The 137,957-nt window shown below is 39.3% G+C and overlaps 2 protein-coding genes across 10 annotated transcripts; one reads left to right on the top strand and one right to left on the bottom strand.

The window, feature by feature from the left end:
* The first annotated feature begins 19,789 nt into the window (after positions 1–19,789).
* Positions 19,790–21,866, top strand: LOC114112248 (telomeric repeat-binding factor 1-like). The gene has a single exon (XM_042244023.2). It carries the CDS (start codon positions 19,805–19,807, stop codon positions 21,212–21,214), a length of 1,410 nt encoding a protein of 469 aa, XP_042099957.2. The 5' UTR covers positions 19,790–19,804; the 3' UTR covers positions 21,215–21,866.
* A 16,265-nt stretch (positions 21,867–38,131) lies between these two features.
* CCDC150 (coiled-coil domain containing 150) lies at positions 38,132–137,166 on the bottom strand. 9 transcript variants are annotated; one of them, XM_042244017.1, is made up of 27 exons: positions 137,122–137,166; positions 127,848–128,011; positions 125,062–125,282; positions 124,767–124,945; positions 122,007–122,075; positions 117,129–117,245; positions 115,796–115,925; positions 111,834–111,877; positions 109,426–109,518; positions 107,147–107,254; positions 100,482–100,606; positions 100,055–100,232; positions 99,422–99,490; positions 88,582–88,695; positions 80,978–81,061; positions 70,810–70,917; positions 54,253–54,381; positions 53,042–53,211; positions 51,884–51,977; positions 50,522–50,691; positions 49,491–49,617; positions 44,248–44,442; positions 43,740–43,808; positions 43,489–43,650; positions 42,356–42,442; positions 40,794–40,848; positions 38,788–38,902 (listed from the first exon to the last, which is right to left on the bottom strand). In XM_042244017.1, the coding sequence occupies exons 2-27, from the start codon at positions 128,003–128,005 to the stop codon at positions 38,892–38,894; spliced, it is 3,066 nt and encodes a 1,021-aa protein (XP_042099951.1). In that variant the 5' UTR covers positions 128,006–128,011; positions 137,122–137,166; the 3' UTR covers positions 38,788–38,891. The 9 variants fall into 9 exon arrangements, with proteins under 9 accessions (XP_042099949.1, XP_042099954.1, XP_042099953.1 ...); XM_042244015.2 differs by lacking the exons at positions 40,794–40,848; positions 70,810–70,917 and adding an exon at positions 38,132–38,493 and having other exon boundaries at positions 38,783–38,902; XM_042244020.2 differs by lacking the exons at positions 40,794–40,848; positions 137,122–137,166 and adding an exon at positions 38,132–38,493 and having other exon boundaries at positions 38,783–38,902; positions 127,825–128,012.
* Between the last annotated feature and the right edge of the window lie 791 nt (positions 137,167–137,957).

Raw genomic sequence — 137,957 nt, 5'->3', positions numbered from 1 at the left:
ATTCATTCTTCTTCAGATTCTTTTCCCAATAGGTTATTATAGAATATGGAGTAGAGTTTGCTGTATCATACAGTAGGTCCTTGTTGACTGTCTGTCTTATATATTGTTCAGTTGCCAAGTCGTGTCCAACTCTTTGTAACCCCATGATTGCAGCATGCCAGGCTGCACTGTTCCTCACTATCTCCCAAAGTTTGCCCAAGTTTGTGTCCATTGAGTTCGTGATGCTATCCAACCTCTCATCCTCTGCTGCCCTTTCTACTCCTTTTGCCTTCAGTCTTTCCCAGCATCAAGGTCTTTTCCAGTGAGTCAGCTTTTTCCATCAGGTGGCCAGAGTATTGGAGCTTCAGCTTGGGCATTAGTCCTTCCAGTGAGTATTCAGGGTTGATTTCCTTTAGGATTGACTGGTTTGATCTCCTTGCTGTCTAAGGGACTCTCAAGAGTCTTCTCCAGCACCACAGTTCAAAGCATTAACTCTTTGGCACTCAGCCTTCTTTATGGTTCAGCTCTCACATCCATACATGACTACTGGAAAAACCATTTCTTTGACTAGATGGACCTCTTGGAAAAGTAATGTCTCTGGTTTATAATATGCTGGCTAGGTTGGTCATAGCTTTCCTTTCAAAAGAGCAAGTGTCTTCTAATTTCATGACTGCAGTCACCATCCACTATTGAGTTTCAAGCCACCTTTTTCACTCTCCCCTTTCACCCTTGTCAAAAAGCTCTTTAATTCCTCTTCACTTTCTGCCATTAAGAGTGTAACCATCTGCATATCTGAGGTTGTTGATATTTCTCCTGGCAATCTTGATTCCAGCTTGTAATTCATCCAACCTGGCATTTCACATGATGTACTCTGCATATAAATTAAATAAACAGGGTAACAATATATAGCCTTGTACTCCAATCCCAATTTTGAACCAGTCAGTTGTTCCATGTCTGGTACTGTTGTTTCTTGACCCACATACAGGTTTCTCAGGAGACAGATAAGATGGTCTGGTATTCCCATCTATTTAAGAATTTTCCAGTTTGTTGTGATCCACACAGTCAAAGGCTTTTACACAGTGAAGCAGAAGTAGATGTTTTTCTGGAATTCCCTTGATTTCTCTATGATTAAGCCAGTTTTGGCAATTTGATCTCTGCTTTTTCTAAACCCAGCTTGTACATCTGGAATTTCTCAATTCAACTATTGGTGAAGTCTAGCTTGAAGGATTTTGAGCATGGGAACTGAGTGCAATTGTCCAGTAGTTTGTATATCCTTTGGCATTGCCCCTCTTTGGGACTGGAATGAAAACTGACCTTTTCCAGTCCTGTGGCCACTGCTGAGTTTTCCAAAGTTGCTGGCATATTGATTGCAGCACTTGCACAGCATCATCTTTTAGGATTTGAAATAGCTCAATTGGAATTCCATCACTTCCACTAGCTTTGTTCGTAGTGATGCTTCCTAAGGCCCACTTGACTTCACACTCCAGGATATCTAGCTCTAGGTGAGTGATCACAACATCGTGGTTATCTGGGTCATTAAGATCTTCTTTGTGGTGTTCTGTGTATTCTTGCCACCTCTTAAAACTCTGCTTCTGTTAGGGCCATCCTGTTTCTGTCCTTTATTGTGCCCATCTTTGCATGAAATGTTCCCTTGTTCTTGAAGAAATCTGTAGTCTTTCCCATTCTGTTGTTTTCTTCTATTTCTTTGTATTGATCACTTAGGAAGGCTTTCTTATCTCTCCTTACTATTCTTTGGAATGCTGTATTCAGGTGGATATATTTTTCCTTTTCTCCTTTTCCTTTTGTTTCTCTTTTCTCAGCTATTTGTTAAGGTCTCCTCAGACAACCGTTTTGCCTTTTTGCATTTCTTTTTCTTGAGGATAGTTTTGATTAGCGTCTCCTGTACAATGTTACGAACCTCTGTCCATAATTCTTCAGGCATTAGAATTAGCCTGAGGTGGGGCTAAAAACTGGTGAAGCAGTTGTAAATCTGTTAAGAAGCTGCTAGATTTTCCTAGTTGCCATGTTCACCTAGGGTAGGTTCCCACTTCACCCGTCCCCTGCAGAACACCAGTGGTTAATTTTCTGGAGCTGTTGAATGAGGATCATAGGATTCGGGAATACCAGGCATAGCCTTTAAAGGCAGAGTATTACACTGAAAGCAGGGGATTAAATGAAAGTCTACACACTTAACAGTGATCTCAGCCTCCTCCTATTAAACTCCCAGAAAACTGGCAACAAAGTTAACATCCTCCAAGCAGGGGATTAGAGAAAATCCTCTCAAAAAATCCTGGAAAAAAGACCTGTATATTCTCTCAGCTGCGGCCTCCGCCAGTGCACACACCCCTCCCACTTTAACTAAGCCCCAGTCAGCTCCAAGGTACTTTGCTATTCATCTGAACAGGCAGCTAATGATCATTAGACATTTGAGGAAAGCCTCTGAAATGAGAGGCATTCACATAAACAAATGGGTGGGGGACTGAGGGAACTCAGGGAATAGAACCAGTGGAGGAAGTAGAGAAATACAGAAAATGTAATTAATATTCTCAGATGAAAGAATATTGTATATGTGAAAGTGCTGCACTCAGTATGCCAGCACATTTGGAAAATAGCAGTGGCCACAAGGCCTGGAAAAGGTTAGTTTTCATTCCAATCCCAAAGAAAGGCAATGCCAAAGAATGCTCAAACTACCACACGATTGCACTCATCTCACACGCTAGTAAAGTAATGCTCAAAATTCTCCAAGCCAGGCTTCAGCAATACGTGAACCGTGAACTTCCTGATGTTCAAGCTGGTTTTAGAAAAGGCAGAGGAACCAGAGATCAAATTGTCAACATCTGCTGGATCATGGAAAAAGCAAGAGAGTTCCAGAAAAACATCTATTTCTGCTTTATTGCCTATGCCAAAACCTTTGACTGCGTGGATCACAATCAACTGTGGAAAATTCTGAAAGAGATGGGAAAACCAGACCACCTGACCTGCCTCTTGAGAAACCTGTATGCAGGTCAGGAAGGAACAGTTAGAACTGGACATGGAACAACAGACTGGTTCCAAATAGGAAAAGGAGTACGTCAAGGCTGTATATTGTCACCCTGCTTATTTAACTTCTATGCAGAGTACATCATGAGAAACGCTGGGCTGGAAGAAGCACAAGTTGGAATCAAGATTGCCGGGAGAAATATCAATAACCTCAGATATGCAGATGACACCACCCTTATGGCAGAAAGTGAAGAGGAACTAAAAGCCTCTTGATGAAAGTGAAAGAGGAGAGTGAAAAAGTTGGCTTAAAGCTCAACATTCAGAAAACGAAGATCATGGCATCTGGTCCCATCACTTATATGGGAAATAGATGGGGAAACAGTGGAAACAGTGTCAGACTTTATTTTTTTGGGCTCCAAAATCACTGCAGATGGTGATTGCAGCCATGAAATTAAATGACGCTTACTCCTTGGAAGGAAACTTATGACCAACCTAGACAGCATATTGAAAAGCAGAGACATTACTTTGCCAACAAAGGTCCGTCTAGTCAAGGTTATGGTTTTTCCAGTGGTCATGTATGGATGTGAGAGGTAGACTGTGAAGAAGGCTGAGCACCGAAGAATTGATACTTTTGAACTGTGGTGGTGGAGAGGACTCTTGAGAGTCCCTTGGACTTCAAGGAGATCCAAGCAGTCCATTCTAAAGGGGATCAGCCCTGGGTGTTCTTTGGAAGGAATGATGCTAAAGCTGAAACTCTGGTACTTTGGCCACCTAATGTGAAGAGTTGACTCATTGGAAAAGACTCTGATGCTGGGAGGGATTTGGGGGCAGAAGGAAAAAGGGGACGACAGAAGATGAGATGTCTGGATGGCATCACCGACTTGATGGACGTGAGTTTGAGTGAACTCTGGGAGCTGGTGATGGACAGGGAGGCCTGGCGTGCTGCGATTCATGGGGTCGCCAAGAGTTGGACACAACTGAGCAACTGAACTGAACTGAAGAGAAAAATGCTATAAAAAGCATATTCAAAAAATAAAATATCAAATTAAAAATGTAACTTCCAGAATTAGCCATGAAAGGGTTGGGGAAAAATAGAATTTTAAAAAGATAAAAGGGAAAATTGAAGAGAGAATTTCAGATGTGAAAATTAAAAGCTATAGAACATCTAAATTATAAGTCCTTTGTGGCAATTACCAGATCTTACAAATTTATTTATATTTCAAAGTGTGTGATTGCTTGATTTATAATAATTTCAGTAGGAGGAACAGTGATTTTTTTATATGCAGTAGATGGCAGTACATTCTATAACTTGGAAATTTTATTTCATCATTTCATTGTCTTAATACAATTATGCCAGCTTTTAACATTTTTCCTCCAAAATAAACTTAACTATTTTTATTAGAGAAGAAAAAATTTCAATATTCCTCTCCACATTTGGGCTTATATCATATCCCAAAAGCTTTGTCCCTTTGCACTGCTCTCCGTCAGCATGGAGAGGACAGCTGGAGCCCTGTGTTTCTTGCTGCCCTGAGCAAAAGAATGTCTAGGAATTATCAAAGTTACACACATCATACAAGATACATTTTTTTCTGATTTTTGGACTCAAGCAAACTAGGATCAGAGTGAGAATTAGCAGCAACACTTGGCATTTTAGTAAAGACACGCAAATGTGTTTCTATTTAGAAAATGGCCTTCAAGCAAACGAAGAAAGAGAAAGCTGATTAAAGATACCTCCACTCAGGGGCCCACAGCTTTGCCGAGTCAGTCCTGGAATAGCCAGTTCTAAGGATGTGAGTTGTTGCCTCTTTCTAGAGCTATGTAGTGGTGTAGATTAATTTCAGTTTCTAGTTTCAGAGAAGTTTGAATGCAGCCAAACAAGTTTCTTATTTAGGCCCACCTGCATACCTATAGGCAGTTGAAAGAGGTATTTTTCTAACAAACGCTTTGCATAATTAGTTCTGCCTTGTTCGGACTGAGATGCTTTGATAAGTTTGTGTGTGGGTGAGGTGCCTTTTCCCCCATTTCAGGTGTTCCTCTTCAGGGATTAAAGGAGGAGGAAAAGTAGTGATTCTGACCACTAGAGCTGCTGCTGCTGCTGCTGCTGCTGCTGCTGCTAAGTTGTTTCAGTCGTGGCCGACTCTGTGCAACCCCACTAGAGGGAGCACGGTATTCACAGACCTTCCCAAAATCTCGTGAACTCTCTGGGCTGGAGCCTGGTGAATTAGCTGGGCAGACTTTGGGTAGGCCAGAGAATCCAGAGCCGCTGTGTGCCCTACAGACAGTGCCATTTATAGTGCGCTGTGACGCAGAAAAGGTGTGAAAACACTGCTTTCGTGTCATTCTCAAGGCGCAGATTAAAACCAGCTTTGGGCGAGTGAAGAATGGTTCACACTGACTTTTCATTGCCAGATTATCAAAATGTAAAAATATCATGATAATTTAAGCCGTGTTAAATGACAGGACACAGCAAACTGTAGAACATTTTTAAAGAGATGGGAATACCAGACCACCTGATCTGCCTCCTGAGAAATCTGTATGCAGGTTAAGAAGCAACAGCTAGCACTGGACATGAAACAACAGACTGGTTCCAAATTGGGAAAGGAGTGTGTTAAGGCTGTATGTTGTCACCCCGCTTATTTAACTTATATGCAGAGTACATCATGTGAAATGCTGGACTGGGTTCCACAAGCTGGAATCAAGATTGCTGGGAAAAATACCAATAACCTCAGATATGCAGATGACACCACCCTTATGACAGAAAGCCAAGAGGAACTAAAGAGCCTCTTGATGAAAGTGAAAGAGGAGAGTGAAAAAGTTGTCTTAAAACTCAACATTCAGAAAACGAAGATCATGGCACCCAGGCCCATGACTTCATGGCAAATAGATGGGAAAACAATGGAAACAGTGACAGACTTGATTTTCTTGGGCTCCAAAATAACTGCAGATGGTGACTGCAGCCATGAAATTAAAGATGCTTGCTCCTTGGAAGAAAAGCTATGACCAAGCTAGACAGCATATTAAAAAGCAGAGACGTTACTTTGCCAACAATGGTCTGTCTAGTCAAAGCTATGGTTTTTCCAGTAGTCATATATGGATGTGAGAGTTGGACTATAAAGAAAGCTGAGTGCTGAAGAATTTATTCTTTTAAACTGTGGTGTTGGAAAAGACTCTTAAGAGTTTCCTGGACTGCAAGAAGATCCAACCAATCCATCCTAAAGGAAATCAGTCCAGAATATTCATTGGAAGGATTGATGCTGAAGCTGAAGCTCCAGTACTTTGGCCACCTGATGCAAAGAACTGACTCATTGGAAAAGACCCTGATGCTGGGGAAGATTGAAGACAGGAGGAGAAGGGATGACAGAGGATGAGATGGTTGGATGGCATCACCGACTTGATGGACATGACTTTGAGTAAGTTCCGGGAGTTGGTGATGGATAGTGAAGCCTGGCATACTGCAGTCCATGGGGTCACAAAGAGTCGGACACGACTGAGTGACTGAACTGAACTGAACTCAACTGAATTCTAACCAGTGTAAGGTGATACCTCATTGTAGTTTTGATATGCATTTCTCTAATAATTAGTGATGTTGAGCAATTTTTCATGTCCTTTATGGACATCTGTATGTCTTATATTTTGTTCCGTTGAACTCTTTGTCTATTTCTGAGCCTGTACCAAATTATTTTAATGTTTATAACTTTACAACACGTTTTTTCCTTTTTAAAAATGGCTATTTATTGGAAGTATATTTAGGGAAAAGGGCTCAGATCATCAGTGTAGGGACCAGTGAATTCTTTCAAAGTGAATACAACTGTGAAATCACCACCCAAATCAAGAAACAGAACATGACCAGCTCCCCTGTGGGCCACTGGTACTCATTGCTGGTCAGAATGCCTGTGTGGTTTCAACTGTCAGTTTGATTAAGCTGGAGCTACATTTTCAAGAATCTCTTTCTCTGAGTAGTTCCATGTTAGAGGTGGCCTGGGGAGTTTGCATGAGAAGGTAAAAGCAAAGTAGCAGTCATTGCTCTGATGATCACTGTGGTTAGATATGGTGGCAAACACAGAGGTGGGTTTCATTTTATCCTTGCTCTTTTCTGCTCTGCATCCAGCTCCTCTTTCTAACTGCCAGCTCTGTTGTCCAAAAGTAGAGCAAACCTCCAACACATGCCACAGCTTTCAGCAGATTTCACCAGCTTCCCTCCTGTGTTTTCACCCTGGCAACTGAAAAAGCAAGACTTTCGATGTTCCCATGCAAACCACTTCAGGGGTTCAGCAAGGCTGGGGAATGATTGCTCTGATTCTCCTGCTCCTTCTGGACTGTCACTTCCCTCCATTGTCCTGCACTGTGTGAGGTCTCCTTCCTTATTTAACACAACTCAGTGACTCTAACTTTCTTAATTAAACCTATAAAGAAGGACATTGATTTTTGTAGGTTTCTTTTATATCCTGCTAATTTATTAATTCTTTCACTGTTTGAGTTAGCATTATCATTTATCCCCTGGAGTTTTCCAGGTGTGCTGTCATATCATCTGCAAGAAGAGATAACTTTACTTTTTCTTTACCCATTCTTAGAGCTCTGATTTTTCTAATTCCACTGTTTAATACTTCGGTTAGAACAGTGTTGAGTAGTGTGCACATCCCTGCCTTGGCTCCTGGAATAAGATTATGTGTGTATATAATTTATGTGTGCAGCTGATTGTTCCTCTAACTCTCATCCCGCTGCATTAGAAAATCCATGTGTTTGATGTGTGGCAGAAACCAGCAAATATTGTAAAGCAACTATCCTTCAATTAAAAATAATTTAAAAAATAAATACAAAATTGAAAATCTATGTTCTACTATCTCTGCCTCAAAAACAAAGGACTTAATAGATGACCACTCAAGGGCAGGAAGGTAAAACCGTTTGGATAGAATCAGGACCCAAACCCTAGATTTTTAAATTCCATTTACCGCAGTCTCTAATTGAACACAACTTTCCCCCACATTTAAAGATTTATAAAATGAAAATACAGGTGCTCTGTTGAAAAAAGTTGCATATATATGGACCTGTACAGTACAAACTTATGTTGTTCAAGGATCAACATATATATAATTTTATATTATGCATTTGATAATATACATATTGTGTGAATACATATTATGTATTTTATATATATATAAGTAAAATGAAATCTATATTTTTATATATATTTGTTCTTGTTAAAAACTCTCAATTTCTATTTTCTTGAGTATTTTTATCTTCAGTGGATGTTGATTTTTATCATAGGCTTCTTCAGCATCTATGGAAATCTTTATGACTTTTTCCATAGATTTTTTTAGTATTTTTTCCCCTTAGATTTTTAATGTTATATGATATAAACAGACATCCTAATGTTGAACATTACTTGCATTCCTGGAATACACCCCACTTGGTGGTGGTGGTGGTGGTGGTGGTGATTGTTCGGTCGCTCAGTCATGTCCGACTCTTTGCGACCCCGTGCCAGGCTTCCCTGTCCTTCACCAACTCCCAGACCTTGCTCAGACTCATGTCCATTGAGTCAGTGATGCCATCCAACCATCTCATCCTCTGTCGTCCCCTTCTCCTTCTGCCTTCAGTCTTTCCCAGCATCAGGGTTGGAGTCTGTTTGCTGGTATTTTAGTGTTTTGCCTGACTATTCATGAGTAATATTGTCCTGTAGGGTTTTTTTGGGGGGTACCATCTTTGTCAGGTTTAGATATCAGTGTTATACTTGCCTTAAAAAAGAAAGTATTAAGAAGTTTCCCTTTCTTTTAATGCCCTGGAATAATGAAGCATTTGGGTACCAGTCTTTGAAGGCTTGGTAGAATTTTGTGTTCCTGTTAGTTTCTTAATAGCTTTCTCTATTTCTTCTACAGAAATCAATCTGTTTAAGCTTTCTGTAACCTAGGCAGATCAATTTTGGTCATCTATATTTATTCCTTGGGAAATTACCCCTTTTATCTAAGTTTTCACATTTGCAGAAATATGTGCAAAGTAGTCTCTTATGACTTTCAAAATTTCTTCTGTTTCAGTGGTTATTTCCACCTAGTCATTTTTTGCCATTTATGCCTCCTCCCTTTTTAATGATCAAATTAACTAGTGGTTTGTCTATTTTGTTATTTTTTCTTAATTTATTTTAATTAAAGACTAATATTGTGTTGGTTTCTGCCATACATCAACATGGATCAGCCATAGGTATACAGATGTTGCCTCTCTCCCACCTCCCACCCCATCCCACACCTGTAGGTTGTCACAAAGCCCTGATTTGAGGTTCTTAAGTAAGTAAGTAAGTGAAGTCGCTCAGTCGTGTCTGACTCTTTGTAACCCCATGGACAGTAGCCTGCACCAGGCTCCTCCGTCCATGGGATTTTCTAGGCAAGAGTACTGAAGTGGGTTGCCATTTCCTTCTCCAGGGAATCTTCCTGACCCAGGGATCACACCCAGGTCTCCCGCATTGTAGACAGATGCTTTACCGTCTGAGCCACCAGGGAAGTCCTTGAGTCATAGCAAATTCCCACTGGCTATCTGTTTTACATATGTTAGCGTATGTATTTCTGTACTACTCTCTCCATTCATCCTCTCCTCTCCTTACTACCCCACCTACCACCCTCCATGTCCATAAGTCTGTTCTCTATCTGTATCTCCATTGCTGCTCTACAAATAGGTTCATCAATACCATCTTTCTAGATTCCATATATACGTGTTAATATGTGATATTTGTGTTCCTTTTTATGGCTAGTATTCCACCGTATACGTACCACACTTCTTTATCCATTCATCTGTTGATGGACATCTAGATTGCTTCCTTGTCCTAGCTATTGTAAATAGTGCTGTAATGAACATTAGTGTACATATGTCTTTTTAAATTATGATTTTTCTTAGGGTATATGTCCAGTAGTGGGATTGTTGGGTCTGATGGTGGTTTTATTCCTAGTTTTTTAGGTAACCTCCATACTGTTCTTCATAGTGGTTATACTGATTTACATTCCCACCAACAGTATAAGAGGGTTCCCTTTTCTCCATACCCTCTCCAGCATTTATTGTTGTAGACTTTTTGACGTTGGCTGTTCTGACTGGTGTGAGGTGATATCTCATTGTGGTTTTGATTTGCATTTCTCGAATAATGAGTGACGTTGAGCATCTTTTCATGTGGTTGTTAGCCATCTGTGTCTTCTTTGGAGAAATGTCTGTTTAGGTTTTTTTTTCCCACTTTTTGGTTGTGGTGTTTGTTTGTCTGGTATTGAGTTGTATGAGCTGCCTGTATATTTTGGAAATTAATCCTTTTCCAGTTGTTTCATTTGCTATTATTTTCTCCCATTTTGAGGGTTGTCTTTTCACCTTGCTTAGTGTCCTTTGCTGTGTAAAAGCTTTTAAGTTTAATCAGGTCCCACTTGTTTACTTTTGTTTTTATTTCCATTATTCTGGGAGGTGGGTCATCAAGGATCTTGCTTTGATTTATGTCATCAAGTGTTTTGCCTATGTTTTCCTCTAAGAGTTTCATAGTTTCTGGTCTTACATTTAGATCTTTGATCCATTTTGAGTTTATCTTTGTGTATGGTACTAGGAAGTGTTTTAATTTCATTTTTTTACACATCATTGTCCAGTTTTCTGGTACTCTTATTGAAGAGGTTATCTTTGCCCCACTGTATATTCTTGACTCCTTTATCAAAGATAAGGTGCCCATAGGTACCTGGATTTTTCTCTGGGCTTTTTATCTTGTTCCATCTGTCTATATTTCTGTTTTTGTGCCAGTACCATACTGTCTTGATGACTGTAACTTTATAGTCTGAAGTCAGGAAGGTTGATCCCTCCAGCTCCATTCTTCCTGTTAATTTTTTAAAACAATATTTTAATTTATTTAAGTCTGTTTTTAAAATTTTCTGTCACATTTTCTGCTTTAATCTTTATTATTCCCTTTGTATTTTCTTTTGATTTACTTTATTCTTTCAGCAGTTATTTTTGGGAACTTGATTTATTGGTTTTCAGATTTTCATTTTTATTGATAAAAATGTTTAGTACTATGAATTTTCTTCTGATCACTGCTTTGTTACTATTTTGTAAAGAATTTTTGTATCTTTATCATCAGAGATTTTGGCTTGTAATTTTCTTATGGTGTCCTTGTTTTGGTATCAGGGTAATGCTGCCCTCATAAAATGAGTTTTGGAAGTATGCCTTCCTCTTATTTTTTGGGAGAGTTGACAAGGATTAGTACTAATTCTTTTATTTATTTTTTAAGTTTTGTTTATTTTTGGCTGTGCTGGGTCTTTGCTGCTGTGCGAACTTTTTGCTAGGTGTGGCGAGCGAGGCTACTTTCTAGTGGTGGTGTGCAGGCTTCTCATTGCAGTGTCTTCTCTCGTTGCAGAGCAAGGGCTCTGGAGCATTCAGGCTTCAGTAGTTGTGATATATGGGCTCAGCAGTTGCAGTTCCCAGGCTCTAGAGCACAGGCCCAATAGTTGTGGAGCATGGGTTTAGTTGTTCCGAGGCATGTGGGATCTTCCCGGATCAAGGATCAATACCATGTCTCCTGCATTGGCAGGTGCATTCCTTACCACTGAGCCACCAGGGAAGCTCAGTTCTTCTTTAAATGTTTGATAGAATTCATCAGTGACGCCATCTGGTCCTGGACTTTATTTTGTTGTGAGGTTTTCAGTTACTGATTACTTGTTCAATCAATCCCCTCATTACTATTCAGTATGTTCAGATTTTCTGTTTCTTCATGATTCAGTCTCGAAGACTGTATATTTCTAAGAATTTATGCATTTCTTATAAGTTGTCAAATTTGTTGGTGTATAATTCTTCATAGTAGTCTCTTACGATCTTTTGTATTTCTGTGGTATCAGTAGTAACATTTCTTCTGTCATTTCTGATTTTATTGGCTTGGCCAAAAAGTTTGTTTCAGCTCTTCAAAAACCGGCACGAGCTTTTTGGCCAACTCAATATTTATCTGCATCTTCTTTTTTCTTGGTGGGTCTAACTTAAGTTTTGTCAGTTTATCTTTTTGAGAACAACCTCTTAGTTTCATTAATCTTTTATCTTGTCTTTTTAGTCTATTTAATTCATTTCTGTTCTGTTCTTTATTTCTTTACTTCTACTAACATTTCTTTTCCTAATTCCTCAAGGTACAGTTTTAGGTTGTTCGTGATTTTTCTCATGTCTTGAGGTAGGCATTTATTGCTAAAAATTCCTTCTTAAAACTACTATGGCTATATCCCATAGATTTTGGTGGGCTTCCTTGGTGGCTCTGTTGTTAAAGAATCTGACTACTGGACTCCTGGAATTGCAGGAATTCCAGGTTTGATTCCTGGGTTGAGAAGATGCCCTGGAGAAGGGAATGGCTACCCACTCCAGTTTTCTTGCCTGGAGAATTCCATGGACAGAGGAGCCTGGTTGGTTACAGTCTATGGGGTTGCAAAGAATCAGACATGACTGAGTAACTAATACTTTCACTTTTTCATAGACTTTGGTATGTTTTATTTCCATTTTCATTTGTCTCAGGTATTATTTCTCTTATGACTTCTTCTTTGACCCATTGCTTGTTCAGTGGTGTGTTGCTAATCTCCACACATATGTGAGTTTTCCAGTTTTCTTCTCATAATTAATTTCTAGTTTTATACCACTGTTGGGAAAGATGCTTGATAGGATTTCAGTCTTCTTAAATTTATTAAGACTTGTTTTGTGGCCTAACATATCTATCCTAGAGAGTTTCAAGTGCACTTGAGAAGAATGTGTATTCTGCTGCTTTGGGATGGAATGTTCTATATGTATCTGTTAAGTTTATTTGATCTAGTATGTCGTTTAAGGCCTATGTTTTCTTACTGATTTTCTGTCTGTATGATCTATCCACTGATTTAAGTGGAATATGGTAGTACCCTGATATTATTACATGGCTGTCTAGTTCTCCTTTTCTGGTCTTAATATTTGCTATTATTTGCTATATATATATTATATATACACATACATACACATACATATATACATACACACATATATATTATATATTATTATATTATTATATATTTATATTTAATTTATATTTAATTATATTTAATTTTATATATATATATATATATATATATATATATATATATATATATATATAAGGTTGGCTGCTATATAAATCTTGTGAACTGCAACACACCAGGCTCCTCTGTCTATGGAATTCTCCAGGCAAGGATACTGGAGTGGGTAGCCATTCCCTTCTCCAGGGGATCTTCCCGACCCAGGGATTGAATCTGGGTCTTCCACATTGCAGACAGATTAGAAGACTGCAATGTTGGGAACATTAATATCTACATAACTAGTATATCCTCCTTTATTATTAAGTCATGCCCTTCTTTTCTTTTATTACAGTCTTTGTTTTAAAGACTATAGTATCTTGTCTGATATATATAAGCGTAGCAGTACTCTTGCCAGGAAGGTCCCATGGATGGAGGAGGCTGGTAGCCTGGTAGAGTCCACAGGATCACTAGGAGTCAGACACGACTGAGCGACTTCACTTTCACTTTTCACTTTCATGCAATGGAGAAGGAAATGGCAACCCACTCCAGTATTCTTGCCTGGAGAATCCCAGGGACGGGAGAGCCAGGTGGGCTGCCGTCTATGGGGTTGCACAGAGTCGAACACGACTGAAGCGACTTAGCAGCAGCAGCAGCAAGCCCAGTTTCTTTTGGTTTCTATTGCATGGTATATCTCTTTTTTCAGGCTTTCATGTTCAGTCTGTGTTTTTAACAGGTGGAGTATCTTGTAGGCAGTCTAAATGGGTCTTTTTTTTTTTAATCAATTTAACCACTCTTTGTCTCTTGGATTTAGTTCATCTACATATAAAGTAATTATTGATAGAGATGTAGTTATTGTCATTTTGTTTATTATTTGCTAGCTGTTTTGTACTTTTTTCTGTTCTTTCTTCTTTTCTTTATCTCTGTGGTTTGATGACTTCCTTTAGTGGTATGCTTAAATTCTTTTCTTACTGTCTTTTGTATATCTCCTATAGGATTCTAACCTGTGGCTACCATGAGGCTTAATATAACAACTTATCACAGTCAATAAGTTGATAATACTTTTGAACATATTTTGAAGTTCTACATTTTGGACCCCCAAAGTTGGATATTTTTGATGTCACATATTAAATCTTATATGTTACTAATTATTATAATTATTAATAGTTAATAATCAGTCATTAATTGTGATAAGTAATGCTATTGATATAATTATTATAGCTATTTATTATTATAGTTAAAACTACTATTATAGTTATTTCACTGTTGATTATTAAGTATTATATTATTAATTATAATTATTAATTAAATTTATTATTAATATTGCAGTTAATATCCTATTAATTTGTAATTATAGTTATGATAATTATAATTATTAATTATATATTAATATTATTAATTATTGTAGTTATTTGTTATTTATGATAATAGTTATATTATTATTCACTGTAATGGATTCCTTTTGCTTTTAGTTGTTTGGAAAACTCCATCTCTCCTTCAATTCTGAATAATAACTTTTTCCATGTCGAATATTCTTGGTTAGAACTTTTTTTTTAGTACTTTGAATATATTGTGTCACTATCTTTTAGTCTGTGAGGTTTCTGTGGAAAAATATGCTCATAATCTTATGAGAGGGTTCCCTTATATGTAATTATTTTTCCCTTGCTTTTAAGGTTTTCTCATTGTCTTTAACTTTTGAAATTTTAATTATAATGTGACTCTGTATTGCTCTCTTTGGGCTCATCTCTTTTGGAACTCAGACTTCCTGAATCTGGATGTCTATTCCTTTCCCCAGCTTAGAGAAAATTTCAGGCACTATTATTAAAATAAGTTTCGTGTCTTTTTTTCTCTCTCTTCTCTTTCTGGGACTCCTTTAATGTGAATAATTAATATGCTTCATGTCCATTAAGTCCCTTACATATTTTTTTTCATTCTTTTTCTATTTGCTGCTCTAATTGTGTGAGTTCCACCGTCTAACCTTTGAGTTGTCTGATCCTTTCTTCTGCTTCATCTGTTCTGCTGTTGAACCCGTCTAGTTTATTATTCAGTTCAGTAACTGTGTTCTTTACAGTTACTGATTTTTATTCAGTGATTTCTTATATTTTTCATTTCTTTGTTTTTTTAAAAATAATTTTATTGGAATATAGTTGCTATACAATGTGCTAATTTCTATTGTACAGCAAAATTAATCAGCTGTACACGTATCCCCTGTTTTTTGGGTTTCCTTCCCATTTAGGTCACCACAGAATGTTGAATAGAGCTTACTGAGCTATACAGTAGGTTCTCATTAGTTATCTATTTTATACATAGTATCAATAGGGCATGTATGTCAATCCCAATCTCCTAATTCATCCTACCCCCTCCTTACCATCCTTTGGTATCCATATGTTTGTTCTCTACATCTGTGTCTCTCTTTCTGCCTTACAAAGAAGGTCATCCATGAAATTAAAAGACACTTACTCCTTGGAAGGAAAGTTATGACCAACCTAGACAGCATATTGAAAAGCAGAGACATTACTTTGTCAACAAAGGTCTGTCTAGTCAAGGCTATGGTTTTTCCAGTGGTCATGTATGGATGTGAGAGTTGGACTATAAAGAAAGCTGAGCACTGAAGAGACGATGCTTTTGAACTGCGGTGTTGGAGAAGACTCTTGAGAGTCCCTTGGACTGCAAAGAGATCCAACCAGTCCATCCTAAAGGAGATCAGTCCTGGGTGTTCATTGGAAGGACTGATGTTGAAGCTGAAACTCCAATACTTTGGCCACCTGATGTGAAGAGCTGACTCTTTTGAAAACACCCTGATGCTAGGAAAGATTGAGGATGGGAGGAGAAGGGGACGACAGAGGATGAGATGGTTGGATGGCATCACCGACTCAATGGACATGGGTTTGGGTGGACTGTGGGAGCTGGTGATGGACAGGGAGGCCTGATGTGCTGTGGTTCATGGGGTTGCAAAGAGTTGGACATGACTGAGCAGCTGAACTGAACTGACTCAGTCTTCAAGGAGTGGCCTTGTGTAGAGATGAACCTTATTGTTCAGCCCATCCCCAACTTTTCATTGTCTCTCCATCCTTTGTGACTGTCCACACAGCCTATTTTATTTTTAATCATTCCCAGTAGTTGAGTGTGCGTCAAGACCTGTCCTTGTTCTGAAGGGGCATATGTCAGTCAGTACCTAGATTCAGGCAGATTTGGAGGCCAGACCTTTAAGCAGCAACTTTTGAAGCATGCAGATATATACAGTTCTCTGGAACTGTGATCTGGAGGTGTCCCCTGGGCAACAGTTGAAAATATCAAGGCTCCAGAGGAGTGTATTAGCTCCTTTTCTGGGAGTGAGACAGAAGAGAGCATAGATGGCGTCTTCTTGCCTGTATTCCTTGAGAGCACCTCCACATGGTTCTAAACACATGCTATACCTGAATCCTGGCCAAAGTGCCAGGACAAGTGAATACCTGCTTCGCAGAAAGACCAGGGATGTGTTTCAGTCTTCTGTTTGTGGAGTACCCTGCAGTAGCAGTCTGCCAAGAATCATCCTTTCAATTGTTACAGTTCTGTGGAACCCAGGAATGTGAGTCCCTGTGGCTACCAGAGCCGGGTAATTAAGGGGTGTTCTCCATGGCAGCCGCAAAAAAACAAGGCACCAGAGATAAAACCCGGGGGCACTGAACATGTGTAAGGCTCCTCTCCAAGATATACCTGCATTTTGGAGTGTGCAGAGGGTGAGCACGAAGGTAGTGCCTGCCCTCTGCAGTCTCTGGAAAGGTTCACAATCAGCTGTTGGTGTGGTTTTAATGAGAAGCTTTGCCACCAACTCCCCCACCCAGACTCCCCCAAAGCTTGCTGTCAGTGATGGTAAGCTTTTAGGCCTCTTTCACAGGAAGACTGAGCTCCTGGGTCTGTTACCTCTTGCTGTGCTCTAAGTATAGCTGTTTTTCTCCTGGTTGTAGTTCTGTAGGACCCATGAGTGTAAGCCACCTTGGCCGCCTGAGCCAGGCAATGCAGAGGTGTTCCCTGGTGGCAGCTGAAAAACTTAGGGCACAGACAAGTATATAAGCTGCTTTCTGGAAGATAATCAGCAAACTGGAGTGAGGCACAGGGAGACACAAAACTGTGCCCACCAGCTCCCTTCCTCAAGAGTACATCCTAGAAGTGTACCAGACCAGAAGCCTGCTGCTCAGACCAGAGCTCCTGCACAAGCAATATAGGCCTCTTTTTCAGAAAGACCATGAATATGTTTAAGTTGCAGTGCCCTCTGATTATAAAAGCTGTCTCTGACTGTTATAGCCCTCTGGGACCCAGGAATGCAAGCTCCTAGGCTTCCAAAGCCAAGTGATGTTCCAAAGGGCATCCAATGGGCATCAGTGCCTAAAACCAGCTATCAGATGCATATAAAATCTCCCCTCTGGGAGATACTGACACTCTGGAGCACAGCAGAGAGAGAGAGAAGGCACAAAGATGGCACCTAATAAGAAGAGGAAAGATCCAGGGTAGAGAAAAAAAGATGACACCACTAGGTTTAGCAAGGTTGGAGGGTAGCGATGGTACTTGCTGAGGGGTGAGGAAAAAGGCACTCACTGGGTTTAGCAAGGCAGAAGAGGAATGTGAAAAGGGCTCCCACCACCCTCCATCCCTGGAGAGTATTTCAGCATGTCTCATCTCTCTGGTGAATGCTCTAAGATTAGCAATGGGATTCCTTTCCCATGAAGTCTGGGTGCTTTTCAAATGGCTATTTCTGGGCTGGGCTCCATGACAAATGAGTTCTGGGCCATTTCTCAGATTGCTGCAGCTCTTCGGGTCTCATGGACATGAGCCCTGTTGGATCTCAAAGTCAGGAGTCTTGGAGGATCATCTTTCATGTGCAAGTCTTAAAAGTTGGGATTCCTTTTTGGGCTACAAACCCTTTGCTCCTCAGGAAGCAGTTCAGTTCAGTTCAGTTGCTCAGTCATGTCCGACTCTTTGTGACCCCATGGACTGCCCCATGCCAGGCTTTCCTGTCCATCACCAACTCCTGGAGCTTACTCAAACTCATGTCATTGAGTTGGTGATGCCATTCAACCAATTCTTCCTCTGTCATCCTCTTCTCCTCTGGTCTTCAATTTTTCCCAGAATCAGGGTCTTTTCAAATGAGTCAGTTCTTCACATCAGGTGGCCAAAGTATCAGGAAGCATCAGGAAGCAGGGATGGGGTTTATGGTGAAATTGGGTCTCAGACTCTCTTACTGCTTTGCTGTGGCCTTTTCCTCATTTTCTGCATATGAAGGAGATTCTCAGCTAGTTTTCAAGATCTTTTTCAGAGGAAATTATCCCATATTTGCATTTCTTTTCCATGGGGATTGTCTTGATCCCTGTCTCATGTACAATGTCATGAACTTCAGTCAAAAGTTTATCAGGCACTCTATCTATCAGATCTAGTCCCTTAAATCTATTTCTCACTTCCACTGTATAATCATAAGGGATTTGATTTAGGTCATACCTGAATGGTCTAGTGGTTTTCCCTGCTTTCTTCAATTTAAGTCTGAATTTGGCAATAAGGAGCTCATGATCCGAGCCACAGTCAGCTCCCGCTCTTTGCTGACTGTATAGAGCTTCTCCATCTTTGGCTGCAAAGAATAGAATCAATCTGATTTCGGTGTTGACCATCTGGTGATGTCCATGTGTAGAGTTTTCTCTTGTGTTGTTGGAAGAGGGTGTTTGCTATGACGAGTGCGTTCTCTTGGCAAAATTCTACTAGCCTTTGCCCTGCTTCATTCCATATTCCAAGGCCAAATTTGCCTGTTACTCCAGGTGTTTCTTGACTTTCTACTTTTGCATTCCAGTCCCCTATAATGAAAAGGACATCTTTTTGGGGTGTTAGTTCTGAAAGGTCTTGTAAGTCTTCATAGAACCATTCAACTTCAGTTTCTTCAGTGTTACTGGTTGGGGCACAGACTTGGATTACTGTGATGGTTTGCCTTGGAAACGAACAGAGATCATTATGTCATTTTGAGATTGCATCCAAGTACTGCATTTCAGATTCTTTTGTTGACCATGATGGCTACTCCCTTTCTTCTGAGGGATTCCTGCCCGCAGTAGTAGATATAATGGTCATCTGAGTTAAATTCACCCATTCCAGTCCATTTTGGTTCACTGATTCCTAGAATGTCGATGTTCACTCTTGCCATCTCCTGTTTGACCACTTCCAATTTGCCTTGATTCATGGACCTGACATTCCAGGTTCCTATGCAGTATTGCTCTTTACAGCATCAGACCTTGCTTCTATCACCAGTCATATCCACAACTGGGTATTGTTTTTACTTTGGGTCCATCCCTTCATTCTTTGTGGAGTTATTTCTCCACTGACCTCCAGTAGTGTATTGGGCACCTACTGACCTGGGGAGTTCCTCTTTCAGTATCCTATCATTTTGCCTTTTCATACTGTTCATGGGCTTGTCAAGGCAAGAATACTGAAGTGGTTTGCCATTCCCTTTTCCAGTGGACCACATTCTGTCAGCTGTCAAAATGGTTGTCTGGGGAGGCCTTACAAATAGCTGTGCAAAGAAGAGAAGTGAAAAGCAAAGGTGAAAAGGAAAGATATAAGCAGCTGAATGCAGAGTTCCAAAGAATAGCAAGAAGAGATAAGAAAGCCTTCCTCAGCGATCAATGCAAAGAAATAGAGGAAAACAACAGAATGGGAAAGACTAGAGATCTCTTCAAGAAAAGTAGAGATACCAATGAAATATTTCATCAAAGATGGGCTCGATAAAGGACAGAAATGGTCTGGACCTAACAGAAGCAGAAGATATTAAGAAGAGGTGATCAGAATACACAGAAGAACTGTACAAAAAAGGTCTTCATGACCAAGATAATCACGATGGTATGAACACTCACCTAGAGCCAGACATCCTGGAGTGTGAAGTCAAGTGGGCTTTAGAAAGCATCACTACGAACAAAACTAGTGGAGGTGATGGAATTCCAATTGAGCTATTTCAAATCTTGAAAGATGATGCTATGGAGAAGCTGCGCGAGGTGTTTAACATGGCGGAAGATACCGCCTCTGCGGCTCAGAGCCCGCGAGGGCGTGCGGACGGGGAGGATGCAGGTTCCTCGGAGAAGCGGGTGGCGGACACGGTGACAGATGATGAGGAGCAGTTTGAATGCCAAGAACTGCTCGAGTGCCAGGTACAGCTGGGGGCCCCTGAGGAGGAGGAGGACGCGGGCCTGGTGGCTGAGGCAGAGGCGGTAGCTGCAGGCTGGATGCTCGATTTCCTCTGCCTTTCGCTTTGCCGGGCTTTCCGTGACGGCCGCTCCGACGACTTCCATCGCACCCGCGACAGCGCCGAGGCTATTATTCATGGACTGTCCAGTCTAACAGCTTACCAACTGAGAACTATATACGTATGTCAATTTTTGACAAGAATTGAAGCTGGAAAAACCCTTGATGCACAGTTTGAAAGTGATGAACGAATTACACCCTTGGAATCAGCCCTAATGATTTGGGCTTCAATTGAAAAGGAACATGACAAGCTTCATGAAGAAATAGAGAATTTAATTAAAATTCAGGCTATAGCTGTTTGCATGGAAAATGGCAATTTTAAGGAAGCAGAAGAAGTCTTTGAAAGAGTATTTGGTGACCCAAATTCTTACATGCCTTTTAAAAGGAAATTGCTTATGATAATCTCTCAGAAAGATACATTCCATTCCTTTTTTCAACACTTCAGCTACAACCACATGATGGAGAAAATTAAGAGTTATGTGAACTGTGTGCTAAATGAAAAATCATCAACGTTTCTAATGAAGGCAGCAACAAAAGTAGTGGAAACTAAAAGAGCAAGAACAACATATTCTGAAGATAAACCTAATGGCAAAGATGTTGAATTGGCAACTGAAACTAATTTGGATACAGGACAAAGGTCTCACAAAAATCTCTTCTTATCTAAGTTGAAACGTGGAAACCAACAACAAGATTTTAATAAGAAAGAGGAAAGAGTGGAAACTTCTCAAAGTGGAAGAAAGAAAAAGAACAGTAGACGAGCCACTGAAAGTAAGAGAATACGTATTTTAAAAAGTCAGCCTGTAACTCCTGAAAAGCATCGGTCTAGGAAAAAACAGGCATGGCTTTGGGAAGAAGACAAGAATCTGAGATCTGGTGTGAGGAAATACGGAGAGGGAAATTGGTCAAAAATACTATCACATTATGAATTCAACAACCGAACAAGCGTCATGTTGAAAGACAGATGGAGGACTATGAAGAAGCTAAAACTGATCTGTTCGGACAGTGAAGACTGAGAGTGTTTGCAGAGCTTGATGAGATGACAGTTTAACACTCTAATCACTGCATGTTGTTTGAAAGTTGGTCAAAACTCTGTTTAAAGCATTACAGTATTTTTTCTGTAGCACAGTCATTCAATATGAGGATTTGTGCTATAAGAGCATTACCATCATTGTATTCTTTAAGAATCTTTTTCCTTTAATAAAAAACATAAATTTTTTGGAACCCTAGTGCTTTCAATCCTCCTACCTCCAAACCCTATTCCGAAGCCTGATTAGAGGAAAAATATATTGCTGTTAACCTGCTGTATATGTGTGGGCTGACTTCAACTCTGACACTCCTAAAAGTGAAGTTTCTAAATCAGTGAATAAGAGGCCTTTGACATAAGGCGTAATGATTTATGACCTTAATATGTTAATTACTTACACATTTGCTTATAGAATGATAAATGTACAAAGTAATCTATGAGATATACTCAAAATTTCCTTTTAAGTAGTTTCATATAAAGGAAAAAACTTGAAAATGTAATACCCATAGGACAGAGTTTATACTGCTACCAAGAATAGCTTATGTTTCATTTAGGTACATTTGACTTTGGTTCTGGTGTTAAAACTTTGACAGAGATAGTTTAAATAAAGCTTCTTTATAACCTGGTGCTATAAATATCAATTTCTCTGATATTTTCATTTAGTTAGATAAATATCCGGCCTAAATAGCATTCTATAAATGTTTAAATTGGCTTTAAACATAATCATTTTAATGTCTATGATAAATAGTAAATAAACAAGATCCTGCACACCTTATTAGACAACTTTTGAGTTTTTACCAATATGTTCTTTAGAGAATTTTGTCAAAAACTAGAATTATTTAGCATTTTGAGTTATGTATGTTTTATTAATAAGTATGTGAAAATGCTTAAGTATTTGGACAAAAAATTAAATGATTATTTTGTCATTTGTTTTTCTTATTAAAGTTTTATACATTAAAAAAAAAAAAAAAAGAAAGATGATGCTATGAAAGTGCTGCACTCAATATGGCACCACGTTTGGAAAACTCAGCAGTGGCCACAGGACTGGAAAAGGTCAGTTTTCATTCCAATCCCAAACAAAGGCAATGCCAAAGAATGCTCAAACTACCACACGATTGCACTCATCTCACACGCTAGTAAAGTAATGCTCAAAATTCTCCAAGCCAGGCTTCAGCAATAGGTGAACCGTGAAATTCCAGATGTTCAAGCTGGTTTTAGAAAAGGCAGAGGAATCAGAGATCAAATTGCCAACATGCGCTGGATCATGGAAAACGCAAGAGAGTTCCAGAAAACATCTATTTCTGCTTTATTGACTATGCCAAAGCCTTTGACTGTGTGGATCACAATAAAGTGTGGGAAATTCTGAAAGAGATCGGAATACCAGACCATCTGACCTGCCTCTTGAGAAACCTATATGCAGGTCAGGAAGCAACAGTTAGAACTGGACATGGAACAACAGACTAGTTCCAAATAGGAAAAGGAGTGTGTCAAGGCTGTATATTGTCACCCTGCTTATTTAACTTCTATGCAGAGTACATCATGTGAAACCCTGGGCTGGAAGAAGCACAAGCTGGAATCAAGATTCCCGGGAGAAATATCAATAACCTCAGATATGCAGATGACACCCTTATGACAGAAAGTAAAGATGAACTAAAAAGCCTCTTGATGAAAGTGAAAGAGGAGAGTGAAAAAGTTGGCTTAAAGCTCAACATTCAGAAAACGAAGATCATGGCATCTGGTCCTATCACTTCATGGCAAATAGATGGGGAAACAGTGGAAACAGTGGCAGACTTTATTTTTTGGGGCTCCAAAATCACTGCAGATGGTGACTGCAGCCATGAAATTAAAAGATGCTTACTCCTTGGAAGAAAAGTTATGACCAACCTAGATAGCATATTGAAAACAGAGACATTACTTTGCCAACAAAGGTCCATCTAGTCAAAGCTATGGTTTTTCCAGTGGTCATGTATGGATGCGAGAGTTGGACTGTGAAGAAGGCTGAGCACTGAAGAATTGATACTTTTGAACTGTGTTGTTGGAGAAGACTCTTGAAAGTCCCTTGGACTGCAAAGAGATCCAACCAGTCCATTCTAAAGGGGATCAGCCCTGGGTGTTCTTTGGAAGGAATGATGCTAAAGCTGAAACTCTAGTACTTTGGCCACCTAATGTGAAGAGTTGACTCATTGGAAAACACTCTGATGCTGGGAGGGATTGGGGGCAGGAGGAAAAGGGGACGACAGAGGATGAGATGGCTGGATGGCATCACCAACTTGATGGACGTGAGTTTGAGTGAACTCTGGGAGATGGTGATAGACAGGGAGTCCTGGCGTACTGCGATTCATTTGGGTTGCAAAGAGTCAGACATGACTGAGCAACTGAACTGACTGACTGATCCATATTTAGCTATATGTTCTGTGGGTCTGTGGGAAGAAGTGAGTTCAGAATCTTCCTACATCATTGTCTTAAACTGCTTCCCTTATTTATACTTTTTAAAAAACTCTTACTCTGGTTTCTTTATTTAACCTTTGGCTATCTGGTTTATCATGCTTTTGTTTTTCCTTTAATGCCCTCCTAAGGCCTGGCATTCTGCGATTCATGGGGTCGCAAAGAGTCGGACACGACTGAGTGACTGGACTGAACTGAACTGAATGTCTGGCTAGGTTTTGCAAGGGGGGTGAATTCATATGCTAATGAGTGAGAGGATCATCCCAGCCACTGGGGAACCATCCACTCCTCCATCTTTTGACAGTGCCTTGGAGTACTCCACCCGGGTGCCCTTTCCCAATAAAGTCTCTTGCTTTGTCAGCACATGTGTCTCCTTCGACAATTCATTTCTGAGCATTAGACAAGAACCCGGTTTCGGCGCCTGGAAAGGGGTCAGCCTTCCTGCAACAAATGGCAACTCTGGTGGGATTCTTCTTTGCTGAGACTGACATCCTGACCACTCGGGGTACTCAGGGGCCAGCTTGCCTGCCAATGGACCAGACCCAGTGGCCGCAACTGGGACCCTTTTGTCCGTGGTCTCCTCCTGATGTGGACAACTGGCCAGAGTGCCCCGATTGGTAAGGAACAAGAGACTTTATTGACCTCTCTCCCTTTCTCTCTCTCTTTCCTCTCCTTAACCTTTCCTATCCTTCCCTGTTTTTCTAGTCCCCCGGTCCTGGACACAGGAATCTGGTCGAAGGGCCCTCAGCCTGAGCTAAGGATTGGAGACCGATCACCTCCTCTTGGCAGAGAACTCGAATTCTGATTCTGGTCTGGTCTGATTTCTGGTAGGGCTGAGTTCCAGTCCTCCCTTCTCTGGAGGCCCAGGGAAAAGTTCCATAATGCCTGGGTGCTGGGGTCTAGCCTCAGCAGGATCCAGGGGATACCCTCAGGATGAACAGCATTGGCGAACAAAAGAATGACACGGGGAGACCAAGCTTTGGTGAGCCAGGCCCGTAACTTTATTTTCAAAGGGGGCTTTTATACCCTGAGTTGTACATAGAGCAAAGTGAAAGATGCAGAGTCATGCAGAGTCAGCTCAACATTCCATCAGTTTTGCCCTTATCGAAACCAGGATTTTTTCTGCATACCTTTCCCATAAACAAGGGTCTTATGTTGTGTACATTATCTTCTGGCCTTGGAGGCCTGTTGACATTTTATGACCCTTTTTTGATAAAGGTTGATCAACCAGAAAACTTATTTTCCCTTGAAGTGTTTTTTCTTTATACCTCTAATCTGTGTCAGCCTCAGAAAGTACTAAAGACAGTTACATTCTCATGAAGCAAAAGTACAGTGGGTTACAAAAAAGAACTTATTAGCTCAAAGGTCTGATGTGGTTAATACCAAGGCTACTACTTGTTTTTCTTACATTCCAACTATATTAACTAATGCACTCCCTGGCACACAATGGATAAGGGATATGGGAACTTGGCAGCAAGCATTGCAATGAAACACTTCACCAGTATTATTTTAATAAAACTTTTTCACCCCTCAAAGGGCTCTATATTTTTACAATGCTTAGGCTTCCCGTGTCATGGTTTGTGAACAATCATATGCGTAGTTGCAAGAGTCTGGATACACCTGCCAAGCAAGCTAGAATGCTAACAGTGGGGGTTGAATTCAAATGCTCCTTTCATGCCCAGGAGACTTATCAACTAGAGTCCTAAGTTGATTTTCTCCAGAGAAAGGTGGTCGGAATGGTGGCCTGTTAATGTCAGAAGAGTTGGTGAAAGACATAATATAGTATACAGTAGACAGATTTTGGTTTGGGGTAGATGCTCAAGCAGGTCCAGGGAGTCCCTCGAGTCCTGATCCGCCTTGCCTGTCAGGTCTCTTCCGCACGATCTTGTCATGGGTGGGATCTCCCATGCTGGCTCCCAGCACCTAAGTATCCGTAGGTGGCAGGAGATGTCTGTAAGGCCACCCCTTTCGGCCCCCCTCTCCTGCCTCCTCCCCCTTCTTCTTTCAACCTGGCTTCTTTTCCTCCCTTGGAATCTTTGATGTTAGTACTTGGATCTGAAGTTCTGTGTCTCTATAGGAGGTTTTCTGAAAGAAATCCTGAGATATTCTTGTATTTAAGGGCTTCCTTGGTGGTGCAGAGGTTAAAGCATCTGCCTGCAATGTGGGAGACCTGGGTTCAATCCCTGGGTCAGGAAGATCCCCTGGAGAAGGAAATGGCAACCTACTCCAGTATTCTTGCCTGGAGGATCCCATGGACAGAGGAGCTTGGTGGGCTACAGTCCATGGGTGGCAAAGAGTGGGACACGACTGAGCGGCTTCACTTTCACTTTCACTTCACTATGGCCTACATAGCAATAGTACTAATCTTTTTTTATATTTTCTTCTTCCTTTTACCATTTTTGTAGTTGCATTTCTGCTTTGTCATAATATGTAACATTTGTACATCAGTTTTTCATTCTTATTCTGTCTTTTGCTTCATATGTTGCTATATATACTTATGTTTTTAAATACTCACCCCAATCAGGCTTTTGCCTGAAAATTTCCCAGTTATCACTTGGTTGGATGAGGCTAATTGTTTAATACAGAGATTGTTCAGATAAAGCCCGTAGGCCAAATCTGACCCACAACCCATTTTTGTATGGCTTATGAACTAAGAATTTTACTCTATATTTTTAAAAACATGTACACACACACAGAAAAAGAATAAGATGTGACAGAAACCATAGATGACTCTTAAAAATCATATTTACTATCAGGCCTTTTATAGAAAAGTTTGCTGACCTCTGCTCTTACAAATTCCTTAAGAAGGGCTGCTGGGTACAGGTTCTCTATATTTTTATATTTTTATAATTAATTTTCTTAGTCTTGATATTTAAAGGACAATGTAGCTGGGTATAAAATCCTTGGTTCACATATATTCTTTAAGTTTTATTTTTTCTTATACACATTCTCAGAGTTTTTTTTTTTTTTAAATGCTACTTGTACTTTTATTGCTGCTATGATAAACCATTAAAATAATAAAGACACTTATTATCTCATAGTTTCTCTGAGGCTAGAGTCTCATTCTGGGTTTCACAGGCTGAAATCAAGGTGTCAGCAGGGCTGTGTTCCTCTATGGAGGTCTGGGGAAGAATTTTCCTTGAAGCTCAACCTGGTTGTTGGCAGAATCCAGAGTTTGGGCATGTTTGTTTGTTTTACTGTTTTGCACTTTTAGGACTGAGGTCAATGTTTCCTCTCTGGCTTTCAGCCGGGGACTGCTCTCAGCTCTTAGAAGCCACAAGTATATTTTGCCATGTGCCTACTCCATCTTCAAGCCAACAAGGGCATATGAAATCTTGTGCTTCAAATCTCTGACTTTCCCTTCTGTAACTGATCTCATCTCGGGCGGCCTCAGCCTACAGTAGCTTGAAGCTGGACTTTGATTTCTAGCCAGAGATTGTGGTCAGGTTGTGGCAGTGAGAGCACTAAATCATAGCCACTAGACCTTTCAGTGGTCAGTGACCAGGCCCTGGCCCTTCAGCTTTGCAGAAAAAGAATTCACACAAAGATGGAAAGTAGTGAAGCAAATATTTATTAGGAGGAGAGAGAGAGTCACTGAGTCACACCTTCATGGTAGTTTGAATTTCTTCTGGGTTTCCTTTGGCTAGTCAGTTTTATTTACCTGGTTCAGAGTCCATATTTGGTATATCCCAGAATCCTTCCATGTGTATGCACACATCTCCTTAGCCAAGATGGATTCCACCAAAAAGGCCTATGGGTAGCTTGGCATCAGTTAGCCTCACTCCCCTGTAGACCTCCAAGGAGCTTTCTGTGCATGTATAGTGGGGGAAGTTGCCTGACTCTGAGAATGAGAAATATGTGGTCTCTTACTTTCTATCTGGTCAGGGCCCAGACTCTTCTCTCAACTGTCCTGCTATTCTCGTCTTGGGATATTGGTCCACAGGAGACAAATCTCCAATCACTTTATCTTGGGGGTGGCGGGATGGGACATGGACCTCCTGCCTCATAACCATGTGGGGAAACCAGTTTTTAAAAGATTCATGTGATTAGACCAGGATAATCTTCTTTTCTTAGTCAGTTGTAATATATCATCTAATCATGAGTAAAGTCACCATTTTCACAGTCCCAGCAATGATGTGGGTGTGTGTATCACAGGGCAGGAAATCTCATGGCCTTAGAATATCGCTTATCCTGCTGCTCAACTGTTACCTTGCTTGGTGTGTTAGTTTTTAAATGTCTGTTGCCAGTTTCTATTGCTGTTTATTTGATCTTTTTGCCTATAGACTTCAATAACATTTTGTTTTTGATATCTGATAATTTATTAGTATATCAAAATTGATCAGTTTTCCCCAGGTACCTTCAGAGGCCTTACAACATAGATTCAGATATACATTTTTTTTTCTATTTTTGGTAAGTGTGCTTGGGTTGTAGTTTAAAATATTCTATTTTACTGTTTTTTCTTCCTCAGGGCCTCCAATAACATGAATATTATTCCTTCTTTGCATATCTTCCATTCTGTTTAACTTTTCTCTGACTTTTTTTACTTTATGCCACTTTCATATTCTTGGTTGTTTTCCTGCCTTTCATCAATGACTTATTTTCATCTGAATCTGTTCTCTCTTGGGTATCCTGTAACTTGTTCCTCATTTCTGAGATATTTTTGCCTTTTTCTTTCATTTATTTCCTGAGTTTAAACAACTCTCCTTTCACTTCTGATTTTTGTCCATTTCTGACTTTAGATTTTGAATTAGTTTCACAGTGGTTTGTATCCTCAAAAGTTTTTCTATTTGCTTGGAAAATTCACTTTTCATGTCTTCATGAATGTTTATTGAGGGAAATTTTCCTCATCTGCGATGCAGGGAGTTTCACTTCCTGACCTTCTACAGTAGCTCTGTATGGACTTAATTTTCCTCTTGTTCACATGTATGGTTGTTTATACTTCTAATTTTTCTTACTGGCACCAAATTTTCCTTTTTTTTTTTCTTCTCTTTTCTCCTTAATGATTCCTTTTGCCTTTTTTTTTTTAAACTCCCCTAGAATCTATTCATTTTGATGAGTGCCCCCTTGAATCATGCCTGTCCCTTTAAAATCATGTATACTTTGAAGTTCCTTTCCTATAGCTCATGCTCTCATTTGCCTGGACACTTTTTAGTATTTCCAGATTTAGGATGCATTTAGTCTTTGTGGTGGCAGTTCCACATCAGCCTTAGACTCCTTCTCTAGTTTCCTTTTTCTGTCTTCACTGCAGTTATTTTGGTCTTCCTTTGTCTGCCACGGAGTGTTTTAATGAGGGAGGTGTGGAGAAGTGTGAGAGAGCATGCATGGGAATTTGGTGATTGTTTTTCCTCATCTTTACTTATTTTGAAGATTTGACATTATCTGCCTTTGAGTTATATAGTATAGTTTTGTGTAGAAGTGACTTTTCTTGTTTCATATTGCTTGTGAAGGAAATACTAGGAGGCAGATAGCTAAGCAGCTACATGTCTTTAGTTACCCTTAAAAGCCCTTATTATGCATAGGTAACTGATGAATCAGGTTTAAAACCATCAGGAAGCTCTTGACAGCTTGCTTGTGGCTGTCTTATATCAATGCTCTGGAGGAAAAGGAGTGTTAGTATGAGGACCCTATTCCCTGCTCTAATACTTTGGCCACCTCATGCAAAGAGTTGACTCACTGGAAAAGACCCTGATGCTGGGAGAGATTGGGGGTAGGAGGAGAAGGAGATGACAGAGGATGAGATGGCTGGGTGGCATCACTGACTCAATGGACATGAGTTTGGATAAACTCCAGGAGTTGGTGATGGACAGGGAGGCCTGGCGTGCTGCAATCCATGGGGTCACAAAGAATCAGACATGACTGAGCGACTGAACTGACTGATTCCCTGCTCAGACTCTGGCTGCAGTATGCATGAAGTTCACCAGCAACCTTGGTGTATTACAAACTTTTGATTTGGTCCACTTCCATTTCCCCTTTCTTCTGAGAATATCACTTAGATTTCCTTTGGGGAACCACCTTCAGTTTCAGAGATGGACACATCTCACACAGAGACCTAACCGGTCATTATATAAATTCATCTTTCAAGTCACAGTGATGGGTGGAGGGTGGGCATGGGATTAGTCCTTCCAAAGAGATTCAATCCTGGATCTCCTATTTGAACTATATAAGAAAAGAGAAGCACTCTTTCTAATCAACAGCTCTTTCTAGGGTTGGTATTCCCCAGAAAATATTCCACAGGAAGTATTCCACAGTCTGTTTAAAATGGATTACATTAGCAAATGGTTTCTAGAATCTCTACTGCCTATAGCAATCCATGTTGGAGAAGATACTGTAATATAGTGCAGTGCTAAAATAAGAGCCATCTTAGTAAATGAGGTGAGAGATCACTAGAGATAAGAGCCTGGAGTAAATGCTCTTGAGATGCCAAATATTACCAAATAGTCAAGTTTCTTAAATCTGTTCCTTTTTCTTTTTTTCATAGTCAAATATTGTCAACTTTTTAAAAAAGATTATTTAATTGGAAGCTAATTACTTTACAATATTGTAGTGGTTTTTGCCATACACTGACATGAGTCAGCCATGGGTTTACATGCGTTCCCCATCCTGCACCCCCCTCCCACCTCCCTCCCCACCCCATCCCTCTGGGTTGGGACAGTGCACCAGCCCTGAGCACCCTATCTCATGCATCACATCTCGACGGGCAATCTGTTTCACATATGATATTATACATGTTTTAATGCTATTCTCTCAAATCATCCCACCCTCTCCCTCTCCCACAGAGTCCAAAAGACTATTCTATACATCTGTGTCTCTTTTGCTGTTTCACATATAGGGTTATTGTTACCATCTTTCTAAATTCCATATATATGCTTTATTATACTGTATTGGTGTTTTTCTTTCTGGCTTACTTCACTCTGTATAATAGGCTCCAGTTTCATCCACCTCATTAGAACTGATTCAGATGTATTCTTTTTAATGGCTGAGTAATATTCCATTGTGTATATGTACCACAGCTTTCTTATCCATTCGTCTGCTGATGGACATCTAGGTTGCTTCCATGTCCTGGCTATTATAAACAGTGCTGCAGTGAACATTGGGGTACACGTGTCTCTTTCAACTCTGGTTTCCTCAGTGTGTATGCCCAGCACTGGGACTGCTGGGTCATAAGGCAGTTCTATTTCCAGTTTTTTAAGGACTCTCCACACTGTTCTCCATAGTGGCTGTACTAGTTTGCATTCCCACCAACTGTGTAAGAGGATTCCCTTTTCTCCACACCCTCTCCAGCATTTATTGTTTGTAGACTTTTGGATAGCAGCCATTCTGACCAGCGTGAGATGGTACCTCACTGTGGTTTTGATTTGCATTTCTCTGATAATGAGTGATGTTGAGCATCTTTTCATGTGTTTGTTAACCATCTATATGTCTTCTTTGGAGAAATGTCTGTTCAGTTCTTTGGCCCATTTTTTGATTGGGTCGTTCATTTTTCTGGAGTTGAGCTGCAGGAGTTGCTTGTATATTATTGAGATTAATTCTTTGTCAGTTGCTTCATTTGCTATTATTTTCTCCCATTCTGAAGGCTGTCTTTTCACCTTGCTTATAGTTTCCTTCGTTGTGCAAAAGCTTTTAATTTAATTAGGTCCCATTTGCTTATTTTTGCTTTTGTTTCCATTATTCTGGGAGGTGGGTCATAGAAGATCCTGCTGTGATTTATAGCAGCAAGTGTTTTGCCTATGTTTTCCTCTAGGAGTTTTATAGTTTCTTGTCTTATGTTTAGATCTTTAATCCATTTTGAGTTTATTTTTGTGTGTAGTATTAAAAAGTATTCTAGTTTCATTCTTTTACAAGTGGTTGACCAGTTTTCCTACCACCACTTGTTAAAGAGATTGTCTTTCTCCATTGTATATTCTTGCCTCCTTTGTCAAAGATAAGGTGTCCATAGGTGTGTGGATTTATCTCTGGGCTTTCTATTTTGTTCTATTGATCTATATTTCTGTCTTTGTGCCAGTACCATACTGTCTTAATGACTGTAGTTTTGTAGTATAGCCTGAAGACAGGCAGGTTGATTCCTCCAGTTCCATTCTTCTTTCTCAAGATTGCTTTGGCTATTCAAGGTGTTTTGTACTTCCATACAAATTGTGAAATTATTTGTTCTAGCTCTGTGAAAAATAGCTTGATAGAGATTGCATTGAATTTATAGATTGCTTTGGGAAGTATACTAATTTTCACTATATTGATTCTTCTGATCCATGAACATGGTATATTTCTCCATCTATTTGTATCCTCTTTGATTTCTTTCATCAGTGTTTTATAGTTTTCTATATATAGGTCTTTAGTTTCTTTAGGTAGATATATTCCTAAGTATTGTATTCTTTTCGTTGCAATGGTGAATGGAATTGTTTCCTTAATTTCTCTGTTTTCTCATTGTTAGTGCATAGGAATGCAAAGGGTTTCTGTGTGTTGATTTTATATCCTGCAACTTTACTTTATTCATTGATTAGCTCTAGTAATTTTCTGGTGGAGTCTTTAGGGTTTTCTATGTAGAGGATCATGTCATGTGCAAACAGTGAGAGTTTTACTTCTTTTTTTCCAGTCTGGATTCCTTTTATTTCTTTTTCTTCTCTGATTGCTGTGGCTAAAACTTCCAAAACTATGTTGAATAGCAGTGGTGAAAGTGGGCACCCTTGTCTTGTTCCTGACTTTAGGGGAAATGCTTTCAATTTTTCACCATTGAGGATAATGTTTGCTGTGGGCTTGTCATATATAGCTTTTATTATGTTGAGGTATGTTCCTTCTCTTCATGCTTTCTGGAGGGTTTTTTTTTATCACAAATGGATGTTGAATTTTGTCAAAGGCTTTCTCTGTATCTATTGAGATAATCATATGGTTTTTATCTTTCAATTTCTTAATGTGGTGTATCACACTGATTGATTTGCAGATATTAAAGAGTCGTTGCATCCCTGGGATAAAGCTCACTTGGCCATGATGTATGATCTTTTTAATATGTTGTTGGATTCTGTTTGCTAGAAATTTGTTAATGATTTTTGCATCTATGTTCATCAGTGATATTGGCCTGTTTTCTATTTTTGTGGCAACTTGGTTGGTTTTGGTATTAGGGTGATGGTGGCCTCATAGAATGAGTTTGGAAGTTTACCTTCCTCTGCAATTTTCTGGAAGAGTTTGAGCAGGAGCTAACACCTGTTAGCTCTTCTCTAAATTTTTGGTATAATTCAGCTGTGAAGCCGTTTGGTCCTGGGCTTTTGTTTGCTGGAAGATTTCTGATTACAGTTTCAATTTCCATGCTTGTGATGGGTTTGTTAAGATTTTCTATTTCTTCCTGGTTCAGTTTTGGAAAGTTACACTTTTCTAAGAATTTATCCATTTCTTTCAAGTTGTCCATTTTATTGACATATAGTTGCTGATAGTAGTCTCTTATGATCCTTTGTATTTCTGTATTGTCTGTTGTAATTTCTCCATTTTCACTTCTAGTTTTGTTGATTTGATTCTTCTCCCTTTGTTTCTTGATGAGTCTGGCTAATGGTTTGTCAATTTTATCTTCTCAAAGAACTAGCTTTTAGCTTTGTTGATTTTTGCTATGGTCTCTTTTGTTTCTTTTGCATTTATTTCTGCCCTAATTTTTAAGATTTCTTTCCTTCTATTAACCCTGGGGTTCTTCGTTTCTTCTTTTTCTAGTTGCTTTAGGTGTAGAGTTAGGTTATTTATTTGACTTTTTGCTTGTTTCTTGAGGTAAGCCTGTATTGCTATGAACATTCGCCTTAGCCCTACTTTTACAGTGTCCCATAGGTTTTGGGTTGTTGTGTTTTCATTTTCATTCATTCTTATGCATATTTTGATTTTTTGATTTGTTGGTCATTCAGAAGTGTGTTATTTAGCTTCCATGTGTTGGAATTTTTAATAGTTTTTTTTTTCTTCTGTAATTGACATCTAATCTTACTGCATTGTGGTCAGGAAAGATGGTTGGAATGATTTCAATTTTTTTGAATTTACCAAGGCCAGATTTATGGCCCAGGATGTGATCTATCCTGGAGAAGGTTCTGTGTGCAGTTGAGAATTTTCAGTATTTTGGGGTAGGCCCCATGGCAGAAGTAAAGGCGGTTTTGTCTTCCCTTTTTTAATAGGCTGAAATATAGGGTCAAATATAAACTAGGTAATTTGTTATAGTAAGAAAAAATTAATGTGAAACTATTTTTAGAAAATATGTGATCAGATGTTTTTAGAGAGCATTAGAAAGTAAGCAAGGTAAACAAGGTAAAGTAAACAAGGTCTCTAGATAAAATTGACCCCTGAGTAAAAACTAAAAAAAAATTTTTGTTAAGAATTGGAAGCCTATACATAAAGAAACCAGGAGACAGATGGTGCAAGCAAAAGGGGCACTGAAATAACAATTGTCCAATACTAGCTAAGAACCTGAAAGACAACCCAAAATCTGTCTAATCATGGCTGCTCTGAGGAAGACATGAATCTCCACAACAGTTCCTCATCCTTCCTCTAAATTCCCAAGTGGAATAATATAACATTCGTAGGTATTAGTGTTATCTACTCTTAATGGTGACTCAGATGGTAAAGAATCTGCCTGCAGTGCAGGAGACCCAGCTTCAATCCTAGGGTCAGGAAGATCTCCTGGAGAAGAGAATGGCCACCCACCACTCCAGTTTTCCTGTCTGGAGAATTCCATGGACAGAGGAGCCTTGGGGGCTATAGTCCATCGGGTAAAAAAGAGTCGGACACAACTAAGTAACTAACACTTTCACTTCACAATCCCATCACTTTGGAACATCAGATCTTCAGACCTAAGTGTTGAAGTTGTGTAAAAAGCAAAAAGAACAGCAAATTAACTTGCAGTGAGAGTGAGAGAGGAATTTTGTCTTAATGTGTAAAAATGACTGAGATAAAAAGATGATGAATTTGAAAATGTTATTACAGAAGCTTGAGAATAAATAAACTTAATTTGGTCTACTGGAGCCACTCTTGAAAATGGGAATTTATAACAATTCTAAGTCTCCACTCACATCTGATATTTTGGGATCACTCTTGGAGAAATATTATTTTATTCTTTGTGACACCTACAGATTTAACAGGCAGGATCTATTTTCAGAGAAAATATACTGCAGTATGATCATAGTTGACGTAACATTAGAATATCTGCACTAAAGAAATGACTCAAGAAATTACCAAAGATACTTACATGTGGAATCCAAAAGGTCAAACTCACAGAAACAGGCTTTAGAAAAAGTGATTTCCAGGTTTTGGGAGGTAGGGGAAAATAGGGTGCAGTTGGGAAAAGGGTACAAACTTTCAGTTATAAATGAATAATGTATACCATGATGATTGTGGTTGATAATAGGATATTATATAACTAAAATTTATTAATGGAGTAGAAATTAAATGCTGTCACCAGATATTTTTTAAAGGTGTGAGGTGATGGATGTGTCAATTAGATGAGAACAATCAGTGTTTATCAAGTTATTACAATGCATACTTTAAATTTCTTACAACTTGTCAGTTTTACCTCAATGAAAGTCGCTTAGTAGTGTCCGACTCTGTAACCCTATGGACTGTAGCTTGCCAAGCTCCTCAGTCCGTGGAATTCCTCAGGCAAGAATATTGGTGTGGATAGCCATTCCCTGCTCCAGGGGATCTTCCCAACCCAGGGACTGAACTCAGGTCAATAAAGCTAACCAAAAAATTGCCAAGTTTCTTTTGGCTATGGTCACAGAATACCCAAGGGTAAAAGACTTCATAGGCTAAAGTTCATTACAGAGTTCAGATGAACTTTTACTGGATTTTCATAGTTCTCTTTTCATAGTAACATGGAAAGGTTAGGCTGGGCTCTTGGGGTGTTAACAACATGGCATTGCCTGTCTCTAAATCAGCAGTAGCCATAGCTTAGTCTCTTTGCTTCAGAACAATTACAGTCCATCTCAGTCCACTGATTCCTAGCTTCAGAACAATTACAGTTCATCTCAGTCTACTGATTCCTAAAATAGTGATGTTCCCTCTTGCCCATCTCCTGTTTGACCACTTCCAATTGACCATCCATGGACCTAACATTCCAGGTTCCTATGCAATATTGTTCTTTACTGCATCAGACTTTCACCACCAGACACATCTTCAACACTGGGCATTTCCACTTTGGCTCAGCCTCTTCATTCCTTCTGGAGCAATTTATCCACTCTTCTCCAGTAGCATATTGGATCTCTTCTGACCTTTTCATACTGCTCATGGGGTTCTCAAGGCAAGAATGCTGAAGTGGTTTGTATTAGTTTGGGATCAATTAGATTTTTACATTATGGGTCCTATTTTCCTGCTTCTTTGCATGTCTGATAATTTTGGATGCCAGAAATCATGATTTTAGCTTGATGTGTATATTTTTGTATTCTAAATATTCTTAAGCTCTGTTTTGAAATGCAGCTACTTGGATGTGGGTCATTTGGGGTCATGGTGTTAAGTTAGGAGCACAGCACTGTTGACTCTAGGGTTCACTAGTCTCTACTGCTGAGGCGAGACCCTGTTGTAGATGCTACCCAAAGCTTGTAAACCATAAGGTGTCTGATTCTGGCTGGTGGGAACCAGTACTGTGTGTGTGTGTGCTGGGCATTGTCACTTATAGCCCTTTTGGGTGGCCCTGTCTCCAGCCTTAGACAGTCTCTCTCAGGCATCTGCTGACCAGTAGTCAGTTGAATACTCAGTGGGGGCCTTTAGGACATCTCTGAGATTCCCCTCTGTGCAGCTCTCTCCTATCTCATACTCTGTCCTGGAACCCTAGCAGCCAGTGTCTTCCCTGGACTCTGTTCTCATTCTTTAACTCAGGGACCTGCCCTGATTTCACCTTCTAGGCTGTAAGCTGAAGCAACAGAAGAGCTCACTTCACTTGTTTCTTTTCTCTCAAAGTATCACAGGGCTTTGTTGCATGACGTTCAGTGTCTTAAAAATCAGTGTCATATTTTTGTCTGGTTTTTGGTTATTTCACATGAAAGTAGAGGGTCATAATAGAAGGTAGTATGTATGATAGACACTCTTCAAGTACTATAGAAACACTTTAATAAAAATAGCACAGAAATACTTTAACAAAATCATCACACTAAATAGGCAGTTTTAACTATAAACCTGACTAGAAATGATCACCAATCTAATTCTTCTCTCTTGTTCTGGATGAGGATGTTAGTATTCTTGGCAAGTAATCATAACACTCAGGGACAATGTATTTACAACCCATTAAGGGTGATCATTCTTGTGCAGTAATTGGGACCTTATTCCTATGCAGAATTCAGGACCATGGTTTTCAGTGCCATCCCAGGACCAAGGTTAATTGTTCTGTGGGGCTCCTAGGCTGTTTTAAGATTCTGACTCCCCAGTACTGTCAAATTGACTAGTGTTCAGCTCTTTGTGATCCCATGGACTTGTAGCCTGCCAGATTCCTTTTTCCATGGAATTCTTCAGGCAAGAATACTGGAGTGGGTAGCCATTCCCTTCTCCAGGGGATCTCCCAGGGATTGAACCCTGGTCTCCTGCATTGCAGGCAGATTCTTTACTGTCTGAGCCACCAGGGAAGCCCCATACTTATAGAACCCAAAGAGATAAACACCGGAGGAGTTAGACAACTTTAGGGTCAGATACAGAAATGGACACACTCCAATAAACTTGCCTCTGAATGTCAGTTAATCAACAATGGTCTTACCCAAGTAACTACACTTCTACAGACAATGTGAACCCATTTAAGCTTCTGAAAGTCTTCCAGTGCTTTAACTCCATGCTCCCTTAAAATCCTATATAAGATCAGAGGTTGGCTCTGATCAGGGAGGACTCTGACCAACAAAGCTCTTCCCTACTATAGTAAAACAAATCCAGCGGTAAACTCAGCTGCGTTTTTTTTTTTTTTTATCAGCTATGGAGTGGTAGGCTCATCAACCTCTGAGTTTTGTATTTGATATTCTCTCCAGTTTCATAATTGGTCACTTGATTTATTATGATTTATTTATTACCAGCAACTATCATTACTTAACATCAATTAAGTGAGGCATTATGCCAGCTAGTTACATATTTTAGGTCTGGATTAACTAATCCACTACTCTATCTGAAATGAAAAGGTAAAGCTGAATTTATTGCTTACTGTATGGTAAGAGAGAGCTTGGCATAATCTCATGGAGCAGAATTCAGTAACTCTGTAAATGTTAAAGGAAGCTGCAAATACCATCTCTGAAATATCTTATATAAAAAGAGACACGGTTTTATTAAAGGTGTGCTAGTAATTACCTCACATAGAAAAATATATGCTTACTAGACAGTGGGAAAGTTTTTACCTTTTTACAGGTTACTGTATTTTCAGGGATTATCTACTAGATGTTAGACTAGAACATTTCACTGAAAGTCTATCATCCATACCTCATTAAATGTTTTTTGATGAAATTTACTTAGGAAAAACAGCCAAATATCATGCAACAACATCTCCTATCATAAAACACATGAATATAAATTTATTGGGTGGAAAATAGGGAAAGGGACAAAAAAGATGGGATGGTTCTGAATTGATATTGAATAATTCAAAAAAGGATAAACTTAGGTCCAAAATCCTCAGCCCACATCAAAGACTTCATGTTGTGATGACTGTGGAAACAGGCAAGCCCTAGTTGCTGGACTCAGGCAATCAGGGTGATGAAGCTGTTCTAAGTTGAAGAAGCTGCTCTGTCAAGGACATCACTTTCTCTCTTGTTCAGAGTGGCACTTCTTGGGCACAAGTCTATTTCGTTTATTCTCCCATCGATGCAGAGCAGACTGGTTTGACATGCTGTTGTGCCTTTTATCTTGGTCCTATTGGAAAGAACACACACCCCAAACTGTTCAAAACAACTGCAGAGCTGAGGACCTATATTGTCTTTATGAAGATTTTTTTTTTTTTTTCATAAATATAGGTGGTTCTAATCTAGACAGCATGGGAGAAGTAGAACTTTTAAGAAAGAAATTCAGTTCACTGGTTTTCTAAGCAGTACTCTAAAGAAATCTACAAATTAGTGGAGCAAGTAACTGGATGAAGAGATAACTTGTGTAATTAGAAATCTGAGATGGAAAAATCCAGAATTGCTTAAGACAAATATCCTACCTCTTCCTGCCACTTGTCTTCCCGGGGAAGCCTCTGCAACCGGTTTTTGGTCAGCTCAAGTTGTAGACCGTCAAATCTGCACTTAAACCAGCGGTGAGCTTCTTCTAGGTTAGCTGTTATCTGAATGCACAAATGTTATTAAAAATTACAATAAAGAAACAATTGTAAGTTTTTTTGTGTGCTCCTTTGACTCTTTTTACACTGTATAATGTAAAAACTTTATTTCCCCCCAAGTGGGTTTCGCATTAGTGTGAAAATTTTCTTACTATAGCCAGTTTGAGAGACTTTTTACCTAGCTATTAAAGACTCACATTCTGACTGCATGGTCTTTGCCACCTATTTGCATGTACACATCCTCCTATAGATGAGAGAATTATTTTAGAATGTGAAGTTAAAGAATACATGCAGCCCTGCATTAGTAAAATATTGTTAATATTTCCTGGATGTGAAGTGAGGTGAGAGAGGACTCAAATTAAGGCAGGCGTGAAAGTGTCAGATGGCACTGAAAATTAACGTGGTGTTGTGAACCACATTCAGAATTTGAGTTCTGTTCTCTAAGACTAAATACTTCTCCAGAGTCCCTAAACTATAAAGATTAGATTTTTTCTGCTGTGTTTTATGAAAGTAATAGAATAGATTAGCAAGAACACTGGAGTAGCTTAGTGTAAATTGTACTCTTTATTTCCTTTATCAAAATATCTTATACTTTAGCCCCTAAGCACAAACTTCCAAATTATCTTTGTTAGGCTTGAAAACAGTCCCTCTACTAGTCTGCCTTTGAAGATGATCTGGAATCAGTTTCACTTACTTGACAAATATCTGATTGCCTATATGTGCCTGGCACTCCACTAAGTATTTGGGATATTCTAATATTTTGAACATGGAGCCAACAGGCTTTTATATAAAGGCTGCTTCAAAATGGCTCTACAACATATCCTCTAGAATAAAAAGTAAAATGACTAACTTCTCTCTCTTGATTATTTATGTTTCATAGACAGCATTTTCATGTTTTGACTCAGTTCTCAGAGAGCAGTATATTTCTCTCTTGCTTGAGAAGGCAAATTTGAGAGCAGAGGCTTCATCTGGCTTGTTCACCCTCTAATCTCCAGCACCTAGCACAGCCATGTAACAGGTCCTCAAATCTGTGCTGTAATGTACCTGTCTCATATTAACTAGGGCACGATGTGGGTACAAGTGTGAGATAAGAAAACAGAGCTCCCCTTGTCTTTAATTCTTAGAAAGCCACAAAGCTAAGTGTTCTCCAGTCTGTGCATCCTGATGGTAGACACCTCTCCCACCCAAACGAAACCCCGCTTTTCTCCGGCACTCTATCAGAAGCGGAGGGAATGATACTTGTAATGGCATCATACATTATATTTCCTCTTATATGGTGAATGAGAAGGGCGCTAACGTACATTCAAACTTACTCCGAGCCATCTATCAGAGTAACAATGGTAGGTAACCACTTCCTACTACAGATGTGGTAACTGATGAGTTAAACAATGTAAATGTAACTTAGGCATAGTAAGTGTCACAGTTGGCAAACTCACAACAGGAGTCCATAATCCGTTTAATAAACCATTCTGAAAGTCATACTGTCATGTAATTTAATGGCTATAAAAGGGACAAGCTGGCAGCAATGTCACTGTGCTACCTTTAGCCAAAGAATCTCTTCCCTTATCTGGATAATGAGGGGTAGTCGTGGTAGACTAATAATTTCGGAGATCTTTTCCAGTTCTAAAAAAATGTAGGATTTTACAAATAGCTCCTATAAATCAACAACAAAAAACCCAACTGAAAAGTGGGTTTTTGTTTTGTAGACATTTCTACAAAGAAGACATACCGATGGCCAGTTGGCACATGAAAAGATGCACCATATTGCTAATTATTAGAGAAATGCAAATCAAAACTACAAGAAGATAGTACGTCACATTGGTCAGAATGGTCATCATTAAAAAGTCGATAAGTAACAAATCCTGGTGAGGGTGTGGAGAAAAGGGAACCCACTTACACTGTTCGTGGGAACGCACACTGGTGCAGCCACTACGGGAACAGTATGCAGGATCCTGAAAAAATCAGAGTTACCACATGATCCAGCAATCCTTCTCCTGGGCATACACCTGGACAAAACTATAATCCCAAATGACACACGCACCCCTATGGTCATAGCAGGACTATGCACAGGAGCCAAGACGTGGAAACAACCTAAATGTCCATCGATAGCCGAACAGATAAAGAAGATACGGTCCACATACACAATGGAGCCTTACTCATCCATAAACAAGAATGAAATAATGCCATTGGCAGCAACACAGATGGACCTAGAGATTATCATACCAAGCGAAGTAAGTCAGAAAGAAAAAAACACCATATGATAGCACTTACATATGAAATCCAAAATATGACAGAAATGAACATATCTATGAAACAGACTCACAGACATAGAGAGCAAATTTGTGGTTACCAAGGGGGAAGGAAGTCAGGGAGGGAAGGATTCAGAGTTTGGAATTAGCAGATACAAACTAGTATACATAGGATGGATAAACAACAGGGTCCTACAGTATAGCACAGAGAACTAAAGTCAATATTCTGTGATAAATCACAATGAAAAAGAATATATGTACAGAAGCACTCTGCTACATAGCAGAAATGAACACAATGTTATAAATCAGCTATATTTTAATAAAATTATGATTTTAAGTTCCTTCAAAAAGGCCTATTTAAGAGAAATCAAATTCACAAATTAATAAGGTCTACTTTATATTTCTAGTTATTGGTGGTAAAGTGTTTCTACTTTTATTCAGTTCAGTTCAGTTCAGTCGCTCAGTCGTGTCCGACTCTTTGCGACCCCATGAATCGCAGCACACCAGGCCTCCCTGTCCATCACCAACTCCTGGAGTTCACCCAAACTCATGTGCATCGAGTTGGTGATGCCATCCAGCCATCTCATCCTCTGTCGTTCCCTTCTCCTCCTGCCCCCAATCCCTCCCAGGATCAGAGTCTTTTCCAATGAGTCAACTCTTCGCATGAGGTGGCCAAACTACTGGAGTTTCAGCCTCAGCATCAGTCCTTCCAATGAACACCCAGGACTTGTCTCCTTTAGGATGGACTGGTTGGCTCTCCTTGCAGTCCAAGGGACTCTCAAGAGTCTTCTCCAACACCACAGTTCAAAAGCATCAATTCTTTGTCGCTCAGCTTTCTTCACAGTCCAACTCTCACATCCATACATGACCACTGGAAAAACCATAGCCTTGACTAGATGGACCTTTGTTGGCAAAGTAATATCTCTGCTTTCGTGTCAAACAATAATCACTAAAATCCAAACACATGCTGGTCTTCCCTTATATCTAGTGGTAGGGACTTGGACTATCAAGTTAATATCAGTATTTCAATATTCTATGATCACTCATCAAGACACAGAATCTTAATCTAAAACTATTTGCTCTTTATAACATGTCAGAGGCAACAGTGAGTAAGGTATTGGTTCTTGCCTTTTGCACTTCTGACAACTGTGTTAATGGAGGATTTTACAGAGACTTTTGTGTTTCAGGGTCATTCGTGTGTCTGGCTCACCTGCTCTGATTCCACACTGGCTTCTTTCAGCTTATTCTCCGTCGCCTCTTTACATTTCTTTAGGTGTCTGATTGTTTCTTCCAATTCCTGAAAATGTGATACAAAGATTTTTACAAACTCCCAATGTGCCATATATGGGAGAAAAACCTTCAATATTGTAATAAAAGACAAGCCAAATTATGAAAGTATGATGGGATACTTTCTAATACCAGGTGCTACCAGACTACAAGCTAGAAACTTGTTTTCAGTTTAACTGACTGTATACACATTTGTACATGATGAAAGATATTGATTTACTGATTCTCCTGAGGAAAGGTGATTAACACTTCTTTCTAGAACTGAGGGAATAATATTCGTAGCAGACAATCTCTGTTGGAAGGCAAGAGCTTGATGCTCTCCTGAAGTCCCTTTTCAGGAATAAAATATGCTTTTCATTAGGTTGGGGATAGGCAAAAGTACTGCAATGGCAACAGATAGATCTGAGCTATGGGAAGAACCAAGGAGTCTAAAGTTCCTGAGAGACTATGAAATTCAGAAGTCCTACTCAGTAACTAGTACTTTGCATATGTGAGCCTTCACTTCAGTTCAGTTCAGTCGCTCAGCTGTGTCCCGACTCTTTGCGACCCCATGAATCGCAGCACGCCAGGCCTCCCTGTCCATCACCAACTCCCAGAGTTCACTCAGATTCACGTCCATCAAGTCAGTGATGCCATCCAGCCATCTCATCCTCTGTTGTCCCCTTCTCCTCCTGCCCCCAATCCCTCCCTCAATGAAACTAACCCATGCCTGCAGGGCAACCCAAGATGGGCGAGTCATGGTGGAGAGGTCTGACAGAATGTGTTCCACTGGAGAAGGGAATGGCAAACCACTTCAGTATTCTTGCCTGAGAACCCCATGAACTTAGCTTTTCTTTAAAAATGAGGTTTTTTTTTTTACATTGAAAATGACAATGAGGTGCCATATTCAAAGCTACAGGCTCTTCCTAGATATGATTCTGGGGTCTTAGCTAAGATGAACAACTTGGAAATTTGTTTTCTTCTCTAGAGCCTAGAAAAGCAATATGCCCTAATACTGGGTTCAGCACATGGCACTTGCTGGTCATCTCTGAGAGGAATCCTAGGAAGCCTTTTCACCTGGCACCGATTCTCCAGCTCCTGCCTCAGCTTCCGCTCGGCCTCAAGGCGCAGCTCTTGCTGTTTATTCCGTGCTGAGGTATCATACTGGCTCCTGGCCAACAGCTGCATCTCCTTCTGCAGGTTAGTCATTTCAGATACAAATTTCTGGATACTCAGTGACTGTAGGGCATGAAGAGGGAGACGGTTGGCGAACCTGCCCAAGTTTGGGATTTTACATGAATGGTAAACAGTGTGTGGACATCATCTACCTGTTCGTAGTTTTTTTTCTGATACTGATCCTTAATTAGCTCCATTTGCCTCAATTCTGTTTCTATTTGCTGAAAGTAAATGTGGAAATAACATAGAAAGATAATCAGTGGAAAAAAAGGGCTTGTTTTTTTTTGCCTACAGGATGACAGAAAGAATCCCACATGAGACCCAGTTTTATCAGTTCTTGCTGGGATCTTCTTCCATCCAGCCCACCGACCCCAAGAGAGCCAAGTCCTATACAATCACTGCGGGAGAGACAGCTAGGAGCCAGGATGGGACACTGGCAGCTAATGAGCAGCCAAACATTCACACAGCAGTATCTTTGCCGGAAAAAAAGAGAGTACCCATCCCCTTCAAGGTGGTCTGCCCACGTCCCAGGTGTAGCTATAATTCCCAGAGATCACAGGGCGGTGTCAGAGCTCTGAGACCATCTTCCTCCAACACCACTGCCTGCCTGGGTCCTCATCGATACTAGGAGGTGAGGGGAAACAGGGTTTCTCAGACAACCTTCATCCTCTCTACGTTCTGAGCATTATTCGCCTTGGCGGACAAGTGGAGCTTAATTTGGGCCCTTTGATTCTTTATTTTCTCCTTGCTGCTGTTCAGTAGCTTTTCCAGCTCTGTAACTTTCTGCCGCAGCTCTCGGTTAGTCCGGGACACTTCCACTGATCTGAAGTTGGCTTCATCAAGGGCTTTCTTCATCTGTGGGACACAAAGGGAGAATGAGAACATTTTAACCTTCCATTCAGTATAGCTGTGTCCCTATATTTTGTTCTCCTTGGACTATCCTTTTAAAAAGGAGGTTTAAGTAAGGCAGTACCTCAGATATGCAGATGACACCACCCTTATGGCAGAAAGTGAAGAGGAGCTAAAAAGCCTCTTGATGAAAGTGAAAGTCAAGAGTGAAAAAGTTGGCTTAAAACTCAACATTCAGAAAACGAAGATCATGGCATCCGGTCCCATCACTTCATGGGAAATAGATGGGGAAACAGTGGAAACAGTGTCAGACTTTATTTTTTGGGGCTCCAAAATCACTGCAGATGGTGACTGCAGCCATGAAATTAAAAGACGCTTACTCCTTGGAAGGAAAGTTATGACCAACCTAGATAGCATATTCAAAAGCAGAGACATTACTTTGCCGACTAAGGTCTGTCTAGTCAAGGCTATGGTTTTTCCTGTGGCCATGTATGGATGTGAGAGTTGGACTATGAAGAAGGCTGAGCGCCAAAGAATTGATGCATTTGAACTGTGGTGTTGGAGAAGACTCTTGAGAGTCCCTTGGACTGCAAGGAGATCCAACCAGTCCATTCTGAAGGAGATCAGCCCTGGGCTTTCTTTGGAAGGAATGATGCTAAAGCTGAAACTCCAGTACTTTGGCCACCTCATGCGAAGAGTTGACTCATTGGAAAAGACTCTGATGCTGGGAGGGATTGGGGGCAGGAGGAGAAGGGGACGATAGAGGATGAGATGGCTAGATGGCATCACTGACTTGATGGATGTGAGTCTGAGTGAACTCCGGGAGTTGGTGGATGGACAGGGAGGCCTGGCGTGCTGCGATTCACGGGGTTGCAGAGTCGGACACGACTGCGCGACTGAACCGAACTGAAGAGATTTGTGGAGAAACACTCTTAGTGATTTAACACTAAAAAACACAATCTTTCTTAGAACACATAAACAATATAAATATATGTTCATCATATATTAAGAGCTTGGCTTTTGTATCAGACACTTTGAATCTCAACTTCACCAGTCACTAGTCAAGTAATTTCAGATAATATCCGTAAACCTTGGGTTCATCGCTGGAGAACTGTGTGACTAGGCTACCTCATAGGAGTCATGTAACAGTAAAACAAGGTAGAAAAAGAATATAGAGCCTGACACACACTAATTGCTCAGTGATCATTACCATGCTTTAAAGCTTTTTTTTTTTTTTTTTTTTTTTAAGATTAAGCTCATCTCTGTCACTTGTGATGTCATGTTTGGAGAAGTGAAATAAATTATATCATAGCTTCTGTAATGGACTTCCTTGGTAGCTCAGCTGGTAAAGAATCTGCCTGCAATGTGGGAGACCTGGATTTGATCCCTGGGTTGGGAAGATCCCCTGGAGGAGGGCATGGCAACCCACCCCAGCATTCTTGCCTGGAGAATCCCCATGGACAGAGGAGCCTGGTGGGCTGCAGTCCCTGGGGCAGCAAAGAGCAGGACATGACCTAGTGACTAAGCACACATGTAAATACCTATCAGCTACTGACTATTACATGCATTCATTTTTAATTGGAATATAAATATTTTTATTATTGCCTTTCTATTGAGGTTTAGTCGATTTATAATATTTTTAGGTATATGAGTGATTAAAATATAGATTATACTCCAGTTATAATTTTTTTAGATTATACTCCAGCCATATTCCATGTGCTGTATAATATACCCTTATAGCTTATTTATTTTACATAATAATTTGTACTTACTGCTTTTAGAAATTTTAGGAAACTTGTCTTATGGTAAAATAACAGTGGTTATTAACAAAAAAACAATACAACAGGCCCCAAACAAAATGACCTATGCTAAGCCCTATTGTCACCAAACTTAATTAGTTTTGGCTCTCCCAGAAATGCACTCTCAAATCAGTCAATCAGAAATCATCTGATCAGCATTAGTTGGGTAATCCTGCCATCCACTAAAGGAAATAAGTTTGCTGTAACCCATCTACTTTTTTGCCTAGTTTAACTCTCTTGTTCCTGCTCCCTTCTGCCTATAAGAGTCTTCCATTTTGTACAACTCCTCGGAGTGCCTTCTACTGCAATCAATGGCATAATGTCCAATTCAAACAGATTTTTGTTCAAATAAACTCAATTTTATTATGCCTCAATTTATCTTTTAACATTACTTAAATCATTTTACAGAGTTCCTCTCCTCCTCTTGGATCCTTGAATTTTTAGGAAGAAGCACCTAAAAAGTACCACTTGATTTTTAGGAAGAGGAGGCAGCTGAGAAGGGAGAAGATAGGAAGGTGGTATTCTCTACGGCTGGTAAGTGTTTAACATGTCAAAGAAAGAACCAAAATAATGTTACCTTTTCTCTTTATACCAGCTCATTCCTTCAGCTCCTGAATTCACACTACAGTGTTAGTCTTTTATCACTCACCCAAATTTCTGTTAGACATTCCACCATTACCTCAATCACAGCTTTGTCAAAACTGGGTAAGCCTTAAAAACTATCACTTACTTTGTACTTATGTTCAGTTCAGTTGCTCAGTCGTGTCCAACTCTTTGTGACCCCATGAATCACAGCACACCAGGCCTCCCTGTCCATCACCAACTCCCAGAGTTCACCCAAACTCATGTCCATTGAATCGGTGATGCCATCCAGCCATCTCATCCTCTGTCGTCCCCTTCTCCTCCTGCCCTCGACCCCTCCCAGCATCAGAGTCTTTTCCAATGAGTCAACTCTTCGCATGAGGTGGCCAAAGTATTGGAGTTTCAGCTTTAGCATCACTCCTTCCAAAGAACACCCAGGACTGATCTCCTTCAGAATGGACTGGTTGGATCTCCTTGCAGTCCAAGGGACTCTCAAGAGTCTTCTCCAACACCACAGTTCAAAAGCATCAATTCTTCAGCGTTCAGCTTTCTTCACCGTCCAACTCTCGCATCCATACGTGACCACTGGAAAAACCATAGCCTTGACTAGATGGACCTTTGTTGGCAAAGTAATGTCTCTGCTTTTGAATATGCTGTCTAGGTTGGTCATAACTTTCCTTCCAAGGAGTAAGCGTCTTTTAATTTCATGGTTGTAATCACCATCTGCAGTGATTTTGGAGCCCCCAAAAATAGTCTGACACTGTTTCCACTGTTTCCTCATCTATTTTCCATGAAGTGATTGGAGCAGATGCCATGATCTTAGTAATTACTTTTCATATATTTTCCAATTTAATCCTCTAAACCACCTAGGAAAGTAGTTGTGATGATTTCCATTTTATGATCAAGGAAACATTCAGAAGTTCCATTTTATGATGAAGGAAACAGACTCAAAAGTTCAGTCATCTGCACAGATAGTAAATTACCACATTGCTTTCAAGAGGCAGAGCTGAGGCACTTAAATAGTGCACCCTGATGCCACTTCTCTGGCTAACTGCTCAAGACAGCACACTCATACTACTGTTCTTTGGTCTCCTGCACAAGTTCATGCTCTTCACTGATTCCTGTTAAAAGGGTTTAAACTAAGTATTCTGAACAACTATCTCTGATTAAAGGCATCTTTAATTTCAGTGTCCATTTTTGTTTCCCACAGAAATTGTTTTTATTATAATATTTATACAGTGCTTTTGCAATTTACGTAGTACCATATAAAAAGTTGAATCTGATTTTTGTGACTGCTCCTTGTAAACTGCAAAGCAATGCACTCAATCTGGCAAAATACAGACCACTCCAGCTAAGTCTTGGAATTATTTTAATTACTCCCTCCCCTTTGCTTATGATACATTTTGTGTATGTTTGATTTTTCTATTACAAATGGCTTTTTTATTTAATTATTCTCTACTTTCAACAGAACTGCTTTTCTTGGCCCTAATCATCGAAGCCTGAAAGTAACTGCTCTAGTTCCCGTGAGCCTCCATGTTTCCGGTTTATCTTCATTATTACTTACTTTTCACTGCCAACAGACTAACCTACTTAAAACTGTGCTTACATCCTTCTCAGAAACCTACAGTGCTTTACTTTTACCTAACAATTTCCAGCCAATATTCTGGTAGTTAAGACCGTCTATCAGCTGGTTTCCTCTAGGCTAGCCCTTCTTTCCGGAGAAGGCAATGGCACCCCACTCCAGTACTCTTGCCTGGAAAATCCCATGGACAGAGGAGCCTGGTAGGCTGCAGTCCACGGGGTCGCTAAGAGTCGGACACGACTGAGCAACTTCACTTTCACTTTTCACTTTATGCATTGGAGAAGGAGATGGCAACCCACTCCAGTGTTCTTGCCTGGAGAATCCCAGAGATGGGGGAGCCTGGTGGGCTGCCTTCTATGGGGTCGCACAGAGTCTGACACGACTGAAGTGACTTAGCAGCAGCAGCAGCAACAGCCCTTCTTTCTCAGAAATTTCCTAGTCTCTGCTTTAATCAAGACAGGTAAATGCTTTTCCTTTGCTCACATATGCTGTTCATTTTTCATTTGGTTATCCTCTTACATAGCGTGTCCTATCCCTGCAAGCTCTGCCAGTCTCAGTCCCGTACTTTGGTCAAGCTTCCCTCCTCCTCCTATCACCCAGCCAGCCTAAAACAAACTTTCCCTTACTCTGCATTCATTTAAAATTGTACATAGCTTCTAAATATCAGAGAGCCTTCTGACGTCTTCCCTACTTGTCTCATGTAACAGTGGAGGTGACAAATAAGGGGTCATTTAGTATAGACCACATCTTCTACTGTTTTTAGATAGGCCTCTCAGGAGAAGGTAGGTGCATGATGGATGCTAGTGAAGTGGACTGAGGAGATAGGTGACTTGCTATCTGTATAGCAGATGGCAGTCTCCTCCCCTCTCTTTACCACTCAAGTTACTATTCTCCAAGGGGAAGACTATCATCAAGGCATTCCTTCACTGGGCAGATAACTGTATATCAAACAGCTTACAGCTGCATCCCACTTGCTGGTGAAAGGAGAATTAGAAGCGCTGAAGACCAACTGCAGCCATTCTCAGGAATCCTCCGGCTGGCAACCACCTAGAGGAAGGATGTTATGTGTCTTTTGTCGTGTGCCTCCATACCTCAGTCACCTCCCGCTGTGCTGCCTTCTTGGCAGTTTCTCTCTCAATTTGAAACTGCTTTCTTAGAGCATCTATGCGTTCAGCATGCAATTCTGCTTCTATTTTGGATTCTTCACTCATCCGTTCTCTGTTTTGAAACAGAGAGATGTTAAAGCACCTTTAGAAAGCATCTTAGGCAGTATGATTTATAACTGAGCAGATCAGTCACCATGTAAAATCACTGATCTGGAACTCATTAACAGAAAGAAAAATAAGCATTTACCTACAGCCTTAAAAAACAAAGTCATTAATATAAAGAGATCCACCCTTAAGAATGAAAACACATATTCTTTTAACCAATACTGAATAGTCTGGAGCCAGCAGCATTTCACCAGAATATACAATTTATACAGATTACAAACATGAAAAATACCCTCTTAGCTTTACCTTTTATAAACATGCTCTGCTATATCAATATGTTCACTACCTGAAAGCAATAAAGATCTATGGGCATAATATATTTCCCTTGGGTATAAATTTTCATGGGATGTTGTTAATATCTAAATCATATCTGCCTAGATACAGTTTAAGAAAAAAACTCTAGTGGCTTGACTTGAATTAGAAGGATTTGAGCTAACTAATCTCAGGGCAAAATGGAAAACAATTAATGGTCGAGCATCTGCTTAAATGGAATTATCCCACTCCTGGAGGGGTTATTTCCATCCAGGCTTCTGTTGTTCCTTTTCCAAATCATGCCTTTGAAGGATACATAAGCTTCTGATAGAAAAGGTTTGGCAAAAATGTGTATGTGTCCCTCCCGAATTGGTTTAACCTTCATATACAGTAGATTAACACCAGATGAGGGAAGAGCTGAAGAGGAGCGTATCCCAGCCAGCATCCTCCGCTGTTTAGCTACGCCTGTCTCCTTCACGTGGTTCTGCAGGAGGACCAGCTCAAAGTAGGGAAAAAGCTTTAACTGGTTTATGTGAATGAGCCAGACTTACTCTCCCAGAGGCTCTTCCCTAATTTCACCGTGACTATACTGCTCTTACTTAAAGGTTTCCAAATTCTGTCGCTCAAGTTCTTTGCTTTCCAATTTCTCTTGAACATGGTCAAGCTTTGTTTGTAGGTGATTATTTGTCTGGAGAGCTTGCTCCAGGCTCATAGCCAGTTTCCTGTTGTCTTCTCTAGCTACATCTAGAGCTTTTTGCAGAGGTTCCATCTGAAAGAGAAGATTGTTTTTAATCTTGTTGTTCTACTGTAAAAGATACTAGAAGTACATAACACTGTATATTCCCTCTTTAAACTTTGAAACAATAATTATTTGGAACCAGAAACAAAGACTCCAGATGCCTGGGATACGTATGTGAGAACCTATTACAGACAGTGCTTAGCAGACTCTTAGGAGGTGATGGGAAGGGTAGGCTCCGCTGGTCACTAGAGAGTTTTTGAAAACAGAACCAACTTATTTATCCTAATTTCTAAAATTTTAAATTAGTTAAATTCCCCTTTTTGATTCTTTAACCTCACTGCCTACAGAGATAAGAACTGGCAACTGCTCCTTGTATATTTCTCTAGAAAAAGCTTATTCATATGAAATATCCCTATGTATTTAACATGTGTGCATATGTGTAGATACATATTTATATATGTATAAACCTATGAACTTATATATATATATATATATGTATATACCTATGGCTTCCTTGGTGGCTCAGAGGTTAAAGCGTCTGCCTCCAATGTGGGAGACCCAGGTTCGATCCCTGGGTCAAGAAGATCCCCTGGAGAAGGAAATGGCAACCCACTCCAGTATTCTTGCCTGGAGAATCCCATGGATGGAGGAGCCTGGTTGGCTACAGTCCACAGGGTCCGCAAAGAGTCAAACATGACTGAGCAAGTTCACATTCACATACCTATAACGCATGTGTTTCCTTATTTAGTAGGACTACCCTACTTCTAACTGAAGTTACTTTCTAAGCCCTTTAACATTTGCAATCCCTTATGCAAATCAAGACCATCCCCATGGAGTGAACTCCAGGAGATGGTGATGGACAGGGAGGCCTGGCGTGCTGCGATTCATGGGGTCGCAAAGAGTCGGACACGACTGAGCAACTGAACTGAACTGAACTGAATGTTAACATTTGCAATCCCTTATGCATTAACATATGAAAAGAAAGTAGACCATATAAGACAAAAAGAATTAGGCATAATTATGGTGCTGGTTTGCTAAACGACTCACTGCAAGATTATAAACCAGTTTCCCATTTGGGAATATGTATTGTTCAAAACTCAGACTTGAATGGGAAGAAAATTTACCTGATTATTTTCCTCCATTTTTCCAAAACAGTGATATCCCAATAAAAAAAAGAAAAAAAAACTACTAACATTACCATCTATAAACACCTGGCTTCTACCTCACTGTTGTGCTGGGCATCCACGACAAGCATTCTGGCCTGCCACTGGTCCACTTCTGCTTCCAGCTTCTGTACCCGCTGTTGATTTAGAGCCCTAAAGATGGAGAGCACAGAGAAAGTGACCACTTTCTAGAAATGGAAAGAACCATCTAGAAATGATACCACTGGGATGTACAGGGCACTCTTCCAGGAAGCCAAAATGGCATTAGATCATGGGCTACAGATGCTCAGAATATCTGAGAACTGGCAGGTGATAAATCTGCAGCCTCAGTGTCAGAGTAAGAGACTAATTCTCCTGGGAATTAAAAATTTGTCCCATCTCTATGATTCAATTTTGCTTGGTATATTAAACTATCAGTACATGTTAATGACTAAGTTAAAAGCTGGCATTTTCTACTCTATATATATATCACTGGCACAAAAATGTATCACCTCTAGATGGACTGGCTTACTCTTGAGATTTCTGCTTTTTACCTAGAATTTTACTGTGAACAGTAAACTGTTTTTTAATACCATCCCCTTGATTTAAGTTCAGAGGTAACACTGATTCATAACGTAAAAAAAAAAGAAAAAAATCAGCATGATGAAGAATATAAAAGTCACTAATTCTCCCTTAACACAGAGGCAATATGTACCAGTAATACATTATACTTAGAGGCCTTTTTAAACTCAAACCATTTGTTCATTAACCTAAATGGGAAATGTGCATGTAATTTTTGAAACATTCAAAGGAGTTTTCTTATAACTGAAAGCAGTTCTCAGAATGATTCCTCTAAAATAATTTATTAAATAGTATACTAATAAATGGATAATTTATTCAAAATAAAGTAGATGCCTGGCTTTAATAATCTTGACAATTACTATTCTGTAGACCCAAGGGCAGGTTTAAATGGTGTAGAAAACAGCAAGGACAAGACAGCATTTATCACATGAATTGCTGGAATACATATTCATTTACACCACTACAAAATATGTGAATTTTTGGATATCATTTTTATAATTCCAGATTCTCCCAAATTTGCTAATTCTTTAAATACCATTTTACTACTTTTTTCACAAAGGAAGTAACATAAAGTGACTGTTTCTTGATCACACACTGTTCCTTACTACAACACAGCAGAAAAATACAAGTACAAAGACAAAAATAATCTCTGGTACCTTTCTTTCTTGAGGCCTGCAATCTCTGAATCCCTCCGGCCAAGCTCTATCTGCACTTTTTCCAGAGCGCCTTGCATCTTACTGTGAGAAGCCAACACATTCTCCAACATGATTGTCACTTTGCAGTTGTCTTCTTTGGCTTCCGCCAGTTGTCGCTGAAAGTTTCCCACCTAACAGAAGACGAAATAAGACAATGTTTTGATCTGGTCTAGTTATTCTGCTGCTGCTGAGTCCTGTGACTGCTAGAAGAGTATCGAAACCAGGTCTGGTACAATGCTAAGAGGATTCAGTGTGTGTGTATATATAAATATATATTTTTTCTTTTTTAACCAAAGCAGTTTTAAATAAACAAGAGAATATAAAATTCTTCTTAAATTCATTTACAATTCCACAGAGATTTTCCATAGATAGGTGTGAGGTATGCTTCTACTATGTTTTATTTTTAATTAGAGGATAATTGCTTTAAAGTATATTTTATTTTTATTTTGTCTATTAAGTTATTCTGACTTTGAGAAAAAGAAAACTAGACCCAGATCCTATGGCTCCAATGAAAAACTCTGCAGTGCTTCCTGACTATTGTCATATCCCAGCACACACATCAGTATTAACCAGAGACATAAAGACCAACAACTTCTTGGATCTCGAGGTAGTCCCAGGGAGGCCCATACAGGCCCTGCTCAGCTAATCTTATCATGGGCTCAGAAGAAGATAACACCTCCGAAGCCCATCAGAATTATCTGAGGGAAAAAAGAACATAAGGGAGAGTGGGAGCCGCTGAAGTATGGTGTAAGTCACAGCCCTCTTCAGAGGGGAAGGAGTCTGGGATGTGACCTCTCCTCCCACCGAGAACACACACTGTTAAGCAGAAAGCATTTGGTGATTTAACACAGAATCATAACAATGTTTTATCACATTAATAAGACATAAGTAGGTGGTTATTATTACCAAGGTCAGATGTGTTTCAACAAAAAAAAAGTAGACTTTTGATTAAGAAAGAAAAAAAACACATTGTGAGTTAAATCTATTTTTAAGGGAAGTATTTTAAAGTTTTTCTAAAGTTATCTTTCCTTTAGAAAAGAAAATTCTCATCTGATCAATCTTCTTTGTTTTTTTTTAAACTAAAGGTAACAAGAAATGATAGAATGTGGCTCATGAAAATTTCAGAAGCGCTTCATGTCAGTTAAAGAGTTCACAAAGGGGTGATGTCTTGCCTTCTTGTTCTCCCTGTCCTCCAGAGTTTCAAGGTCCCCTTTCAACTTCTGACTCTCTTTCAGGGCTGCATCACGACCCTTCACTGCTTGTGAAAGCTCCGCTTCATTCTTTTCAAGAAGGGATTTCACCTTAGCAGAAAGAAAGAAACGATAATAAATGACTTTCTTAAAGCACAATCAATCAGCAGTTACAATGTCCTGTGCTTAGTTGCTCAATCTTGTCTGACTCTTTACGACCCCATCGACTGTTAGCCTGCCAGGCTTCTCTGTCCATGGGGATTCTCCAGGCTAGAATACTAGAGTGGGTAGCTACTTCCTTCTCTGCGGGATCTTCCCAACCCAGGGATTAAACTCAGACCTACTGTATTGCAGGTGGATTCTTTACCATCTGAGCCATAAGGGAAGCTCTGGTTAGAATAAGACATAGCAATTTAGAAGCCAAATTTAAAATGTTTAATTAAATATGCTTATTTATAACTGCAAAAAAAAAAAAAAAAAAACCAAACTAGCTCTAGTAGCTGTTTTTCCCCTTAAAACTACAAAGGAAAAAAAATCTGTTAATATATATGTGCAAATCTCTAATATATATGTCAATATGAAAGGCCTGGAATGAAGGATATGGGAGATAAGACTATGATTATGATGGCTATTATATGGCACAAGGAACTCTTCTCAATACTCTGTAATGACCTATATGGGAAAAGAGTGGATATATGTATAACTGATTCACTTTGCTGTACACCAGAAACTAATATAACACTGTAAATAAACTATATATCAATAAAAACTTAAAAATACTAAAAAAATACCAAAAAAACCCAAAAAAAACCTCTGATGGTAAGATGGAAACTGTGGGAGAAATTGGTTATCACAGAATTTGAAAATATGATGTAAATTAACAAAATACATAATAAAAGCAGGTAAGTATCAAATAGTATCAAGAAAATAGTTATAAACGTGTTCTAAATAGTGTTCTAATCCTAATTAAAATTATTACAATTTTACACCCCTGAAACACTTTCAGTGTATCTACACAATCATTTCAGATCATCATACTATCTTAAATACTACTCTTAAAAAAAAGATTTTATCTTAAAATAATTAGACTCACAGGATGTCACGAAATTAGTGACAGTCCCACGCACTCTTCACCCTGCTTCTAATAATGACATCTTTACATCTTCACAATCTTACATGATTGTTAATCAGATTAACTGGACTACAAAAGTTACAGTTCTCACCATTTTTTTAACCTGCATTCATCTGTGTATGCACACATACATATAACTATGTAATCTGATCCCATGCACATATTCTGGTGACCACCACCACAGTCAAGATACAGAACTGCTCCACTGCCACAAAGAACTCACTTGTATTATTTCTTTGTGTTCATGTCCTCCCTAAATCCATTCCATGTTCCTTGGCAACCACTAACTTGTTATCTATCTTTATTGTTTTTGTCATTTCAAGAATGTCATTTTAAATACTTTAAAATAATTACTTATACAAAAATTAACATTTTTATTTTTTAATTATTTTTTATATTATTTATTTATTTCTGTTTTTTTTTAAATTTTTATTTTTACTTTATTTTACTTTAAAATACTGTATTGGTTTTGCCCTACATTGACATGAATCCACCACGGGGGTACATGCATTCCCAAACATGAACCCCCCTCCCACCTCCCTCCCCATGACATCCCTCTGGGTCATCCCCGTGCACCAGCCCCAAGCATGCTGTATCCTGCATCAGACATAGACTGGCGATTCGATTCTTACATGATAGTATACATGTTAAAAACAGCCATACTGGGATATAGCTGACATACAGTAAACTGTGTACATTTAACATGTACAATTTTGAAATATGTATCAGTTCAGTTCAGTTCAGTCGCTCAGTCATGTCCAACTCTTTGCAACCCCATGAATCGCAGCACACCAGGACTCCCTGTTCATCACCAACTCCTGGAGTTCACTCAGACTCACGTCCATTGAGTCGGTGATGCCATCCAGCCATCTCATCCTTGGTTGTCCCCTTCTCCTCCTGCCCCCAATCCCTCCCAGCATCAGAGTCTTTTCCAATGAGTCAACTCTTCTCATGAGGTGGCCCAAGTACTGGAGTTTCAACTTTAGCATCATTCCTTCCAAAGAAATCCCAGGGTTGATCTCCTTTAGAATGGACTGGTTGGATCTCCTTGCAGTCCAAGGGACCCTCAAGAGTCTTCTCCAACACCACAGTTCAAAAGCATCAATTCTTCGGTGCTCAGCCTTCTTCACAGTCCAACTCTCAAATCCATATATGACCACTGGAAAAACCATAGCCTTGACTAGACTGACCTTAGTCAGCAAAGTAATGTCTCTGAAATATATATAAACTCTTAAAATCATGACAATAATGAACAATTTCTATTACCCGGAACTTCCCCTATGCCTTTTTAGTAATCAAATCGTTTTCTCTCCCTGTTCCTACATGTCCACGCAAGGCTTCCACTGACCTATTTTCTGTCACAATAAATTCATTTTTATTTCCTAGAATTTTATATAAATGAGGTATTTTATGTACAGTAAGTCCCCTACATACAAATGAGTTCTGTTCTAAGAACGTGCTCATAAGTTCAATTTGTTCTTAAGTCTGTTAGTCTTGGTACCCAACTAACACAACCAGCTATGTAATACTGTACTTTAATAGGTTTATAACACTTTTCAGACAATACATAAAAAACAAGCAAACAAAAAACACTATTAACCTTACAGTATAGTGCCTTGAAAAGTACAGCAGTACAACAGCTGGCATACAGGGGCTGACTGGCATCAAGTGAACAGGTGAGAACTGATTGGAAGAGGGAATGGAGGTGGGAGATGGTTAAGAGTTGAAGGATCACCAGCAAGAGGAGACTGAGGGCACACTGCAATTTCGCTCATGCTGGACACTGATGGCACAAGTTCTGGTTACTTGCTAGATTCATTTCCAGCTACCCTCTTGAAAAAATGATCCAGTGACATCTGGGTAGTGTTAGTCCCTCAGTCGTTTCTAACTTTTTGTGATCCCATGGACTGTAGCCCGGCAGGCTCCTCTTTTCATGGGATTCTTCAGGCAAGAATACTGGAGTGGGCTGCCATTCCCTTCTCCTGAGGATCTTACTGACCCAGGGATCGAACCAAGGTCTCCTGCATTGTAGGCAGATTCTTTACTGTCTGAGCTACAGGGTCATATAGCTCTTTGGCAGCACTGGACTCTTTGGTAGCACAGCCATGAAATTAAAAGATGCTTACTCCTTGGAAGAAAAGTTATGACCAACTTAGATAGCATATTAAAAAGCAAGGACATTACTTTGCCAACAAAGGTCCGTCTAGTCAAAGTTATGATTTTTCCAGTGGTCATGTATGGATGTGAGAGATGGACTATAAAGAAAGCTGAGCGCCAAAGAATTGATGCTTTTGAACTGCGGTGTTGGAGGAGACTCTTTAGAGTCCCTTGGACTGCAAGGAGATCCAATCAGTCCTTCCTAAAGGAAATCAGTTCTGAATATTCATTGGAAGGACTGATGCCGAAGCTGCTACTCCAATACTTTGGCTACCTGACGCGAAGAACTGACTCTTTGGAAAAGACCCTGATGCTGGGAAAGACTGAAGGCAGGAGGAGAAGGGGATGACAGAGGATGAGATGGTTGGATGACATCACCGACTCAATGGACGAGTTTGTGTAAACTCCAGGAGTTGGTGATGGACGGGAGGCCTGGCATGCTGTAGTCCATGGGGTCGCAAAGAGTTGGACATGACTGAGCAACTGAACTGAACTGGACTGTATTCTGAACAGCTGCTGCAGACTTCCAGTACCAGTCTACACTTGAATCCTGTGCCTTCTCAAATAGAACTAACCTTCATGACTGGACGTGTGAATGCAAGTTTGAAAGTTCACAACTTGAAGGTTCATATGTAGAGGATGTACTGTACTCATTTTTGAATGGTTTGTTTTATTCAGCACGGTTAAGATTCACTCAATCTGGGAGGAGGGAAAGATGGCGGAGGAATAGGATGGGAAGATCACTTTCTCCCCCACAAATTCCTCAAAAGAACATTTCAACGCCGAGCAAACTCCACAAAACAACTTCTGTAGGCTGGCAGAGGACATCAGGCAACCAGAAAAGCAGACCATTGTCTTCAAAAACATGTAGGAAAAAATATAAAAGACGAAAAAGGAGACAAAGGAGGTGGGGAGGGAGCTCCGTCCCGGGAAGGGAAGCCTGTCCCGGGAAGGGAATTTTAAGAGAGGTTTCCAAACACCAGGAAACACTCTCCCTGCCGAGTCTGTGGCGAGCCTTGGAAACACAGAGGGCAACATAACAGGAAGGAAAAATAAAGAAATAATTAAAACCAAGAGATTACAAGCCCACCAGTAACTCCCCCAGCGGAAAAGCAGCACAGACGCCTGCATCCGCCATTGGGAAGTGGGGGCAGGGCAGGGACGCGCGGGAGGCACGGGCTGCAGTGCTTTGTAAGAATCGGGCAGGAACGCCCCACGCGCAACCAGAACGATCTAACTTGGGCTAGCAAACCAGACTGTGGGATAGCTACCACGCGAAAAACTCGAACATAAGACACCGCCAGGACTGAGCACAGAACAAAGGACGGAACGGAAAAAGCCGGCTGCAGACCATTCCCCGCCGGGGACAGGCAGCCAGAGCCTTAAGGACTGGAAAGGGGCAATTGCAGACCCGGAGAGACTTTACGTACCTAACTGCAAGCAGGCTCCTTTGCTAAGACTTCTGGGGGTGCTGGACAGTCACAGTCTGTCTCACGGGGTGCACCAGCGGTCCACCCAGAGAGCTGAGCGGCAGCGGCGAAAAAGGTGACAAGCCGCGGCGATCGCGCTCGCCAAACTCCTGAGCTACTCGGACCTGGGAAGGGCACAAAGCGCAGTCCCAGCCGAATCTGTGCCTCTGAGGGCTGCCTGAGGGCCGAACATGAGCGGCTTGGACCGGGGAAGTGCACGCAGCCTAGGGCCGGCCCCAGACGGTTCCCGGCTGAGCATCGTAGAGCCGGAGTGGTTTGTGCGCCGCGAGAAAGGACAGGTCAAGCGGGGCAGAGATACTGTGTGCACACGACAGTGCTATTTGTTTGCAGCATCCCCCCCCCCCCCCCCCCCCCCACAGCGCGACTGAACTAGGGAGCCTAAAAAACCAGCAAACAGAAGAAGTTAAACAGAGGGAACCACCTTGGAAGTGAGCCCACACGGCCCATAACATCAGAGAAGAGCCAGATTTATTTTTAATATTTTTAAAATCATTCCTTTTTCTTTTTTTTTGCTTTTTGCTTTTTTTTTTGCTTTTTTTCCCTAGCTTTTTAAAAAATTGTTAAGTCTTCTATTTCTCCTCTAATTTTTATTTCTATAACCTAGTATTACTATTTAAAAAAAAATTTTTTTTTTTTTTTAAGGCAAACACCATATATACTCTTTGGATGGTTGTTGGTGTTTTGTTTTGTTTTGCTTTTTTTATTTGTTTTTTAATAATTCTTTTTTTTTCTTTCTTCCTTTTTCCTTCTGCTTTTCTTTAATATTGTATCTTTGAAAATCCAACCTCTACTCCAGATTTTTAATCGTTGCTCTTAGGTTTTTGTTGTCAATTTTGTACATTTAAAAACCCAAACTTCACTACCCAAGTTTACCTGAGAGCGAGATTACTGGCTTGACCACTCTCTCCTCCTCTGGACTCTCCTTTTTCTCCACCAGGTGCCCTCTGTCTCTTTTCTCCCCCATCTCTTCTCTACCCAACTCTGTGAGTCTCTGTGTGTTCCAGACGGTAGAGAACACCCAAGGAACTGGTTACTGGCAGGATTTGTCTCTCTCCTTCTCATTCCTCTCTCTTATCCTCCTGGTCACCTCTGTCTATTTCCTCCCTCTCCTCTTCCCTGTATAACTCTGTAAATACCTCTGAGCGGTTCAGACTATAGAGCGCACATAAGGAAGTGACTACTGGCTAGCTTGCTCTCTCCTCTCTTGATCTCACCGCATCTCATTCCAGTTACCTCTAACTACTCCCTCCATCTTCTCTTCTCCTTGTAACTCAGTGAACCTCTCTGAGTGTCCCTCAATGTGGAGAAACTTTTCATCTTTAATCTAGATGTTTTATCATCGGTGCTGTATAGATGGAGAAGTCTAGAGGCTACTGTAAAAATAAAACTGAAAGCCAGAAGCAGGAAGCTTAAATCCAAAGCCTGAAAACATTAGAGAACTCTTGAATTCAGGGAACATTAAGCAATAGGAGCTCATCAAATGCCTTCATACCTACACTGAAACCAAGCTCCACCCAAGGGCTAACAAGTTCCAAAACAAGACATACCACGCAAATTCTCCAGCAACACAGGAACACTCCCCTGAGCCTCAATATACAACCCATTACGGGTCACTCCACTGCACTCCAGAGAGAAGAAACCCAGCTCCACCCACCAAAACTCCAACACAAGCCTCCCTAACCAGGAAACCTTGACAAGCCACTGATAGAACCCCACCCAAAGTGAGGAAGCTCCATAATAAAGAGAACTCCACAAATTACCAGAACATAAAAAGGCCACCCCAAACGCAGCAATATAACCAAGATGAAGAGACAGAGGAATACTCAGCAGGTAAAGGAACAGGAGAGTTGCCCACCAAACCAAACAAAAGAGGAAGAAGTAGGGAATCTACCGGAGAAGGAATTCCGAATATTGATAGTGAAAATGATCCAAAATCTTGAAATCAAAATGGAATCACAGATAAATAGCCTAGAGACAAGGATTGAGAAGATGCAAGAAAGGTTTAACAAGGACCTAGAAGAAATAAAAAAGAGTCAAAATATAATGAATAACGCAATAAATGAGATCAGAAACACTCTGGAGGCAACAAATAGTAGAATAACGGAGGCAGAGGATAGGATTAGTGAAATAGAAGATAGAATGGTAGAAATAAATGAATCAGAGAGGAAACAAGAAAAACGAATTAAAAGAAACGAGGACAATCTCAGAGACCTCCAGGACAATATGAAACGCTCCAACATTCGAATTATAGGAGTCCCAGAAGAAGAAGACAGAAAGAAAGATCATGAGAAAATCCTTGAGGAGATAATAGTTGAAAACTTCCCTAAAATGGGGAAGGAAATAATCACCCAAGTCCAAGAAACACAGAGAGTTCCAAATAGGATAAACCCAAGGCGAAACACCCCAAGACACATATTAATCAAATTAACAAAGATCAAACACAAAGAACAAATATTAAAAGCAGCAAGGGAAAAACAACAAATAACACACAAGGGGATTCCCATAAGGATAACAGCTGATCTTTCAATAGAAACTCTTCAGGCCAGGAGGGAATGGCAAGACATACTTAAAGTGATGAAAGACAATAACCTACAGCCCAGATTACTGTACCCAGCAAGGATCTCATTCAAATACGAAGGAGAAATCAAAAGCTTTACAGACAAGCAAAAGCTGAGAGAATTCAGCACCACGAAACCAGCTCTCCAACAAATTCTAAAGGATATCCTCTAGACAGGAAATACGAAAAGGGTGTATAAACCCGAACCCAAAACAATAAAGTAAATGGTAACGGGATCATACTTATCAATAATTACCTTAAACGTAAATGGGTTGAACGCCCCAACCAAAAGACAAAGACTGGCCGAATGGATTCAAAAACAAGACCCCTCTATATGCTGCTTACAAGAGACCCACCTCAAAACAAGGGACACATACAGACTGAAAGTGAAGGGCTGGAAAAAGATATACCACGCAAATAGAGACCAAAAGAAAGCAGGAGTGGCAATACTCATATCTGATAAAATAGACTTTAAAACAAAGGCTGTGAAAAGAGACAAAGAAGGCCACTACATAATGATCAAAGGAACAATCCAAGAAGAAGATATAACAATTATAAATATATATGCACCCAATATAGGAGCACCGCAATATGTAAGACAAATGCTAACAAGTATGAAAGGGGAAACCAACAATAACACAATAATAGTGGGAGACTTTAATACCCCACTCACACCTATGGACAGATCAACTAAACAGAAAATTAACAAAGAAACGCAAACTTTAAATGATACATTAGATCAGTTAGACCTAATTGATATCTATAGGACATTTCACCCCAAAACAATGAATTTCACCTTTTATTCAAGTGCTCATGGAACCTTCTCCAGGATAGATCACATCCTGGGCCATAAATCTAAACTTGATAAATTCAAAAAATCGAAATCATTCCAAGCATCTTTTCTGACCATAATGCATTAAGATTAGATCTCAATTACAGGAGAAAAACTATTAAAAATTCCAACATATGGAGGATGAACAACACACTTCTGAATAACCAACAAATCACAGAAGAAATCAAAAAGAAATCAAAATATGCATAGAAACTAATGAAAATGAAAACACAACAACCCAAAACCTGTGGGACACTATAAAAGCAGTGCTAAGAGGAAAGTTCATAGCAATACGGGCATACCTCAAGAAACAAGAAAAAAGTCAAATAAACAACCTAACTCTACAATTAAAGCAACTAGAAAAGGAAGAGTTGGAGAACCCCAGAGTTAGTAGAAGGAAAGAAATCTTAAAAATTAGGGCAGAAATAAATGCAAAAGAAACAAAAGAGACCATAGCAAAAATCAACAAAGCCAAAAGCTGGTTCTTTGAAAGGATAAATAAAATTGACAAACCATTAGCCAGACTCATCAAGAAGCAACGAGAGAAAAATCAAATCAATAAAATTAGAAATGAAAATGGAGAGATCACAACAGACAACACAGAAATACAAAGGATCATAAGAGACTACTATCAGCAGTTGTATGCCAATAAAATGGACAACGTGGAAGAAATGGACAAATTCTTAGAAAAGTACAATTTTCCAAAACTGAACCAGGAAGAAATAGAAAATCTTAACAGACCCATCACAAGCACGGAAATTGAAACTGTAATCAGAAATCTTCCAGCAAACAAAAGCCCAGGTCCAGACGGCTTCACAGCTGAATTCTACCAAAAATTTCGAGAAGAGCTAACACCTATCCTCCTTAAACTCTTCCAGAAAATTGCAGAGGAAGGTAAACTTCCAAACTCATTCTATGAGGCCACCATCACCCTAATACCAAAACCTGACAAAGATGTCACAAAAAAGAAAACTACAGGCCAATATCACTGATGAACATAGATGCAAAAATCCTCAACAAAATTCTAGCAATCAGAATCCAACAACACATTAAAAAGATCATACACCATGACCAAGTGGGCTTTATCCCAGGGATGCAAGGATTCTTCAATATCCGCAAATCAATCAATGTAATTCACCACATTAACAAATTGAAAAATAAAACCATATGATTATCTCAATAGATGCAGAGAAGGCCTTTGACAAAATTCAACATCCATTTATGATAAAAACTCTCCAGAAAGCAGGAATAGAAGGAACATACCTCAACATAATAAAAGCTATCTATGACAAACGCACAGCAAACATTATCCTCAATGGTGAAAAATTGAAAGCATTTCCCCTAAAGTCAGGAACAAGACAAGGGTGTCCACTTTCACCACTACTATTCAACATAGTTCTGGAAGTTTTGGCCACAGCAATCAGAGCAGAAAAAGAAATAAAAGGAATCCAAATTGGAAAAGAAGAAGTAAAACTCTCACTGTTTGCAGATGACATGATCCTCTACATGGAAAACCCTAAAGACTCCACCACAAAATTACTAGAGCTAATCAATGAATATAGTAAAGTTGCAGGATATAAAATCAACACACAGAAATCCCTTGCATTCCTATACACGAATAATGAGAAAGTAGGAAAAGAAATTAAGGAAACAATTCCGTTCACCATTGCAACGAAAAGAATAAAATACTTAGGAATATATCTACCTAAAGAAACTAAAGACTTATATATAGAAAACTATAAAACACTGATGAAAGAAATCAAAGAGGACACTAATAGATGGAGAAATATACCATGTTCATGGATCAGAAGAATCAATATAGTGAAAATGAGTATACTACCCAAAGCAATTTACAAATTCAATGCAATCCCTATCAAGCTATCAGCCATATTTTTCACAGAACTAGAACAAATAATTTCAAGATTTGTATGGAAATACAAAAAACCTCGAATAGTCAAAGCAATCTTGAGAAAGAAGAATGGAACTGGAGGAATCAACTTGCCTGACTTCAGGCTCTACTACAAAGCCACAGTCATCAAGACAGTATGGTACTGGCACAAAGACAGACATATAGATCAATGGAACAAAATAGAAAGCCCAGAGATAAATCCACACACATATGGACACCTTATCTTTGACAAAGGAGGCAAGAATATACAATGGAGTAAAGACAATCTCTTTAACAAGTGGTGCTGGGAAAACTGGTCAACCACTTGTAAAAGAATGAAACTAGATCACTTCCTAACACCGCACACAAAAATAAACTCAAAATGGATTAAAGATCTAAATGTAAGATCAGAAACTATAAAACTCCTAGAGGAGAACATAGGCAAAACACTCTCAGACATAAATCACAGCAGGATCCTCTATGATCCACCTCCCAGAATTCTGGAAATAAAAGCAAAAATAAACAATTGGGATCTAATTAAAATTAAAAGCTTCTGCACAACAAAGGAAAATATAAGCAAGGTGAAAAGACAGCCTTCTGAATGGGAGAAAATAATAGCAAATGAAGCAACTGACAAACAACTAATCTCAAAAATATACAAGCAACTTATGCAGCTCAATTCCAGAAAAATAAACGACCCAATCAAAAAATGGGCCAAAGAACTAAATAGACATTTCTCCAAAGAAGACATATGGATGGCTAGCAAACACATGAAAAGATGCTCAACATCACTCATTATTAGAGAAATGCAAATCAAAACCACAATGAGGTACCACTTCACACCAGTCAGAATGGCTGCGATCCAAAAATCTGCAAGCAATAAATGCTGGAGAGGGTGTGGAGAAAAGGGAACCCTCCTACACTGTTGGTGGGAATGCAAACTAGTACAGCCACTATGGAGAACAGTGTGGAGATTCCTTAAAAATTGCAAATAGAACTACCTTATGACCCAGCAATCCCACTTCTGGGCATACACACCGAGGAAACCAGAATTGAAAGAGACACATGTACCCCAATGTTCATCGCAGCACTGTTTATAATAGCCAGGACATGGAAACAACCTAGATGTCCATCAGCAGATGAATGGATAAGAAAGCTGTGGTACATATACACAATGGAGTATTACTCAGCCGTTAAAAAGAATTCATTTGAATCAGTTCTGATGAGATGGACGAAACTGGAGCCGATTATACAGAGTGAAGTAAGCCAGAAAGAAAAACACCAATACAGTATACTAACACATATATATGGAATTTAGGAAGATGGCAATGACGACCCTGTATGCAAGACAGGGAAAGAGACACAGATGGGTATAACGGACTTTTGGACTCAGAGGGAGAGGGAGAGGGTGGGATGATTTGGGAGAATGACAGTCTAACATGTATACTATCATGCAAGAATTGAATCGCCAGTCTATGTCTGACGCTGGTGCATGGGGATGACCCAGAGAGATGTTATGGGGAGGGAGGTGGGAGGGGGGTTCATGTTTGGGAATGCATGTAAGAATTAAAGATTTTAAAATTTAAAAAATAAAAAACTAAAAAAAAAAAAAAAAAGATTCACTCAATCTTCTGCATGTATCAACAGTTCTTCCTCCCTGTTGCTGAACAGTATTCTGCTAGACACTGGAGTTGTTCCAGTTTTCTGTTCTGTTCAGTCGCTCACTCGTGTCCAACTCTTTGCAACCCTATGGACTGCAGTATGCCAGGCTTCCCTGTCCTTCACCATCTCCTGGAGCTTGCTCAAACTTATGTCCATTGAGTCAGTGATGCCATCCAACCATCTCATCCTCTGTCATTCCCTTCTCCTACCTTCAATCTTTCCCAACATCAGGGTCTTTTCCAACGAGTCGGCTCTTCACTCAGGTGGCCAAAGTATTGAAGCGTCAACATCAGTCCTTCTAATGAACATTCAAGGTTGATAACCTTTAGGATTGACTGGTTTGATCTCCTTGCTGTCCAAGGGACTCTCAAGTGTCACAGTTCGAAGGCATCAATTCTTTGGCATTCAGCCTTTCTTATTGTCCAGCTTTCACATCTGTACATGACTACTGGAAAAAACATAACTTTGACTGTATGGACCTTTGTCAGCAAAGTAATGTCTCTGCTTTTTAATATGCTGTCTAGGTTTGTCATAGCTTTTCTTCCAAGGAGAAAGCGTCTTTTAATTTCATGGCTGCAGTCACCATCTGTAGTGATTCTGGAGCCCAAGAAAATAAAGTCTTTCACTGTTTCCCCATCTATTTGCCATGAAGTGATAGTTTTAAGCTATTACAAATAGAACTGCTTTGAGTAGTTGTATACAAATCTTTGTGTAGATATAAACTTTCATTTATCTTTGGTAAATACATAGGGGTGGAAGAGATAGGTCATATGGTAGTAATTTGTTTCATTTGAAAAAAAAATTGGCTGCACCAGGTCTTAGTTGTGGCATGTGGGATCTAGTTCCCTGACCAGGGATGGAACCCAGCACCCCTGCATTGGGATTGCAGAATCTTAGTCATTGGACCACCAGTGAAGTCCCCTGTTTCACTTTTAAAGAAACTACCAAACTCTCTTCCAAAATGGTTGATTTTACACTCCCTTCAACAATGTATGAGAGCGCCTCCATATCTTCACTAACACTCGGTACAATCAGTTTTTCAATTTTAAACATTCTAATAGTATGTGGTTGGCTTCCCAGGTGGCACTAGTGGTAAAGAATCCACCTGCTAAGGCAGGAGAAGCAAGAGATGTGGATTGATCCCTGGGTCCAGAAGATCCCCCCGAGGTGAAAGTGTTAGTCGCTCAGTTGTGTCTGACTCTCTGTGAGTCCATAGACTGTAGCCCGCACTAGGCTCTTCTGTCCATAGAATTCTCCAGGCAAGAATACTGGAGTGGACCGCCATTTCCTTCTTCAGGGGATCTTCTCAATCCAGGGATCAAACCTGGGTCTCTCACGTTACAGGCAGATTCTTTACTGTCTGGTAACCCATTCCAGTATTCTTGCCTGGAAAATTCCATGGGCAGAGAAGCCTGGAGGGCTATAGTTCACGGGGTCATAAACAGTCGGACATGACTGAACACACACACACAATAGTGTGGGGCAGTATCTCACTGCGTGTTAATTTGCATTTCCCTAATGCCTGATGTTTAACATCTTTTCAAATTCTTACTTATATCCATGTATCTTTTTAGTGAAATACATGTTCAAATACTTTTCTTCTTTTTCCAAATTGCTTCCTTCTGAGTTTTGTGATTTTAATAAATTCTGGAGACAAAACTTTCATCACATATGTGATTTGCAATTGTTTCTTCTCCCAGCCTGTAATTTATCTCATTTTCTTAACAATGTCTTTGAAGAGCATAGGCCGTCATTTCTCTTTTTTTTTTCTTTATGGATCATGCTTTGATGTCAAATCTAAGAAATCTTTGTGTAATTCCAGATTATAAAGCTTTCTTCCAATGTTTTCTTCTGGAAGTTTTATAGTTTTAGGTTTTACCTTTAGGGCTCTCATCCATTTTGAGATAATTTTTCTATACGGTAAGAGGTACAGATCAAAGGTATTTTGGTTTTTGTTTTTGCATGTGATATACAATTGCTTAAGCACCCCTTGCTGAAAAGACCATCCTTTGTCCACTTTTGCTTTGGCTGGGAGATTTTTCACTTTATCCTTTTGATACAGTGAAAAATCTCCCAGCCACCCAGTCTCCTTTCTTGAAAATAACATTCCCAATTTATTATAATTCATTTTAGAGATACTCTTTGCAAAGGTGAACACATATTTATATATTCTTCATCCTCCCAACCCTTTTGTACACAAATAGTGAAATATTTTGTATACTCTTCTGAACCTTGTTTTAACCTATGTTATGATTAAGATATTTATATATTGTATATTTAAATATCTAAAGATATTTATATATCTTATGTATCTGAAGAGAGATATATATATATAAAAAATATGTATTTATATATCTTAATACATCTTATATATTGTGTTTGTGTGTGCTAAGTCCCTTCAGTCATGTCCAACTCTTTGCGACCCCATTGACTAGGCCACCAGGCTCCTCTGTGAAAAAGTGAAAGTGTTAGTCACTCAATTCTGGTTTTTTTGTGTTGTAACCCCATGGATTGTGCCTGCCAGGCTCCTCTGTCCATGGGATTCTCCAGGCAAGAATACTGGACTGGGTATAGCCATTCCCTTCTCCAGGGGAACTTCCCAACCCAGGGATCAGACTCAGGGATTGAATCTAGGTCTCCTGCATTGTAGGCAGATTCTTTACCTTCTGAGCCACCAGGGAAGCCCAAGAAATAAACGTAAACAAAGCCAAATTGTCCTTTGTGGGAAGAGGGTACTCCAAACATCAACAAAGAATGCCTTTTCCCCATATCTCCCTCAATATTATACTTCCCTATAACTTTTAACGTGTAACATTTAAAATACTTTTTCTGTAGGGATCCAAGCATAGTACAGAAATACTAACTTAGACGTTTTGAAAACCTATTGAATGGGAAAAGTACATTAGAAGAACATAGTGTTTACAGTTTTACCAGTGTTTATATAAATTTGAAAAGGCTGCTAGCCAAAGTACTTAACAAAAGTATCTAAACATCAGTTAACTCTAAGACAAGTTATAGTACTTTCTGTTTTTAAATAGGAAACAAAGATAGGTGCTCTAGTAAGTTTTTTGGGCGAAATATATGCCAGCATCCAAGATATTAGGGCTCCTATTTATGTACTTCTACTTTAAAATCAACCTTTATCCACACATTTTACTGTAAATGTTAAGATTATTAACATACTAATTTTTAAGAAATAGAAAATTAGATTTAAAAAATCTCAATGGTTAGTGTTAAGCCAAATTGGACATTTCTGTGTCCAAAAGTATGAGATAGCTAGAATGATGGTTTCAATCTACATTAGTCTATCCTGTTTGTGAAGAAGCTTGTTTCCTTGTTAGTATGCACATCTCTAAACTTTATCTCTCTAGATGTTACTACTTTTCTTCATTGTTGTATAAATCTGAAATTTCTTTATGATTTCTGGTCTTCACTTACCGAATCTCGATTAAGAAAATTTGGTGACTCATCATTTATTAATGGTCTTGAGGCAAGAATGTCTATTTTACCTTCTAGTCTTCCCTCCATGGTTTTAATGGCATTCAACAGAGTCTTTAGAGAGATCCTAGAGTCTCCAATCTCCTGAGAAGACCTCACAGAAGTCAGGGTAGGTGCAAAGGTCACACGGCGTGTGGGGTTTGGCACAACACTGGGCAAACCTGAGGAAATTCGTTCCTTTACGCTGCTGACAGGAGGCCTATAGCTTTCAAGGAACTTAGATGAAGCAGGCCTCTCTGGAGATTTCCTTCTTCTTGGAGGCATCACCAACTGAGGAAAACAAACCAACTAAACCTGGGAGTATTGTTCAATCAGTGCCCCGTCTACTATGAGAAACAACACGACGTTCTGAACAAGGCTGTGATGGAAAATATACTTAAAAATGTGTTCCTTTGCTTTCAGAATGAAAAAAAAATAACCAGAATGAAGTACGTCCTAGTGAAGAAAGAAAGCGAATCTAATGAAGCCCCCTTTTCCGGTGTAGTCGGATGGTTAGAACGCTAGCAGCATTCCATCTGAAGATACATTCTAGTTCCTTGGTTACCAGAGGTATAACATACACAAGTGTTATAGACACAAACATTACACATGCTAACACTGAGTGTTAAGAATTAAAAATAAACAGATAATGTGGTAAATTGTAAATCACTGAAATGAGTCACTTTTTTTTACTAACATATTCCTGGATTGTTTTCTTCACTAAATGTTTTATATACCTTATTTGTCTAATTTTCTCTTCATCTGTTAAAGTATTATGTGACTTATGAAAGGTTTTCAGTCTCAAGAGCCACCATGTTGACAAGTAAGCACCTTCACTACTAATACCTCTTTCAAGTGCGCTGTTGTAGGTCATGCTGGCACCAAGTTCTGTCTTTGCCTATAACTAAAAAAATCAAAGATACTTGTTCCTCGCATCTGCCAAAAGTTTTAAGGCTCACATCAAAAAACCCCACTTCTTCTATGAACAACATGATTTGTGATGCTTTCATCATAATAACACTCCCTAAGGATGCTCCCAATACAATCTATTTTGTTTCCGAAAGCTGTAATCTTCTATAATAAAATCTGAGTACATTCCTAATCCTCCAGTTAGAGCATAAGCAAGCTGAATGTCCCAATCCTGATTCTGGCATCTTTCTGAAATCCTCTAGGATTAAGTGGAACTTTGTACCTAGAGGGTGTTTTAAAAAATGTTTGTTAAATGGAGTACAGTGAGAGAATATTCATCTTCCTGGGATTGTATGGTAAGGTGGGAAGAAAGGCCTGTTTCTTAAAAGCTAATGAAAACATAAAAGCAATCTGTTTTGTAGCTATTAATCACACCTGAGCATATTTGCCTTCTAGTGCCTTATTCAACTTGCGTAGATGATCATTCTGTGAACTCGTTTCAGTAAGAGAATGCAGTTGTTCTTCTAGCTGCTTAACTTTTGTCTAGAGGAAAAAAACAGAAGAGCAATAAAACAAGCCTTGCTGATGAAATAGATAGATATATACACTTTAAAAAAGTTAAAAAAAAAGCCAAGAATTTTTGGGAAAAAAAAATCACAGCAAATTCTTAAGAAAGCAGGCCTACATTTTTCAATGATTCTATGTCAACTAAAATAGTTACTTCAACAAATAAAAGTAGGCTGTAGCCATATACAAGTACTGAGATAACTCATTTGGTTTATGGCACTTACGGAAACTCCAAATTAACACAGTTCATGAACATGACAGTGAGACTTTGTGGGCAATGTATTTTCATATCTATTTTAAAGAACTTGTGGTATCTAGCACTCTGAAACCTTTCTGAGTACAAATAATTAGAATTGTCAGTATGTAAGGAGGATACAGAATTTTGTGTTTTACCAACAGAGAATTACAAAAGCTGAATTAACAGAATTCTTATAGGCTGAATTATATTTGAAAATGAATTCATAAAGCTGACTATTCATATCTTTAAAGATGATGATTATTTGGGGGAATGTGCATGCTAAGTTGTTCCAGTATTGTCCAACTCTTTGGGATCCTATGGACCTCCACCAGGCTCCTCTATCCATGGGATTCTCCGTAAGCAAGAATACTGGAGTGGGTTGCCATTTTCTCCTCCAAGGGGATCTTTCCAACCCAAAGACTGAATCCTAGTCTCTTACTTCTCCTGCATTGGCAGGCAGGTTCTTTACCACTAAGAGCCACCTGGGAAGCCCCATTTGGGGAAATGAATCATTATTATTTACGTACAAATCTCCAAATTGTGTATTTCTCTATATTTTCTTCCTCTTATTTCCAATCCTTTCATGCAAATAACATTACTGAGCCTATCTCTGAATCAGAAAAAGTTTCATCTAAAATTTTAAACAAACTTCTTCCTCTCTTAGAATCTTTTATTTCCCACATGTGAAGGGCATACTCCTCTTGGCTGTAGGTACTGATAATTTTTAGCAACTGTTAAAATTTGAGTGCTAATATTAACTTTTTTGGGAAAGGCTACATGGAAACACATTTTGTCTCAGGAAATCTCTCTTGTTTCATCAGCAGAATCCTTTCTCTCATCTTTGCCTGTTTCTGTTTCTCTCTTCCGCAGTGTACCGCATAAAACAACTTTACACATGGACATCAGCAAATGGTCAATACCAAAATCAGAGTGATTACATTCTTTGTAGCCAAAGATGGAGAAGCTGTAGACAGTCACCATAAACAAGACCTGGAGCTGACTGTGGCTCAGATCGTTAGTGTCTCATAGCAAAATTCAGGCCTAAACTAGAAGTGGGAAAAAACACTAGGCCAGCCCAGGTATGACTTAAGTCAAATCCCCTATGAATACACAGTGGTGGTGACAAATAGATTCAAGGGGCTAGATCTAGTAAACAGAGCGCCTGAAGAACTACGGACAGAGGTCCATAATATTGTACAGAGGCATCGAACAAAACCATCCTAAAGAAAAAGAAAAGCAAGAAGGCAAAGTGGTTGTCTGAGAAGGATTTACAAATAGCTGAAGAAAGAAGAGAAATGAAAAGCAAGGGGGAAAGAGAAAGGTACACCCAACTGAATGCAGGGCTCCACAGAATAGCAGAGACAGAAAGCCTTCTTCAATAAACAATGCAAAGAAAAAGAGGAAAACAACAGAAGGGGAAAAACTAGAGATTTCTTAAAGAAAATTGGATATATCAAAGAAATATTTCATCCAAAAATGGGCGCAATAAAGGACAGAAATGGTGAAGACCTAATAAAAGCAGAAAGGATCAAGAAGAGATGGAAAGAATACAGAGAACTGTACAAAAAAGATCTTAATGACTCAGATAACCACAATGGTGTGGTCAGTCACCCAAACCCAGAAAAATACCTATAAATCTAGTGGAGGTGATCAAATTCCAGCAGAGCGTTAAGATGATGCTATCAAAGTGCTGCACTCAACATGTTAGCAAGTTTGGAAAACCCAGCAGTGGCCACAGGACTGGAAGAGGTCAATCCTCATCCCAATTTCCAAGAAGGGCAGTACTGAAGAATGTTCAAAATACCGGACAACTGCCCTCATCTCTCATGCTAGTAAGGTTATGGCTCAAAATCCTACATGCTAGGATTCAGCATTGTGTGAACTGAGAACTCCCAGATGCCCAAGCTGGATATAGAAAAGGCAGAGGAACCAGAGATCAAATTGCCAACATTTGCTGGATCATAGAAAAAGCAAGGGAATTCCAGAAAAACATCTACCTCTGTTTCATTGACAATGCTAAAGCCTTTGACTGTGTGGATCATAACAAACTGTGGAAAACTCTTAAAAGAGATGGGAATGCCAGATCATCTTACCTGTCTCCTGAGAAACCTATATGCTGGTCAAGAAGCAAAAGTTAGAACCTTGTATGGAACAACTGACTGGTTCAGGATTGAGAAAGGAGGATGACAAGGCTATTTACTGTCACCCTGTTTATTTAACTTATACCAGAGCACATGATGAGAAATGCTGGGTTGGATGAGTTACAAACTGGAAACAAGATTGTCGGGAGAAATATCAACAACCTCAGATATGCGGATGATACCACCCTAATGGCAGAAAGCAAATAGGAACTACAGAGTCTCTTGATGAGGGTGAAGGATAAGAATGAAAAAGCCAGTTTAAAATATTAAAAAAACGTAAGATCATGGCTTCTGGTCCCATCACTTCATGGCAATTAGAAAGGGAAAAAGTGGAAGCAGTGACAGATTTTCTCTTCTTGGGCTCCAAAATCACTGCAGACAGTGACCACAGCCATGAAATTAAAGAAGCCTGGTCCTTGGAAGAAAAGCTATGACAAACCTAGACAGTGTATTCAAAAGCAGAGATGTCACTTTGCTGACAAAGGTCCATACAGTCAAAGCTTGGGTTTTTCCAGTAAGACATGTGCAGATGTGAGAGTTGGACCATAAAGAATGCTGAATGCCAAAAAATTTATGTTTTCAAACTTCCATGATGGAGGAGACTCTTGACAGTCCTTGGACAGCAAGGAGATCAAACCAGTTGATCCTAAAAGACATTAACCCTGAATGTTCATTGGAAGGACTAATGCTGAAGCTGAAGCTCAATACTTTGGGCCACCTGATGCGAACTGCTGACTAACTGGAAAACACCCTGATGCTGGGAAAGACTGAAGGCAGGAGAAAAGGGTGACAGGATGAGATGGTTGGATGAACTTGGGCAAACTCTGGGAAATGGTGGGGTGCAGGGAAGCCTGGTATGCTGCAGGCCATGGGGTCATGAAGAGTAGAACACAACTTGGTGACTGAACAACGCAGTATAAAACATGTTGCGTGGCTCCCATTAAGTGGTTTTCACTTAAGGTTCAGAATTAGAATGGCTGCCTCTAAAGGTGTGTTTCGATGCAACAATTATTCTCATTCTAAATAAAAGCAAACCGCGGTTAATCTTAGAACTCAGTGGAAAAGTACTGATAAACACCCAAAGAATTTTAAATTTGCCTCTCTTCAAGCAAAACACACATCATTTTTTGTGGGTAATTTTTCTCAGGTAATTACCCTACCCTCAGCCTCAAGGTACTCAATAAAATGCTCTGAAACTTGTTAGATGGCATATTAGCATCTATAAGCCACTTTAGTTTTTGCAGTGGGTCTCTTTTTCAAAACGATTTTTAATTCAGGACATTCAAATGGGGAAGAACATAGAAGCAAATAAATCCTGCTACCCTCAGAGATCTGATGTTTCTATGTCATTAAATCCATGAAAAATAGCTTCCATACCCAGCTTATTAGGCAGTCTCAAAAAAAGCAGTATTTAGGTCAAGGTCATTTCCTCCTATTATTTAAAATGATTTAAATACAGAGATATGTATTTTTAAAAATTGAGGTACAGCTGATTTACAGTAAGTTTCAAGTGTGCAACACAGTGATTCACAATTTTTGAAGATTACACTCCATTTCATTATTATGAAATATCGGCTACACTTCATGTGATATACAATATATCTTTGTAGCTTATTTTCTGCACAGTAGTCTGTGCCACTCAATTCCTTACCCCACTACTGCCTGTTATATATATTTTGAAATATAAAACTAAAAAAATATAACAGCAGTTAGGACTCCATGCTTCCAGTGCATGGGACGCAGGTTCGAGCCCTGGCAGGGGAACTATACCCACATGCTGCACAGGACAGATCAAAACAAAAAAGAAACTGTGAGACACCTAAGATATCGATGAAAAGAAAAACTTATTTTTATTTTTATGTGTTTCCTAGTGCAAGCATTCTAAATGAATGCTATTAAGAAATTTCCTAGGTGTTTTTTTTTCAGTACATATGATAAATCAGAAATTAAGTAGGACAAGCCTATAATGTTAGCGCCTTCATAGTTTAGATTGAGTTTCATAACTGAAACAACCCGAACTGCCAAAGTTATGTATTTTGACTTGAAATATGATAATATAGTCATAAAACTATGATAACTTCAGCACAGCACTCTTAATAACATTCATATAATTCCATGCAGTAATTGAAGCCAAAGAAGCATTAATACAACGAACAACATGGATGAATCTCTCAATTATAATGCTGGGTGAAAGACACAAGACACAAAAAGTATATTCTGTTACAATTATATAAAGTTCAAAACAGGTAAAACTAATCTGGCTATAGAAGTCAAGATGATGGATAGTAACATCATGGGAGACAGTGACTGAAAAAGGTTATGAAATGAGTTCTGGGAACATTCTGTTTCTTATTCTGAGTGCTGGTCACACGGATACTTTTACTTGGTGAAAATTCATGAGCTGTACCTTGTGTACTTTTCTGTATGTTATAGCTTAATAAGATTTACTGAAACAAAACTCTTAAATAATCTTTAAACTAAGATCATAAAAGCAGCTGCTTATAATAAGGGGCCAAGTAGCTAAGATAATATTTGAATCCAGCTGGTATAAGAGTGATGGGATTGATGGTAGATTAGAGTGAGCATAAAGCACTAACTGACATATGTTTAAAGACAAGGAAAAAAGTGATAGAAATCTTTCAGACCTATATAGTAACAGCCCATCTATCCATCACTCAACTTAGAAAGAATAAAACATACAAATATACCTCTGTGTAGCCTAATCCAAAAAATATCTTCCTCCCATTCTAGAGTTTGCTACATTCCTTTTAAATAATTTTACTATAAATGTATCCCTGAACAGCCATGGACAGAGGAGCCTGGCAGGCTACAGTCTACAGCCTGGGGTCACAAAGAGGCAGACACAACTGACTGACTAACGCTTTGACTTTTAAAACATCATGTAGTATTATTTTATGAGATTCATCTACTTTATAAGATTCGTAACACTGTCATTCTACATTCTCTTATACAGACTGCTTTCTTTTTTTTCCCTTTATTTTAATTTACAATACTGTATTTGTTTTGCCATACATTGACATGAGATATTTTATGAGATTCATCTACCTTATAAGATTCGTAACACTGTCATTCTACATTCTCTTATACAGACTGCTTTCTAAACTTTCAGGAGAAATTTGAGAGAGTCTAGTAAAATTCAATTTATGCACACCCTGAATGCATGGTAAGTCACTTCAGTTGTGTCAGGCTCTTTGTGACCCTATGGACTGTAGCCCACCAGGCTCCTCTGTCCATTGGATTCTCCAGGCAAGAATACTGGAGGGCATTGCCATTTCCTTCTCCAGGGGATCTTCCTGACCCGGGGATTGAACTGGTGTCTCTTATGTCTCCTGCATTGGCAAGCTACAACCCAGTAATCCTCCTAAGAATTATAGTTAGAGACTCTTTGGATGTGTGTACAAAGACATGTATAAGAATTCATCATACAAGCATTGTTTGTAAGCAATTGCAAACTGCCTAAATATCCATCAACATAAAGGATAAATACATTTGGACATATTTAGATAATGTAATAGTATACAGCACCAAATATCAAATCAAAATCAAGTTTGAATGTGAGGCAGCAGTTTCTGACAGTCTACATTAACACCTGAAACCCAGTATTTATATTATTAGTTTAAAAAAATGCAATCTTTTCTAATATGGTTGATACATAATATTTTAATTAATTATAATCCAATTGAGAGAAAACAGACTATTTTGATTATGCTTAGTATGCAGCTCTTTCTTTACATTACCTGGCAAGAATAATGTATCATTTACAACAGCCAAGACATGAAAGCAACCAAAATGTCCATCAGCAGATGAATAAAGAATATGGTGCATGCATACACACACACGAACACACACACACACACACACACACACACAAAGGAATATTACTCAGTCATAAAAAGAGCAAAATAATGCCATTTGTAGCAACATGGATCACCCTAGAGATTATCAAACTACATGACGTCAGACAGAAAAAGAAAAATAACAGATATTTATATGTGGAATCTGAAATATGATATGAAAGTGAAAGTCACTTGGTTGTGTTCGACTCTTTGAGAACCCATGGACTATAGCCTGCCAGACTGCTTTGTCCATGGAATTATCGATGCAAGAATACTGGAGTAGGTAGCCTTCCCCTTCTCCAGGAGATCTTCCCAACTCAGGGATCGAACCCAGGCATCCCACATTGCAGGCAGATTCTCTACTGTCTGAGCCAAATATGATATAAATGACATTATTTACAAAACAGAAACAAGGCTCACAGGCATGAAAACATAAAAAAAAAAAAACTTCTGGTTACCAAAAGGGACAGTGAAGGAGGCAGCTAAATTAGGAGTTTGGGATTGGAGAATTCAAGCTATTGTGTGTAAAACAGATAAACAACAAGCTCCTACTGTACAGAACAGGGAACTATATTCAGTATCTTATAATAAAGTATAATGGAAAATAATATGAAAAAGAATATATAACAGAATCACTTTGCTGCACACCAGAAACTAACACAAGATTGTAAATTAACTATATTTCAATTAAAAAGAGTAATGTGCTATATGGGCTTCCCTGGTGGCTCAGGGGTAATGATAGCCACACCACCACCACCACCAATATGCTATATAAGAGCACTTTCCCTTGGGCTGATGAGATCAGTATCTTTGCCATGTTTCAACACAAAGCTTGACATAAAAACACCAGTGAATCAATAGTTTCAAAAATGTTTCAGCTTTCAAAGACTATCAAAACACTTTGGCCCTTATAGGAATACAGGCAGAAAAAAGGCACGTATTTTCCTTAAGATTATAAGGATAATCTCAAATGTGTAACTGAGGTTTAAAATGTTAGAAAAGTAACATCAGACTCACTAACAAACCTTAAAATGTATTCCACGCCCAGAAAAAATTTGGCTTCAAGTTGCCTATGAGTGTTTGTGATTTTTCTCACACACAAAAAAATATACTTCATTTCTCCTGGGAAAGCTAAAAGAAGGTCAATATTATGGGCCATAGTTTCTATGAGACCATTAGTTTCACAAAGGAGACAGTTCTTTTGTGCCTGTAATAATCTATATATCCAGCCTGTTACACAGTCTTTTCTAGTGAGAAAGTAAGAGAGGTGTGCTTCCCCAGCTCACTTCATAGGTTAAGATGAAACTCAAGAAAATTAAGACTTGTACAAGATTACACAGGTATAGATTATACTTAAATGTATCACTGCCTCCAGAAAATATTAATTAAAAGCATGTAAATAGTGGTCAAACAGCTCTCCTGCTGTTTCTGTCCTGGATCATGTCTGCTAACCTGATGGCTAAGTCCCTTGAATAGATAAGATTAACGCTGAGGTACATGGCAAGCCTCTAGTGAGATTACTCATTCTATCAGCTCTATAGCTGCCAAGCCTAACCAGACATTGCTTCATAGCATTCAGTCCAGTGGTGCTCAATGGCTGCACCATGGAATCACTGGGGAGTTTTAAAAAGTATTAAAGCCTATATAACGTACTCTTTGAGATTCTGATTTAATTGCTCTGGGGTGCAAGCCTTTTCATGGGGATTTTTCCCCTTTTATTTTGAAAATGTTTAAACATACAGATACTTGCCATCCAAATTTAACCATTACATTCTTTTTTTTTTTTTAATTTTTATTTATTTATTTATTTGGCTTCTTCTGGGTTATGGCACACAGGATCTTCAATCTTCACTGTGGCATGTGGGATCTAGTTCCCTGACCAGGAATTGAACCCAGGCCCCTGCACTGGGAGCTCAGAGTCTTAGCCACTGGACCACCAGGGAAATCCCTAACCATTACATTCTTATACTTGCTTATCATATATCCATCTATCACTTCTCCTATGTATGTAAAAAAACTAATATTTTTTTAATGATTCATTTGAAAGTAAATGGCAGACATCATACACTTCCCAGCATGAGGTGTTTTTAAAATTCCCCAGAGGAGTCTACTGTGTAGCTGAAGCTGCTGCTGCTAAGTCGCTTCAGTCGTGTTCAACTCTGTGCGACCCCATAGACAGCAGCCCACCAGGCTCTCCAGTCCCTGGGATTCTCCAGGCAAGAACACTGGAGTGGGTCGCCATTTCCTTCTCCAACGCATGAAAGTGAAAAGTGAAAGGGAAGTCGCTCAGTCGTGTCTGACTCTTAGTGACCCCATGGACTGCAGCCTACCAGGCTCCACCGTCCATAGGATTTTCCAGGCAAGAGTACTAGAGCGGGGTGCCATTGCCTTCTCCAGTACCTGAAGCTAAGAACCATTAATTCAGACTTCAGTGTTTCTACCAAAGTCGGTTTAAGGCAGACTTAGTTATATCAGTGGCAAGTTTCCTGCTCTGTAGATACTACAGAGGCAAAACCTACATTAAATTAAAGAACAATAAAATTAAAGAACATGGAATTAAAGAATCATCTTATGCATTCAAGTCAATTCCATTGCCTTGAGACCTAATTTCCAGGATTATTTCTTTTTAGGAATGTTAGAAAAATTCAGCAAAAAAGAAAACATACGTGATAAAAACCAAGATGGTGGAGTAGGACAACACTGAGCTCATCTACCCTTACACATAAATCAGAAATACACCTATATGTGGAGCAGCTCTTATTAAAAACAAATGAACCTGGAGAAAGATGTCTACAACCAAGGCTCTAAAGAAAGACAAACACAGTTTGGTAGGGAGACATGATCCGGTCAGGATTTGTGCCCCTAGTAGAGACACAGAAAAAAAAGCGATATCATAGGTTCAGAGATCCTCCCTGGGGATTTTGGGGCTCATGCCACATATTAGGAATCGCAGTTCTGGGGACCAACACTGGAAAGATGAGTCCCATTACCTGGTTTGAAAATCAGTGGGACATATCAGAGAGTTGTAAGGAACAGACCCCACTCCTAAAGAGCACACACAGGCTTGCTTACTCCTAGGAACAAGGCAGAGGAAACCAGTGGAAATTAGGCTGGGGCCCCAACAGGTGACCGAGCCCACACCAGATACCAGCTCCAGACCCTCATGCTCTGGAGCAGCTCCCCACCAGGGCAAAGGCTGGCACTGTCAAGGAGAGTGAGCGACGGGGGGAGATGGAGCTGGATCAAACCCAGCCCTGTGCCTGATCAGAGTGAGGGTAACCATAACCAGTGTGTGTAAAAGTGGTGAGGCAGGAGCTGAAACTGTAACTCTTGACTATGGATAAAATAAGCTATAAGACTCTGTTGTTCAGCACAGGAAATACTGCCAATATTTTATAATAACTTTAGAATATGATCTATAAAAATACTGAATCACTGCTGTATACTCAAAGCTAATATAATATTGGAAATCAACAAAACTTCAATAAAAAGAGACAGAACATAGGCTTTCTACATTGGCAGCAAATGACTATGCATAAAATAATTATAATAAAGTTTCATATTGTCACAGAATGAACCTTGGGATCACACTTTTAGGTTTCAGCATTATATTATAAGCGTGTAAATAGAGGTCAGCTGGATGTGAATAAGGGACCAGGCTTACAGAGGTTTAAAAACTTGTCCAAAGTTACAGAACTGGTAAATGAGCGAGCTAGGTCCTCTTCAAAGTCCAGGAATATTTAGCTTCACAATTGGCATTAGAAAATGAGACAAAAAAATCAGAAAATGAAATTTCATACCTGAAGTTTTCCCTTTTCATAGGCCAGTTTATTTTTACTGTCAGTAATTTTTCCCAAGACGTTTTCCACCTGTTGTTGGGCAAGCTAATAAAACAAACATAGGTATCAGTATCTCTAGACATAGAATGAATAATTATTTTTCTTCTTAAACAAGCATTTATACCCTTACTATTTCTACAGTAATGAATCCAGGATTCGTATTTATTTGCTACTGCTACATCTTTGTCCTTCTTTAGACAGCTGATCATAGTGTAATATGTAACACTTATGTGTGTGTTATTCGCTCAGTTGTGTTCAACTCTTTGCAGCCCCATGGACTGTAGTCCACCAGGTTCTTCTGTCTGTGGAATTCTCCAGACAAGAATACTGGAGTGGGTTGCCATGTCCTTCTCCAGGGGATCTTCCTGACCCAGGGATCAAACCCAGGTCTCCCGCATTGCAGGCAGATTCTTTACTGTTTGAGCTACCCAGGAAGCCCGGCAACACATAGGGAAAATTCTAATGAAGTATGAGTGCCTGAAGAGTCACAGAGTTTGTTTTTGTTTCCTAACTCTATTTTTGTTACATAAATTATCCCTTTGTAGTTGCAATCTAAGCCAGATGTAGATGGTTTTACTAGTGGTTACAGATAGGCAGTTTGAGGATTACAGTATCCATAGGGTTCCATATCCAATAGTTCAACCAACTGTGGATGGAAAATATTCAGGAAAAAAATAATTTCCAGCTAGTTCAAAAAGCAAAACTTGAATTTGCCACATATGGGCAACTAACAACTCCTTACAATAACATTACATTGTGCTAGGTATTATATGCAATCTAGAGATGATTTAAAGGATACGGAAGGATGTGCGTAGAATATATGCAAATATATCATTTTATATAAGAGACTCCAGTATCCACAGATTTTGGTATCTGCAGGGGTCCTGGAACTAATCCTCCATGGATACTGAGGGATAACTGTAGCTCTTTAAGAAAATGGTCACAACTACTTGGACAACTGGAGACACTTCAGTTACCATAGTTAAAAGGCAGTTAGGAAAAAAAAAACTGAAAAAGCAAAAGAAATGCTTGTTGGAAACATTGTTTGACAAAGTACTCAACACAATGTTACCTATAACAAATATTACTGAAGCCTCTATATTTCATGAAATCACATATTTAAGCATTAAAACAACCTTTAATAATGACAGTTATTTTTTTCCTATGCCTTTTTGCTCACCTTTTCAGAAGATATAAGTATAAAATAGATTCTCTTGATTAAATTTTGGACCTTACTGGTATACTTGAGGAACACTATTAGTGATTGGAAGATGGAAATTTTCACCTTCCACAATCAGTTTCACTGTTGTATCTTAATAACAGAAAATACTGATATTTGCCATTAAGTCAAAATCACCTTTATAAGTTCATGGTAGGGATAATACACACAAAAGCAAATGTGACTAAGAACACAAATTCTTAATCACAGAGGCCAACTAGCTGCACTATGGATCATTTGCAGTTAATTTTGAGTTCAAAGTCTTGTTGATGTTGGTAAATATCCTATGCTGACAAAATCATTATTTCTGGCTTATATTTGCTTAATCTGTGAATAACAGAACAAGGCTCCTTTTTAGCATTTAAAGCCAAAGAATTTATATTCAACTTTAGGCAAATTTTAAAGATAAAAACATATATGTTGGGATATTAATTTACACAAGAGATGCTCCTCGCTGTCTTCAACACAGCCAATCTGTGGTGCACTTTATTTCATCTTAAATATTGTGAATGTTTTCCAAATAAAAGTAAAAAAAAATTCCAAACTAGATTACTATATAACATGTAACCCATTTTTTCCTGTTCAAATATTTTCATGACAGCATACAAGAGATCACATTAGTCTGAAGCATTGTCTTCTTGGTAGTTCCCTTGACTAGAAGAATTAGGCCATTTTAGACATTCTAGACTTAAAAAAAAAGAGATGGAGAAATTATAGTGACTAGTTCTGCTATGAAATCAAGCACATCCGACATAAACATGTGCACCCAACACTAGGGGTCAGTGGGTTACTAACTAGCATGGCCACCCAGGCATTTGCCACATCAGCTATTCATTGCATACTTATTTATACAGATTCACACTTTCAGTTTTCTAAAGTTTCACTTGTAATCGCTGTGTGTTGCTCCCACCAAGGCAATATATTTTTAAAGTATTAAGACCAATTAAGTATCGGTTTCAAAGTAACCTAACAGAAATGTAGACTGCTAGCAATAAACAGGAGGCCAGTAATGATATACTATCATAACATTAATTTTTTTGTCTATGGAAGACATACAGCCCTCCTTTAATACAACATTTTAGAAACTATGATGTAAAAAATGTAAAATCATCCCACAAATGAACATTTGGGGCTATGTTTTGATCAAGTCTTCAGCAGAAAATATATTACAAGGATGGCTGATAACACTACAAAAACAAAGCTACACCATATAACTAATGAAATAAAAGCTTAACTATTTAAAGTTTCAAATTCAGTTCCAAGTTCTATAAGTCAAGGTGCCTGAAGCATTGCAAAGTATACATAAAGCTTATAAAAAATCAAGAGCTAGATTTAACCAAAAATATGCTATTACACTTAAGAACACTCAAAAATACTCTGTGTTCTTGGAATGTTGAAGACTTTTATGTTTTCAAAAGAACTTGGAGAGTCTGGGTCTCTTATACAAAATTTTTAAATAATGGCAATATTTTCCTCAATAAAATTTCCTTTTTTAGGCAAAGGCATAAATAATTCTTTAATTTTTTAAGTAAATTTTGGAAATAATGTCCTCCTTTTTTGCTAACTTAAGGTAAATGTTAAGGTAGTAATTTAAATTACCATTTAAGCAGGCCCTATACTTGAGAAAATTGATGGGACACCAGAAATTAGAAAGAGAGCATTTAAATGAGTGAATATCTCAGATTCTGAGTTGTGGAATGCTGAACTCAAACTATCCTTTGTTTAAATACTCTTAGCAATATACAAGGAACCAGAATGAATTGCTAACATTCATTAGACCACAGAAAAAGCAAGAGAATTCCAGAAAAACATCTACTTCTTTCTACTTCATTGACTATGCTAAAACCTTTAATTGTGTGGATCACAAAAAACTGTGGAAAATTCTTAAAGAGATGAGAATAGCAGACCAACTCGCCTGCCTCCTAAGAAACCTACATGCAGGTCAAGAAGCAACAGTTAGAAATGGACATGAACAATGGACTGGTTCAAAATTGGGAAAGGAATATGTTAAGGCTGCATGTTGTCACCCTGCTTATTTAACTTATATGCAGAGTACATCATGCTAAATGCCAGGCTGGATGAAGCACAAGCTGGAATCAAGACTGCCGGGAGAAATACCAATAACCTCAGATATGCAGATAACACCACCCTTACGGCAGAAAACAAAGAGGAACTAAAGAGCTGCTTAATGAAAGTGAAAGAGGAGAGTGAACAAGTTAGCTTAAAACTCAACATTCAGAAAACTAAGATCATGGCATCTGGTCCTCTCACTTCATGGCAAATAGATGGGGAAACAAATGAACACAGTGACAGACTTTATTTTCTTGAGCTCCAAAATCCCTGCAGATGGTGACTACAGCCATGAAATTAAAAGACACTTGCTCCTTGGAAGAAAAGCTATGACCAACCTAGACACCATATTGAAAAGAAGAGAGATCACTTGGCCGACAAAGGTTTGTATAGTTAAAGCTATGGTTTTTCCAATAGTCATGTATGGATGTGAGAGCTGGACAATAAAAAAAGGCTGAATGCCAAAGAAGTGATGCCTTTGAACTGTGGTGTTGGAGAAGACTCTTGAGAGTCCCTTGGACTGCAAGGAGATCCAACCAGTCAATTCTAAAGGAAATCAACCCTGAATGCTCATTGGAAGGACTGATCCTGAAGCCTAAGCTCCAATACTCTGGCCACCTGATGTGAAGACCCGACTCATTGGAAAAGACCCTGATACCGGGAAAGACTGAGGGCAGGAGGGGAAGGGCGTGACAGAGGATGGGATAGTTGGATGGCATCAACAACTCAGTGGATATGAGGTTGAGCAAACTCTTGCGAGACAGTGAAGGACAGGGAAGCCTGGTGTGCTGCAGTTCATGGGGTCACAAACAGACATGACTTAGTGACTGAACAACAACAACAAAGCTATTTTATAAGCAGACGGGTAAGTAAGAATTTTATGCTATTAACAACCAGTATGACATGGGCCCATGCAGAGGGAACCGATTCTGTCACCCTCACAAGTGTATACTGACTAAATGTCATCCGAGTTTTAAGAACTAATATATTTAATACATCGTTTAATTTCAAGTCATTAAAATCCTAGTTGTATATGGAAATAATTCTATTTCCTTCTGGTGCTACCATCTGAAAATGTATGTTTAAAACAACAACAAAAAGTGGAGAAACTAGTCATTTAATTTGAACCCAGAAAGAGTAAACTTCCCACATTTGGATCTTTTCTCACTGTGGTTCCCTTCATGATGGCCTGTGGTAATGGACTTAAATTACACCATCATTCACTGACTCGTGGTTGTCAAAGGGGAGTAGGGAGAGTGTGAGGGACGGAGTGGGAGTTTGGGGTTAGCTGATACACACTATTATATATAGGATGGATAAACAACAAGGTCCTACTATATAGTACAGGGAACTATATTCAATATTCTGTCATAAACTGTAATTTGGAAAAGAATATGAAAAAGAATACATATATGTAAAACCGAATCACTTTACTGTATGGCAGAAATTAACATTATAAATCAACTATACTTCAATAAAAATTTTTTAAAATTACACTGTCACTAAAGGCTGAAATGGCAAACATAAACCTAACACAAGCAAGTGTGAGAAAAGAAAACGAGCATGATATTTATACAAGGATACTGTATGTTGGCCCTGTAACTGGCACTTTACTCACAATATCACATTTGAGTCTCACAGCCTGGCATGATACACATGACCCTCTTTGTGTTCTACCCAACCAAGGTTACTTAAACACCTATTATGTATGGGCACTATGCTGGGCAAGGGAGTATACAAATAAGTAACTATTCTTACATTATAACAGCATGAAAGCAGAGGCATGAAACAGGTCAATTTCTAATTTATGAAGTAACAGTAACTATTTTAATGAGTATGCACAGCAGGCTGTGGGAACCCTCAGAGGAGTTCCACAGGGAAGATCCCCTTGGTACTGAGGGCCACAGAGGTTAAGAATCTGTCCAGGTCACACAGTAAATGAAGCCATGGGTTAAAACTGGATCTGAATTTAAATCTATGGTGTGGCATATAAGACACAAACTCATATGCACATCTCTAAAAATAAGAGGTTATGCTGCTACTGCTAAGTCACTTCAGTCGTGTCCGACTCTGTACGACCCCAGAGACGGCAGCCCACCAGGCTCTGCCATCCCTGGGATTCTCCAGGCAAGAACACTGGAGTGGGTTGCCATTTCCTCCTCCAATGCATGAAAGTGAAAAGTGAAAGTGAAGTCGCTCAGTCGTGTCCGACTCCTAGCGACCCCGTGGACTGCAGCCTACCAGGTTCCTCCGTCCACAGGATTTCCCAGGCAAGAGTACTGGAGTGGGTTGCTATTGCCTTCTCCAAGAGGTTATGCTAGAGGGTAGTTTTTATTGAGGATTAAGCGTACATTTTTAAAAAACAAAAATATACTGCCAGCAATGAATGGCAATAGGTTTAATGATATTGCTCAGATAAAAAAAATAAAAGTTGTAAAATCTCTACCTCTTTCCTCAAGACTCATTACAGCCAACTGCAACAAGGCCTGGTTAGAGAAGATTCTATGCAGAGACATGTAAGCTGGAATTGAGGTATGGGTAATTACTGTGAGACCTTAATCAAGAGGTGTGGTAAGCAGGCAAGAATCAACACTGACCAAGTTACCTGCAAGATTTGTCAAAGTTACTCAAAGGATAAGGCCACAGGTCTGCTCACTGGCAGTACAGGCATGAAAGAAACAGGCACACTGACAGACACAAACCTGGTGGGTAGAGAAGCCCAGCTGAGGTCTGGCCAACTAGCAAAGGACAAGGATGAATCTTTAATTTTGAGGGAGGGAGGGATGGCCTGAGATAGTCCCAGGATTTAGAGCTACAACACCCTGTTGCTCCGAAAGGAACTTAACAGGCTTTTTCCAGGGACAGATGAGATACTAAGAATTCAATAAATGTGAGCAGTGTGCTACATGCTGTACATGTATTAACTTAATCTCAACAACCTCCTAATAATAGTATTATCCCCATTTTGACAGATTAAGAAACTCAGGTTCAGAAATGTTAAGGATCACACCCAAGGTCACAGCCAAAATTGAAACACAAATAGTCTGGCTCCAGGGGCATGAAAACTAACAGGATTTAGATTTAGCTTTTGTAATTTTTCATAGTTGAAGTAATGAGCAGCTTATGACAGAGCTTGAAAGAATTTAGCTCAGATTAAGACAGACTTCACATCTTCTTTGGAATTCTGAAAGCTGAATTCCAAACTATAGAAGAAATAGGTAGTTCTTAGGACTGCAAGGAGATCCAACTAATCCATCCTAAAGGAGACCAGTCCTGGGTTTTCATTGGAAGGACTGATGCTGAGGCTGAAACTTCAATACTTTGGCCACCTCATGTGAAGAGTTGACTCATTGGAAAAGACCCTGATGCTGAGAGGGACTGGGGGCAGGAGGAGAAGGGGACAACAGAGGATGAGATGGCTGGATGGCATCACCGACTCGATGCACATGAGTTTGAGTGAACTCCAGGAGTTGGTGATGGACAGGGAGGCCTAGCGTGCTGTGATTCATGGGGTCACAAAGAGTCGGACACGACTGAGTGACTGAACTGAAGTATTCAAAATCACACAGAAAACTTACTAGCTGTTTAACAGAACAATCTCTTTAAGTCTCCTTCACCTGGAGATGTTGTAAGACTTAAATGTTTATTTGTAATGACTTTCCTGGTCGCTCAGATGGTAAAGGTTCTGCCTGCAATGTGAAAGACCTGGGTTCATCCCTGGATAGGGAAGATCCCCTGGAGAACGAAGTGGCAACCCACTCCAGTATTCTTGCCTGGAGAGTCCAAAGGATGGAGGAACCTGGCGGGCTACAGTCCATGGGGTCACAAAGAGTCAAACACAACTGAGGGGCTTCACTTTCACTTTCTTTTTCATTTATTTGTAAGGCAATGACCTTGTCAAACAGCTTTAAGAAATCTAACTTACTACTGATTTCCCAACAGATAGAACTGTCAGGGGAAAAAAAAATACAAGTTTCTTTCTCACAATTTATGGAAAAGAAAGTATTTTAAAATGTTAGAAATACTGGTACTTTTCATCATTACAGATTATCTGTGTAGGCAGATGTTTAACAGCTGCTTTCAATTCTCATTCTCTTAAATCTTCTATTGCCTGAATACTGTAGGGCTCTCTGACATACTTGGCCTGCTTAGTTATTGAGGACTTGTGATAATTATCAAAATACAAACAAATGAAGAAACCCATCTCCTAATTTCTGATTTGTAGAAAACTCGTTAGTCATTAATTCCTACTTTAGACTGACCTTTTTATACCCACCCAATGGTAATCAGAAGATGCTTGCTCAAGTTCTAGGGAAGCAATCTTATCTGTCAGTTGTTTATTCTTTTCCTCTAGAGTCTGCACGTTGCGGGTTAATGCATTTATGTCTACCTTTGAAAAACAAAGGGAGAAAAGAAATCTATGCAGATCCAAAAATACTGTCTTGTTTTTAAAATGACATTTTTAACCATAAAATAAATGGTATCTTATGAACAAGTTCCCCTGCTTTTCTAGTTGTCTTTAGCAGGTGGGTTATAACCAACTGCATAGCGTGCATTTACCAGAAGTCCTTCTGGTGCTTGGTACTTATATAAATATTAACTCAAGTATATAAATACAGATGTAAAAATAAATCCTCCAAAAAATATTACCAAAATGAATCCAGCAATACATAAAAGGGTAACAAATCAGGACTAAGTGAAGTTTATCCTGGTAATACAAAGCATGTTCAACATTCAAAATTAATTAGTATAATTCACACCAATAGACTGTAGAAGAAAAATCATATAACCATCTTAACAGATAAAAGAAAAGCATTTCACAAAATGTGTATGAATTTATGATAAAAACCTAGTAACCCAGAAACAAAAGGGAATCAATTCTACCTGATAAAGTATATCTATAAAAAACCTACAACTAATACCAATATTGGTGGAAGACTGAATGTTTTCCCCTAAGACTAGGAAAAAGGCAAGGACATTTGCTCTTGCCATTTCTATTCAACATCAAACAGGAGGGCTTAGTTGGTACAATTAGGTAAGAAAAAGTAATATAAGGCATAGAAACTGGGGAGAAATAAAACTGTCTCTACTTACAATAGACATGATTTTCTATATTCCCAAAAAATCTACAAAAAAGATACCTGAATAAGAGTTTTAGTAAGGTTGAAGGTCACAGGTCAAATTAATTGCATTTCTATATATTAGAAAAGAAATTAGAAAATTTCTATTTCTTAAAAGTTCCATTTATAACATCAAAATCCATGAAATTTTTAGGCAAAAATCTAAAAAAAAATCCAATATTTCACATGCTGAAAATTACAGAATACTGACAGAATACAGAATTGAAATCTTAGCAATATTGAACCTTCTCATACGGGAACACAATATATCTCTCCATTTTATTTAGGTTTTTGACTTAGAATACTGACAAGATAAGTCAAAAACCTAAATAAAATGGAGAGATATATTGCATTGCTGTATGAGAAGATTCAGTATTCCTAAGATTTCAGTTCTCTCTATATCAATTTAAATTGTGTGGGGTAATTTATCAGTGTCCATTCTTTCATGGGGTCTGGACTGTGAGGCTATAAAAATTACCCTACAAGAAATATTAAGGGGTGCTCTTCAAGATGAAATAAAAGGGCATTAGATGATAACTGAAATCTACACAAAGAAATAAAGGGTATCAGCAAATGTAGCAATATATAGGTATAACGTACAGCTATTTTTGCTTGTAACTCTGTTACCTATAAATCAAAAATACACAGTAAAAGAAAGATTAAGGGAATTAAAACAGTTAACAAAAAATATCTACTTAATACAAAGGAAGACAGTAATGGAGAAACAGAGGAACAATAAAGCATCAGTTCAGTTCAGTCGCTCAGTAGCGTCTGACTCTTTGCGACCCCATGAATTGCAGCACACCAGGCCTCCCTGTCTATCACCAACTCCCAGAGTTCACTCAGACTCACGTCCATCGAGTCAGTGATGCCATCCAGCCATCTCATCCTCTGTCGTCCCCTTCTCCTCCTGCCCCCAATCCCTCCCAGCATCACAGTCTTTTCCAGTGAGTCAACTCTTTGCATGAGGTGGCCAAAGTACTGGAGTTTCAGCTTTAGCATCATTCCTTCCAAAGAAATCCCAGGGTTGATCTCCTTCAGAATGGACTGGTTGGATCTCCTTGCAGTCCAAGGGACTCTCAAGAGTCTTCTCCAACACCACAGTTCAAAAGCATCAATTCTTTGGCACTCAGCTTTCTTTAGAGTCCATCTCTCACATCCATACATGACCACAGGAAAAACCATAGCCTTGATTAGACAGACCTTTGTTGGCAAAGTAATGTCTCTGCTTTTTAATATGCTGTCTAGGTTAGTCATAGCTTTTCTTCCAAGGAGCAAGTGTCTTTTAATTTCATGGCTGCAGTCACCATCTGCAGTGACTTTGGAGCCCTCCAAAATGAACTCTCTCACTGTTTCCATTGTTTCCTCATCTATTTTGGAATGAAGTAATGGGACCAGATGCCATGATCTTCGTTTTCTGAATGTTGAGCTTTAAGCCAACTTTTTCACTTTTTCCTCTTTCACTTTCATCAAAAGGCTCTTTAGTTCTTCTTTGCTTTCTGCCATAAGGGTGGTGTCATCTGCGTATCTGAGGTTATTGATATTTCTCCTGGAAATCTTGATTCCAGCTTGTGCTTCATCTAGCCTAGCATTTTGCATGATGCACTCTGCATGTAAGTTATACAAGCAGGGTGACAATATACAGCCTTGAAGTATTCCTTTCCTGATCTGGAACAAGTCTGTTGTTCCATGCCCAGTACTAACTGTTGCTTCTTGACCTTCACAAAGATTTCTCAGGAGGCAGATCAGGTGGTCTGGTATTCTCATCGCTTGAAGAATTTTCCACAGTTTGTTGTGATCCACACAGTCAAAGGCATTGGCATAGTTAGTGAAGCAGAAGTAGATGTTTTTCTGGAACTCTCTTGCTTTTTTGATGATCCAGTGGATGTTGGCAATCTGATCTCTGGTGCCTCTGCCTTTTCTAAATCCAGCTTGAACATCTGGAAGTTCACGGTTCACGTACTGTTAAAGCCAGGCTTGGAGAATTTGGGGCATTACTTTGCTAGTGTGTGAGATGAGTGCAACTGTGCGGTAGTTTGAGCATTCTTTGGGATTCATCATGGGGATTGGAATACAAAAGAAGTCAAGATATACCTGGAGTAACAGGCAAGTTTGGCCTTGGAGTACAAAAGGAAGCAGGGCAAAAGCTAACAGTATTCTGCCGAGAGAATGCACTGGCCATAGCAAGCACCCTTTTTCAGCAACACAAGAGACCACTTTACACATGGACACCACCAAATAGTCAATACCAAAATCAGATTGATTACATTCTTTGTAGCCAAAGATGGAGTTGAAGTTGTATACAGTGTGCAAAAAAAAGACCTGGAGCTGACTGTGGCTCTGATGATCAGCTCCTCATTGCAAAATTCAGGCTTAAACTAAAGAAAGCAGGGAAAACCACTAGACCAGCCAAGAATGACTTAAATCTCTTATGAATATACAGTAGAGGTGATGAATACATTCAAAGGATTAGATCTAGTAAACAGAGCATCTGAAGAACTATGGACAGAGGTCTGAAATATTGTACATAAGGCAGAAAACAAAACCATCCCAAAGAAAAAAAAATGCTAAAAGGCAAAGTGGTTGTCTGAGGAGGATTTGGCATAATGCAGCATGTGGCATAAGCCCTCTTGGAAGAGGTCGCCATTAGCTCCAACATAGAACCACTGAGCAGATGACCCACGAAATGCAGAACAATTATACCAAGGAAATTCTTGCACTGTTAACAAAGTTCTAGGACCCACAACAGATTTCCGAATCTGGGGATCAGGCAAAGGTACTGAGAACCCCCAGGAAATTTGACTTTGGTGTCCAGTGGGAGACTGAACCAGACTTGCCTGTGAGGGTCCAGGAGTCTCTGGTGGAGGCACTGGTCCAGTTTTGCCTCAGGGCAAATAACAGGGAGGGAACACAGCCTCCTCCATCAACAGAAAATTGGATTAAAGATTTACTGAGCATAATCCCACTCATCAGAACAAGACCCACTTTTCCCAACAGTCAGTCTCTCCCATCAAGAAGCTTCCATAAGCCTCTTACCCTTATTCATCGGAGGGCAGATAGAATGAAAACCACAATCACAAAAAACGAAACTTAAATTGAAGAAAGTGGGGAAAACCACTAGACCATTCAGGTATGACCTAAATCAAATCTCTTATGATTATACAGTGGAAGTGAGAAATAGATTTAAGGGACTAGATCTGATAGACAGAGTACCTGATGAACTATGGACGGAGGTTTGTGACATTATACAGTAGAGAGGGAGCAAGACCATCCCCAAGAAAAAGAAATGCAAAAAAGCTAACTGGCTGTCTAAGGAGGCCATACAAAAAGCTGAGAAAAGAAGAGAAGTGAGAAGCAAAGGAGTAAAGAAAAGATATACCATTTGAATGCAGAGTTCCAAAGAATAGCAAGGGGAGATAAGAAAGTCTTCCTCAGTGATCAGTACAAAGAAATAGAATAATAAAAAAGGAAAGACTAGAGATCTCTTCAAGAAAATTAGAGATACCAAGGGAACATATCATGCAAACATGGGCACAATTAAGGACAGAAATCGTATGCACCTAACAGAAGCAGAAGATATTAAGAAGAGATGGCAAGAATACACAGAAGAACTATATAAAAAAGATCTTCATGACCCAGATAATCACGATGGTGTGATCACTTACCTAGAGCCAGACATTCTGGAATGCAAAGTCAAGTGGGTCTTAGGAAGCATCACTATAAACAAAGCTAGTGGAGGTGATGGAATTCCAGTTGAGCTATTTCAAATCCTGAAAGACGATGCTGTGAAAGTGCCGCACTCAATATGCCAGCAACTCTGGAAAACTCAGAAGTGGCCAAGGGACTGGAAAAGGTCAGTTTTCATTCCAATCCCAAAGAAAGGCAATGCCAAAGAATGCTCAAACTACCGCGCAATTGCACTCATCTCAGAAGCTAGCAAAGTAATGCTCAAAATTCTCCAAATCAGGCTTCAGCAATACATGGACTGTGAATTTCCAAATGTTCAAGCTGATTTTAGAAAAGGCAGAGGAACCAGAGATCAAATTGTCAACATTCGTTGGATCATTGAAAAAGGAAGGGTTCCAGAAAAACATCTGTGTCTGCTTTATTGACTATGCCAAAGCCTTTGACTGTGTGGATTACAACAAACTGGAAAATTCTTCAAGAGATGGGAGTATATCAAACCACCTGACCTGCCTCTTGAGAAACCTGTATGCAGGTCAGGAAGCAACAGTTAGAACTGGACATGGAACAACAGACTGGTTCCAAATAGGAAAAGGAGGACGTCAAGGCTGTATATTGTCACCCTGCTTATTTAACTTATATGCAGAGTACATCATGAGAATCGCTGGGCTGGATGAAGCACAGCTGGAACCAACATTGCCGGGAGAAATATCAATCACCTCAGATATGCAGATGACACCACCCTTATGGCAGAAAGTGAAGAAGAACTAAAGAGCCTCTTGATGAAATTGAAAAAGGAGAGTGAAAATGTTGGCTTATAGCACAACATTCAGAAAACTAAGATCATGGCATGCAGTCTCATCACTTCATGGCAAATAGATGGGGAAACAATTAAAACAGTGACAGACTTTATTTTTCTGGGCTCCAAAATCACTGCAGATGGTGACTGCAGCCATGAAATTAAAAGACACTTACTCCTTGGAAGAAAAGTTATGACCAACCTAGACAGCATATTAAAAAGCAGAGACATTACTTTGCCAACAAAGGTCCTTCTAGTCAAGGCTATGGTTTTTCCAGTAGTCATGTATGGATGTGAGAAAAGCTGAGCACTGAAGAATTGATACTTTTGAACTGTGGTATTGGAGAAGACTCTTGAGAGTCCCTTGGACTGCAAGGAGATCCAACCAGTCCATCATAAAGGAGATCAATCCTGGGTGTTCATTGGAAGGACTGATGCTGAAGCTGAAACTCCAATAGTTTGGCCACCTGATAGAAAGAGCTGATTCTTGAAAAGACCCTGATTCTGGGAAAGATCGAGGGCAGGTGGAGAAGGGGACAACAGAGGATGAGATGGTTGGATGGCATCACCGACTCAATGGACATGAGTTTGAGTAGACTCCAGGAGTTGGTGATGGACAGGGAGGCCTGGTGTGCTGCAGTCCATAGGGTTGCTAAGAGTCGGACATAACCAAGCAACCAAACTGAACTGAACCAAACTGATCATATGGACTACAGCCTTCTTTAATTCAGTGAAACGATGAGCCATACCGTGGAGGGCCACCCAAGATGGACAGGTCATGCTGGAGAATTTTGACAAAATGTGGTCCACTAGAGAAGGGAATGGCAAACTACTTCAGTATTCTTGCCTTGAGAACCCCATGAACAGTATGAAAAGGCAAAAAGATAGGACACTGCAAGATGAACTCCCCAGGTTGGTAGGTGCCCAATATGCTACTGGAGAACAGTAGAGAAATAGCTCCAGAAAGAATGAAAAGAAGAAGACAAAGCAAGAAGAACGCCCAGCTGTGGATGTGATGAATGGTGGAAGTAAAGTCTGATGCTGTGAAGAACAGTATTGCATAGGAACCTGGAATGTTAGATCCACGAATCAAGTTAAAGTAGAAGTGGTCAAACAGGAGATGGCAAGAGTGAGCATCAACATTTTAGGAATCAGTGAACTAAAATGGACCCAAATGGCAAATTTAATTCAATGACCATTATATCTACTACTGTGGGCAAGAATTTCTTAGAAGAAATGGAGTAGCTCTCATAGTCAACAAGAGTCCAAAATGCAGTACTTGGGTGCAATCTCAAAAATGACAGAACGATCTCTGTGCATTTCCAAGGAAAGCCATTCAATATCACAGTAATCCCAGGTGATACCCTAAGCACTAATGCGGAGAAGTTGAAGTTGAATGGTTCTATGAAGACCTACAACACCTTCTAGAACTAACACCAAAAAAAGATGTTATTTTCATCACAGGGGACTGGAATGCAAAAATAGGAAGCCAAGAGATATCTGGAGTAACAGGCAAATTTGGCCTTGGAGTACAGAATGAAGGAGGGCAAAGGCTAATAGAGTTTTGCCATGAGAACGGACTGGTATAGAAAAGACCCTCTTCCAACAACACAAGAGAAGACTCTACACATGGACATCACCAGATGGTAAATACTGAAATCAGATTTATTATATTATTTTCAGCCAAAGATGGAAAAGTTCTATGCAGTCAGCAAAAACAAGACCAGGAGCTGACTGTGACTCTGATCATGAACGCCTAATTGCCAAATGCAGACTTAAATTGAAGAAAGTAGGGAGAACCACTAGACCATTCAGGTATGACCTAAATCAAATCCCTTATGATTATACAGTGGAAGTGAGAAACAGATTTAAGGTATTAGATCTGACAGGCAGAGTACTTGAGGAATTATGGAGAGAGGTTTGTGACATTGTACAGAAAGCAGTGATCAAGACCATCCCGAAGAAAAAGAAAGGCAAAAAGGCAAAATGGTTGTCTGAGGAGACCTTACAAATAGCTGAGCAAAGAAGTCAAAGGCAAAGGAGAAACGGAAAGATATACCCATCTGACTGCAGAGTTCCAAAGAATAGCAAAGAGAAATAAGAAAGCCTTTCTTAGTGATCAATACAAAGAAATAGAGGAAAACAACAGAATGGGAAAGACTACAGATCTCTTCAAGAAAATCAGAGATACCAAGGGAACATTTCATGCAAATATGGGCACAATAACAGACAGAAATAGTATGGACCTAACGAAAGCAGAAGATATTAAGAAGAAGTGGCAAAAATACACAGAAGAACTATACAAAAAAAATCTTCATGATCCAGATAACTATGATGGTGTGATCACTCACCTACAGCCAGACATCCTGGAATGTAAAGTCAAGTGGGCCTTAGGAAGTATCACTGTGAACAAAGCTAGAGGAGGTGATGGAATTCCAGTTGAGCTATTTCAAATCCTATAAAATGACGCTGTGAAAATGCTGCAATCAATATGTCAACAAATTTGGAAAACTCAGCAGTGGCCATAGGACTTCAAAAGGTCAACTGTCATCCTAATTCCCTAGAAGGGCAATACTAAAGAATGTTCACACCACTGGACAACTGCACTTATCTCCCATGTTAGTAAGGTTATTCTCAAAATCATTCAAGACTTCAGCATTATGGAAACTGAGTACTTCCAGGTGTTAAAGCTGGGCTTAGAAAAGGCAGAGGAACCAGAGATCAAACTGCTGAATCATCGAGAAAGCAAGGGAATTCCAGAAAAACATCTAGTTCTGTTTCACTGACTATGCTAAAGCCTTTGACTGTGTGAATCATAACAAATTGTGGAAAACTCTTAATTAGATGGAAATACGAGACCTTCTTACTTGTCTCCTGAGAAATTTGTAATTGGGCCAAGAAGCAACAGCTAGAACCCTATATGGAACAACTGATTTGTTCAGGATTGAGAAACAAATACAACAAGGCTATTTATCATCACCTTGTCTATTTAACTTATACACAGAGCACATCATATATAAGTTATGACAGGCTGGATGAGTTACAAGCTGGAATCAAGATTTCTGGGAGAAATATCAACAACCTCAGATATATGGATGATACCACTCTAATGGCAGAAAGTGAAGGAAAACTAACGAGCCTCTGATTAGGGTGAAGGAGGAGAGTGAAAATGCTGGCTTAAAACTCAACATTAAAAAAAACTAAGATCATGGCATCCAGTCCCATCACTTCATGGCAAACAGAAGGGGAAAAGGTGGAAGCAGTGACGGATTTCCTCTCTTGGGGTTCTAAAATCACTGTGGATGTACAAGCACCCATGAAATTAGAAGGCCACTGCTTCTTGGCAGGAAAGCTATGGCAAACCTAGACAGTGTGTTAAAAAGCAAAGACATCACTTTGCTGACAAAGGTCCATATAGGCAAGGCTATGATCCTTCCAGTAGTCACATATGCTTGTGAGAGCTGGACCATAAAGAAGGTGGTAGCAATGGTTTAGTCGCTAAGTCATGTCCTACTCTTGAGACCTCATGAACTATAGCCTTCCTCTGTCCATGGGATTCTCCAGGCAAGAATAGTGGCGTGGGCTGCCATTTCCTTCTCCAGGAGATCTTCCAGACCCAGGTATCAAACCTGAGTCTCCTGCATTGCAGGCAGATTCTTTACCAACTGAGCTATGAGGGAAGCCCAAAAGAAAGCAGAGTGCTGAAGAAGTGATGCTTTTGAACCATGGTGCTGGAAAAGACTCTTGAAGAGTCCCTTTGGACATCAAGGAGAGTCAATCTTAAAGGAAATCAACCCTGAATATTCTTTGGAAGGACTGATGCTGAAGCTCTAATACTTTGGCTACCTGATGCCAACAGCTCACTCATTGGAAAATACCCTAATACTGGGAAAGATTGAAGGCAGAAGGAGAACAGGATGACAGAGGATGAGATGGCTGGATGCCATCACCGACTCAATGGACATGAACTTGGGCAATCTCCAGGAGATGGTGAGAGGCAGGGAAGCCTGGCGTGCTGCAGTCCATGGAGTTGTGAAGAGTTGGGCACAACTTGCTGACTGAACAACAGCAAACAAGAAAGTCTAATATCTTTCAGCCCCATGAGCATACACTTAGTCTACATTAAGACAAATGAAATCAGACAAGCAAAATAATAATGCTATGTTGTAATCATACATAGCCATTCACCACAGCCATGAAATATTCACTAGAATTTTAAAGCAAAAAGTATTAATGAATTAATAGTATCCACCAATTTTCCAAATTTTAAAAAGCATATTGAGGCCACATTGACACCAGCAAAATCCTAGCCACAGGAAGTCAGCTTTATTTAAAATCTTTTGGGTGGACTGTTTTTGAATCACTGGACATGAGTGAGTAAACCACAGAAGGTATTGCCAGCTTGGTGAACTGTCTTGGAGCTCCAGTACAGAATTTAGCTTTTTTCCTCTCTGTAGTTCTTAAACTAAAAGTTCATATAGATGGGTCTTCCCTGGTGGCTCAGTGGTCAAGAATCCACCTGCCAGCGTGGGAGACACAGGTTCAGTCTCCAATCTGTGAAGATCCCACACACTGCAGAGCAACTAAGCCCGTGTTCCCCAGCTACTGAACCTGTGCTCTAGAGCCCAGGAGCCACACCTACCAAAGCCTGGGTGCCTGGAGCCTGCGCCCTGCAGTAGGAGAAGCCACTGCGATGGGAAGCCCATGCACCCCACTAGAGAGCGGCCTCCCCTCAACCGCAACTTGAGAAAAGCCTGCTCAGCAACGAAGACCCAGCATGGCCAAAGATAAATAAAAATTAGTTTTTTAGAAAGTTCACATATATGGTAGGTAATATGAATGCTATTTAGTTGAGCCAGAAGCCAAACAGTCAAGGCTTGATGACTATATCTGACACCTGTTGCTGGTTTTATTGAGTAGGGTGGCCTAATAGTCCTTGGTGCTCCAGATATACTCCAGACGACAATGCTACATAATCCTTACTCTCTTAAATTCTGAAATGCAAATAGCAATGTTTTAAAGTTGTTGTTGTTGTTGTTTTTGCTCTATTTCAATAAGGATTGTATTCATTTCCCTGGCCATTCTACCTTAATACCTAGAAAGGGGTACCTCACAAAACTGCAAGAACTAATAAGCCTAAATTAGCTTTATTTATTTTTTTTTTTTTCTAAAAAAAGCACTGTCAACAATCATCCCTCTGCTTCCCACAGGCCCATAAGCTCACTCTTGGGAGTCTTCCTAGCTAAACTGCTTGGTGAACACTAGGGTCAGAGGCAGTGATAATTCACTGGCAAACACAAGACGCTCAGCAAGCAATCCTTTCCCAGAAGCAGCCTTATGCTGAAGTGACTGAAGTGCTCTGAGGGCATCCAGCTTCGTAGCTTCTCTTCTCCCCTACATTTTGCTATTCAACAATATAACCTGTCTCCTCACTAAGATAAGCTGATACAGCAGGCAGCAATACAGAAGGAAATAAAACATGATGACACAAAAAGAAAGAAAATGTGGAATACCTTGCTTTTAGCTAATTCTCTTTCCAAGTTGCATTTTTCTTCTGCTACTTCTTTCTCTGTTTTATTAACCTGCCCAAGAAGCGGGGGAAAAAAGGAAACCAGGCTTTTAAAAACAGTTGACAGGCTCTACTATAGCAGACACACCCTGCATGTGAGTTAATACCTACACTGCAGAGATAGCACATCCTCTCAGAAAAGGGGCCACTCAGGGAGTCTCTGAGGCAGAGCAGACTTCACAAATAGCCCTGAAATTAGAAAGACACGTCTGCACGTCAGACTCTGCTGGTTCCTTCCTAACTAGGAAGACAGGGCTGTGTCCCCTTACACTGTTTCTGCTACACTGTCCCACTCCCACTGAGGAAAACTGATTTTTAAATCTGACCCCTTAACTAACATGAGGATGTGTGAATGGTTAGTTAACGTTCACTAATGCTATGTAAGGGTATACTATTTGGCACAGACTACTCACATGGCTATAAGACTAATCTCTGTCTACCCACCCAAAGACTTCTTTCATGGGTAACTCAGACAAACTCCATCTGGGTTGTATTTCTTGTCTTTTGCACTTAAAATACAATTTTAAAACAAGACCACCGCCCACAACCAGGAGGTAACAAATCTGCCTCCACCTACCTCTTTCTGAAGTCTGTCTTTCTCCTCTAGCAGAGACTTCTTCTCTTGCATCGATGCTTCCAGGTCACCTCGCAATCTTGCAATAGTGGATTCTAGCAGCTCTTTCTGGACTGTTGCCCTCTTCTCAGCCTCTTGTGCTTTCTGGATACATTGGTTATGCTCAAGGATTAAATGGTCCCTGCGGGAAGAGAACAAGGAGATATGAAAGCTAAATGGGAGCTCTTCTTTATGACTAAATGTTCTTATAGAACGTATATCCTGCCTGAGAGCAATTACCAAAATGTTCTCTAACAAAATTAGTTCCATGAGAGCAGTGTCTTTATTTTTATGGCTGGCCCAGCAAATGCAGAATCAAAACCTTTGCATTAAAGATATGAAATACAAGTGCAAAAGCCAAAAACGCAAAAGTTGCCTACAGTTTACTTACAGATGTAGTTGGAGTTGTGTTTTTTCATTCTGAACAGTCTGTAGCTCACTTGTGATACTGGCATGGGCTGCATCCAGCAGTAAGTTTTGCTCTTGAAATGTCTGTGTCATAATTTTCTGTTCCTCCTGAGTGTTAGAAGTAACATTAATAGCTGAGATGCCAGAAGTCATTTGATAGGATATCATTCTAAATAACTAATCAAAGATACTGATACTTACAAAAGTAAAATTTAATTTATATAAATAAAACCTCTTTTTGAAAGAATTTATCTTAATGTCCAGTTTTCTCTTTGTTTCTACCCTGACTTGACCACAATTTTATCACTTTACAGCTCTTCTTGCAACAATCAAGGTGCATCATTTACCCAGCTTGCTGCAAAATTTACACAATTCCTAACATGAACAAATTTTTGGATACAGAACTGTATTAGGTATATTTTGGCAGTTTAAAATTTCAACATGGTACTATACTTTAAAAAGTAAGACAATATGAATGTATACAAAGTAAAAAAATTCTTCCACCTCTAACTCCTTGACACCTCTCCCAAATAATTCCACTCTCCAGGGACAAGCATGTTTCACAGTTTAGTGTAAATTCTTTTGACAGTTATCTGAAACTGTGCTCAGATACTGTGAGAGCAGAAGTCTGTAACCGTTTTGCACAATTAATTTTTCTCTGGCTTACCATTTTTATGCATACTCCCTCTATCCACAATTTATAAAGCTTTTATAAATATAGTACATGCTAATAATTGCTTTTGTAAGCATACTTTAAAATACATTGTTTTGAACAATACTGATTACAAGGCAAATCCTCACAGCTTCATACTTGATAAAATGGGATCTCACTTGTGTCATATTCCAAGGTTTTAAAATGCTTATTAAAGTGTTATGTATATAAGTCACATTATTCAGTCTACTCAGTGGTCAATTTCATGAAAGTAGGGATTTGTCTTGTTCACTACCATAATTCTATCCAGATCTAGTATCATAACAATACTTACATGGGGTAAACACACAATGTTTGAAATAATGAAAAATATTTATCGAGTATCTGTTAGATGCAAAATACACTTAGCACTATGGGTAATAACAAAGACACATAAGACAGTGTCCCAGGAAGAACACAATGTAGTACAGGAAATGAGTCAGACACATAAAGTACTACTACAGAATGCAGAATAAAAGGCAACATAACATAAATTATTAAACACCAAGTCTGGGGTCAAACCTAGATTTGTATCTGCTTCATCCCGTACTAGCTGGGTGATTTTGGACAAGTTGATTAACTTCTCTAAGCTTTTTTATTATCTGTAAAATAAGGATGGCAAATATCCCTTTACATAACAGCTGCTAGGATTAACGGAGGTAATATATGTAATCCTTAGCACATGCTTGGTATATAAGTATGCTGGGGAAAAAAAAAAAGAGCGAGAGAACCTTGTGATTATAGTCTGCTTAGTGTCCTAGGAGTAAAAATTGAAAGACAAAACTGATCTTTTCTGATTAGAGTGATCAAGCTTCTGTATCACAGTGAGTCTTAAAGAATGAGCAGAACTTCCAGTTCAAAATGGCAGAGTAGGAGGACATGCACTCATCTCCTCCTGTGAGAGCACCAAAATAGCAACTAGCTGTTGAACAACCATCTACAGGAGAACGCTGGAACCCACCAAAACAAGATACCCCATGTCCAAAGACAAAGAAGAAGCCACAGCGAGATGGTAGGAGGGTGCAATCACAATAAAAATAAAATCCCATATTCACCAGGTGGGCAACCATAAACTGGAGAACAATAATACCAAAGAAGTTCTCCCACTGTTGTGAAGGTTCTGAACCCCACGTCAGGGTTCCCAGCCTGGAGATCCAACAAAGAGATTAGGAATCCCCAGGGAATCTGACCTTGAAGGCCAGTGAGATTTGATTATAGGACTTTCACAGGACTAGGGGGAAACAGAGACTCCAGTTTTGGAGCGCACAAACGAAATAGTACATACACCAAGACCCAGAGGAAAGGAGCAGTGACTCCACAGGAGACTGAACCAAAACTACCTGCTAGTGATGGAGGGTCTCCTGTGGAGGTGTGGGTTGGCAGGAGCTCACTGCAGGGACACAGTCACTGGAAGCAGCAGTCCTGGAAGGTCCCCCTTGGGTTAGTCCTCTTGGAGGTCACCATTAACCCTACTATAGACCCTCAGACACCAGGGCTGGGTTGCCTCAGGCCAAACTACAACCCCAGCCATCAGAAGATAACTGGATTAAAGCTTTACTGAGCAGACATGTTTCTCACAAAATGTGGTCCACTAGAGAAGGGAATGGCAAACCACTTCAGTATTCCTGCCTTGAGAACTCCATGAACAGTATGAAAAGGCAAAAAGATAGGACACTGAAAGATGAACTCCCCAGGTCAGCAAGTGCCCAATATGCTACAGGAGAACAGTGGAGAAATAACTACAGAAGGAATGGCAAGACAAAGACAAACCAAAACGAATGCCCACTTGCAGATGTGACTGGTGATGGAGGTAAAGTCCGATGCTGTAAAGAGCAATACTGCATAGGAACATGGAATGTTAGGTCCATAAATCAAGGTAAACTGGAAATGGTCAAACAGGAGATGGCAAGAGTAAACACTGACATTTTAGGAATCAGTGAACTAAAATGGACTGGAATGGGAGAATTTAACTCAGAAGACCATTATATATACTATTATGGGCAAGAATCCCTTAGGAGAAATGGAGTAGCCATCATAGTCAACAAAAGAGTCCAAAATGCAGTACTTGGATGCAATCTCAAAAATGACAGAATGATCTCTGTGAGTTTCCAAGGAAAGCCATTCAGTATCACAGTAATCCAAGTTGACACCCCAACCAGTAGTGCTGAAGAAGCTGAACGGTTCTATGAAGACCTAAAACACCTTCTAGAACTAACACTAAAAAAAGATGTCCTTTTCATTATAGGGGACTGGATTCCAAAAGCAGGAAGTTAAGAGATACCTAGAGTAACAGGCAAATTTGGCCTTGGAGTACAGAATGAAGCAGGGCAAAAGTTAATAGAGTTTTGCCACAAGAACACACTGGTCATAGCAAACACCCTCTTCCAACAATGCAAGAGAAGACTCTACACATGGACATCACTAGATGGTCAATACTTAAATCAGACTGATTATATTCTTTGCAGCCAAAGATGGAGAAGCTCTATACAGTCAGCAAAAACAAGACGGGAAGCTGACTGTGGCTCAGATCATGAACTCCTTATTGCTAAATTCAGACTTAATTGAAGAAAGTAGGGAAAACCTCTAGACCATTAAGGTATGAGCTATATCAAATTCCTTATGATTATACAATGATTATACAATGATATCTGACAAACAGATTCAAGGATTAGATCTGACAGACAGAGTGACTGAAGAACTATGGATGGAGGTTCATGACATTGTAAAGGAGGCAGTGATCAAGAACATCCCTAAGAAAAAGAAATGCAAAAAGGCAAAATGGTTGTCTAAGGAGGCCTTACAAATAGCTGAGAAAAGAAAAGAAGTGAAAAGCAAAGGAGAAAAGGAAAGATATACTCATTTGATTGCAGAGTTCCAAAGAATAGCAAGGAGAGGTAAGAAAGCCTTCCTCAGTGATCAATGCAGAGAAATAGAGAAAAACAATAGAATGGGAAAGACCAGAGATCTTTTTAAGAAAATTAGACATGCCAAGGGAACATTTCATGCAAACATGGGCACAATTAAGGACAGAAATCGTATGGACCTAACAGAAGCAGAAGATATTAAGAAGAGGTGGCAAGAATACATAGAAGAACTATACAAAAAAGATCTTCATAACCCAGATAACCACGATGGTGTGATCACTCACCTAGAGCCAGAAATCCTGGAATGCAAAGTCAGTGGTTCTTAGGAAGTATCATTATGAAGAAAGCTAGTGGAGGTGATGGAATTCCAATTGAGCTATTTCAAGTCCTAAAAGATGATGCTGTGAAAGTGCTGCACTCAATATGCCAGCACATTTGGAAAATTCAGCAGTGGCCACAGGACTGGAAAACGTCAGTTTCATTCCAATCCCAAAGAAAGGCAATGCCAAAGAATGCTCAAACTACCGTACAACTGCACTCATCTCACACACTAGTAAAGTAATGCTCAAAATTCTCCAAGGCAGGCTTCAACAGTACGTGAACCATGAACTTCCAGATGTTCAAGCTGGATTTCAAAAAGGCAGAGGAACCAGAGATCAGATTGCCAACATCCACTGGACCATAGAAAAGGCAAGAGAGTTCCCGAAAAACATCTACTTCTGCCTTTATTGACTACACCAAAGCCGTCAACTGTGTGGATCACAACAAACTGTGGAAAATTCTTCAAGAGATGGGAATACCAGACTACCTGACCTGCCTCCTGAGAAATCTTTGTGAAGGTCAAGAAGCAACAGTTAGTACTGGACATGGAACAACAGACTGGTTCCAACTAGGAAAGGAGTACGTCAAGGCTATATATTGTCACCCTGCTTATTTAACTTAGGCAGAGTATATCACATGAAATGCCGGCCTGGATGAAGTACAAGTGGGAATCAAGATTGCCATGAGAAATGTCAATAACCTCAGATATTCAGAGACACCACCCTTATGGCAGAAAGTGAAGAACTAAAGAGCCTCTTGATGAAAGTGAAAGAGGAGAGTGGAAAAAGACAGCTTAAAACTCAACATTCAGAAAACTAAGATCATGGCATATGGTCCCGTGACTTCATGGCAAATACACATGGAAACAGTGAGTTTATTTTGGGGGGCTCCAAAATCACTGCAGATGGTGACTGCAGCCATGAAATTAAAAGATGCTTGCTCCTTGGAAGAAAACTTATGACCAACCAGGCAGCATAATAAAAAGCAGAGGCATTACATTGCCGACAAAGGTCCACGTAGTCAAAGCTATGTTTTTTCCAGCAGTCATGTATGGATGTGAGAGTTGGACTATATAGAAAGCTGAACGCCGAAGAATTAATGCTTTTGAACTGTGGTGTTGGAAAAAACTCTTGAGAGTCCCTTGGACTGCAAGGAGATAAAACCAGTCAATCCTAAAGGAAATCAGTCCTGAATATTCATTGGAGGGACTGATGCTGACGCTGAAACTCCAATACTTTGGCCACCTGATGTGAAGAACTGACTCACTGGAAAAGACTGTGATGCCGGGAAAGATTGAAGGTGGGAGGAGAAGGGGACAACAGAGGATGAGATGATTGTATGACATCACCGACTCAATGGACATGAGTTTGAATAAGCTCCAGGAACTGGTGGTGGACAGGGAAGCCTGGCATGCTGCATGGCATCACAAAGAGTTGGACATGACTGAGCAACTGAACTGAACTGAGCATGGTCCTGCTCACCAGAGCAAGACCCAGTCCCTCCTATCATCAAGCTTAACAAGCTTAGCCTCCTCCATCAGACAGCAGACTGAAGAGGCAAGAAGAACCACAAGCCCATATCAGATAGAACAAAATTCATATTACAGAAAGTTAATCAGGATGAAAAAGCAGAAAGTTACGTTCCAGATGAAGGGACAAGATATAATGGCAGAAAAACAACTAAATAAAATGGAGATAGGCAACCTTCCAGAAAAAGAATTGAGAACAATGATAGTGATGGTAATCCAGGATATCAGGAAAACAATTGAAAAGATGCAAGAAACGTTTAGTAAAGACCTAAAAGAACTAAAGAACAGGCAACGGAGATGAAAATACACCTTCTAGAAGGAATCAATAGCAGAGTAACAGGCAGAAGAATGGATAAATGACTTGGAGGATAGAATGGTGGAAATCAGTGCTGCAGAACAGAATACAGAAAACAGAATGAAAAAAAAAAAAAAAGGAAGACAGCCTCAGAGACCTCTGGGACAACATTAAACACTCTCTCTCACCAATAGAGAGAGAAAGGACGTGAGAAAATATTTGAAGCAGTAACAGCTGAAATCTTCCCTAACATGTGAAAGGAAATAGTTAATCAAGTCCAGGAAGCACAGAGAGTCCCCATCAGGATAAACGCAGGGAGGAAAATACCAAGACACACAGTATTCAAACTGACAAAAATTTAAGACAAAGATAAAATATTAGAAACAACAAGGGAAAAATGACAAATAATATACAAGGGAACTCCCATCAAATTATCAGCTGATTTCTCAACAGAAACCCTACAAGCCAAAAGGGAATGCTACAATATGTTTAAAGTCATGAAAGGGAAGAATGTACAACCAAAAATACTCTACCCAGCAAGACTCTCAGATTTGATGGAGAAAAGCTTTCCAGACAAGCAAAAGTTAAGAGAATTCTAGCTTTACAACACATGCTAAAGGAACTTCTCCAGGCAGGAAACACAAGACAAGGAAAAGATCTACAGAAAATAAACCCCAAACAATTGAGAAAATGGTAACAGGATCATACATATCGATAATTACCTTCAATGTAAATGGATTAAATGCACTAACCAAAGGACGCTGGGTGGAAGAAAACATGTGCACATAACTCTGCTTGACTCCCCCAAATTGTATGTAATTATTTTATATTGTTAGGTTGATCATGTTTCCATTATCGCTTGCAATTGTTATTACATTTTTAATCTGGCTATTGATTATGGAAATGAATAAGCATCTTTTACTATTGTGAAAAAAATAAAAATAAATACCTGCAGAATGGCTTGGTGGTCAGCAATGATTCTGGTATTTTCCATTTTAACAGTCTGAAGCATGCTGCTCAATTCTGAACACTTTCTGGTCAGTTGGTCATTCAAAATCTAAGACGACATATATAGCAAATCACAGATCTCTCCAATAAATAATTATTTTTACTTATGCATCATTCTTTTTACAATTACATAGTATTGCATAGTATTATTTCACTATATATGTGAACTTTAACCCAATGGATATTTAATTATAAAATACTTTCAAATATTTGGAATCACCATCCTAAGTAATTCTAAATTAAAAGGACAAATTTGTTGATTTGGTAGAACAACTGAAGCATTTGGCAGTTTACCAATCTTTTGTTCTTTTGCATTTTGCATGCTGGTCAATCGGAGCAAGATATCTACAGAATGGGATTTACAATGTAGATGCATGGTCAATGTTATACAAATCCATTCCCAAAATTGGATGATGAGTTTTTAGAATTATTTAGCTGATAACACAAAATAGCTAAGCTCCTTCATCACCAATTACAGTATTCAAAAAAGCAAAATACAGATGCCTGTACCATTTCACAGGATTAATCTTCCAAAATGAAACAGAAGTCTTTTGAGCAACACATCTATTAAATATGTAGTTAGTTTATAATTCTTTTATCCATTTGGTATTTTTAAATTTGTATTCCTATGGAAAATATTTATCTTAATTCTCAGTTATTTTTGCAAAGTATATTTGGTAAGGATCTTATGTTTTAATATACAAGTTCTTTAAGGATTGGGCAAATAACTCTGAAGAATTAATAGAAGAAACCTTCAAAAATTAGTAATGAGAAGGGAGAGATATATGAAAGACTATGTGAACAGCATCATAAGTAGTGTGTATAGCAAAGTAGGTAGAAATACACTAAGGAACATTTTAAAGTTATAACCAGATGTACAAACTATTCATTGAGGAACACTTGAGAGGTGAGACAGAGGAGAACTCTTACTTTTTGAAAAGAAATAGCTAATTTTCTTTAGAGTTAGATTGCTGGGCTCAAATTCCAACTGTGTCACTTATTAGTTATATTATTAAACCTCTCTGTATTTCAGCTTTCTTACCTAAGAAAAAAGTTTCTGTAGTAGTGTTATTGAGAGAATTACAATTTGTTAGTAACATAGTATACAGTATGGGTTCGGTAAATCTTAACTATCATTTATAGTAAGAGTAGTAGTAGAGAGCTGGAGCATAAAGGAGGCTAAGCACCTAAGAACTGATGCTTTTAAACTGTGGTTCTGAAGAAGACTCTTGACAGTCCCGTGGACAGCAAGATCAAACCAGTCAATCCTAAAGGAAACCAGCCCTGAATAGTCACTGGAAGGGCTGATGCTGAGGCTGAAGCTCCAATATTGTGGCCACCTGATGCAAAGAGCCCAATCATTGGAAACGACCCTGATGCTGGGAAAGATTGAAGGCAGGAGAAAAAGGGGATGCCAGAGGGTGAGATGATGGGATGGCATCACTGACTCAACGGACATGAGTTTGAGCAAGTTACAGAAGATAGCAAAGGACAGGGAAGCCTGGGGTGCTGCAATCCATGGGGTCACAGAGTCAGAGGTGACTTTGTGACTGAACACATTAGTAGTTATTGTTATCACTATTTTATCAAAGGACACATTTTGTATTTTCTTTATCATAAAGAGCACAGCAACACTATGATCCTAACACTAAAACATCAAATTGTACTAACAAAAAGTTCTTTCAATTGATCAACACTATTTCATTGGGCCCTATGAGAAATAACATGGTGTCCTGTATAGGTGGTGACTCCTCTCCATACACATGCATATACACAAAACATTAGCTGAATCTGGGGACCACCATCCCACATTAAATGATTTCATACACCTCCAGTATCAGCAATTATTTATTAGGTTCTTACTGTACTTTGACAAAGAAGACATAAAGAAACAGTAAGACATAGCCCTTGGCACTGAACTGTTTAGAAGTTCAACGGGGGAAATAAAAGGTCTATATTTAATGAGTAAATCAGCACACAAAGTATAGACTAGTGAATGATTTAACAGTGTATCTCAGACACCTACCTATCACAGGAATTTAGAGAATTCCTAAATAGGAACTGGAGTTAATTTGATGATGCTTCATAAATGAAACAACTCTTAAGGAAATAAAAATTTTAGATGATGGCAATGGTATGAATTTATGTAACCAGGATTATTCTTGGTTACTTAACTAAACAAAATTAACATCTAAACATTAGAGAAATGGGAAGATTTACCTGTGCTTTTTCTGATGCTTCATGAAGAGATACTATTTCAGACCTCAAATAGGCATTTCCTTCATGTTCCTTATTGAAAGACATCTGTATATTCTATAGGGGAAAAAAAAATTCTCATTTTCTATGTGTAAGAGTTATTACATATACCTCTATCAAAATACCCGTTCTATACTGTGGCCAGTACCAGTTCAAGTTCTAATGATATACATAGAAAAGGACTTTTTATTTATTTATTTATTTTAATTTTTATTTTTACTTTATTTTACAATACTGTATTGGTTTTGCCATACATTGACATTTTGGTATCTTCAATTCCCAAACTTATATTTATAAGTTATCAAAAAGATTTATTAAAAATATTTTCATACTGGGATTCCAATCAGAAAGAATTTGCCTAGAAATCCGAATTAGAGAAAACAAACCTTGGTATTTACCTAGTATTCATATGTCAAAAAAACTATACTAACATGAAATATTTGTTAGTTTAATTACATATACATTTCTTCCAAGTAGCAGTAACATCTTATTATTTCAAAGAAACAGATGCAAGGATATTTTCACATTATAAGTAGGGGAAAATATTTTCATCCCGGAATACCTGTGGAGCAGAAGAAAGTGCCTTCATTCTGTGAAAAAAAAAGTTCCCTTTAGGATGAGGGAAGGTGATAGGGATGTGAGTTGTGGGATGGTTTACCTAACCAGTACTTAAGTCAAATGGGGATGAACAAAGTCTAAGTCCTCTTCCTTCGCTTTTCTAGTTTTCCAGAAGAAGCATTAAGAAAAGTAAACATCATATAACATCTACACCATGAGACTGATTTAGAAATATTTTAAGATATAGAAGTAGTAACATTTATTTCTATCTTTCATTTTCTATTGTAGTAAAATACACATAACAAAATTTATCATTTTAACCACTGTTAAAGTCTTTTTAATGAAATGTCTTTTTAAAATTGAAGTATAGTTGATTTACAATATTGTTAATTTTAGTGATTTGGTTATAAATAAATGTTATATATGTTATATATTTATTCAGTTATATATAAAAGTTATATATTCAGTTATACAAAAATGTTAATATATATTAACATTCTATATTATATATTAATAGTTAATTATATATATAATTCTACACATAACATTCTATACTATATTATATATATAATGTTACTGTATATATTATATATATAATATATATTATATATGGAATATTCAAAAGTAGAGACATTACTTTGCCGACTAAGGTCCATCTAGTCAAGGCTATGGTTTTCCTGTGGTCATGTATGGATGTGAGAGTTGGACTGTGAAGAAGGCTGAGCACCGAAGAACTGATGCTTTTGAACTGTGGTGTTGGAGAAGACTCTTGAGAGTCCCTTGGACTGCAAGGAGATCCAACCAGTCCATTCTAAAGGGGATCAGCAAAAAAAAATAAAAATAAAAAAAAAAATAAATAAAGGGGATCAGCCCTGGGATTTCCTTGGAAGGAATGATGCTGAAGCTGAAACTCCAGTACTTTGGCCACCTCATGCGAAGAGTTAACTCATTGGAAAAGACTTCGATGCTGGGAGGGATTGGGGGCAGGAGAAGGGGACGACAGAGGATGAGATGGCTGGATGGCATCACTGACTTGATGGACATGAATCTGAGTGAACTCCGGGAGTTGGTGATTGACAAGGAGGCCTGTTGTGCTGCAATTCATGGGGTCACAAAGAGTCGGACACAACTGAGCGACTGAACTGAACTGAACTGATATTAATATATATTATATGCATAATACATTATATAGTGACATGTATATATAATGTCTATATATTATGTATACAATAATATATACATATATAATAAGAATATATATAATAATATATACATTCTTTTTTAGATTATTTTCTCTTATGGGGGAAGGGTGGGGAGGGATAAATTAGGAGGTTGGGATTAACATAAAATAACAACCCAAAATGACCTACTCTATATATAGCACAGGGAACTATACTCATTTTTACCATTTTTAAGTGTACAGTTCACTTAAAAATATTTACATATTAAGTTTGTTTAGTTCAGCAGTATTAAGTACATACATTCATGATACTGAGCAGCCATCAACAAAAAGAGTTAGTATTTCTTACACATTACTTAAAAAAACTTCATTACAGTTCATTGACAATAGGTGTAAAATGCAAATACATCTTATTTTTGCCAATTTACCTTTTCCCAAATTATAATAATCTGCGTGAAATAACTTATTTCATAATATCCAGTTGATAACAGTTCTGGATATAAACTCATATACACTGAAACTTTTAATAAAGATTTTAGAAGAATCAGAAGGTCTATAAACCAACATGAATGAGGAAATATTACATAGTGAAGAGATGAAAGAAAACCTCTGTACTCTACACCTCTAAATTTACCTTATTTTCTTCAACCAACTTGGAAATGATGTCATCTCTAGAAACTAAAGACAAAAAGTTCACGTAACTAAGATGTTCATAGCTTACAACTATATTGAAATCACATGGCATTTTTTCCCCTGAGAAATTTTCATTTTTAAAAAAAGATTTTTAGTCTGTATTTTGCAGAAATAAGCAGAACACCAGTATTTCTATCGTGTTTTTATAGACTTGAAACTAAGTCATGGAAAACTAGTCCACAGTCACATGCAGTGGTAAATGAGGTCACATTTTGTTCAATACACAGATAATAAACAAGTTTCTGAGGGATTTCAAGCTGCAGAGGCAAACGACCAAAAGCTGTTTGTTAGATTACTCTGATGAAGGCTCCATAAAGATAGGGAGATCAGTTTAGTAGCTGTTGCAGTAACCAAAGTGTAAAACAATGAAAGCTGGCTGTGAAGTAATGACAATGGGAATGCAGAAAAGTAAGCAGAAGGTTGTCAGGACTTGGTGACTGACCAGTGAGGTGAAGGCAACAGATGATTCAAGAAAATTATATAGTGTGCAGCCCTGGACAGCGGAGTGGATGGTGGATCTAACAAAAGAGAGAATTCAGGCAAGGAGCAGGTTTGGGAGATATATAATGAGTAATAGTGACTCCAACACTTAAGCTTTCATCATGTGTCTTGAGGTATTTGCAAGGTATCTAAATATAGATGATTAGTTGGCAGTAAGATACCATCTGGAACTCAGGAGGATGATCTGAGGTGGCGGGGGGTAGGGGGGGTGATTTGAAACCACTCAGAGAGTCTTATATATAGTGAAAAGAAAACCAAAGACAAAAATAGGGAAATAGTTTGGCATTTCCTTCTCTAGGCGACCTTCCCAACCCAAGGATGGAACCCGAGTCTCCTGCATTAGCAGTCAGATTCTTTACCACCGAGCCACCAGGGAAGCCCTTCATACTAGTAGCCAAAAGATGTAAACTCTTCTGAGATTAATATTTGGCTTCACAGAAAATTCATAAAGATCTATTAGTTTTGTCACTTAAGTATTTAAAGCCAGAAAAATTATAAAATACATAAAAATTCACATTTATGATATACTCAGGAAAAGTATACTTCTTGAAAATGAGTCCAAGACTTATTTTAAATAAACTCTAATTTAACGTATGTGGATCACAATAAACTGTGGAAAATTCTGAAAGAGCTGGGAATACCAGACCACCTGACCTGCCTCTTGAGAAACCTGTATGCAGGTCAGGAAGGAACAGTTAGAACTGGACATGGAACAACAGACTGGTTCCAAATAGGAAAAGGAGTACGTCAAGGCTGTATATTGTCACCCTGCTTATTTAACTTCTATGCAGAGTGCATCATGAGAAACGCTGGGCTGGAAGAAGCACAAGCTGGAATCAAGATTGCTGGGAGAAATATCAATAACCTCAGATATGCAGATGACACCACCCTTATGGCAGAAAGTAAAGACAAACTAAAAAGCCTCTTGATGAAAGTGAAAGAGGAGAGTGAAAAAGTTGGCTTAAAGCTTAACGTTCAGAAAACGAAGATAATGGCATCTGGTCCCATCACTTCATGGGAAATAGATGGGGAAACAGTGGAAACAGTGTCAGACTCTACTTTTTCGGGTTCCAAAATCACTGCAGATGGTGATTGCAGCCATGAAATTAAAAGATGCTTACTCCTTGGAAGGAAAGTTATGACCAACCTAGATAGCATATTCAAAAGCAGAGACATTACTTTGCTGACTAAGGTCCGTCTAGTCAGGGCTATGGTTTTCCAGTGGTCATGTATGGATGTGACAGTTGGACTGTGAAGAAAGCCTGAGTGCTGAAGAATTGATGGTTTTGAACTGTGGTGTTGGAGAAGACTCTTGAGAGTCCCTTGGACTGCAAGGAGATCCAACCAGTCCATTCTGAAGGAGATCAGTCCTAGGTGTTCTTTGGAAGGAATGATGGTAAAGCTGAAACTCCAATACTTTGGCCACCTCATGCGAAGAGTTGACTCATTGTAAAAGACTCTGATGCTGGGAAGGATTGGGGGCAGGAGGAGAAGGGAACGACAGAAGATGAGATGGCTGGTTGGCATCACTGACTTGATGGACATGAGTTTGGGTGAACTCTGGGAGTTGGTGATAGACAGGGAGGCCTGGCGTGTTGCAATTCATGGGGTCGCAAAGAATCGGACACGACTAAGCAACTGAACTGAACTGAAGGATCAAGAAGGTAAACTATATGATCTATCTTGGAAATTCCACTACTCAAAGAAAGAATCAAAGGGGAAAGTTTATTCAATTTAGGAGAACAATGTAATCACTTTAGTGTGTGTGTATTTATGCACACACATATACACACACACATATATACATGTTTATTGCTAATAATAAAAAGGTACATTTTAAAATTCATTGAAGTAAATATCTAAAGGCATTCCTTTTACTAATCTAGTTATAATAACTATCAATATTTGTATTTTTTAAGTAATAAAATTGCATGCGTGTAGAACACCTATTATTCAATATGAAGCATATAGTTGGTATTGAGACAGGTCTCCTTTTCTTTATGTTAGTTTGAATTACTGTTGTTCTAATCTTAATGTTTTCAATGGTCTTTCATAAATTCTTTAAAAATTCAAAAGGAAAGCATTAATCTATCAAGAAAGAAACATTTTTTTAAAAATCACTTAATCAGAAGGACACCTAATATAACAGAAAGATCTGTATTTTAGTCCCAGCTATTCTATTTATTGGGGGTCCTTCGATATACATCTTTTTATTCTTCTTTAGAATGGGGTATATTTTATCTTTCTCACAAGTTTGCTGTAAGGCTCAAATGGGATACTGTCATAGTATCATAAAATGTAATGTGTGTTTTTGTAAGTATGCAATCACAGGAAGACAGAAACTTATCCTGGGGCATTATCAGTGAGAACTTCACAGAATAATTCACTACTTGATAACTATATGGCAAAAGAGTACCTTCTGCTAAAAGCAGCAAGTAAAACCATTAAATGGATTACTCTTTGCTTTTTTTTTTTTAATTTCATTTCTCTCTCAGTATTCCCTGCCCTCACTGCAGCCACACTGTAGAAGCCGCAATGACAAGAACACTGAGTTTGGAGTTAGAAGATCCAGTTTAAGCCTCACTTCACTGTTTATTCATCCTGTAACTCTGCAAAGTATAGGTAGTTTTGTGTTATTACCTGAGATAATTTTTGTGAAAGCCCTATTTAAACCATGAAGGGTTATTCACTTGTGAGGCACTGCACTGGAACTCTGATTTCTACAGTGAGATCTATTTGAAAACTGCCTTTATAATTATATATTAACAAACAGCAGTCTGACAAAGGATGTTGGATTGAAGAAACATGTCTCCAAGCACCCTGGGATCAAGTCTGCTGCTGCTAAGTCGCTTCAGTCGTGTCCGACTCTTTGCGACCCCAGAGACGCCAGCCCACCAGGCTCCCCTGTCCCTGGGATTCTCCAGGCAAGACACTTCCATTTTCTAGCTTTGTCATCTTTAAGGACTCTTTAAAAAACAAAAACAAAAAAATGTGAAACGAGTTAATCTAAGCTGTCTATAGTACCTTACAACCACCCATTTCTATAAATATAAGTTAACCAAAACAGACTGATAACCTGAAGAATGGAGAGTCTGACATGATAAATGGTTAGAATCAGTAACTCAGCAAGGATTAATGGCCTCATTCCCATAGAACCCAAACAGTCCCAAGTCCACAAGCAATTAAATAAACTTGGTAAAAATCTAAATAATTAGTTTAAAATTAAGAGGGTCAAATTCTAGTTTTTCCCCCTCAGTGCCATGGATGGAAAGAAAGTCAGCAATTTTTTACATTCTGTGGGAATACCAGTATCACTGGCCACTACAAGAATTTGGAATCTTGAAAGCTTTTGCACAAAATCTCAACACACAAAAGTGTAGTTTCTAGCATCTATTTTCATACCTAGGTCAGACTTGAGTTGTGAGGAAGCAGTTTCCAACTCTCCTTTCTGTTGCTGCTCCTGTGCCAGTAGTTCCTGGGTGGTCTGAATAGAACTGCGTAGGGCAATGCAGTTCTCCTGTAAAATTTGCACCTGAAATTGTGCAAAAAAACCCCTCCTTTTAAGCTATCTTACAGCACATGTGTAAAGCAGATTTTCTGAATGTTACTGGAGGAAAAAGCAGAGTTTTTATGTTCAAGATCTCAGCAAAGTACCGTGTCCTACAGTGGGGCCATCCAGGAGACGTCTGTGCACTCAACACAACAGGCACCAGCTCAGGACCAACTGCTGAGCACTCGAAATGTGGCCAGGATGAGGAACCGAACCTTTAATTTTATTTAATTTTAACTAATTTAAATTTAAATAACCACATATGGTTAAGGGCCTCTACACCGGCAATATAAATTATAGCAATAACGGATCATTTGCAAAATTCCTTAAGTAGAATCCTTTTAATAATTCCACTGTTAGGGACAGTACTGCTTAAAATAATAAACATAACATAATCTAATTATAGGTATTAGGACTTGAAGTTACTGATTGCCTTGGGTGCTTAGAGTGAGTGAACTTGAGTGACACACTCAGTCATGTCTGACTCTCCGTGATCCCATGGACTGGAGCCTGCCAGGCTCCTCTGTCTGTGGAATTATCCAGGCAAAAATACTGGAGTGGGTGGCCATTCCCTTCTCCAAGGAATCCTTCCCACCCAGGGATCAAACCTGGGTCTTTGGCACTGCAGGCAGATTGTTTACAATCTTGAGCCATACATATAGGTACTTCAAATAACAACTTCTGGAGGCAAAAATATTATGCTAAAATAATGAGAACTGAAAACAGCAATGTAAACACGTTCCTGATTACTTGACTTACTGGTATTCTTTGCTTCAAATGTCAGCTCGGTTTAATCCTTCTTTTCTATCTACATCATGTACATATAATATGAGACTAGGGCAATACCTTCCAAAATCAATTCCTGGAACACAGAGTATGTGGTAGGGGAATGATTCCCTCCCAGGAGCTAAGAGTTCACTTCTATAAACCCTGACACATAATAACTTCTTTGTCCTTTGCTTCCCCATTCATAAAGTAAGAGTATTGGACTGAATGGCATCAGAGTCCTTATTTTGGACCAAAATTATTTAAATCATAGTAAGAATGTTAATAGAAGATTACTAAAGAAAAGAATTTAATAAATCTAGAGGAAATTAGCAAAACTATAGGTTTGTAGCCAAAACACTGGCTTTTCCCTTTTGGTTTCACTTCCCCAACATAAACAAGGAGAGAAAATCTCATTACCTGTTTCCGTTCCACCTCCACTGTTGCTTCCATTTCTTGTATTCTCAGTAGCAAGGCTGATCCAGATTTCTCAAGAGATTCCCGTAGGTGCTTCTCCTGGGACAGTTGTCTCCTTAGCTACAGAATAACACTGCAGTTAGGTGAGACCAAGGGAACTTCCCAGCAGTTTAACAAAGATCAAAGTCACCATGAAAAGTTTACAGACATATGATCTCACTCCCATCCTTCATACGTTTATGACTACCCCAAAACATGTTTTTTGTTTCTCCCTAATGGTTAACTTTCTAAGAAATGCAGAGTCAAATTTGTTACCCTCACGTTCCTACTAGGTAGGTCTGTTTTCCAACCTGCAGACTCATTTGAAAGTTGTAAGAAGCATTTGAAAAGAGGGGCAAAAAAGAACACAAAGAAAATACTGGAGCACACAGCAAGTAGTGAGTACCACTTCATGAAACGTCTGTGTATGCTACTGCTGCTGTGTAAAATATGTTGGAAGTCTGAAAAACACGAATATGTCTTAGCATATGTATTTTCTGTATTTAACTCTATTTTTCTATAATTTGATTTCATCTATATATGTGTATATATATATATATATTTTATCCCATAATAGTATAAACATTTCTCTGAAAGCTGTTTTAATTATGTATTGGATTTTTTTGTTAGAATTTAAAGATCAGAACAAATAATGAAGTAGTTGTTAACTAGCAGACAAAAATAACATTAAAGAATTTGGGTACACTGACCTTATTTCTATCCATAAATGACTATCAGTCAGATAAAGATACAAAGAAGGTTAGGTTTTTTTCCCTCTTTCCAATTTAAGTGGAAACTGAAGGTGGCACTGGTGGTCAAGAACCCACCTGCCAATGCAGGAGACAGGAGACTCTGGTTCAATCCCTGGGTGGGGAAGGCCCCTGGAGGAGGGCATGGCAACCCACTCCAGTATTCTTGCCTGGAGAATCTCCACGGACAGAGGAGCCTGGGGGCTACAGTCCACGGGGTGGCAAGGAGTCAGACATGACTGCAGCAACTGAGCATGCATGCATTTCTTTTATAAACTGATATTAAATTGAAAGAAATTCTATTTTTAAACCCCAGTAAAGACAACTTGAGTTTATTTTATAACTCTTTTCTACATTGTACATATGTAATTTATATGTGTTTTCTTGAAGGATGGTGTATTTTACAGTTTTTAAAAAGTTTTTAAAAGTGGAAAAGATTAAAAGTATGTTGACATGAAACTGTTACAAGATAAACTGTTTTGGAAATGTTCTATGATTTTCTTAACCATACACCTAATACTGAACATCTGGACATTTCCAGTGTCTTGCTATTCCATACTGCTCTGCTGAACATGATTGTGAATAAATGTTTCACTGAATTTCTCATTATTTCCTTGAGATAAATCCTACAAAAGGAATTACTAGGTTAAAAGTATAAACACTATTTTAAACTTTTCATACATTTTGTAATTATTCTTCCAATCTTACTTCCTTATCAGTAGTATCTGAATAAATGTCATCAGCACTAGAGATTATCACATTCTTAAATCTTTGCTAATCTAATAAATAAAAAGCAATATCTTAATATTTTTTTCATTTCTTTGGTTCCTAGTGAGATTAAAATTTTCCAATATGGTTATTTGTTCTTCACATATTTTCTGAACTGTGCTTATCCTTTGCCCACTGATTTTGAGGTTTTCAAAGTCATTTAAAGTTCTTTAAAAGGTAGATTATTAACTGTCTAATTTCATTATGTTTTCTTTGTTTTTTTTTTATATGTATAAGATTTTAATTTTTATATAGTCAAACCAACTGAGCTTTTAATAATCCTGTTCAAGTTTTAAAATTCCTTCCTTAAGCAATGATCAGTTAAATATTAGTTTTATTTAAGAATGAGTCATAATTTTTGCTTTTGGCTGTATTTTTCAGGTTCTATTTCAGTATCAGATTACAATCACTTTATAATTTAAGAGAAGCATCATATACTCTTCTAAGCTCTACATCAAATTATACAGTATAATTTGCTCAGGATATAATTTAAGTGCCTTACAAAAGGAATCTTTATTTGATAATTATACTACTGAGATACTCATTCCTAAAGCTTTACTAAGCGCAATCAGTTAATCTATTGCATGTTTATCAGAATCAGACTTTATATATATATATTTATCTCTTAGGATATATACTGCATTTATTCTATTCTTTGTATAGCTCTGTTATGGGTTGAACTGTATCCCCCCAAAATTCGTATGTTGAAGCCATAACCCCAGTATCTCAAAATATGACCATAAATGGAGATAAAGCCTTTAAAGGGTCATTTCAGTACTGAGGTCACTGCGGTGGGCCCTAATCCAACGTGACTGGTGTCCTTATAAGAGGAAATCTGTACACAGAGACACCAGGGATGTGTGCACAGAAAAAAGACCATGTGAGGACACAGAGAAAAAGGCAGCCGTCTGCAAGCCAGGGAGAAAGGACTCAAGAGAGAACCAGCCTGCTGATATCTTCATCCTGGACTTGTTGCCTCCAGAACAGTGAGACAGAAACTTCCGTTGTTCAAGCCTAGTGTGTGGCAGTGTGTGGTAGCCCCAGCAGAATACACCTTCCTTGCTCCACATACCCTCAAGACGTTCATGTTTGACTCATACAGTCCTTCTTCAGGTCCTCAACAAGTATAACGAAAATTAAGATTTTACCACAGCACCAAGAATTAAGACTTTACCAATAAAAAACAACACTAAGTGGCAATCCAGTGGAGAAAGGATAGTTTTTTCAACAAATTGGTGTTGGATCCACTGGACAAACACAAACTCATACAAAGAATCTAGATACAGACCTTATACCTTTCACAAAGTTAGCAATTCAAAACCTAAATGTAAAATGCAAAGCTATACAACTTCTAAAAGAAAAAACTGCAGAAAAATCTAGGTGACTATGGGTTTAAAGCAATATTTTAGATATAATTACCAAAAGTATAATCCATGAAAAAAGTGGTAAGTTGAACTTTATTAAAATGAAAAGCTTCTGCTCTGCAAAAGACACTGTTAAGAGAAAAGACAAACTATGGATTGGGAGAAAAATATTTGTAAAACACATATGGATAAAAGACTGTTATCCAAAATATAAAAGGAACTCCTAAGACTCAACAATGAGATTAAACAAACAAAAAAAAAAGGCCCAGCTGCAAAATGGGGAAATGGTCTAAGATACCTCACCAAATAAGATAAACAGATGGCAAATTAACATATGAAAGATGCTAAATATCACATCATCAGGGAACTGAAAATTAAAACAAAATACCACTATAATACACCTATTAGGATGGTAAAAACTCAAAACACTGGTGAGGATGTGGGACAATAGGAACTCTCATTCATTGCTGGTGGAAGTGCAACATGGTACAGTCATTGCAGGGCAGGTTGGCAGTTTTTTAGATACCTAAACACAAGCTTACCATATGATCCATCAATCATGCTCCTAGGTATTTATCCAAACGAGTTAACAACATGTCCAAAAGACAAAAAGACCCGCACATGAATGTTTATAGTAGTTTTACTCATGACTGCTAAACTTGGAAGGAACCAAGACATCCTTCAGTAGCTGAATGGATAAACTTTGGTACATCCAGACAATTGATTATTCTTCAGTGATAAAAATAAATGATCTATCAAACGATGAAAAGATATGGAGAATTTAAATACATATGCTAAATAAGTGAAAGAAGGCAGTCCAAAAAGGCAACATATTGTATGATTCCAACTACAGAGACAGTGAAAAGATTAGTGGTTGCCAGGTGCTTGGGAAAAAGGGGGTGGTGGTGATGAGTGTGTAAAGCAGAGGGTATTTTTAGGGCAGTGAAGTGGAGCTCTTTTGTATACTGTAATAAATTAAAAAATGAAACAATCTAAACTGTGGACTGAGTAATAATGCATCAATTCTGGTTCATAACCAAATATAACAAATCAAAGGCACCAGACTAATACAAAATGTTAATAATAACAGAAACTCGGGGGGTGGGGAGAAAGGGTATATGGGAACTCTGCCTATGTGCAATTTTTCTAAAAACTTAAAACAGCTCAAAAAAGTCTATTAAAATATCCAAAGTATTTTTTTAATGTGAAACAATATATTCCAGCAATGAACAATAATGCTTTTGTCAGCAATTACTGATAAATAAAGCACTTCACATAAAAGAATGTTCCAGATATAGCTACACTTACCACCTTAAGCACACTAAAATTTATAATTTTTAAAATACTATATCTATTTCTATTTTGTAGAACAGAATATTTTAAATATAATTTGATCCTTTTGATTTGGACTAATGTCAATTATTCTGTCAGGGAATACTGAGGTTTTTAGGACACTGTCAGGGTATATTGAGTTAGTAATTCTGACTCTTTCCACTGTTTTCAGCTGCAAAGTTTTAGTCCAACAACTTTTAGTAGCCACCTACTTCATAATTCCAATCTGTTATCTACTTAAATAGAGGCTGAAAGTTATAAGGTAAAATTAGATGAGCAGACTTATTAAAAGCTTTTTATTTTAAACGTTCAGTTAATGTGAAAGGTCCTTGTGTGAAGGGGCCCACTAACTCTAGTGGATGGGCAACTGCATGAGTTCCACGGTTACTGTTCCCTCCTGACTCAGAGAGCCCTTATTTCTTATTTCAGGTTTTATGGCATTATTGAGGTAAAAGGAAGTCTTAATGTCATATAAACGCAGGTGTAACTTCAAGCAGCATATTTTAAAAATCTTCCTGATAGTCACATTTTCTTCTTCAGTGGTTTCTTCTCACTCTATTCACTTTCTTCACTTCCCCCTCTACAATTCCAATGCCCCCTCCACCCCCTCAGCATCCTTTTTACCTTACCTCTTGAATTTTAAGGTTCATTTTACGTTTTGTGGTCTTCAGTTCCTCTTCAATAATAGCTGCATTCTTCTAAAAATAGAAGTAGAAAAGGTTCTAAAATCTGACAGGAATAAACTGTCCATGCTGCTGCTGCTGCTGCTGCTGCTAAGTCACTTCAGTCATGTCCAACTCTGTGCGACCCCAGAAACGGCAGCCCACCAGGCTCCGCCGTCCCTGGGATTCTCCAGGCAAGAACACTGGAGTGGGTTTCCATTTCCTTCTCCAATGCATGAAAGTGAAAAGTGAAAGTGAAGTTGCTCAGTTGTGTCCAACTTTTCGCGATCCCATGGACTGCAGCCTACCAGGCCTCTCCATCCATGGGATTTTCCTGGCAAGAATACTGGAGTGGGGTGCCATTGCCTTCTCCAAAACTGTCCATAGGTATATCAAATCTAGACTTTTGGGGGAAATCCATAAAAGCTATTCTGACTACAGTTATAAATACTTCTTAATATGAATCTAAAGAAATTATTACAATGAGATATTTAAAGTTATTTTATTACTGTGATTCATGACTTCTATCATTTTCCCTTTTAGATCATTAAAAAATGATTAGTCACAGGTACCTCCTGTGTAAAATTCAATCATCAGAGGAAAACCTGGTAATGCTAGATATTTTTCTTATGGGATGTATTCCTGTTTTGTTTTTTTTTTTTAAGTACTCTATTTCTTCTAGGGCTTCCCTGGTGGCTCAAAGGTAAAGAATCTGCCTGCCAAGGCAGGAGACATGGGTTTGATCCCTGGGTCAGGAAGATCCCCTGGAGAAGGAAATGGTAACGCACTCCAGCATTCTTGTCTGGGAAATCCCACAGACAGAGAAGCCTGGCAGCATACAGTCCATGGGGGTCACAAAAAGTCAGATACTACTTAGAGACTAAAATAACAAACATCATTTCTTCTAGCCTCAAATATGCTTAGGAGTTGAGGATGAAAAACATAGCTTTCACTAGTCATTCTTTCATAAGATGTAAAACCTCAGATGAATAAAGCACTTCACATAAGAGAATGTTCCTGATATAGCTACACTTATAGAGTCATCTATGCCTTCTTCCCTACCTTGAGCCCCTGCCCAATACCATATTCCAGCATACCTTTCTTTTCAACATGCCACAACTGTAGTTCAGACCTAATAAGGTCTATGCCTCAAATAATGCAATGGATTCCTAACCGGTTTTCCTGTCTCCAGTCTCTCTTCCTATAATTGATACTCTATACCAGGGACCCCCAACCCCTGGGGCCATGGACCAGTACTGGCCTGTGGGGTGTTAGAAACTGGGCTGCACAGCAGGAGGTGAGCATTGGGTAAGGGAGGGAAGCTTCCACTGTGTCTATAGCCGCTCCCCATCACTCACCTTACTGCCTGAGCTTTGTGTCCCGTCAGATCAGCGGCAGCATGAGATTCTCAGAGAAGCATGAACCCTACCATGAACTGCACATGTGAGGGATCTAGGCTGCGTGCTTCTTAGGAGAACCTAATGCCTGATGATCTGAGGTGGAGCTGAGGCGGTGGTGCTAACAATGGAGAGCAGCTGCAAATACAGATGATCAGTAGCACAATCAGTGTGCTTGAATCATCCTGAAACCATCCCCATGGAAAAACTGTCTTCCAGGAAACCATTCCCTAGCACCCAGAAGGGTGGGGACTGCTGTCCTATACTATTTCTGGATTAGTTTTATTTTCATTATGTCACTTTCTTATCTCTGGAGAAGGAAATGGCAACCCACTCCACTACTCTTGCCTGGAAAATCCCATGGACGGAGGAGTGTGGTAGGCTATAGTCAATGGGGTCACAAAGAGTCGGACACGACTTCACTTTCTTATCAAAAATCTTAGTCACTCCCTCAAAGACCAAGCCCAACTACTTGATTACCCTTGATTTTGAGATCCTTCACAAAGTTAGCCCTAGCTGATTTCCAATTTACCTCACACAAACAAATCTTCACTCTGGTCAGGCTAGCCTATGCATCTCCCCCTAACTGCATCCAGTAGAAAGATGCAGGTTCCCAAATCTGAGCTACAGGAAGAATACAGGGAAGTGTGATCTCAGAGAAGTGACCTCTCTCTGGGCCCCAGTCCTCTCATCACTAAAATAAGGACAATACCCTAACCTTGAGGTTTTGCAGAGATTAAGCAAAGTAACATGTTTTAAACAAAACAATCTCTGTTATACTGCCTGGCCTATGGAGGGAAGACAACTTTCTTTCCTTAGTCTTTATTTTTTGCTGCCTCTGTGAGCGCTCTTTGAAATGTCCACACCTCTCCGCTTTACCTTCTAAAGGTTCAGCTCAGGTCCTGTCTCTTCTTTGAAGTCTAGCCTAATCTGTTCTAGACAAGACATGTACATCTTCTTAAATCTGCCTGAACATAAAACACTTAGCTGGCAATATTGGCTTACATTTGTCCTTTAATATTATTTCTTATACTCTTATCTTTTCTCTTTAGTTTCCTGTTATGCCTTGTTCTCCCAGTAAGCATATAAGCTTTTGAAGAACGCAGACTCCCTTACACCTCTGGGTCCTCAAAAGTCATATAGAAGAGATCTATAAATATTCAGTTACTAATAGCACACAATGCTTTACACTATCGATGGAGATAAATTTCAAATGTCAAGAATTCTCACATCAACATCACCTATTCTTAAAAGACAGTTTTTTGGGTCTGTTGCCTCCTCCAGCTAACACATAATGGTGAATTTGTCATCCAGAACTTTGGACACAAACCTTTGTCTCAGAGGCAATCTCCAGAGTCGCAGTCAACCTCTGCACCTCATCTTGTGCTTTGTCTTCCTCCTCTTTTACATCTCGCAGTTGCTGGCGCAAATTCATCACTTCCAGTTGCAACAGCTTGAGGTCCTTGGAATGCTCCTCCTGTATTGTATTCAGTCTTTCCTTCAGAAAATCTACCAGACAGGACAGAAGGGTCATCAAGCAGCTTAAAGAAGGTGAGGAAAAGAATCACAAACTCATCAAGCACCCACACAGGACCAAATTTCTGGTGATTCTCTTCTCTCTGTACCTGTTTTCTGTGGGTTCAAATCCTTTTCAGTTTGCAGACGGAAGATGTTCATCTTCAAGGACTGGATGAGACTTTCCAGACGGCACATTCGATTGACCAGGAACTCACAGTTCTTCCACAAAATATTTGTTTTTCCTGAACAAATTATCTCATTCTGGACAGGTCTAGTGATGTTCTGGCTCACAGGTTGTTCTAAACATTCTGGAGTTTCCAACTGGCCCCTGGACAAAGATGCCAATGTAACAATATTATAAAGTAATCCCAACCATGGAGTTAGAACTGGACATGGAACAACAGACTGGTTCCAAATAGGAAAAGGAGTAGGTCAAGGCTGTATATTGTCACCCTGCTTATTTAACTTCTATGCAGAGTACATCATGAGAAACGCTGGGCTGGATGAAGCATAAGCTGGAATCAAGATTGCCAAGAGAAATATCAATAACCTCAGATATGCAGATGATACCACCCTTATGGCAGAAAGTGAAGAAAAGAGCCTCTTGGAGAAAGTGAAAGAGGAGAGTAAAAAAGTTGGGTTAAGGCTCAACATTCAGAAAATGAAGATCATGGCATCCAGTCCCATGACTTCACGGGAAATAGATGGGGAAACAGTGGAAACAATGACAGACTTTATTTTTTGTGGCTCCAAAATCACTGCAGATGGTGACTGCAGCCATGAAATTAAAAGATGCTTGCTCCTTGGAAGAAAACTTATGACCAACCTAGACAGCATATTGAAAAGCAGAGATATTACTTTGCCAACAAAGGTCCATCTAGTCAAGGTTATGGTTTTCCCAGTAGTCACATACGGACATGAGAGTTAAACTATAAAGAAAGCTGAGCATGGAAGAATTGATGCTTTTGAACTGTGGTGTTGGAGAAGACTCTTGAGAGTACCTTGGACTGCAAGGAGATCCAACCAGTCCATCCTAAAGGAAATCAGTCCTGAATGTTCACTGGAAGGACTCATGTTGAAGCTGAAACTCCAATAATTTGGCCACCTGATGTGAAGAGCTGACTCATTTGAAAAGACCCTGATGCTGGGGAAAGATTGAAGGCGGGAGGACAAGGGGACAACAGAGGTTGAGATGGTTGGATGGCATCACCAACTCAGTGGACATGAGGCTGAATAAACTCTGGGTGTTGGTGATGGACTGGGAGGCCTGGTGTGCTACAGTCCATGGGGTCGTAAAGAGTTGGACATGACTGAGTGATTGAAGTGAAACTGAAACCATTGAGTCAATGTTGCATTTCTACTGAGAATAAACAGTAAGTTCTTTAGTTAACAAATAGCCTCTGATAGCCTCTGCAAATTTAACTATAGCAAGAACTATTAGGTAAATCCCATGGACAGAGGAGCCTGGTGGGCTAGAGTTCATGGGGTCACAAAGAATCAGACATGACTTAGCAACTAAATGACAACAGCTAGGTAAAGAGAATGAGACCAGTGTGGGATGGGTAAAAGTTACTGACATTTTAATGGTTATTTTAATCTGAATTTTTCGTAAACTTGCTTTGTATGTAAAAACAAGTGATACATAAAACATGCTAAATGCTAATTCTATAATAGAAAATTAAGAATTAGTTAGCATGGAGGCAATATACTCACATCCTTCTTAGAAAATTTTTAAACAAAGACATAATAAAAATTTCAATTTTGTTCTGACATACTCAACATTGGTACAATTTTAATCTTTTAAATGCTGAACAGTTATTTACTCTATAGGTGCTATAACACCAATCATACTAATTTTTGATCTTTATAAGAGACATTCAGGAAAATATATATATGTAATTTTTTTTAAATTTTTTAACTTTATTTTACTTTACAATACTGTATTGGTTCTGCCATACATTGACATGAATCCACCATGGGTGTACATGAGTTCCCAAACATGAACCCCCCTCCCACCTCCCACCCCATATCATCTCTCTGGTAATTTTAAAGAAAATCACACCAGTAAATTCAATATTGGCTGTGTAAGCACCCATATTCTTCAGGCCTTTAACAATCTAACTTTTAATGGGAATAACTTCTTCTATAGCACAAAGGAAAAACACAATTCTTTTTTTGAGTACTTCATTCTAAACTCAGAGAAGGCAACGGCACCCCACTCCAGTACTCTTGCCTGGAAAATCCCATGGACAGAGGAGCCTGGTAGGCTGCAGTCCATGGGGTCGCTAAGAGTTGGACACGACTGAGTGACTTCACTTTCACTTTTCACTCATATGCACTGGAGAAGGAAAGGGCAACCCACTCCAGTGTTCTTGCCTGGAGAATCCCAGGGACGGGGGAGCCTGGTGGGCTGCCATCTATGGGGTCGCACAGAGTCAGACATGACTGAAGTGACTTAGCAGCAACAGCATTCTAAACTATGAATTTTTTTTTAAGACTTAAAACCTCTCTCTTAATTTACAATAAATCTGGAGAAAGAAAATACAGATCATATTAATGGCATGAATCAAGTGAGATGTTAACCTTAACTAATATAAAAGTCTATTTTTACAAAAAGGATCAAATTTTCTAATTATGTAAATAATTACATTTGTTTTTAATCAAGTATTGAATATAACACTTTGAATACCTGTTTACAAGTGGTAGTAGTTCTATTATAGGCAGACAACCCTTTATCTTGCAAATATTTTCTAATTAATATTCTATTCAAAATGGATATTTCTCAATTATTTTCTAAATACTTATTTCAACTGCCAAACCATCCATACTGTGACTCTTTATTGTAACCAGTGAAGCAAAACTCAACCTACAGTGTTCATTTTTCATTTGCTACCTTTTGTCACCAAAGTCCAACATTATTAGGTCATCCCTCAGAGAACTGGTCTGTTCTTCAACTATTCTCATCCTTTGCTGAAGCACTGTGAATGTTTCAGAAGCTGTAGCATTGATGCGGGTTGGAGAGAGGACTGGTCTGGACATTGTAGTTTCCATATGCACCTGAGAATAAAGTTACAATATTAGTGTAGTTGATTATATTATTGTTCAAGATAGCAACTGCCGCTTTCTGTGGAGGATTATACATCCCTGCCCTGTTTAGCTTGGAAATGGCCATGTGTCCTGCTTTGGTCAATTAAATGTGGGCAGAAGCTTTAAGGAGCTTCCCCAGGTGGCTCAGTGATAAAGAATCCACTTGCAATGCAGAAGATGCACAGGAGATGAGGGTTTGATCCCTGGGTCAGGAAGATCCCTGGGTCAATAAGATCCCTGGAGAAGGGCATGGCAAGCCACTCTAGTACTCTTGTCTGGAAAATCCCATAGACAGAGGAGCCTGGTGAGCTATGGTCCATGGAGTTACAAAGGTCAAACACGACTGAAGCAACTGAACAGACACAGAGAAACTTTAAGAGCCAACTTGTCATTCATCAGCTCTTTCTTTTCCCTTCTCTGTAAGATGAGCAACATCCCAGATAGGGTCTTCTCCATAGGCTAAGATCCCAGAGTAAAGATGACGTGAGCAGAGCCGTGGCCCATCCATGACACACAGTGTGAGTGAGCAATAAACTTATGTTGTTATAATCCACAGATTGTTGGGTAGTTCGCTACTGATCACAGTCTATCCTGTCTGCTACTATTAGACATACATTAGGATCTATAACTTGGCTGAGGGAGTTATTACCTCTTTCATTACCAGCCATTTTCATTTTAACATGTTGTCACCCAAACTTTCTGATAAAAACAATTCTGCAGTACTTGGACCTCTGAGCAGTTGCCATAAAATAGATTCATCAAATACCTTGAAGCAGTGACTTTTAAAAATAACTTGCAAACTTCATAGCAAAGACTCTTCTACAGCTGCTGCTGCTGCTAAGTTGCTTCAGTCGTGTCTGACTCTATGTGACCCCATAGATGGCAGCCCACCAGACTCCCCCGTCCCTGGGATTCTCCAGGCAAGAACAGTGGAGTGGGTTGCCATTTCCTTCTACAGCTACTGACATCAAATTACCAGACTCCTCCCTCAGGAACACACAAGAGTAACTGGGAGTAGCGACACTACTCTTTCACGTATTAATTACAGAAGTAGAATTAGCTTAAAAGCATTCTTACCACTGAATCACATTTCCAAAGTTCAATGACAAGATCAGTGATGGAAACTTTAAGAACATTTTCCTGTAACTCCATCCTGTACAGACATTTCCACACTAAACAAACTGTAAACCTTAACCATCACTAGCAATACTGTACCTATGAGAATGTGCTCACAAAGGCCCCACTTGGGATATTATTAACACATCTTTCTCCCCAACTTGGTGTGTAACTACTCTCTCTTCTCCTTACCTCCCAGGCAATGGAAGTGGGGACTACCTCAGGTTCAAGTCACTGAAGATGGTCCCCAGGAACCAATGAAGGAATTAAGTAAGTCTTAAAATTGATGGCAGGATTTAAGAACCATGGCAGGGGTGGGGGAGCACTGTGGCAAGGCTGAGCTTCTTGCCAACGTAATATTGCTATAGCCATTGAAGACATTTTCTCATCATGGAATAGCTCTTCAATTACCTTCTATCTTTCCCCTACAGGTCCCAGAGAATGGCTTTTCTATTTCTTTTTACTTAAATAAAAGGAAAAAACTTTATTGAGGAACGTTATTGTTCAGTTGCTAACGCATGTCCAACTCTGTGATTCCCATGGACTGAAGCATGCCAGGCTCCTCTGTCCTTCATTATCGCCTGGTATTTGCTCAAATCATTGCTAACAAATATAAAATTGAATATATATAAAGTGTATATGTGATTTGACATACATATACTTTCCAGAATGTTTACCAAAATCAAAATAATTACATCCACAAAATTAACAACCTTGTATAGTTAATGTAGCTAACTTTTGTTTAAGCAAGAATGCTTAAAGACCTTCTCACAGTAACTGTCAAATATACAATCTCATTTCTACAGTCACCACGTTATACACTGCTGCTGCTAAGTAACTTCAGTAATGTCCGACTCTGTAAGACCCCATAGACGGCACCCCACCAGGCTCCACCATCCCTGGGATTCTCCAGGCAAGGACACTGGAGGGGGTTGCCACTTCCTTCTCCAATGCATGAAAGTGAAAAGTGAAAGGGGAAGTCGGGTCTGACTCTTAGCGACCCCATGGACTGCAGCCTACCCGGCTCCTCTGTCCATGGGATTCTCCAGGCAAGAGTACTGGAGTGGGGTGCCATCGCCTTCTCCCCACCATGTTATACACTAGATCCTCTTATTTGAAAAGGCTTTGGAAGGAATGATGCTAAAGCTGAAACTCCAGTACTTTGGCCACCTCATGCGAAGAGTTGACTCATTGGAAAAGACTCTGATGCTGGGAGGGATTGGGGGCAGGAGGAGAAGGGGACGACAGAGGATGAGATGGCTGGATGGCGTCACTGACTCGATGGACGTAAGTCTGAGTGAACTCCGGGAGTTGGTGATGGACAGGGAGGCCTGGTGTGCTGCGATTCATGGGGTCGCAAAGAGTCAGACATGACCGAGCGACTGAACTGAACTTACAGAATGGGACAAAATATTTGCAAACCATATTAAAGGGCTAATATCCGAAGTATATAAAGAACACATATAGTGGAGTAGCCAAGAAACAATACAATTAAAAAATGGGCAGAGGATCTGAAAAGACACTTTTCTATTGAAGGTTTACAGGTGGCGAACAGGTACATGAAATGATGCTTATCATCACTAATCATCAGAGAAACAAAACCACAAGATAGCAGCTCACATCTGTTAGAATGGCTATTTTTTTTTTGATTTTTATTTTTTTAATTTTAGTTTTTATTTTTATATATATATATTTTACTTTACAATACTGTATTGGTTTTCCATACATTGACATGAATCCACCACAGGTGTACATGAGTTCCCAATCCTGAACCCACCCTCCCTATTTTTTTAAAAAACAAAAGACAACAAACATTGGCACAGATGTGAAGAAAAGGGAATTTTATGCACTGTTGGTGGGACTGTAAACTGGTACAGACATAATGGAAAATGGTACGGAAATTCCTCAAAAAATTAAAAATGAACTACCAGAAGATCCAGCAATCCCACTCTTGGGTAAATATCTGAAGGAAATAAAGTTAGTATCTTAAGAAGTATCTGCATTTCCATGTTCACTGTACCAGTATTTAGAACAGCCAAGATATGGAAACAACCTAGATGTCCTTCAGTAGATGAATAAAGATGCAATTTATAATGTTATTCAGCCACATGAAAGGCCATCCTGCCATTCGAAGGATGAATCTGGAGGGCATGTGCTAAGTGAACTAAGCTGGACAGAGGAAAAGAAAAGTATGTGATATCACTCATATATGGAATCTAAACACCAAACCAATGGAAAAAAAAAAAATCCAATTTCATAGAAACAGAATAGAATGGTGGTTGCCAGGGGCTATGGGAAATGGAATGATGAAGGTCAAAGTGTACAAATTTTCTTTTTAGTCTCATTTTATGCTTCTGATCAAGATTTCACTCCTTTGTGCTCCTCTATAAAACACAAGCAATACGTGGACCATGAACTTCCTGATGTTCAAGCTGGTTTTAGAAAAGGCACAGGAACCACAGATGAAATTGCCAACATCAGCTGGATCATGGGAAAAGCAAGAGAGTTCCAGAAAAACATCTATTTCTGCTTTATTGACTATGCCAAAGCCTTTGACTGTGTGGATCACAAGAAACTGTGGAAAATTCTGAAAGAGATGGGAATACCAGACCACCTGACCTGCCTCTTGAGAAATCTGTATGCAGGTCAGGAAGCAACAGTTAGAACTGGACATGGAACAACAGACTGGTTCCAAATAGGAAAAGGAGTACGTCAAGGCTGTATATTGTCACCCTGCTTATTTAACTTCTATGCAGAGTACATCATGAGAAACTCTGGGCTGGAAGAAGCACAAGCTGGAATCAAGATTGCCGAGAGAAATATCAATAACCTCAGATATGCAGATGACACCACCCTTATGGCAGAAAGTGAAGAGGAACTAAAAAGCCTCTTGATGAAAATGAAAGAGGAGAGTGAAAAAGTTGGCTTAAAGCTCAACATTCAGAAAACAAAGATCATGCCATCCGGTCCCATCACTTCATGGGAAATAGATGGGGAAACAGTGGAAACAATGTCTGACTTTATTTTTGGGGGCTCCCAAATCACTGCAGATGGTGATTGCAGCCATGAAATTAAAAGACGCTTACTCCTTGGAAGAAAAGTTATGACCAACCTAGATAGTATATTCAAAAGCAGAGACACTACTTTGCCGACTAAGGTCCATCTAGTCAAGGCTATGGTTTTTCCAGTGGTCATGTATGGATGTGAGAGTTGGACTGTGAAGACGGCTGAGCGCCGAAGGATTGATGCTTTTGAACTGTGGTGTTGGAGAAGACTCTTGAGAGTCCCTTGGACTGCAAGGAGATCCAACCAGTCCATTCTGAAGGAGATCAGACCTGGGATTTCTTTGGAAGGAATGATGCTAAAGCTGAAACTCCAGTACTTTGGCCACCTCATGAGAAGAGTTGACTCATTGGAAAAGACTCATGCTGGGAGGGATTGGGGGCAGGAGGAGAAGGGGACGACAGAGGATGAGATGGCTGGATGGCATCACTGACTTGATGGATGTGAGTCTGAGTGAACTCCGGGAGTTGGTGATGGACAGGGAGGCCTGGTGTGCTGCGATTCATGGGGTCGCAAAGAGTCGGACATGACTGAGCGACTGAACTGAACTGATAAAACATAATGCGTTTCTCACACACATAACCTTTCTGAATTCTTTAACAGATTCTCTGTTAAGAATCAGCTTAAGGATATGGCATAAAGAAACTTTTATGTTTTCAATGCATTCTTAAAAGGAAAGACAAAAGTACAGGCAGGTATCAGTGGAGTCTCTGGATACACAAAGATAGGAAGTGAGATTTATCTACATTTCTGGGAAAAAGCCATATTTCGAGATTCCTGCTCGGGTCACCACATGAGCAAGGACAGTGGTCCTCAGGTAATAGAAGAACCACAAGACAAACCCCAGGACTGGTTCTACTGCCATGAAACGAGGGCCAGGGTTGGGGGAACCACCAATAGTAGAGGGTGGGGAGAAAATGGAGGAGTAGCAATGAAAAACACAACATGGATTTACCCTCCATTCCATGTTCTTTCACCTGCTGTCTGGCTACTGCCAACATAGAAATAAACCAGACAAAGGGTTGTGAGATAAAGTAAGAAAAGGGTGTTTAATCTGGTTTGTGATAGACAGCTGGCTCCTTTGTCCTCTCTCTCCAAAAGAAGTTGAAAAGTTCACATCTTCACCCTCCCTTATAGCTGGCACATCCAGGTGACATGTTTTGGCCAGTGAGGCTTTAGGCAGTTTTCAAGAAGCTTCTGGGAAGATGTTTTTTCCTGATAAAAAGAACAGAAATGATGGCACCAGTCCTTCCCTCCTCCTGTGTGAAGCCCAGAGCTCTGAAGGCTCTCAGAAAAGTCAGCCATGCAGTGCCTCGCTGTTAAATATAAACAAAGCCAGGGATCACCAGCATCTTAGAACATGCAAAAGGCCACAGTAACTCAGATTAACCTGACATTTAAAAGTAGTAACCTCCGAACTTTGCTTATGTGAGAAATATAAACTTTCGTTAGTCATTTTTTCCTGTTTCTTGCAACAATAGTATTCCTGGGATACACAGTAGTCCCAGGTAATAGCTGGTAGACAAATGAGGAGGAGGAGGACTTAAAGAAAATGACAAGCGGTGCCTGAGATGGGAGGGAAGGTCAATTTTGGGGGCAACTTGTTATGCCCAGGGAGCTGGTTATAATAAAAAGGATTGTCTGTTTAAAAGAAGTCAGACAAAAATACTAACACAGATATAAAAGTTCATTTTTGGAAAAAAAAAATACAGAAAATGGATTATGAGTTCCCCATCTAGTTTTAGCAGGATGTAGATTTCCACTTAAATTTTTTTCATGTAATTATTGAAATGTCATAGTTTTGCTGCTATTTCCTCAAGGTACCCATAGTATGTACAAAATGCTTACATTACTTTACAGGATGTGCATGCATTCAGCCAAAAAAACAAGATGAAAAACAACTCAAGTTGCTTCATTTGCTTAGCGAAAAGAAAAGTCTATATACGTTTAGGTAAGAATTTGATTGGCATCATCGCTCACACCCACCTGAACCTGAACTATACTGGAGCTTCTCAGGCTTCTGGAAAGAAAAAAATACTCTCAAACAAAAAGGAAGAATAAACTTGGCCCCCAGCCTCTGAGGGACAGGAGGTTTATAGAAAACTCATCCTAAAGGAGGAGAGATCGAGATGCCTGGGCCACCAACTGATGGTGTGCAGGCGATCTAGTTTTTGTGTGAAATATATGGCGTTGTCCCCAAAATATTCTCTTAGTCTATCACTGAGGTTCAGGTCATTTAAGAGGTTGATTCAAAAACTAAACAAGCCAATTATCCGTCGGAGGATTTATTACAAACAGGTCTCAGGGTTAGTTTAAAATTCTTCCCATCCCCTCTCCACATGGGGAAACCAACAATGTTAAGGTCAGGAGAATCCTCAGAAACAAAGCAGCCAATGATGGCCTAGCAGTAACAGCAAAGACAGCGTTAACATCCACCAAGAAGTCCCTGAGAGCCTGTTAGAGTAAGGGTAAAGGAAGGACTTGAGATCAAGTGAAACTATTGAGCTCAGGTTTAGAGTCAGCGGAGACTCTCACTTTCACTGCAGATACTCCTACCCCTGCCTGTCCTCCCTTATCGGGTGGGTCCAAGCAAAGGCAACAGAGATACCATGCCCTCATACACAATCCACAGGCTACCTGGAGGCCAGTGGCCAGAACTTTATGATGTTATATTCAGTAGACTTGCAATTCTATAAGTTATTAAGTTATAATAGACTTTCAACTCTTTAACATAAGGGGATAGAAGCCATAACTTCTCTTACAACAAAAGAGCTTTAACTGCTAACATTCTAACAAAGAGACTATATAGCTTGAACTATCTGTGCTATGCTATTTCTGAAAAGGAGTAAATATCATTGAATGCAGCCTTGATCCTAAAATCTTGAAGTTTGAAAGCGACAATAATAAAAACACTAAGATATAAGCTTTTATTTTAAAAAAAGTTAATTCACAATTACTTTCACAAATATGTCATTATCAAATTAATACAGTTTGTTTAGGGAAAGTATTTTCAAAAAACTCAGGTTACCTCACTGAAAGCATGGCTTCAATAAGACAAATGTCATAAGCAATATCTAGTAAGTCAGGTGATTCTGAAAAGGCAACATTTGCTTTTGCAGACACGAGCTCCACTCTTCTATGTGGCAATAACTACAACTATATGCTATTGGTTCCAAAAACAGGCCAGGGACTCAGTGTTGCTTATCACAATCACTAAAAAATAATTTGGTAAGTAATATTGTCTTCATTAACTCATATGTCCAACAAACATTTCCTGAATGCCCATCATGAACCAGAAACTGTTTTGACACCAAGGAATACAGCAATGATCTAGACAGACAAACTCCTTGCTCTCCTGGAACTTATATTCCATATGAAGAAATAAGTTAAATGTTTAGTTTGTTCATTTGTGGTAAGTACAATGATGAAAAAGTTGGAAAGAAGATGGGATGGAGGCTGTGGTATAGACTGCCATTTTAAATAAAGTGCTCAAAGAAAGCCTCACTGAGATGTTATTTAAGGAAAGACCTGTGACAGAGGTGCAGGAATGAATGTGGATATCTGGGGACAGAAAAGTCCAGAAAAAATGAATATAGTGCAAAGACCTTAAGTCAGAATGTCTGATGGGTCTGCAAACAGCAAGGTTAGTTTGACTGGGGAGGACAAAGTGAAGGACAGAATACTGGGAGATGAGGTGAGAGGGACTGTGTTACACAGTGATTTATAGGCTATTGTAAAGGTCTGCCTTTATTCTCAGAGCGCTTGGAGGTTTTAGAATGGAGAAGTGCTGGGATCTAGCTTAACTTTTAACTGGATCACTCTGCCCAGATGGTAGCCAAGACAACAGAAAGATGGCAGAAAGACAACGGGAGTAGGAAAACCCACTGGAAAGCAACTACAATAATCCAGGGGAGATGCCGAGGGCTAGGACCAGGGTGCTTAAGCAACGGAACAGTAAGAAGTAAGAAGAGGTCAGTGCCCAGACATATTTTCAAGACAAGTTTGGCTCATAGATTAGGTGGGAAAGGAAGCACTGGAAGGAGGGTGTTGTCATTAATTGAGACAATGAAAAAGTCTATTAGGAAGAACAAGTTTTGGGGGAAAGATCAAGAGTTGTTTTAGAAATGTTTAATTTAAAACAGGAAAGATGCCCAATACATGACTGAACTTGTAGATATGGAGTCAGCAGAGACAGGTGGAATAGGGATATACATTTTGAAGTGGTCAACATGGCTTTTAAAGCCGTGGAGACTGGATAACAACAGAAAAGATTCAAAGACCTAGCCCTGGGCGCTCCGTGAGACTTTCAAGTCTGATTAACTCGAGCTTCACCTAAGGTCAGATTCTTAACCGCTTCTATCTCCAGAGCCGGACAGTACATGGGATATTGAGGGTAGCAAACGGGGATAGTTGAGCAAAAATTAAGTTGTTCCAACATAATTAGTAGCTAACAAGCAAGCGAAGGAAGATAACAGGTGGCAAAACTAAGAAATAATTAACGTCGAAATGGTTTTCCCAGGAACCTATAACGCCAACTTAACATGTAAAGAAAAGTTGTACTGAGGTTTATCGGCAGACCCTCTCTGGTGGCTATCCTTCCCTCGCTGGAGCCAGGTCAATGCAAACCTCGCTCCTAAACGGTTTTTAACCGAATCCAGTGCAGAAGTGCCATAAACCCCAGGATCTTGAGGTCAAGAGGGCGAGACTAAACTCCGCCAGCGAGGGGAGAGGGCGGCAGGGAGAGATGACGGGGGCCTTATCTGAGCCACCGACTCGCCTCCGATGACCCCGCATCTCCCAGCGCCCCGCAGCCTCACCCCACAGTCCTTCTGCCGCCCGTGGCTCTGTCGGGCATCAGGCAGGCTGGTTTCCATGGAACTAAGACTCCACTTTCTACCTACCCGCTCCCCGGCGCGGTAGCTCCCGTACGCAGGCGCACCCGTGGCAGGGCATGCCGGGAATCGCAGTTTTCCCGGCCCTACAGGGCCCTCCGCCCCGGGCGGGATCCAGGCCGGAATCCAGCGGCGCGCACGGAACGCACAGCCCAGTGACCCGGATGACGACAGGGCTCCATTGTGCTCGCGAGCCAGGCACGCCGGGATAGGTAGTTTCCGCCCACTCACCTCCCGGAGGTCCTACGGCGCCCGCTTTGCAGAGTTCAGCTTTTCCTCTCGGTGAGCCTGTGCTTTTGGGTTATTTGACACCCCACAGCAGACCAGAGTCCAAGAAAAGAAAATGTTTTTAGAAGGACGGAAAGTATCAAAATTTCCTGAACAATAGGAAAATAAGATTTTTTTAAATGAGTATAAAAAAATGGTAAAACCGAGCTCAAACATTTTTCCCAATAAAGAAAAAAACAGTCTCTCTTCATCCTTGATCATGATGGCCAGATCGAGAGTAAAACACCGGGGATCTGCTCTCTCGTCTTTGATCTCGTCAGCGTAATTTATTTCTTGCCTTGTGTACAGATTAGTAGGTATTTCTCAACGAGAGGGAGCGTTGAGAATAAAACTGCAGTCGTTTCTGAGTTTTAAGAGTGGGAATTCAAACTTAACGATGTCTTCTTCTACAGTGAAAAGACTGCGATTTTGCTTTAAGTAGCTGGGCAGGACACCTTTTACCAGCGCGAGGGCAGTTAAGCCATTCTTCTCGTCTCCCTGGGGTTGCAGCTGAGGATAATTTTCGCCCTCAAATGAATGCAGACGGATCCGAGATGAGTCCTCATTTGCCTAGCGAG

Source organism: Ovis aries, chromosome 2 (genome assembly GCF_016772045.2).
Source record: "Ovis aries strain OAR_USU_Benz2616 breed Rambouillet chromosome 2, ARS-UI_Ramb_v3.0, whole genome shotgun sequence".
Taxonomy (NCBI): domain Eukaryota; kingdom Metazoa; phylum Chordata; class Mammalia; order Artiodactyla; family Bovidae; genus Ovis; species Ovis aries.
Note: the sequence above shows the minus strand (reverse complement) of the source record. Positions and strands in the feature narration are given on the sequence as shown.

Coding starts and splice junctions, on each gene's coding strand:
- CCDC150 (XM_042244015.2), bottom strand. CDS start 128,005: ATGGAAACTACAATGTCCAGACCAGTCCTCTCTCCAACCCGCATCAAT. Junction 111,878..115,795: donor ACAACTCAAGTCTGACCTAG/GTATGAAAATAG, acceptor TTTTGTCTTTAG/TTTCTAGAGATGACATCATT. Junction 54,382..80,977: donor ATGAAAAGGGAAAACTTCAG/GTATGAAATTTC, acceptor CTTTCTGCTAAG/GTGAAATCCCTTCTTGAAAA.
- LOC114112248 (XM_042244023.2), top strand. CDS start 19,805: ATGAACACTCACCTAGAGCCAGACATCCTGGAGTGTGAAGTCAAGTGG.